A 144,179-nucleotide genomic window follows, 5' to 3' on the forward strand; every position below is an offset into this window, starting at 1 on the left:
CTAGCGTCATTGCCGGGGAGCATAGCTCTATTCTTTGAGTCACTTGGGATTTATATCAGCTGGTCACCATGAAGAACTTGAAAGATTAAAGAACCAAGATTTTTCCCTCAACTACGAGGGGAGGTAAGGAACTGCCATATAGCTCCGCACTTGATTCACCCTCTGTTTTGAGTAAACTTGTGACACCTACACCTACTATTCATTCTGATATGTCGCATGTTATTGATGATGCCACTTCTGCTTTGCATGATACTTATGATGAAACTACTTCTATGCTTGATAATACTGTGCCACTAGGTGAATTTCTTGATGAACAACTGGCTAGGGTTAGAGAGAATGAAATTATTGAAACTGATAATATTGATGAAAGTGATGATGAAGATTCTCCCCCTAGATGTGAATTACATGTTATGCCTGAGGGTTATGTTATGGATGAAGAAACTGCTAGAGACTTTCTTGCTTGCAATGATATATATGATCTTAAGAAATTATTAGCTAAGCTGAAAGAAAAATCTTTGAATGCTAGAATGAAACATGACCCTGCTTTTGCTACTTCACCTATCTTTATTACTGATAAGGATTATGATTTCTCTATCGATCCTAAGTTAATTACTTTGGTTGGATCTAATCCTTTTTATGGCTATGAATCTGAAATTGTTGTGGCACATCTTACTAAATTAAATGATATAGCCACCCTGTTTACTCATGATGAGAAAACTCGCTATTACTATCTCCTTAAGTTGTTTCCGTTCTCATTAAAGGGTGAAGCTAAAACATGGTTTAATTCTCTTGATCCTGGTTGTGTGCGTAGTCACCAGGATATGATTTATTACTTGTCTGCTAAATATTTCCCCGCTCATAAGAAACAAGCTGCTTTAAGGGGAATATATAATTTTGTGCAAATTGAAGAAGAGAGTCTCCCACGAGCTTGGGGAAGGCTTATCCAATGATTTAATGCTTTGCCTGATCATCCTCTCAAGAAAAATGAAATACTTGATATCTTTTATAATGGACTAACCGATGCTTCTGGAGACTACCTGGATAGTTGTGCTAGTTGTGTTTTCAGGGAAAAAACTGTTGATCAAGCTGAATTGCTATTGAGTAATATGTTGAGTAATGAAAATGATTGGACACTTCCTGAACCAACTCCTAAGCCAACTCCAAAGAAAAGGGGTATTCTATTTCTCAGTCCTGAAGATATGCAAGAGGCAAAGAAATCTATGAAATAAAAAGGTATTAAAGTTGAAGATGTTAAGAATTTACCACCTATTGAAGAAATACACGGTCTTGATAACCGGACACAGGTAGTAAAGGTAAATTATCTCTATAGATTTGATGAAGGTGATATTCCTCGTTATAAGTCTGCTAGCCAATGCTTAGATGAGTTTGATAATTTTATTGTTAAACAAGAAAACTTCAATGCTTATGTTGGTAGACAATTGAAACGCATTGTTGATATGCTTGAACACTTGAGTGATTGTATGTCTAGAGTTAAAGGTGAACTTAGAATTATTAGTAAACATGCTTCTATGGTTACCACTCAAGTAGAACAAGTACTTAAGGCTCAGAATGATTTTCTCAATGAATTAAATAATAAGAAAAATGATAACGTTGTTAGAGTTATTACTATAGGGGGTAAAATGACTCAGGAACCTTTGTATCCTGAGGGCCACCCTAAGAGAACTGAGCAAGATTCTCAGAGAACTACTATTGATGCACCCATTTCTTCTAAGAAGAAGAAGAAACATGATAGGACTTTGCATACTTCTAGTGAACCTGTTGTTGACACACCTGAGAATCCCAATGATATTTCTATCTCTTATGCTGAAACACAATTTGGTAATGAACATGAACCTATTGATAATGTTAATGATGATGTTCATGTTGATGCTCAACCTAGCAGTGACAATGATGTAGAGATTGAACCTGATGTTGATCTTGATAACCCACAATCAAAGAATCAACGTTATGATAAGAGAGACTTCCTTTCTAGGAAGACGGCAAGAAAATACTTTTTTCGTATGCGTTTGATTGATATGCTTAAAATTTCCCTTATGCTAAATACATGAAGGATATTGTTACTAATAAAAGAAAGATATCAGAAGCTTAAATTTCCACCATGCTTACTAATTACACTTTTAAGGGTGGAATACCAAAGAAACTCGGAGATCCAGGAGTACCAACTATACCATGCTCCACTAAAAGAAACTATGTTAAAACTGCTTTATGTGATCTTTATATCATAGACTTGATTTGAATAACTTGACACCTACTGAAATATCTTTGCAAATGGCTAATAAATCAACTGCTATACCTGTCAAAATTTGTGAGGATGTGCTTGTTGTGGTTGCAAACATTACTATTTTAACAGACCTTGTTATTCTTGATATTTCCGAGGATGATAGTATGTCCATTATTCTTGGAAGACCCTTTTTGAATACTGCAGGGGCTGTTATTGATTGCAACAAAGGCAACGTCACTTTTCATGTTAATGGTAATGAGCATACGGTACACTTTCCGAGGAAACAACCTCAAGTCCATATATAGTATTAATTCTATTGGAAAAATTACAACGATCACTATTGGAGGTTTCAAATTTCCTCTTCCTATTGTCAAGAAGAAATATGATATTCTTATTGTTGGGGACGTGCACATCCCCTTTGAGGTAACCTAGTGTTATTCGAAAATTCTCCGGCTTCATGTTATTCGAAATGAGTTTGTTAACAAGACCTGATCAACCTTGTTAGTGGATTCCTTTTGATGAGCATGAGATGGATGAACTTAGAAAGCACAACCTTCTGTACCCTCCTTTTACTTTCTGTTATATATATTAAATAAAACAAAAATAGTATTTTCTGTCTGTTTTCTGAATTATCCATGCAATAAAAAATAACCCGAAAATAAAAGTCCTCCAAATGCACTGAAAATGAAATATGATTTTTTTCCAGAATATTTAAGAATTATTGGCATTGAGAACACACTAGGGGGGCCCACCATGTTCCCACGAGGGTGGAGGGCGCGCCCCTGCCTCGTGGACCCCACGTGGGTCCCCCCACTTATCGTTGCACCCACACACTTCGTCTTGCTCCAGAAAAAATCACCCACCATCTTAAACCCGAGTTCTTGCTCATCTTGCTGCCATTTTCGATCTCCTTGCTCAAAGCTCCATTTGCAAAACTGCTTTGGGGGATTATTCTTCAGTATGTGACTCCTCCAATGGTCCAATTAGTTTTTGTTCTAGTGCTTTATTTATTGCAAATTTTTGCTGCTTAGGTGACCCTCTTCTTGAGCTTGCATGTCAAATTTATGTGGTCAAAAGTAGTTTTAATGCATGATATAGCATCTAGGCACTTGTAGGAGTAGTTGTTATCAATTTTGTTGAGTTTGGTTCACTTTTATTTTAAGTTACTAAAATTTTTAGAAATTTTCAGAAAAAGATGAAGAGATTCTTGAGGGGCTCATCGAGCCGAAGCTCTAAGGATAAGCAAAGTGAGGAAAATAAGAAGCCCAAGTATAATCTCCCTCGTACTGCGAAGGTTCGGTCGTGTGAATGGCCTTGTGATGAGTTCTTGAGAGAAGCCGGGATCTATGAAGATTTTTATTATTTGGCTGAGAATGTAGGCCTCACCGACTTCCTCCACGACCAGCGTGAACAATATCTCTTACTCGCCAATATTTTTGTGCAAAATTTTCATTTCCATGCTAGGAGATCACCACCTTCGGTGGAATTTTATTTATATGATGAGCATAAGGAGATGTCACTTTATGATTTTTACCGGGTTTGTAGGATATCGTTTGAGGGCAGCATAGAGGAACCACATCGTAATTGTTGTAGGGGAAATGTGGAAAGATTCTGATGCAAGAATCACTAGCATACATTTTCCTATTCTACATTACTTGACAATATTTGCTAGTAGATGCTTAATTGGTCGCAGGAACTGCGGAAATCTTAGTGCATATTTTGCGCCATGCTTTGTTTCGTGATACCACTTTTAGTTTAGGCGCTACTGTTGCTAAACGGTTAAATCAGAACCTTACAAAGGGTCCCATCTTAGGAGGCATCTTCACCTCGCGCCTTGCTGCACACTTTAACATACCTATTAGGCATTATGAGGAAGAGGAAAAGTTGCTGCCTCATATTTTTCTAGATTATAAGAGCATGGTAGCACATGATTTTATTGTTAAGCATAAGAAGAAGATGCTTAACTATAGACTGATATTTGATAAGAAACACTTTGAGACTATTACCTTGCCTGCTCCCTCTTTGTTCAACATATTTTCAAGCACGTACCTTGTTTTGCCGGAGGCCGTTCAGGCATACCAGAGCTTGACATCAGCTCCAGAGCCGGAGCCACTATCTGATCCTCACCGTCTATCTGTTTATTAGTGGGATCCGGAGGAGATTGCCAAACAGTGGCACCCTGAAGACCCTCGTCAGTACACCGGAGAGGGCAGTTTTGATCCATGGGCATAGACCAACTAAGGCCAAAAGCCTAAGCTTGGGGGAGTGCGTATTTATCACCAACATTACATTCATGTTCACACACTCATGCCTGTTGTCAGTGCTCATACTTTTTCATTGTATAATCCATGCTAGTTTATTTTCTTTTTAAGCTTTCTTCTTGTGTGTTTGAAAAACCTTTAGAAACACCAAAAAAAATTAGTTTTAGCTTTTAGCTAGTTTATTTTCCATGCTTGTAGTAGTAGTAGTTATAAAGAAAACCCAAAAAGATTTTTGGTTCTTCTTTTGCTTGTTGGGAGCTTTCCCGTGTAAATAGTTTTGTTTCTTTTCTTTTTCTTGGGGGTCGAGAGGAGAAGACCACGATGAAAATATTGAGTGGCTCTCATATGCATTATTGTTGATCTAACAAAGAGCCCGTATTACCTTGTCTTCTCCCATGTATTGAATGCTTGCAGATTCCAGCTTAGTCCAAGGCACGTGCACTATTATTATTATCCACACTATTTGGTTGTGCAAGTGAAAGGCGATAATGACGATATATGATGAACTGATTCAGATGAGAAAAGCTGGTATGAACTCGACCTCTCTTGTTTTTGTAAGTATGATTAGTTCATCGTTCCTGATTCAGCCTATTATGAATGAAACATGTTTGCAATGAGAATTAGAGATTATAGTTGCTCATGCCATGCTTAATTTGCTAGGAGTTTATAATGGTTTACCTTGTGTGCCATTAAAATGATTGTGATGTGGTAAGATAGGGTGGTATCCTCCTTTGAATGATCCAAGTGGCTTGACTTGGCACATGTTCACACATGTAGTTGAAACAAAATGAACATAGCCTCGCTCCACGATATTTATGTTCATGGTGAATTATATCCTACTCATGCTTGCATTCAGTGTTGATTAATTTTAATGCATGTTCATGACTGTTGTCGCTCTCTAGCTGGTCGCTTCCCAGTCTCTTTCTAGAATTTACTTGTACTAAGTGGGAATACTACTTGTGCATCCAACTCCATAAACCCCAAAGTTATTCCATATGAGTCCATCATACACTACAAAAAAATACACTTCCGTGATGATACGTGTTTGTCACAGTAGGTCGCGTTTTTTGTCATGCATGTACATCCATGACAAATTTATGACATAATCAAGATAGTCATACCTGTGTTGTCGTAGAAGTGTTCCATGACATTACCAAAATTATCATCACGGAAGTGTCCACTTCCATGATGATAAATCGCGCGTCACAGAAGTGCTTTCGTCAAGGGTGACCGACATGTGGCATCCACCGTAACGGAATGTCGTTAAGCTATCGGGTCGGGTTTTGGATCCGATAACTCATTAACAGCCCCGACCAATGAGGATTTTCCACGTGTAAAATCATCATTGGCTAGAGGAAACACATGTTGGCTCATTGTTGGGACATATGTCATCCACTCATTGGACAGGAGGCGCCTATGATAGGTCAACATGTGGCACGGCCCAACAGTGGCCCATTCCGATGAAAACGTCCAGCCCAGTAAAAATTAGCAGGCTGACCCATATAAGGCCTACTTCTGTCAGGTCCATTTAAGCCCACGCCCATACGAGATGTGCCAATTCGGCCCGTTAAAGATTTGACACCATTGCAGCCCATCGTCAGTTCGAGCCCGTTAACAACCTGCTATATATTTGGGCTCAATATCGGCCCGATGAGATTTTGGCCTGTTAACGACCCATTTAATGGATGGGCCAATTTTCAGGATGTACATCTTTCGGTCTTTTAGCGACCCATTTAAATGTTGGGCTAATTTCCGGCCCGGTGTGTCTTTCAGCCTGTTGACGGCCCATAAATCTGATGGGCCATTTGTAGTCGGACCTAAGTTTCGGCCTTTTAGCGGCCCATTTAAGTGTTGGGACAATTTCTAGCCTGGTGTCACTTTCAGCCTGTTGACGGCCCATAAATCAGTTGGGCCAATTGTAGTCAGACCTGAGTTTTGGCCTTTTAGCGACCCATTTAAGTGTTGGGCCAACTCCCGGCCCTGTGTGCCTTTTGGCCTGTTAACGGACCATAAATGAGTTGGGCCATTTGTAGTCGGACCTTAGTTTTGGCCTCTTAACGGCCCATGCCCTTCATGGTCCAATACCAGCCTGGTTTCTCTTTCGGCCTGCTAACGGCCCACAACACAGTTGGGCCATTTACAATATGACCTGACTTTCGGCCTCTTAGCGGCCCATGCTCTTCATGGTCCAATACGAGCCCACTGTCTCTTTCGGCCTGCTAAAGGCCTACAGTATAGTTGGGCCATATGTAGCCCAAACTTAGTAACGGCCTGTTAACGGCCCGTGAAATAAATTGGGGCCACCTGTTGCCCGCGTCGATGTCGGCCTGTTAACGACCCGAGGGGTAAGAGGGTCAACCATTAACTTTCGGCCTAGTAACGGCGCATTAACTTAATGGGCCCACTAAAGTTCGTTCATGTCTTTAGACCAAATTAGATAATTTGAGCCCATTACGACGAGCAAAGGTATGACATACAGGGAATAATGTTGCACATCCAGAATATATTACAGGAAATTACATCCACTGGGCAATCAAAGATTGATGCCAGTGCAAATAAAAGAGCAGAACCTAACCATCTACAACATCACAATCTGCAACGTCAGCACATATGACGCCCATAAGCATGTGGGCAAGTTCTTGCTGCTTTGCCACACTTTCTCTGAAAACATTGATCAGTTGTTGTGTCGCACGACTCTGCACCTCTGATTCATCCACCATTTCCATCATTGCTTCAGCCATTAATTGGTTCACAAACATACATTTATTCCATTGCGTTCGAGACAGAGGATACTGAATAGATTCAGATGGCGATTTTGGCAGGCTTGTATTATTGATAGTGGAGAGTGTCTTGGCCACTACATCATAACATAAATTAGGATGGGAACCAAACAGATTAATCATGAGTTATTTCCATATTACCTGGCCTAGATTTATTGGAAAGAAACAATGGGGTTGCCTTGCTATTTTCAGAGTTTATCTTCTTATCTTCAGCAGCCTGCACAAAATTAACAGACTAGCATTGCTATCATTGGCCAAGTCAGATAATAGGAAAGCAACATTGAAAGTTTGGGCAACTAGCCTACACCAAATTAACACAATATGGCACATCTATCATCAGCCAGGTAAGGTAATACGAAAGCAACATTGACACAATGAATGAATGGGCAACCAGAGAAGCACTACAATTCAATAATGTGCGTGATATGAGATATCACATTCATGCAGCTCAGTACGCAAAACTACCTGGCAGTTTTCCTTACAAAAATCAACATTGGCGCCTTTAACATTTTACTACAACTAATTTTAGATCAGATAAAGGTTAGATTCACGCCGATTAACAAAATACATGCTGATGTAAAAATATAGTGATATACAACAGGTACTTACATCAGCACTAGAGCACAGAGAATTCCCGCAAGATATTTTCCTCGAATATGATCCTAATGGAGGAAGTCTTGTATCGTTTAACCTTATTTTCTAAAAGAGAGACGGGTAAGAAAAATGTAGAAAATATGATCAGAATGCTATAAAATTTCATGCTGCGAGGATACGCACACGCTTCTTAGAATGGAGTTGACATTCTTTTGCTGGACTGGAGCGGACTAGTTCTTTGGCCACTGGAATCTGCTTATTATCAGCGGGAGTTGGGTTTCTCTGTGTTGGAGCAGTATCTATAAAAAATGGAGTTGGTTTATTATCTCCTGGCGTTTGGATCTTTTGCAAAGACCTGGTTTGTAACCTTTCAGATTCTAACATAGCCGTCTTCCCCTTGCATGCCTTATATAGAAGAATGGTGATTCAGTTATAAAACATGCTACAGCAGACATGGAATAGGTACTGAAGAATAGAAAGGCATGACATATTGACATGTATTCACTCCATCCGGAAATAAATGGATGGGTCTAGGCGTATTTCAGTTCTAGATACATCCAGTTTTATCCATTTCTGCGACATTTAATCCGAACGGAGGGAGTATGATGTAAGAGCTAGGCATACGACAGGGCAACACAGTAAAAAAACACTAAAAAACCCACTACAGAACCAAAGTATTCAAACCCACTGATATGAGATAGTACACTCATGCAGCTCAGGATGCAAAACTACCAGGCAGTTTTCCTTGCAAAAATCAACATTGTGGCCTTTAATCATACATTTTGCTACAACTAAATTTAGATCAGATAAAGGTTGGATTCACGTCGATTAACAAAATACATGCTGATGTAAAAATATAGTGATATACAACAGGTTCTTACATCTACATTGGAGCACAGAGAATTCCTGCAAGAATCTTTCCTCATAAACGATACCATTGCAGAAAATCTTCTATCTGTTAAGCTTATTTTCTAAAAGAGAGATGGGTAAGAAACATGTAGAAAATATGATCAGCATGCTATAAAATTTCATGATGCAAGGATACGCACACACTTCTTAGAATTGAGTTGACATATTTTTGCTGGACTGGAGCGGACTAGTTCTTTGGCCACTGGAATCTGCTTGCAGTACGAGTTGGGTTTCTCTGTGCTGGAGCAGTACCTGTAAAAACTAGAGTTGGTTTATTATTTCCTGGCGTTTGGATCTTTTGCAAAGGCCTTGTTTGTAACCCTTCAGATTCTAACATAGTCGTCTTCCCCTTGCATGCCTTGTATAGAAGAATGGTGCTTTAATTATAAAACATGCGATAGCAGAGAGATGGAATAGGTACTGAAGAATACAAAGGCATGACATATTGACATGTATTCCCTCCATCCAGAAAAAATGGATGGGTCTAGGCGTATTTCAGTTCTAGATACATCTTTTTATCCATTTCGGCAACATGTAATCCGGACGGAGGGAGTATGGTGTAAGAGCTAGGGATACGACAAGACAACACATCAAAAAAACACTAGTTGAATGTAAAACTGTATGCTAGCGGAATACATACAGAAATAACTAAGGCAACATACACGTGTATGATTGGGAAAATAAGATGGCATTGCAACAGAGCACTAGAACAGCACTTCAATGTAAAAAAACATGGTACGGTAGACAGATGAAGTACATACTGGTGAATAACAATGCATAAGATATTCAGAAGCATGATGTCCAAATTAAGCAGATGGCATTGCGATAGAGTAGAATGACAATACTTGAATTTGAAAACATGTTATCATGAATGGAATAGGTACTGAAAAACAGGAAGGCATGACATATTTACATGCATGATCAGCATGCTAGGCACATGGCATTGCAACAGAGTAGATACACTCCAGGACATTATATGCATGTTGTACCCATATCACAGGCCAAGTTAGAGCAAGGACCTTGTGGGGTGAAGAGGATTCATCATCTTTCTGCAAGTCTTCTGAAGAACTGCCTTTACATGTTCCATCATATTGGGTATCATTGACATCAAGTTTATTGGCCTTTACATTGCTCCATGAGGTTCTTGTGGATATATCAGTGTGTGCAATTATATTTGACATGCATGGAAGACAACTAGTAGTTAGATTTATGTAATGAGTGCCAGTAGGAGACGACATAAATAGTAGGACTGGGGTTAACTAGCAGCAACATGTCTCATAAACTAAAGGGAGAACACAGATGAAAGCTATAGAATATGTATCCTTTGTACTTGAGATTAACTAGATGGCACACAAAAGTATTAAAGAACAACATAGGAAATACTAGAAGTGGTATAATACTATAATCACCAGCCTGTGGGATAGCATTGGCTGATGGATGATAACTATGGAACAGTGTTACCTAAAGAACAAGTATCTTAGCTGAACTATGGAACATCGTTAACTCCTGAACAAGACCCGTAAGAGATCAGCATGAATATACAATGAAATGTGATGATCTATTTTCCATTCTTAGATGAATAACAAAGCCATAAATTTTGCACACAAGTAAGATGAGGGTACAACCTATCTGGCTGCCATCCATAGGAGTGAGCATCATGTGCTGACTTGTCGATGGCCCTGCAGTTGTTGTGGCTGTGCATGTCGGGCACGCGCATTCGATGCAGGGAAGTCTTGAGTGGGGACTATAGCTCCCTTTTGGTGTATGCTTCCCTTGTTGGAGCAGCTGCGGTGAGTCAGAAGACGGTGTGTCTGAAGATGCAGATAACGCATAATGTTAAGAATGACATATCTCTTTGATCTGAAGAAATACACTAAGAGATCAACAACAAGGTACAAGAGTGGTCACACGTGTGTTGACTGAAGACTAAATTGGGGTCACACGATTTTATTTTATTTTGGTACTGTCCGATCTACGCCGGATGGCTGGCCGTCGTGTGCCTCCCGGCTGACACTGTTCGGAATCTTCCCCGAAGAGCCAGCAACCAACGGCAGAGCAGCCTGCCTCCGCCGTCCGTGGCCTGGGCCAAAACCCCGCTCTCCTCCCCACCACACTGTCGTGGTTGCACCGCCCCCGGGCCAATCCACAAAGACTCCCCGTCATCCAGATCCGGCGGCGACAGTACCTTCAACCCACGCAACTCCAAAAGATAGCCATCTAAGTGCTGCTTCTGCAGCGAACTTGCGGCCCCACACCTTTACGTTAGACACCAGCCAACCGGCAGCCTAGGAGCTCTGCCGCCTCGAGGGGTGCTGCTTCCCATTGCAAATCGATTGGCCCAGAATAAAAATTTAGACAACTGATGCCTAAATAAAGTGATTTGAGATGAGGGTGTGACCTATCTGGCTGCATGGTGAAGTAGGCAGGTCCAGCTACCGAGTCAGTGAGGCCAGCGTGGTTGCGGTGGCGACCGGCGGCAGGGAAAGAGAGATGTCGCGACGGTCGACGGCTACGATGAAGCAGCGCCAAGACTCTAGACGGATCCGAAGTTGGAGCCGCTCCGGCGCCGTGAACAACGATGGGGGTGAATCGGCTCCGGTACGGTTCACGCAGCCGTCGTCGAGGGAGCACCAGCAGCACAGAGTAAGAGGCACACGGCCCTGCACGACGGCAAATGGACAACGTCTCCGTCATTAGGGAGGAGGGCGACTGTGAAATTGGTGCGGTGGGGGGCGCCATGGAGGTGGGGCTGAGGTTTCGTGGCTCGGGAGAAGGGAGCTTCCCGGGGAGATGGTGATTTGGCGCCCACGAGGTATGAATGGGGGCGGGCGGGGGAAATTGGGAGGGGAGTGGAACCATTTCTGATGGACGCATTTGTCTGAAATGTGAGGGGGAGTTACACTTCTACCCTTGCCTATAGGCCTCTCGGCTTGGGTCTGTGTACTGAAGGTCGGGGATAGTAGAGTAACTTTGCTTCTTTGGGCAGGATCGATTTCGGGCGAGGAGGGCATGTTTTGAACTATAGTGGGCGCAAGCGATTTCGGGCGAGGAGAGCGTGTTTTGAAATAGTGGGCGCGAGCTATTTCGGGCGAGGAGAGCGTGTTTTCCCGACCATGGTTTATGAATTATTCGCCACATGCCATTTCGGCCAAGGAGAAGGCGCACTTGGATGAAGTTACGAACCTACCCTCGATGTAGAACGGGCCAATTGATGTGTGTCCCACATAGGATGGTAATTTCGCGTCTCCCATTTATTTGCTCGGGCGAATTCCACCGAGCAGAGAGGATGTTTAACGGTTCATTCAAATTTTGGGAGAACGAGCATCCACGTCTACCTTACCAAGTCGATTCGGATCAAATTTTGAAATATTAGATTGCCACTTCTTTTTTAGATGGAGAGATGATGCTTGGGAGTAATGTGTTTAACATGCTCGTTGCCAGTGATTTACTATATGACAAATAGTTGACCCACTCAAAAACGTGAATCAAACCCAAAATGAAATATCTCGATTCAATGAAATAGCTCGTTCACTAGGTCAAAATAGTGAACTAAATCCAAAATTGAACACCTCAATCGAGTAGCATGTTGTGCAGTATTACAGTAGTCCATGAACATGTTGAAAGTCAGATTAATGAACTTGTTTGATATACGCATATATCCGTTCATGTGTGGATTCCACACAACAGTCTCCAATTTAAATATTTGGATGCAAGTTTATATCGAAACATGGTTTATATCAGTCTTTGATGCATAAAACGCGACCTCCCCCTCTCCTGGACTCCTGTTCTCTCTCTCTCTCTCTCTCTCCGACAATCTTCAATTCTGTCGCACGCATCTGACACAAAAACCTTGTTCGTCCCTCTCCCTTCCTCTCCATCTCTCTCTCTCTCTCTCTTTGTGTGTGTGGGGGAGTCTTTATAGTTCGCATGCATATATACACCATCTATAGGTCTCTCTCGCACACTATGTATGATACTCTAGCTAGTCCAAGCTAGATATCTTGGGTGCACTCATCGTACACACACAGATTACTTGGCTCTTTGCCTGTAACTCTCTCGCGCACCACTATGTCATCTCGGAGCTCTTCCCTCCCTCTCTCAAACTCTCCATCCACCTGGGTCACACATACACATGCATATCTCACTCGCACTCGACTGGCCCATCTAAAACTCTATGTCTCCCCCTCGTTCTCTCTCCATCTCTCACACACACACAATCTCATGCCCAGCTAGCCAAGTATGATGGTCTCTCACTCAATTGTAGGCACACGCAGTCCCCCCTATATGTATATGACTAGCTAATCTTAGTCTCCATCACAAACATGTGCATGGTCTATCTCGATTTCTCTCGTGGCATCTTTCTATCGCGCACGCACTCCCTCGATCTCCCACCCATATAGTCCCCTCACGATCTCGACGGGATCTCTCTATCACAAACACACCCTCTCTCCCTCCCCATGCGTCCATGCCATCCATGTGTCCCTCTCGACCTTTGTTCCTTGTTGGCCACACCTCTATTGGACATGTGCTACAGGGGTGTCTCTCTCCATTGCAAACAATCACACACTAGCTATCTTCGTGTATCTCCTCACCTCGCTTTTCCATCTCGGAGATGCATGTTGATATGTTTGCATCAGAAACGAAAACACACACACTCTCTCTGTAATTTATCGTTTGTTGTCACTTTCTCTTTCACACACATACTCTTTTTGCACACTTACTCATTCTCCTTCACACGCACTTGATCTGTCTCGACGGAGGCACTCTCCTCGGTCCATAGCATATAGATTTATTGAAAAGTCAAACATCACAAAGTTTGACCATGTACGTGGAGAAAAAAGATTACATCTAGTATGGCAAACATATACCATTAGATTCACCATGAGATGTAGTTTTGTATGATGTATCTTTGATATTGTAGATATAAATAACATTTGTGTAAACCTGATCAAAGTTTCCAAAGTTTGACTTCTAAAAATTTTACATGCACTGCATTATCGAGCGGATGGAATATATCTTTCCCCCTCTCAGCTATCTGATGCACCACTCAGCCTTATCGGGGCTCCTCAATCTCTCTCAAACTTTATTGGTCAGTTTGGTTCATGACCTAACCCTCATGCCTTGATGGCCGGTACTGCCTGGTGTGGACGTGAGATGTAAAATATTTCTGCCTGGCCAGGCTTGTGTGGTGCTGAAGCATTTGGTTCATGCCTGGGCCAGACGAAGCATCAACGTCCCATCAATCAATCCATGCATCAATTATTTAATGCTAATATCCATCCATGTTGTTGTTAGCCTCGTGGCCACACGACCAGGCACGAACAGGCGTTCGAAATTGGTCGCCTGGGCCAGGCTACTTGCAGTGTCTGGAGTTCAGCCAGGCTAATTAAAGTGCAAGGGAACCCAGGCCAGGCAGGTTTTCTTTTTCACAGGGTAGCAACCAAACAAGCGTGCATGAAATCCAGCCACAATCCCAGGCCAGGCAAAAGATGCTCAAGACGCAAGCCAAACTGGCCTTATATCTCCCTGGTTCACACATACACATGTCTTGCTCGCGCTATACATATAGACCCGTCCAACACTCTCCGCCCTTGTTCTCTCTCCATGTGACACGCACCCCCTAAGTACCATAATCCCTCAATCCATTATAGGCGCAAGCACCCCCTCCTAAGTATGATTATCTCTTACTAGCCATCAGGAACACACGTATTGTCTCCTTCCATCCATATGTCTATCTCGATATCTCCCGGGGCATCTTCTATCACGCACACACCTTGTCACTCGATCTCCCACCCATGTAGTCCCATCACGATCTCCAGAGGATCTCTCTATGACAAACATACACTCTCTCCTCCCCATGTCTGCATTTTCTCCGTACGTCTCTCTCAACCTCTCTCCCTTCTTTTTCAGACCCCTCTTGGCCACGTGCTAGGGGTCTTGCTCTCTCGGTTCCAAACAACCACACACTATCTCCTCACCTTGCCTCCGTTGTCGAAGATGCATGTGTGATATGTTTGCATAAGACACGCACGCTTTTTCTCTACTTTTATCGTGTGTTGTCCATGTCTCTTTCATACACGCACACACACTTTTTTCACTCACTCACTCTCTCTCTCTCTTGTTAGGGACTCTGTCACGTCCATAAGCATATGGATGTTTTGAAAAGTCAAACATCAGAAACGTTTGACCAGGTATATGTGGAGAAAAACATTTACATCTGGAACGATCATTAGATTCATCACAACATGTACTTACTTCATACTATCATTTATCTTTGGTATTGTAGATATAAGTAATTTCTCTATAAACTTGGTCAAAGTTTCAAAAGTTTGACTTAAAAAAATGTTGGAACTACATTATGGAACGGGGGGGGGGGGTAGGTCTTTCTCTCTCTCTCTCTGCTATCTCTCATGGGCCTCCCCTCTCACTCGAACTCTCTATACCGACGGATTATACGCTCACTGTGTCAGCGTATAGCTCCGTATATTGTTTAGTTGACCGGTCAACCAATCCACATGCTGCCTTGTCAGCTCGTGTTCTGTATCTTCATGTGCTGGCCCATGTGGCAGTGGGTGAAAATAAGTAAACTATAGGCCCATCTGACACGCGGTGAAGTAAACAAAGTTGAAACCACTCAGGGTAGCACCCCGCATGCTAGTAAATTGAGGGCGCATTGAGGACAAACTTCTTGCGCGCGAAGGACGCACTCGTGCACAATTCACCACTGCGCAGCGGCATGCACAGAAGGACGCACTCGCGCACACCCAATACACAACACACACCAGCACATGTGTACATCGGCATCGCCGCCGGTTGAGATGGACGGCGAGGCAGCCAACAAGCGGAGGCGGCTCAAGCCAAAACCGCATCCGGCGAGCCTGGACTTCATCAGCAGCCTCCCCAACGACTCGCTGCTCATCATCATCGGCCTCCTCCCAACCAAATCTGCCGTGCGGACCGCCCTGCCCTCTCGGCGGTAGCGCCCCCTCTGGCGCTGCGTCCCCCTCAACCTCATTGTCGACAGCTGCCTCTGCGACGGGGATTGCAAATGCATGGCCGCAGTCTCCAAGATCCTTTCATCGTACCCTGGGCCAGCCAAACGCTTTGACATCCGCATGTTCAGTACCAACTGCAAGGTCCAACCCAAGTTCGACGAGTGGTTCTTATCCCCCGCCCTAGATCAGCTCGAGGAGCTCAGCTTTGAAGCTGGAAGATGTCGCTCTCTGCCGCTGTCCGCGCTCTGCCTCACGCCAACGTTGTGCCGCGCCAGCTTCAGCTCCTGCTATCTTCCCCAGATTAATGCCGCGCCCGCTCTTCTTCTCCCTCAACTCAAGCAGCTTGACCTCTTCGACGTTTTCATCTCGAAGAAGGCTATGGAGCAACTGCTCTGCAGCTGTACTGCGCTCGAGTACCTTCGTCTTGAGCAGATCCACGGGTTCATTAGCCTCCACATCGCCTCGATGAATCTCCGATGGATTTATGTGTCTTGCTGGCCCCGCAACAAGACATCAATTGGGAAGAGATCACTCCAGCTGATCCACGTTATGGTCATTGAGAATGCGCCTTTCCTTGAGAGATTGCTTGTATCGGATCTAGAAGGTCCAACAAAAATCAGGGTCATTGACGCGCCGAAATTGACAGCGTTGCTGTACTCGTCTGCCAAATTCTCTGAACTCTTTATTGAATCCGTAATCGTTCAGGTACAACACTCATCTTCTTCTCCGTCTTCTTGAAATTCACATTTTTAAATTTCTTCTTGATGTATTTATGACCGTCTTCCATAAAAATGATTCCCACAAGCTTGACCCAGTCCATGAGCACAGTGAACATCTTAGCACTAAAATCTATCGGCCCCAATCTGGATCAAGTTGTTGGATTCCTTACATGCTTTCCGTGCACAGAGAAGCTACTCATCGAGGTGAAACTTCTTTCCTATAAGTAAATGGTAATCACAACGTAGCTCAATTTTTTCGTAATTTTCCCAAATTACGATGACAAGTGTAGTGTTCAAAACTATATCTACGCACTGCACCGAAAGAAATGTTTTTAGTATTTTTTCTCACGTGATCACCTGCATCGTTTTTATGCTGTACTACTATAGTAGCCTAGGCTAGTCATAGTGGAAAGTAACTTAGACTACTCCAGTAACTCTATGGTTACCCTAAGAGCAAGTACTACCTCCGTCCTGGTTTACTCTTCCAATTTTGTAGTATCAAAATTTGACCATAGATTTAACTAACAAAATGTTAATGCATGTCACTAAGAACTATATCGTTGGATCCGTATTTGAACATAATTTCAAATGGTGTAATTTTTAGTGACATGCATTGGCATTTTCTTAGGTAAATCTATGGTCAAAATTTTATACTAAATACAAGGTAGTATTGAAAAAGTGGGCTATGTAGGCCAAAACATGTGCCAAATTCACTTGTGATGCATTTGGCATCGATGCCCCTCCATTGGTCACCTGGTGTCCCAATCTGGATCACCTACTTTGCTCCGGTGCCAAATTAACTCACACAATGAAAAAACACTGCGTGCGAGAGAGAGAGAGAGAGGACTGAGGCAATAAAAAAACATTTGTTTGGGAGAGTGAGAGGCTGGTGTAGTTGGTTTGATTGATTTGTTTATACATGTGGGTCTGTATGCACAGTGGTGCCAACTCTCTGACATCGCGAGAGCAGTGCCAAAATCTTTTGATTTGACATCGATGCGTGTTATGTGGCATACTTTTGCGAAATATGGCATCCGCCACATAGTGGAAGGCAACAAATGCCCAAGCTCTTCACGTGCTCCTAGTTAAATGAGAGGAAACAGAAAGAGAGAGACAAACAGAGAGAGAGAGAGAGAGAGAGAGAGAGAGAGAGAGAGTGAAAAAATAATCACTAGCCAGCCAACCCTATCGTATGAGTGAACGATATTGGTACCTCTTGATGACACGGCAATCTTATGCAGCCAGCTACTATAATATGTTCTCTTCTTTTGCAGATAAAGAAGACCCGAAAGTGAAAAATGTGCTGCACTATAACAATCTCATCGAATGCCTTGATCTCCATCTTATAGAAATTGATTTGATCGACTACCGAGGCAGCACATCTGAGATTAAATTGGCCAGGTTCTTTGTTCTGGAGGCAAGTGTGCTCAAGGTAATGAGGTTTGGCATTCTCTGGCACAACAATGAATGGCGTGCTGATCACCGCAAGCGTCTAAGCCTAAATGACAAAGTATCCGCAGAAGCTGAATTTGTTTTTGAAACATCAAGTGGCCAGAGACTCGAAAACTTATTTGCCCATTAGTGACTTGTCAGGGCGGTGGATTTTAGTTTGTACGATAATGCTGCATCCACCTAAAGTAACGAAAGTTCTTACGTAAACTTCCTAGTAACTCCCTCTTCGTAGGTGCAGCATTACTCCTAACATTTGTAATATCAGTTTGAAACTTGTAATATTGCCATGTCCTATTCCTTCGTTTTCAAAATCCTGCAAATCAAATAGGTCCTGAGTTGGTGATGATGTTGTGCCTCCCATCTTTCACCAATAGCCGTCGGATCTAGATCTGACGCATACAAACCAAGCTTCTCCATTTTTGCAAAGAGATGCCCGCACTTGTTCCCTATTTACACACAACTCCTTGTCTCTCACAATCAGCCTCATCTCCTCCCCACCACATCTAGGAGTAGAAGGCCGTGGAAAAATCTGGCGCGATGGCCGCTGCCAAAGCCGTCCACCCCCAATCTTGGTGTTCCGTGCAATGCACGGGCATCTACGCATGGGAAATTATGTCTAACAGGGCCAGTTGTAAGCAGGCTAGCTCTACAGCCATGATGAGAGTGACTGCAGACGGTGAGGCTGACTATGGTATGCCGAACATGGTGCCTATACTCAGGTGTCATCTCCAGTGCAGGGTCTTGTCACTTCACTGTGAGGAGCAGCACGTAATAATTTGACCAATGGGTAGTACAGTGCTAGTACTCCTACTATTACATTGGTAGTACTACTACTAGTACTAGTAGCATCACCGTCTGGATTTAGGAGTACTACCACGTCCATCTGGATTTTAGTATTTGACTAGCTATATCTAGTAATGCATGTCACCAAAAATGTACTACTCCCTCTGTAAATAAATACATGGTGTTTTATTCCTATCGACGAGAGAACTTAATGTTTTTTGCTACTCCTAACTAGAGTACTAATAGGATTACATGCAATGAACTAAACACTGCATGTCATGTTTGGTAGTCTCAAGTCATTGAAAGCATGCACGGCCCACATCTCTCATTGGTTGATATGTCACAGAATAAGAAACAAGGAGGGAGTTAATGCACCGTGCCTAAGTATTTTGGGATTATTTGGTTTTCGTAAGGTGACTTACACAACATTTTTGTTTACATGCATTTACATTTTATTAGTTAAATAAAAGGTAAAACTTGGCGCAAAATGCAAAGGGGACCAATAAACCAGTAAACATCAAACTTCTCTCGTTTGGCCCCAACTAGAGGTCCGGTGAGATGACTATATTGCACCGGCATGGAGGGGGACACAGCTTCATTGACTTACGGCAACTGCCTTTGGGTGAATGGCACGTGGCCCCAGGGGGTGGCTGGCCCACCTATCATACAGCCAAAGGCAAGTGTAGTAGAGGTCCGAGGAGTAGTATGAAATCCTACGCACCTACGCACGCTAACTAAGGGCTGAGTGATCACTCAAATCGCAAGATCAGTTGACTAGAAACTACGCTAGACCCATGGAGGCGATGAGCGCAAGCATCAGCCGGCTGTGCCAGATGGTCCATGACGCCGGCTTGCGGCCCGGCACCGAGGAACGTCTCCAGGTAGTATTGCTTGAGGCCGCCAGGGCAAGGGGCCGCTTGGACGACAGCTTCGTCTCCTTGTTCGACGAGGTCCTCGTCGGTTTCCTTAACAAGTTCACCGTCGTCAAGAAGCTTACGGACGACTTTGACGTAAGCCTCCCGCCGACGCGACCAGGCTCTGCGATGCTTGCCACCCTCAACGGCCACTATGGTAACAACCTCTTTGACGCACTGGTGGCCCTGCGACTGCCCGCCGTTGCGCCGGAGAATGTCCACCTCGAGGTCGCGCTCGCCACGCAGCGCTTAGCGCAGCAAGACACCATCAACATAATCAGCGACGTCTACGCGCAAATCATCCACAAGGACTACTACATGCAAGAGGAGGACGATAGGACGCTGGCCTTCTTGGAGCGCAGGGCAACCTTGGACGACACTGTTCAGAAGCACGTTGAGCTCGCCGCCAACGCCGCTGCTCCTCACACATCGGTTGGAGACCCGGCGCACTAGGGCGTGAGGATGTCGTTGAACGTTGATGGATCCGTATGTATTTTTATCATTCCGTCAAATCCATGTAGTAGTATATGATACTACAGTAATTATTTTACCTTTCGCATCAACTTCATAATTTTCGTATGTACTCCATGCATGAACGGCGCTAGAACCAAACTTCTCATTACTCTAGGCAAAATCGTTATTTTCTATCTATCGGTCGCGCCATGGAGCAGAACCAAATTTTACAAGTTACAAGTTCAAAAGGAAAAGACTGCCGTGTTCGCGTCACACCCCCACACGGTTGGTCCGGCACGCCGCTCAAGCGGGAATGCGTGCGGTGTTGCATTTTCACTTACAAGTGGGACCACAGTTGAGCAAACCGACTATTGGCAGACCCCCACCCTGCCCACCATGCGATGGCTTAGAAAACAGGAGGGAGAAGAGATGGTTGTAGCACGGACTCCAAGAAAATTGGTGTCGGATGGGACTCGTGTGGGTGGCGTGTGCCGTACTGCTAGACGTGAATGCTAGTTATGGCCCATGCCACCCCACTATATCGAGCCTATATCGAGGTACGTAGAACAAATTTCCTGTAGTCTGTGCTCAGCCCTCCTCTATCTCTCTTCTCAGCCAGCCAGTGGACGCACGGAACCCATCGTTTGTTTGCTCACATGCGGCCCCACATGTCAGTGAAAACGCAAGAGGACCCACTGAACCTGCACATCTTTCACCTCGACGTGCTGGTGGTGAAAAACAATTCCAATAAAGATCTTCGGTGGCCGCTTTTGGAGTTACTCAAGAGTAGTAAGATTCTATTTACAGTTTAACCCAAGATGCACATCTCGTGGCTTCAACTACCACTCTATTTTCTTTCATGACATGACTTGGATGCTGGATGTCCCATGTGTCAGCAAAAGGAGGAAGAACCCTACCAAATCTTCGGTTCTGCTCTCGGATTATACTAGTTGTGCTAACTTAAAAATTTTATTGTGTACTCCCTCCGTTCCAAAATACTTGACTTCGATTTGTCCAAAAATGGATGTACCTATATACTAAGACATGTCTAGATACATATATATTTTGACAAATAGAAGGCATGTATTGTGCAACGGAGGGAGTAGAATGGATGCAAGTTTTTGTATTGGGAAGAAGAGTACACCCATATATTGACAGAGTGCAATTTAGTAGATGTTCTATCACTTTTAGCTAGCACAGACGCAAGATCGAGCCTCCGCAGATCAACAAGAATGCATCAAGAAGGCACTAATCCAACTTACAGGAGTAGTAAAATGTATTCTTGTGGTTCTTGTTTCCTTTGGTGTTGCTTTTCTAGTCAAAATTATTGTTGGAGTTCGTGCAAAACGGAGGTGCGTTTGGGGTCATGCGTTGGAGTTGGCCTTTCAAGTGGGACCGCAGTTAAGCAAACCGACTATCGGCAAACCCCCACCTCGCCCACCGCGCGATGGCTGAAGTTAGAGAAATGACGAGGTTGAAGAGATTGCTCTAGCACGGACTCCAAGAAACAATATGGTGTTAGATGGATGTCGTGGTGGTGGCGTGTGCCGTACTCCTGGACGTGAATGCTTGCTGGCCCATGCCACCCTACTACTCCTACTACTTACTCCTACTATATAGTACTAGTATCGAGGATTCGAGGTGCTGGTTACGTACAGCGAACACATTAACATATGGCTACAGTAAAAACACCCGCCCGACGTGCGAAGCATGTGAAGCTAGTACAAATAGTGTACTACTATTGTTGATTGGCCTCATCCGATAACCTGTTCTAATGCATGTACAATTATGTATTCGGAAAATATTGTTTGCCTCATCGCACCACTCACTCAGAGAAGGGACTCGAAAGCCATTCATAAATTTAGTAAGTTTATCACAGGCATATCATTTTATTACATACAACAGGTCATCAACCCACATCGACAACGAGGATACATTATTAATACTAAAGTTTTCACCACACAACAAATAACAAGCAATGAAATGAACTTCAACTCAACCATTCCTCAGCATTGGAAACGCTTGCTTTGAACCACAAGTGATTCTCTGGGACGGGCCATCGATTGTTGATCTGGAAACCAACGCAGGAGTAATCATCCAGGCTGAAGCGGCCTACTATATCAGTACCAGGGTAGGGAACCACCCAAATGTCCGAGGTATAGACACAGTTGCTTCTCATAAATGGTACTGTTAACGTTGTGTCAACAGCAGTTGGATCGCCTTTCACCATCATCGGATAGTTTTGTCCAAGAAAGAGCGAGTTTTCTCCAAGACTATCAATTATGTACCAGGGAGAAGGAGTTGGCGCTAGCACACTAGTATCCATCCCGAATACCGTGCAACGGGTGTTGGAATAGGTCCGGAGAGTGCGGCCATGGGAGACTACACCTCCTTCGTTAGTAGTAACATCATCAGTGGGCCGTATACACACAAGAAGAGGTGATCCATCGGAATTAGTTGCCAGGCGCCACTGAGTATATGGGTTCTGCTCGTCCTCATGCTCGTGATCATCACCATCATCATCTCCCCCTTGGTTATAAAAATTTTCAAGTATAGGTGGTGGGATGTTCACAGGACCTTGGAAACACAAGAAGATGGTTAATTAGTAAAGGGAAACTTGCTAACCCGCATGCATGTGGATGAAACAATTATAATTATGGTGGAAGACAAACGTACCGAAACTACGAGGATCCCATGCAAAAACAGTGCCACGAGTGGTGGCAGCAAACACAAGGCCCTCGTATTAAATTGCATCACAGTACTCATCCGTGTACAGAAGCTGATTTTTGAGCAATATCCATCGAGTTGAACCACGAAGGACGGCAACAAGCTTGTCGAAGATAGCAACAACTTGATAGTTGTTGTAATTCCAAGAGCGGTTGGGAACTCGACAAATTGCTATCTTCCGTAGAAGATAGTCACCATGATCGTATTTGAACGTGCGTACAATACCGGTGTGCTCAACCCCTGGGCAGTCTGCTGAGATTTTTGGAAGTGGAACCAGACCACGAGTGTACACATTCACAAGTTCCCACTCGCAGTTGGACCCAATGTAAACAACCCAATCTCCATTTGTGCCCGCCCAAGCCTTGCCCTCAAGCGATGGCATCTTAACATCATACGTATCATTATCAAGCGGCATCAACTAGCACAGGGAGAGGCCTCCATCTTGCCGGCGCTAGTCATCAGGGTCACGACGAAGAAGATAGGGGAGATCAAACCGCTCCTTGACTCTTGGGTTCTTTGTAATGATGTTATTAGTTGAGTCGAGAATGGGCTTGAACGAACCTGCCATGCTAGCCGAGGTGATGACGTCGCACCGATCAATGAGTTCCTCCACCACGTCATCTTTTAGATCGGGGCAAGAATAACGGGGTCGTTTCCGGCCTGTTCCCTTCATGGAGAAGATGGTCGAACAATGGCAGAAGAAAGGGTGAAGGGCTGAAGGAAAATGGAGGAGGGAGAGGAAGAGCATGCGACAGCAGTTCCAAATCGAGAGGGAAAGGCGAAGAGTCGGTGGACGGTTGTGAGTTTGCCACGGTTCACGAACAGGTGCCCCAGCCTACACGTCTGTTTGGAAATACTCCTACTACTCGCCGTCGTCTCACTGATATGTTGGAACGGGACCACATGTCAACGAAACATGGTGTGTAATTTCTCGTGCAAAATGCGATCTGGCTGTGTTGGCCCGAGGTGCCGCATTAGTTATCGGCCTTTATTTTTTTAATGGCGTGCCGATTAGTTTTGAAGCACGATTAACTGGTACTGTATGCAGAGAAAATATAAACTACTCTACCACTACTCCACCTCCAGTACTAGTAGTATAAAAAAGATATATAGGCTGGAGCTTGAGCACTTTCTTGCTAAGGGCTGCCCACTTGCTTCTCACACTACCACCCTCTCTCCAGATCTAAAAAAGACGGCCCCTCTCTCCCTCCTCACCGGTGGTCACAGATCCGCCGAGGAAGAAAAGGACGTGCAGCGTTAACGCACTCGTCGTCGGCGAGCGAGGTCACGCATTGACGACAAGGCCGTCCTCTCAGACCTAGCGCCCGCGCGGGATGGCCTCCGTCCCCAAGCTTTTTGCCGTAGTGTGTGCGGAGGATGACAACCACGAGCGAAGCCACTTCTCGCCGACCATCAGGTATACTACCTCTTTTCGAACCATAACCTTGTTCTATTGCCCCATCTGCCACGTCGTTGCATGTGGATCTTTTTCCACTCCACCATCTTCCCAATTTTCTATCCTCTACTCTGCTGGCCATGCAGACGAAAACCATAATTTGCACTATTAAAGGAAACCCTACTTCATGCAGACTAATCCATGTCTGGGTTGAATAAGGAAAGGAAGGTAGACTGTACTATCCAAGAGAGTAGGCATCGAACCCACATCTAGGTTGAAAAGGGGAAAATCAGTAGCTAAGGAACGAGTCTCGTGTCTCTTGGTTGAAGAAGGGTAGAAAGGCATGACAACGCAATAGAGAATGACCAGATCGATCGGTTTGTTGTCCTCGCATAGGAAAAAGGTGGCTAAAGAGAACAAAAATGGGACGTAATCCACATATGCTGCCTGGATATTTGTTGCTCTGGGCAACCATACCTCCCTCACCACTTTGCGTCCGTGGAGGTACATCGTACTGGTGCGCCCACTGTCCGAATGGGCTTCCCATGCTCTTATTGCCACTTTTTTGCTGTTAGTATAACGCCAGCAGTCAAGTCAAGCAATGCTACTGCTAAAGTGATGCCACATTTAACTAATGCCGCTCTCAGTCTAATGCCACCCATAAATTTAAGCAATGCCATTTAATGTCACTGGATTATTTCAGGGTTGGCTGTTGATTGTGGATGTATTAAAGATTTTTCAGCTAAGGCATTCTAATGCTGTTGCACAGCCAGTATACCAATGATGAAACTTGTTACTACCTTCATATTTTTGCACTGTTAATGCTTATAGATTACATACCTCACTTTCATGAGATAAGTTAATTTTTTTGTACACTGTCACCAAAATGCCAAGGCGCTGATGTCATTTTATTTTGGTTAAACTGCACAGACAATTATGAAGACAAGAGGAAAGGTCAAGAGTGGGCACCTCCCCCGGCTGTTCTCTTGAGGAGGTCTATTTGTTTGTCTCTAATGCCTGTCGACTACATACCTGACATCATGATGTAATGTTAAGTAATTTCCTTTTGTACAATGTCACTGAATTGTGAAGGCGGTTATGGCATTTTATTTTAGTAGAACTGCACAAAATTTTCTTAAAAGAAGAGGAAAGGTCAGGAATGGCTCAATTTTCCAGAAAAAACTATGTATGCCTTCCTGACATCAGCTGATGTTGCTTTATTTATTCCTTCAAACAGGTGGTTAGAAATAGTCTACTACCTTTTCCCATTAAGAAATTGGAATGCTTATATTTGTGAGTCTATGCTTCAACTAGTGCCACTTTTAGAGTAATCACACTTTCAATATCTATGCAATCAGGGATGCTCGATTTTAGTGGAACTGCACAAAAAGTCCAACTAGTTCAACATTAGGAGCATGTTTTTTTCCAAACCTTTATATCCAATTGGTGGCACTATGAGCTGTTCATTACGAAGGTACATGGTTTGCTACTATCTTGCTACTCTTTTTGTACTGTCATTAGATAGTAATACTAGTGGTTTGCATGTGAATTTATTGGCCAGGTGGACCTACATTGGAGGTGCAGGACATGATTCAATGATTGGATGCTCAATTTCGGTTGTATCGATTTCACCTCTTCCATCACTGCGAACATGGATATCCTTGGTCTGATGAAGAATAGGCGCTATATTTCTGCTCTGAACCAGCAAATCAATTCAGTATGAAATTGTCTAGGGCAAAACATAACTGTATCAGATTGTCCAGTGCAGAACAAGACATATGGTAAGTGGAAGAGACATGTTTAAACCGAAAATACAAGGTGTGGTGTGTGTTTACTAGCTGCTTGATATTTGTGCAGACAGAGATGTCTGCCCGTTGCTATTTGGCAAACAAACAAAGTGCTCGCAATTTTGGTTGAACTGCACAACAGAATAGTATAGTCACTGCATGCAGTGTCATTTGAAAATAGACACAGAAAGATTGGATAGTCACTTCATGGACTGCAGAAATGTAGTACTGTACTATTTATTGGCCAACACTAGGTGCTTCATTGCTTTGGTCTGATTATAAAATGGGCATCATTTTGCCTAAGTTAAAGTTTGTATTCCGAAAATAGTCTCGCCGTGTGATCGAGATAAGACCAAATCATATTGCTGTGGATGTTCCTCCATCATGTGTGGTTCATTCTCATGGTTCCAGCTGTTGGTGAAACCACTTACGTTTGCAAGAGGAATTGTAGACTTCAGAAACAAATTTGTCTTTCAGTCTGTACTGAATGTTGGCCAAGAGAAGCATCCATGTTAGTAGGAAGAACAGATGTTTTTTTCTAGATCTTTGCTTTTGGAGCTACATATTTGTATATGATCTGTGAATCATTGAGATGCATTAACATGTTGATCTTATGTATGGGAATCATACTAGTTAGTTTTAGTTGCGACGCAAGATCCGAAATGGCTGATCTTTGCTTTTGGAGCTACATATTTGTATATGATCTGTGAATCATTGAGATGCATTAACATTTACTTATTTCTGTTCGCTCAGTGTTTACAAGTTACTGATCGATCACTAGCTAGCCTACAAATGCGCTCCTGCCAGTTTTATTTGCGATGTAAGATGCAAAGTGGCAGTTTTTTGAATAAAACTGCCTACCTCTGAAGAAACTGACAGGCTACACTATCGATACTACACGGATAACAATGCCTACCTTTGAAGAAACTGACAAGCTACACTATCGATCCTACACGGATAAATAGCGGATCACGCACATACTACCTCCTTTCCGGTTTGCAGGGCTCAATTCAAGAAACGGCCTACTCGATCCTACACGAATAAATAGCGGATCACGCACATACTAGTACCTCCTTTCCTGTTTGCAGGGCTTAATTCAAAGCTCTCACCAACCAAGGTACTCCCTCCGTTCAGGATTTATTAGTCCCATGAGCAAAGCAGCAAGAACAAGGCATGGCAATAATTAACGGCATGCGGAAGTTTAAGCCTAATTAATTCTAGCGATTTAAGTGGCTGCATGCATGCCCTCGGCTGCGACTCGTTGCCTGCTGCTTCGCGTACTGCCTGCGAGTGATTCTGAGTGCCTGCATGCAGCCGGCCGTAATTAAGGCAGCTAACTAATGCAAAAAAAGATACGCTTTAAATCCGCGGAATCATTGTTGACAAGGAGGGAGATGATTCGAGTGCACCCGTTTGACTGCCATGCCGGCGTGCGACCCAGACAGGATGGGACGGCACAGTCATAATTTCAGTTTATCTAGTTTTCCATGGCAAGCTGGCGCGCTAAGCCATTATGCATTGAATTCCGATGACCGTCGCGCTACCTTCCTCCTATAAGTACTGTTTCCCGGCCTTCTCAGGTGCCACCGTGACCCAACTCGCCATATCCTCATAAGCCCCCACCGGCCCGGCGTTGCTCGCCACGTCCGTCATGCCCCCGCCCGTCCGTAGTAGGCGACACCGGAGGCGGTCACCGCCTGAACTAGTGTTCGGGTTTTCACCGGAAGGCAGACGGAGGGAGGAGGCATTCTATCTGTCTTTAGATGGCAATGCGGAGATCGAGGAGTTGTTGGAGCGCGATCGCATGGCGGAGGAGCAGGAGTTGTTGGAACGCGACCACCTGACGGAGGAGCAGCGTATCGCTGATTTGCGCCGCCAGCGGGACATGGAGCAGCAGCGCACCGACGCTCTGAGTCGCGAGCAGAGCACCCGCAACTAGGCCGACTACGTGGAGGCCGGCGCCCGACAAATAGCCCTGGAGGCTATTGGGCACGCACGCGTTCGCGACATAGATTTTGACTACCAGCTCGTCAAGTGGGTTTCCCGCTTGGAAGCCGAAGCTTCCGTGGACCACGCCGACATGGAAAGGGCCAACGCGCGCGAGCAACGCGCCCTATCGCACCTCTGGCAAGTCTGAGGCGAGGCGGACGACGCCGGTGCCGGCGTTTAGCATGGACAGCAGATGGCGGCCAGCATTGTCTAGTTAGCTAAGAGTAAGTTAGTACTTGTACGCTACTAGAGTGTTAGTGGGAGTAGATAGTTAACTTGGCTATGATGGTTGTCAACGTGGAAGTTCAGTACTCTATATGTGGATCAGACCTCTTACTTTGCTCTGAATGTTGAACTTTTCGTTTGAACGTATGGAATGGGCTGTTATTTTTTAAATGGGTTGTATTTGTGCTCCACGGTTTAGAGGCTGACTTGTGGGCCTAGCAAGTTGACGCGTACACAATCAGGAGATGATTGTACATGGAGAGGATGACAGCAAGGACCCGCCAAGGTCATGGCAGTACGCAAGCAAGTGTCTCCTTATTTCAAGCCAATAAAAAATTGCTCCTCCTAGTGGATTTCTGACATCTGGGTCCCATGCCATTGTCAACGTAGTCAATAAACGAGAGAATTGCACAACGAGCGGCTGACACCAGGGACCCAGCAGCTCGCCCAGTTATTTTTATTTTGGGTAAATTTAATAAATGCCACTCCAAATCTGGTGTATCCGAGAAATGCCACTACAATTTCCAAACTTTGAAAAATGCCATTTCATGCCATTTCTAGTGGCATTTTTCGAAGTCTGGAGTGGCATTTTTCAGAGTTTGCAAACTGCAGTGGCATTTTTTAAAGTTTGCAAAAATTGCAGTGGCATTTTTCAAAGTTTGGAAATTGCAGTGGCATTTTTATGCGCCATAATTGGAGTAGCATTTATCTAATTTTTTTTGAGATGGAAGCAGGGTGTCAACTGGGCTGTGCGGGACACTCTGGCCTGTCTAGACGGCCTTTTCTTTTATGTTTACCATAGACCAACCCAGTAGTTTTTTTTCTTTATGAAAATGGCTAGCCCAGTTCTTTTGTGATTTGTCAGGTAAGTTGCTTTATCAGGCCTGTTGGGCTGCAAATCTTTCAAGATGAGGAGGGCTTCATTCGGCTGGCCGAGAAAATGGCCTATTAGTAATGAGAAATGGGCTGTACATTTTTAAAACACATCAAACCGGCAATTATTTTCAAATATCTTTTTTTTCATTTCGACATTTTAAATTGCATTGATTTTTATGCGTGGAGAATTTACTGGATTTTATATTGATATACATTTATTTTTAAAATCAGTCTGAATGTGACTCGAAATTTCGGGATTAAAAACAGTTCAGACCGCACCGACATATGCAAAATTTCGTATAATTTTTTAACCGTGGCCACAATATGGGCTGTAATGCTAACATTAAGAATATGAGATCCAAAAAAACCCATAAGAATTAGCAAATGGGCTCTAAATTATTTGAAATAATGGCAGATGGGTTGTATGCTGTTGAGGGAGTCCTGGATTAGGGGGTCTCCGGACAGCCGGACTATATCCTTTGGCCGGACTGTTAGACTATGAAGATACAAGATTGAAGACTTCGTCTCGTGTCCGGATAGGACTCTCCTTGGCGTGGAAGGCAAGCTAGGCAGTACGGATATGGATATCTCCTCCTTTGTAACCGACCTTGTGTAACCCTAACCCTCTCCGGTGTCTATATAAACCGGAGGGTTTTAGTCTGTAGGACATAACAATAGCATATAATCATACGATAGGCTAGCTTCTAGGGTTTAGCCTCTCTGATCTCGTGGTAGATCTACTCTTGTACTACCCATATCATCAATATTAATCAAGCAGGACGTAGGGTTTTACCTCCATCAAGAGGTCCCGAACCTGGGTAAAACATCGAGTTCCCTGCCTCCTGTTACCATCCGCCTTAGACACACAGTTCGGGACCCCCTACCCGAGATCCGCCGGTTTTGACACCGACATTGGTGCTTTCATTGAGAGTTCCTCTGTGTTGTCACCATTAGGCTTGATGGCTCCTATTATCATCGATAGCGACGCAGTCCAGGGTGAGACTTTTCTCCCCGGATAGATCTTTGTGTTCGGCGGCTTCGCACTGCGGGTCAACTCGCTTGGCCATCTGGAGCAGATCGAAAGTTATGCCCCTGGCCACCAGGTCAGGTTTGGAAGCTTAAACTACATGGCCGATATTCGTGGAGACTTGATCTTCGACGGATTCGAGCCTCTGCCTTGTGCGTCACGCGGTCCCGATGAGTACGATTTAGCTCTACCATCAGACAGTGTTCAGGAGATCGCACCGGCAGCCGCTCCGACCCTCAATTCGGAGCCAGTTGCGCCGTCCATGGACGGGTGGATGGACCCTGCCACGGAAGCCTTATCCTCATCGACGATCAAGCCGAACATCGACCTTACCCTGCACGAGAGCCGTGTTGTCAGACTGTCGGATCCTTCTCTGGCGACGGACTCCGAAACGCCCGTGCCCATTCCTAGCGAATCCGATTGGGCGCTGATCATGGAATTTACCTCCGCGGATATTTTTCAGCACTCGCCCTTTGGCGACATACTGAACTCATTAAGGTCTCTCTCCTTGTCAGGAGGATCCTGGCCGAACTATGTCCGGGAGGATTGGGATGCGGATGACGAAGAAATTCGCGGCCCACCCACCACCCACTTAGTAGCCACTGTCGATGACTTAACCGACATGCTCGACTTAGACTCCGAAGACATCGACGGTATGGACGACGATGCGGGAGACGAAGTGGAACCACTGCCCACAGGGCACTGGACAGCAACCTCATCATACGATATATACATGGTGGACACACCCAAAGAAGGCAATGGCGACGAGATAGCGGAGGATGACCCCTCCAACAAGCAACCCAAGCGCCAACGTCAGCGGCGCCGCTCTAAGTCCTGCCAAAGCAAAAGTGGTGATACCGGCACAGGAGATAATAACACTCCGGATAGTGCCGAAGACAACAACAATCCCCTCCAGCAAGATTTAGAGCAGGAGGATGGAGGATCCAGCCCTCCTGAGAGAGCGGCAGATGGAGGGGTGGAGGATGATAATTACATGCCCCCCTCCGAAGACGAGGCAAGCCTCGATGATGACAAATTCGTCGTGCCAGAGGATCCCGCCGAACAAGAGCGCTTCATGCGCCGGCTTATAGCCACGGCAAATAGCCTTAAGAAAAAGCAGCAGCAGCTTCAAGCTGATCAAGATCTGCTAGCTGACAGATGGACTGAAGTCCTCGCGGCCGAGGAATATAAACTCGAGCGCCCCTCCAAGAGTTACCCAAAATGCAGGTTGCTACCCCGATTGGAGGAAGAAGCGTATGACGCGGCTGATCGGCCACCTCGTGGCCGCGATAGAGAGGCATTCCAGCTAAAAACTCAGCCTGCACCCCGACGCCATTCAAATAAAAAGGCATGGGGAAATACGCCAGACCTGCGAAACGTATTGGAGGACAAAGCAAAACATGCAAGATCGATCTACGGATCACGAGGGCGCGCCACTATGGAAGACGATAAACGTCATGCCGGATACAGTAAAAGTAAATCCGGTTGGGCCGAACACAGCGGGCAAGACCGATTCAAGCTGCGTCGCGATATAGCCCAATACAGAGGCACCGCACACCCCTTATGCTTCACAGACGAAGTCATGGATCATCAAATCCCAGAGGGTTTCAAACCCGTAAATATAGAACGATACGACGGCACAACAGATCCTGCGGTATGGATCGAGGATTTCCTCCTCCACATCCACATGGCCTGCGGTGATGACTTACACGCCATCAAATACCTCCCACTAAATCTCAAAGGACCAACGCGGCATTGGCTTAACAGCTTGCCAGCAGAATCCATTAGCTGTTGGGAAGATCCGGAGGCTGCATTACTCGACAACTTTCAGGGCACTTATGTGCGACCACCAGATGCTGATGACTTGAGCCACATAATTCAGCAGCCAGAAGAATCGGCCAGGCAATTCTGGACTCGGTTCCTAACAAAGAAAAATCAAATCATCGACTGTCCGGATGCAGAGGCCCTAGCAGCTTTCAAACACAACATCTGCGACGAATGGCTAGCCCGGCACCTTGGTCAGGAAAAGCCGAAATCTATGGCAGCCCTCACGACACTCATGACCCGCTTTTGTGCGGGAGAAGACAGCTGGCTGGCTCACAGTAATAACATATCAAAGAACCATGGTACTTCGGATACCAAGGACGTCAATAGCAGGTCACGTCGCAACAAACATAAGCGCCACATTAACAGCGATAATACTGAAGATACGGCAGTCAATGCCAGATTCGAAGGCTCTAAACCCGGTCAGCGGAAAAAGCCATTTAAAAGAAGCACTTCGGGCCCGTCTAGTTTGGACCGCATACTCGATCGCTTGTGCCAAATACACGGCACCCCCGACAAGCCAGCCAACCACACCAATAGGGATTGTTGGGTATTCAAGCAGGCCGGCAAGTTAATTGCCGAAAACAAAGATAAGGGGCCACATAGCGATGACGAGGAAGAGCCCCGGCAGCCGAACACCGGAGGATAGAAGAGGTTCCCCCCACAAGTGCGAACGGTGAACATGATACACGCAACCCACATCCCCAAGAGGGAGCGGAAGCGTGCGCTCAGGGACGTATATGCATTGGAGCCAGTCGCCCCAAAGTTCAACCCATGGTCCTCCTGTCCGATCACCTTCGATCGTAGGGACCACCCCACTAGTATCCGTCATGGCGGATTTGCCGCACTAGTCCTAGACCCAATCATTGACGGATTTCACCTCACTCGAGTCCTTATGGATGGCGGCAGCAGCCTGAACCTGCTTTACCAGGACACAGTACGCAAAATGGGTATAGACCCCTCAAGGATCAAACCCACAAAAACAACCTTTAAAGGCGTCATTCCAGGTGTAGAGGCCCATTGAACAGGCTCTATTACACTGGAAGTGGTCTTCGGATCCCCGGATAACTTCCGAAGCGAAGAATTAATCTTTGATATAGTCCCATTCCGCAGTGGCTATCATGCACTGCTCGGGCGAACCGCATTTGCAAGATTCAATGCGGTACCGCATTATGTATACCTCAAGCTCAAGATGCCAGGACCTCGGGGGGTCATCGTAGTTAATGGAAACACAGAACGCTCTCTCCGTATGGAGGAGCACACTGCGGCCCTCGCAGCAGAAGCGCAAAGCAGCCTCTCAAGGCAATCCACCAGTTCGGCTTTTCAAGACCCGGACACCTTCAACCGTGCTCGGAGTAATGGGCAACTAGACCGCCTGGCACGATCTGAGCTCGTGTAGCAATGCAGCCCCACCCCAGTCCCAGCCAAACGGCAAAATTCGTGCCACGCATACATAATTATGCATTAAAAATACCATGGGCACAGGCGGGGAGGGGGCACAACTACGGCACGCCCCGATACGCGGCATAAACCGCACTAGGGGCTTCCCGCTTTGTTATTTTTCTCTTTCAGGACTTTAATCTCTGGAAACCCTGTATGGCAGCATGATTGCCGAACACATGATGCAGCAACCAAGGAGGCAAAAAGCTATGTCACACCACGGAACTCCCAGGTGGATTACGATAACGAGTGAAATATTTGCTTTAATACTATTCCTCAGCTTGCCCTTGGAAGGGACATAGTCCTACTTTTTTCTTATCGCACTATCTATATCATTCTGCTTTAATGCATATATTTGAATAAACAATGCATAGCATTAAGACTATTATTGAATTCCTCTTATATATATATATGTGTTCCTTAATGACGCCTTGCAACCGTACACTTTGGTACGATCAATACACCAGGGGCTTAAGTATCCCATAAATGCGGTGTGAGAAGTCCGAACACTTTCACAAGTGCGGCACCCCGAACTTATAGCATTATATGCATCAGCTCCGAATCATGTCTTTGGTCAAATGTTGGGTTTGCCCGTCTCCTATGTTTTGGTACCTTATGTTCCGCTCTATCGGCTAAGGTAGCGCTAGGAGAACTGCTGTGATTGTGCCCCAATTCTGCTGGGTTAAGCACCTCAGTAGAGAAAGCTAAAACTGACTGTCATGATAAGGCGAGAGACTGGTCGCTGTTCGGCGAAGTTTCGAGTCCCTAAATACTTATGCCGCTTAGAGCGAGGAGCCGGTCCTGTCCGGCTTAAAGGCGTGTATCGCGCCCCAAATTCGGCCTTCCGAATACCAGGGGCTTCGCCGAAATTTAAAATTATAGAATTCTATGGCTAAGTGAGAGTGATAAAGCATTATTAGTCTGGTTGCCTTGTTTGCTGTGCTGAGCACCTCCCTCAAAGGACCCAAAAATGGGAACAAGAGTGCTCAGGTTTATCCCGAACACCCCAGCACTCGTGGCATGGGGGCAGAAGCCGAGGACTAGCCATCTCTCAGATTGGATAAATAGCCAAAAATAAGGTAATATTTTAAATTCAAACAAGCGTTGCATAGCGCATATGAAACAAGTTTTCATCATACGGGACCACACGAGCAAGTTTACTCAAATATTACATCCTTTGAACATTCGTCCGCTACAAGACGGGCACCCTTCAGGACACCCTCATAATAAATTTCGGGGGTGCGATGCTCCTTGCCCTGCGGCGGTCCTTCCTTGATTAGCTTCACGGCGTCTAGCTTGGCCCATTGCACCTTCACACGGGCGAAAGCCCGGCGTGCACCTTCGATGCAGACGAACCGCTTGACGACTTCCAGCCGTGGGCAGGCATCCACAAGCCGCCTCACCAAGCCGAAGTAGCTGTTCGGAAGGGCGTCGCCAGGCCACAGCCGGACTATAAAGCCCTTCATGGCCTGTTCGGTCACCTTGTGTAGCTCGACCAGCTGCTTCAGCTGGTCGCTCATAGGCACCGGGTGTTCGGTCCCAATATACTGAGACCAGAACAACTTCTCCGTTGAGCTTCCCTCCTCGGCCTGGTAAAACTGTGCGGCATCCGACACGCTGTGGGGCAAATCTGCGAATGCTCCTGGAGAGCTCCGGATCCGGGTAAGTAATAGGTAATTTACTTTCACATGCTTGCTTTGCATATAGAATGCCTTACCCGCCGCTATTTTCTTCATCGCATCAATCTCCTGGAGGTCCTTTTGGGCCTCGGCCTTGGCACTCTTCGCGCTCTTGAGGGCCGCGGCAAGCTCAGACTCTCGCGTCTTCGAGTCAAGCTCCAATGCCTTGTGCTTCGCCATGATAGCCTGGAGCTCTTGCTACACCTCGCCCACCGGAGCCTCTTGCCTTTCCCGCTCGGTGCGCTCCTTGGCCGCTTTATCTTCGGCCGAGGACAGCGCTTGCTTTAGGGTTGCCACTTCGGTCGTGTCCCCTGGCAAATTCATGATGATCCTATCATTTTGCAATCGCATTCTTTTTATACATATCCTTTGTTCTCCTTGAGCTGCCTCTTGGCAAGGCCGAGCTCGTCCTTGGACCCTTTAAGGTCCTGCTTCAGTGCAGCGACCTCCGTAGTTAGTGCGGCAGACGCCAGCAGCGAAGTCTGCATACGCATATTGACATACTTATATTAGACTCCTGCGATATTGTTTGATCCTCTGTTCGGCTTTTCTTTGTGAACACCGAACAGAGCATCAGGGGCTACTGTCTATGCGGTAACATTTTTCCTATGTTTTAACACTTACCTCAAAGCCTGCTAGAAGGCTGGCAGAGGCTTCAGTCAGTTCGCTCTTGGCGGACTGAACCTTCTGGACCACCGCACTCATAATAGTGCGGTGCTCCTCGTTGATGGAAGCGCTGCGAAGCGCTCCCAGCAGATTGTCCGGTGCCTCTGGATGGACAGAGGTCACCGGCACAGGCGTCTTGCCCCTCTTGGAAGGAGGCCGCCTGCCCGAATCCAGAACCGCTTGATGTTCCGGTGCGGTGTTCGGCTAAGGGCCGAACTTGGAGCCCTCAGGGCCTTGTCCCCTCTGCTCCCGGAGTCCGGAAGGTCGCCTTGAGGCTCCTCCGGGACTGTCTCCCCCCGACCCAGTTCCTCTTGAGACAATACCTCGGTGTTTTCCATAGGGCAAGGGGAGGTGGCGGTCAGAAGTGGATCGCTATCCATATCTGACGAGCCCAGGGAGCCGTCCGACGATACGTCGATACGGGCTCGTAGCGGTCTGCATAGTCATAAATCAGCGTTAGGAGAAGCAGCGCGACAAAGGAATGCTATGAGTTACTCTGGTATCCGAATACTTCCGATTTCCCCAGGGGCTTGGCCCTGGGCATCCACTCATCTTCGCCTTCGGCGGTGGTGGTAGAGTAGTCCGGAAGGAGAGTCCTTCCCTTCTTGGACCCTTCGGCCCCCCGATTGGGGCGGCCTTCCTTTTCTTGTCTCCCCCGACTGGAGGGGGAGTGTCTTCATCTTCCTCCTCGTCTTCAGGGGAGGAGTGCGCCGCGGAGTTATCATACGATAAGTCCGATAAACCCTGGTGTCGGGTACTCTTTCGGGTTCCCTTAGCCTTCTTGGTCTTCTCCAGCACCTTGTAAGGAGCCGGAGTCAGCATCTCCATCAGGAGAGCGCCCGTAGTGTCTTCGGACAGAGGGGCCGGATAGTTAATCTGCCCCGACATCTCCACCAAGTCATGTCAAAGGCATGGAGATCAGACCCCGCACATGATTAAGCTAGGGGAAATAAATATCCTACGGGACGTATTGAACTCACCGAACGCGCTAGGCACTTTGCGCTTAGCCCGCGGTCCTCGGCGAGAGAAGGAGGGACCTCGACACCATTGAACAGCACCTTCCAGACGTCCTTGTGTGTCGTATCGAAGAGCTCGCTCAGAGTCTGGTGCTGGGCCGGGTCGAACTCCCACAAGTTAAAATCCCGTTGTTGACACGGGAGGATCCGGTGGATGAGCATGACCTGGACTATGTTGACAAGCTTGAGCTTCTTGCTTGGCATACTCTGGATACATTTCTGGAGTCCATCCAGCTCCACCGATGAACCCCACGACAAGCCCTTCTCTTTCCAAGAAGTGAGCCGTGTAGGGAATCCGGATCGAAACTCGGGGGCCGCCACCCATTTGGCGTCGCGCGGCTCGGTGATGTAGAACCATGCCGATTGCCACCCCTTTATGGTCTCCACAAAGGAGCCTTCAAGCCATATAACATTGGGCATCTTGCCCACCATGGCTCCGCCGCATTCTGCTTGTTGGCCTCCCACCACCTTCGGCTTGATATTGAAGGTCTTTAACCATAGGCCGAAGTGGGGCCGGATGCAGAGGAAAGCCTCACACACGACGATGAACGCCGAAATGTTGAGGACGAAGTTCGGGGCCAGATCATGAAAGTCCAGCCCGTAGTAGAACATGAGACCACGGACGACTGGATGGAGGGGAAACCCCAGTCCACGGAGGAAGTGGTGGAGGAAAACTAACCTCTCGTGAGGTTCTGGGGTAGGGACGATTGCCCCGCATCGGGCAGCCGATGCGCGATATTCGCGGCTAAGTATCCGGCTACGCGCAGCTTCTTGATATGTCCCTCTATAACGGAGGAAGCCATCCATTTGCCTCCCACTACGGACATGTTTGGAGAAGTTTGAGGGAAAAGATGTGGACTTGGGTGTTGGAGCTCGAGTGCGCAAGAATGGATGAGCAAGGAGGAAGAAGGCGTGGATGAAAAGGTGAATCCTTATCCCTTTATATGGGCGGACGAAACTAAGCGTCCCCACTAGCCTGGTAAAACTCGCTTATCCCCCAAGCACCGTAATCGATGGCGCGGTTGGGTTACCCACACCCGTATTGATGAGAATCCCATGATAAGGGGACATGATCTCTGCTTTGACAAGACGTGTCAAAAAACTGCCTCGTGTTATGTGCGGGGCTAGTTGAAGGAAACGGTTCGAATAATCACCGGGCCATGACATAATGTCATGTTGCCAAAACAAGTCAGCAAATTGGATTTGTGGAAATATTATTCTCTCTACGGTGGTATGTGGAACTTATTTTGCAGGGTCGGACACTATCCTTGTATTCAAATTCTTCCGTGGTGTATTCGGAGGAGGAACCCGCCTTGCAATGCCGAAGAAAATACTACGCGCCGGACTCATCGTCATTGAAGCATGGTTCAGGGCTATTGAGGGAGTCCTGGATTAGGGGGTCTTCGGACAGCCGGACTATATCCTTTGGCCGGACTGTTAGACTATGAAGATACAAGATTGAAGACTTCGTCTCATGTCCGGATGGGACTCTCCTTGGCGTGGAAGGCAAGCTAGGCAGTACAGATATGGATATCACCTCCTTTGTAACCGACTTTGTGTAACCCTAACCCTCTCCGGTGTCTATATAAACCAGAGGGTTTTAGTCCGCAGGACATAACAATAACATACAATCATACCATAGGCTAGCTACTAGGGTTTAGCCTCTCTGATCTCGTGGTAGATCTACTCTTGTACTACCCATATCATCAATATTAATCAAGCAGGACGTAGGGTTTTACCTCCATCAAGAGGACCCGAACCTGGGTAAAACATCGTGTTCCCTACATCATGTTACCATCCGCCTTAGATGCACAGTTCGGGACGCCCTACCCGAGATCCGTCAGTTTTGACACCGACAGCTGTTTTCCATAGATTTGAGGCTTTCCACAGATGGCCTGTATACTGTTGGATGTCCATCCAACGGCCGTCGTGCTTCTTCATGAAGGAAATATGCCCTAGAGGCAATAATAAAGTTATTATTTATTTCCTTATATCATGATAAATGTTTATTATTCATGCTAGAATTGTATTAACCGGAAACATAATACATGTGTGAATACATAGACAAATAGAGTGTCACTAGTATGCCTCTACTTGACTAGCTCGTTGAATCAAAGATGGTTAAGTTTCCTAGCCATAGACATGAGTTGTCATTTGATTAACGGGGTCACATAATTAGAGAATGATGTGATTGACTTGACCCATTCCGTTAGCATAGCACTTGATCGTTTAATTTATTGCTATTGCTTTCTTCATGACTTATACATGTTCCTATGACTATGAGATTATGCAACTCCCGTTTACCGGAGGAACACTTTGTGTGCTACCAAATGTCACAACATAACTGGGTGATTATAAAGGTGCTCTACAGGTGTCTCCGAAGGTACTTGTTGGGTTGGCTTATTTCGAGATCAGGATTTGTCACTCCGATTGTCGGAGAGGTATCTCTGGGCCCACTCGGTAATGCACATCATTGTAAGCCTTGCAAGCATTGCAACTAATGTGTTAGTTGCGGGATGATGTATTACGGAACGAGTAAAGAGACTTGCCGGTAACGAGATTGAACTAGGTATTGAGATACCGACGATCGAACCTCGGGCAAGTAACATACCGATGACAAAGGGAACAACGTATGTTGTTATGCGGTTTGACCGATAAAGATCTTCGTAGAATATGTAGGAGCCAATATGAGCATCCAGGTTCCGCTATTGGTTATTGAACGGAGACGTGTCCCGGTCATGTCTACATAGTTCTCGAACCCGTAGGGTCCGCACGCGTAAAGTTTGATGACGGTTATATTATGAGTTTATGTGTTTTGATGTACCAAAGGAGTTTGAAGTCCCGGATGAGATCGGGGACATGACGAGGAGTCTCGAAATGGTCGAGACATAAAGATCGATATATTGGACGACTATATTCGGACATAGGAAAGATTCCGAGTGATTCGGGTATTTTCGGGAGTACCGGGGAGTTACGGGCATTCGTATTGGGCCGTAATGGGCCATACGGGAAAGGAGAGAAAGGCCTCAAAGGGTGGCCGCACCCCTCCCCATGGGCTGGTCCGAATTGGACTAGGGAGGGGGGGCGCCCCCTTCCTTCCTTCCTTCTCCTTTTCCCTTCCCTTTCCTTCCCTCCTACTCCTACTACTTGGAAGGGCTCCTAGTTCTACTAGGAAAAGGGGAATCCTACTCCGGTTGGGAGTAGGACTCCCCTAGGGCGCGCCATAGAGAGGGCCGGCCCTCCCCCTCCTCCACTCTATTATATACGGGGGCAGGGGGCACCCCAAAGACACAACAATTGATCTATTTGATCTTTTAGCCGTGTGCGGTGCCCCCCTCCACCATAGTCCACCTTGATAATACTGTACCAATGCTTAGGCGAAGCCCTGCGTCGGTAGAACATCAACATCGTCACCATGCCGTCGTGCTGACGAAACTCTCCCTCAACACTCAGCTGGATCGGAGTTCGAGGGACGTCATCGGGCTGAATGTGTGCTGAACTTAGAGGTGCCATGCGTTTGGTACTTGATCGGTCGGATCGTGAAGACGTACGACTACATCAACTGCGTTGTGCTAAAGCTTCCACTTTCGGTCTACGAGGGTACATGGACAACACTCTCCCCTCTCGTTGCTATGCATCACCATGATCTTGCGTGTGTGTAGGAAATTTTTGAAATTACTACGTTCCCCAACACTTCAATCTCTGGTCTTCCTGCTCCAGCCGCTCAAACAAGCGCCGGCGGGACTGCCTGCTCCCTCCTCCCCACGGCCGGCTGTGCTGCCGCGCATGCCTCACCACCCCACCATACTCCCATCGCTGGCCTAGCCATCCCTCTACTCACCCACACCTGCTGTTATTCTCCGGCAACGGCAGACGAACCAGTGAACTCTCGTACAGTCGTACTCCCCTCCGCGTGGGAAACAAAAACAACGGCCGAGTCTTCCCTTCCTCCGTGTCGTTCCCTTCCTAGGCCTCGCCGTCATCCACTGCCCTGGTGCTCTCGGTGTGGTGTGGTCAGCGTGGTCAACGACCGACATGCATCTGAAGTGGACTGTACGTGGAGAGGCTGACAGCTGGGTCCATGGCCGCACGCAAGGAAATGCCTCCTTATTACGTGCAAAATAATGATTTCCTCCACCTGACATCTGGGACCCACCGAAACGGCCTCTGTATTTCGCGAAAAAACGTTACCACCACTGACAGCTCGGACCCACCAGCTATATCTTCGCACGCAAGGAAGTGCCTCCTTATTACGCACAAAAAAATGAATACTCCCCCTGCTAGCTGGGACCCAGTATAGTGGGCCTACTAAGTTGACGGGGATGAAGGGCTTTGTCAACTTAGTCAATATGCACGATTCTAGCTCGACTGATCGTACGATGTCCATCCAACGGCCGTAGTGCTTTTTCAAACTCTGGTCTTCTTGCTCCAGCCGCCCAAAGCAGCGCCAGTCGTGTCGCTTGCTCCTGCCTCCCGTGGCCGGCTGTGCTGCCACGGAGGCCTCACCGCCCCCATACTACTCCCACCGCTTGCCAGGCCATCCTCCACTCCACTCACCCACACCCCTTGTTATTCTGCGGCGATGGCAGCGCAGCCGAACCAGTGAACCCTCGTACACCTCTCCGCATGGGCATCCACTACCGCGTCTTCCCTAGCTCCGCGTCGTCCCCTTCCTAGGCCTCACCGTCGTCCACCGCCATGGTGCTGTCAGCACGGCGTGGTCAATGTGGTCAACGACCAAATTCCATCGGAAGAATACTATACGTGGAGAGGCTGACAGATGGGTCCACGGCAGCCGCAAGGAAGTGCCTCCTTATTACGCGGAAAATAATTATTCCTCCACCTGACAGCAGGGACCCACCGGACGCCCACCAGTATATCATGAAAAAAATGTTTGCCCCTGACTGCTGGGACCCACCCGACGGGCGACCGTATTTTGTGAAAAAACGTTCCCCCTGCTGTCAGCTCGGACCCACCGGAAGTGCCTCCTTATTACGCACAAAAAAATGAATACCCCTTGCTAGCTGGGACCCACCTTAGCGGGAGGCTGACTTGTTGGCCTACTAAGTTGACGGGGACAGAGGGCTTTGTCAACTTAGTCAATATGCACGATTCTAGCTCCAGTGATCGTACGATGTCCATCCAACGACCGTAGTGCTTCTTCAACCTCTGGTCTTCTTGCTCCAGCCGCCCAAACAAGCGTAGGTCGTGCCTCGTGCTCCTGCCTCCCATGGCCGGCTGCGATGCGGCGGAGGCCTCACCGCCCCTTACTACTCCCACTGTTGGCCAGGCCATCCCTCTACTCACCCACACCCCCTGTTATTCTGCGGCGACGGCAGCCTCACACCGCAACGAACCAGTGAACCCTCGTACTCCTCTACGCGTGGGCATCCACTTCTGCATCTTCCCCGGCTTCGCATCGTCCCCTTCCTAGGCCTCGCCATCGTCCACCACCCTAGTGCTTTCGGTGCGGCGTGGTCAACATGGTCAAGGAACAACTTCCATCAGACGTGGACTGTACGTGGAGAGGCTGACAATTGGGTCCACGGCCGCAGCAAGGAAGTGCCTCCTTATTACATGCAAAATAATTATTCCTCCACCTGACAGAAGGGACCACCGGATGGGCCACCGTATTTCGCGAAAAATACGTTTGCCCCTGACTGCTGGGACCCACCAGCTACATCTTCGCACGCAAGGAAGTGCCTGATAGTCGGGACCCACCTGGTCGAAGCGTACGTAGCGTTGTCATTCTGGTCCCGAACGTGTATGTACATATATACTGGTGGATGTAGAGGCGCGCACGTGTCGTAGTAGAGGTGCGCACGTAGCATATACACATACGTACAGCGGCCAGGGTGCAAGAAAAAAATACAGCCACGTATTTGTACATACGGGCGGGGTCTCGAATGCCTACTCGCACATATGTACGGCCAGGGCTCGTGTACATGGCTGGGTCGGAACGGAGAAACAGCATCGTCGTCGTGTTTATGGGGAGGCAACGGAATGCATAGTGTTCATAGGGAGGCAACGGAATGCGTCGTGTTCATCGGGAGGGCTTGGACGGAACAGGCGATGGAAACGAGGCCTGGCGTACCGCAGAACGGAGGAAACGGCCTTGTGTTCGACCGGCCACGTTCGAAACGGGATCCTATTGATCGGGAGGGGTCTGGCGTACCGCAAAACGAAGGAAACGGACCTCCTACGGTCGAAACGGGGGTCCTGTTCATTGGGAGGGGTGTGGCATACCGCAAAAAGGAGACTTGTGTCGGAGCACTACGGTCGAAACGGGGGTCCTGTTCATCGGGGGGTGTGGCGTACCACAAAACGGGACTCCACGGGATACTGTTCATCCCCACCGTCGACCCCCTCCAGCCTCCACGAGCTACTATTCATCCACCGTCGACCTCCTCCAGCCTCCACCTGCGACTGTTCATCCAGCCTCCACCGTGCGCTACTCCATCGGCTACTGTTCAACCAGCCCTCTCCACGGGCTTCTGTTCAACCACCCCTCCACGGGCTACTGTTCATCCAGCCCTCCACCGTCTACTGTTCATCCTGCCCTCCATGGGGTGGTCCTGTTCATCCAGCCCTCCACGGGGTCCTATTCATCCAGCCCCAACCGGCTCGATCGATCGGGGTCCGGTTCATCCAGAGGCAACACCACGGGGTCCTGTTCATCCACCCCCACCGGGAACTGTTCATCCAACCCCCGCCCCCCCCCCCCCGCAACGCTCACTGTTCATCCAGAGGTAGCATCGATCGGCTTCAGTTAGCAGCAGTAGCGAAGGAATCGCTCGATCGGGTTCAGTTGACAGCCATCGATCGATCGCTCGGGTTCAGTAACACGTAACCTGCAGTGCAATCGCTCAAGTTCAGTTAGAGCCCAACGCCTCGCTCGAGTTCAGTTAGAGCCAACGCCTCGCACACACGCGCGTACGTGTACAAGAGAAGCGTGCATCGCTCGGTCCCGACCTCCCACCGTAACCGGGAACTCCCCGAAATTTTCCTCCCCTCGCTTCTACCACGGGTTTTTCCGTCATGGACGGCCCAAAGAATGTCATGCAGCTACGTTTCCGGCCCGCCCAGGATGAAAAGCCCATTTTCTGTCATGATTTTTTGTCATAGAAGTAGGAGCCCACCACATCTATGATGATACCGGGCTTTGTCAAAATTATCATCATAGAAGTGTCATATGTATGACATAATTTTTTTTCGTTCGGCCCAAAATGTCACGGATGTGTCCTTTTTTTGCAGCAATACCTTCCTATATACGGTATCTACCTGGCTTTCCAAGTAAATTTGTATGTGCCAAACTCTAAACCTTCAAATAAACATTCTATTTTGTATGCTCGAATAGCTCATGTATCAACTAGGATTGTGTGTATCTTCCATGCTAGGCGGGTTATTCTCAAGAGGAGTGGACTCCACTCCTCACTCACGAGAAAATTGCTGGTCACCGAGATTCCCCCAGGATTGTTGTTAGTTGGAGGCACCCGTTGTTTCGGGCAAGCCATGGATTGATGCTTCTTGGTTGTGGGGGAGTATAAACTTCACCGTTCTGCTTCGGAACCGCCTACAATGTGTGTAGCATGGAAGATATCGAGATCTCTCGGTTGTTATGTTGACAATGAAAGTATACCGCTCAAAATATTATTCATCTCTATTTCAAATTCGAGCTCTGGCACCTCTACAAATCCCTGCTTCCCTCTGCGAAGGGCCTATCTCTTTACTTTTATGTTGAGTCATCATCCTCTTATTAAAAAGCACCAGTTGGAGAGCACTGCCGTCATTTGCATGTATTATTATTAGTTTACATTGAGTATGACTTGACTGGATCTCTTTTACCATGAATTACAATTTCCAGTCAGCCCTTGATCTTCAGGGGTGCTATGCATTTATGTTTTGCGGTCTCAGAAATGGAAAGCGAGATGCCATGTTGTTATATCATATTATGATTGTTTTGAGAAAGTGTTGTCATCCGAGATTTATTATTATTGCTTGCTGGTTGATTATGTCACTGATATGAGTAAACATGAGACCTAAATATTATTGTGAATATGGTTAGTTCATAATAATTGCAGAGAACTTGAATGTTGGCTTTACATATTTACAACAACAAGAGTAAACAAAGTTTGTAAAAGTTTTTCTTTATCACTTTCAGTTTGTCAACTGAATTGCTTGAGGACAACCAAAGGTTTAAGCTTGGGGGGAGTTGATATGTCTCCAACGTATCTACTTTTCCAAACACTTTTGCCCTTCTTTTGGACTCTAACTTGTATGATTTGAATGGAACTAACCCGGACTGACGTTGTTTTTAGCAGAATTGACATGGTGTTATTTTTGTGCAGAAATAAAAGTTCTTGGAATGACCTAAAAATCAATGGAGATTATTTTTGGAATATATAAAAACACTAGCGAAAGAATCAAGGCCAGGGGGCCCACACCCTGTCCACGAGGGCGGGGGCGCCTACCCCCCTGGGCGCGCCCCCTGCCTCGTGGGCCCCCTGGTGCTCCTCCGACCTCAACTCCAACAATATATATTCGTTTTCTGGGAGAAAAAAAATAGGAGAGAAGGATTCATCGCGTTTTACGATATAGAGCCGCCGCCAAGCCCTAATCTCTCTCGGGAGGGCTGATCTGGAGTCCGTTCGGGCCTCTGGAGAGGGGAATCCGTCGCCATCGTAAACATCAACCTTCCTACATCACCAATTTCATGATGCTCGCCGATGTGCGTGAGTAATTCCAATGTAGGCTTGCTGGACGGTGATGGGTTGGATGAGATTTATCATGTAATTGAGTTAATATTGTTAGGGTTTGATCCCTAGTATCCATTATGTTCTGAGATTGATGTTGCTATGACTTTGCTATGCTTAATGCTTGTCACTAGGGCCTGAGTGCCATGATTTCAGATCTGAACCTATTATGTTTTCATGAATATATGTGAGTTCTTGATCATATCTTGCAAGTCTATAATCACCTATTATGTGTTATGATCCATTAACCCCGAAGAGACAATAATTGGGATATTTACCGGTGATGACCGTAGTTTGAGGAGTTCATGTATTCACTAAGTGTTAATGCTTTGGTCCGGTACTCTATTAAAAGGATGCCTTCACATCCCTTAGTTTCCAATAGGACCCCGCTGCCACGGGAGGGTAGGACAAAAGATGTCATGCAAGTTCTTTTCCATAAGCACGTACGACTATATTCGGAATACATGCCTACACTACATTGATGAACTGGAGCTAGTTTTGTGTCACCCTAGGTTATAACTATTGCGTGAGGAATCACATCCGACATAATTATCCATCACTGATCCATTGCCAATGAGCTTTTCATATATTGTTCTTCGCTTATTTACTTTTCCGTTGCTACTGTTACGATCACTATAAAACCAAAAATATTACTTTTGCTACCGTTACCACTACTATCATATTACTTTGCTACTAAATACTTTGCTGTAGATATTAAGTTTCCAGGTGTAGTTGAATTGACAACTTAGCTGCTAATACTTGAGAATATTCTTTGGCTCCCCTTGTGTCAAATCAATAAATTTGGGTTGAATACTCTACCCTCAAAAACTTTTGTGATCCCCTACACTTGTGTGTTATCATGCCTCCTCCTCATCATCATCCAAATCAATTGTTCGTTTGCGTTTTTTGCTCATATCCAAATCATCCATATCATCACGCTTCTTCCATTTCTCATCATCCTTCAATGCTTCATAGCAATAAGGCAAGTTAAATGGTCTCCCTTTCTTGCTCTTCTTCTCCTCTCCTTTGAACAAGTTTTATGCAATATTGAACTACATAAAAACAAAACAAGTTAGCACTACAAACACCAACAACAAGCATGATGAACATGGATGAAATGGCACTTACCCTATCTTCATCCATAGTGCCACATGGGTTCAACTTGTCAACCACCTTTTGTGTGGCCGCCCACTTTTGATAATCTTGGTTGATTGTCAACCACCGGGAGCGAAGAGATCGATCGGAGCGGTCAATTCCACTCTTGTTGTGTAGATCAATGTGCTCCTTCATCCGGTTCCAATAAGCATCTCTACTTTGTTCACCTCCATTGGATGGATCCCTCGACACTTGCAACCAAGTATTGCGTAGCAAGACATCTTCTTCATTAGTGTAGTTGCATCCTCTTCCTTTTGGTGCATCGACAATGCCCTCACCATCCTCGTCCACCTCGAACTCATGGTCATCAAAATGCATGTCATTGGTTTGAGACCAATACGAATTGTTGGAGCCAACACCCGTAGTTGACATATATGCCTCATCGTTGAAACTACAAAGTATATACAATGAAGCAAATAAGCTATCTATATGTATGCATTCAAAAATAAACAACAACAAAAAGTTGGTGAAATTTTATACCTTTGGGGCATTTCCTCGAACACCTTGTGCGCGTCGGCCGCCGTCTCAACAAGTGAGCTTGCCGGCGCTTCGGTAGCCGCCGCGCCTGTCGCACGCCCTGCAAGCTTCTTCCTCGACGGCTTTGATGAGCCGGAGCCGTCCGCCGCCTTGTTCTTCTTCAAGAATACCTTGCCCTTTGAGGGAGTCCTGGATTATGGGGTCCTTGGGTGTTCGGGCTACGTGATGTGGGCCGGACAGATGGGCCATGAAGATACAAGATAGAAGGCCTTCCCTCGTGTCCGGATGGGACTCTCCTTGGCGTGGAAGGCTAGGTTAGCGCGTGGATATGAATATTCCTTTCTCTGTAAACCGACTTTGTACAACCCTAGCCCCCTCCGGTATCTATATCAATCCGAGGATTTAATCCGTAGACACAATCATAATCATATAGGCTAGACAAATAGGGTTTAGCCATTACGATCCCGTGGTAGATCAACTCTTGTAACCCTTATACTCATTAAAGTTAATCAAGTAGGATGTAGGTTATTACCTCCATCAAGAGGGCCCGAACCTGGCTAAACATCGTGTCCCTTATCTCCTATTACCATCGATCCTTAGATGCACAGTTTGGGACCCCCTACCCGAGATCTGTCGGTTTTGACACCGACATTGGTGCTTTCATTGAGAGTTCCACCGTGCTGTCATCGAAAGGCTTGATGGCTCCATCAATCATCTACAACAATGTTGTCGCAAAGGAGATTTTTCTCCCCGGCTAGATCTATATATTCGGCGGCTTCACACTGCGTGCCAACTCGGTTGACCATCTGGAGCAGATTGAGAGCTATGCCCCTGGTCACCAGATCAGTTTTGGAAATCTGAATTGTGTCGCTGATATCCGAGGAGACTTGATCTTCCAAGGGTTCACGGCCTCAACCACCGCTCCGGCCTTACATCCGGAGCGCGTCATCAAGTCCGAAGACGGGAGTCTAGAGCCCGCCGGACTCTGTGTGGCCTTGGAGCTCAACACCGAAAGAATAGCGTCTCTGACAATCATTGCAAGGCCGGACTCTTCTCCGGATACTACTTCTGAACCTTGGACGCCCACGTCATGCGAGCTCGGCCCAGAAACTTCCGACCATGTCCAAACCCCGCTCTTAAATGAGGCTTTGGACCTAATGCGATCCCTCGTCATCATAGAGGAACCGCTTCTGAACCACGCCCAGCCCGGTCTAGGGGCTGGAAATAGAAAATTTTACTTCCCACCCACCACCCAGTTCATAGCCACTGTCGAGGACCTAACCAACATGCTTGATTACGCCTCCAAAGACATCGACGGTATGGACGACTATGCCGGAGAGGAACAGGCCCAAAACCCGCCGGTCACCGGACGTTGGACGGCCACCTCCTCACATGACCTATACATGGTGGATACACCTAAAAACGGCGACGACGACGATGAGAAAAACCCAGTCGAGGACGAAGGTCCTAAGATACCGCCGAAACATCGACGTCAGCGGCACCGCTCTAAATCGCGTCGCGACAAGAACAACAATACCGGCACCGAAGACAATGATACTCCAGAGAACGCCGAAGACCAAGAAGACCCCATCGAACCAACATCCGAACAGGATGATCGGGAGGACGGGCAAGTTGACCTTAACGAACAAACAGGGAACAACGACTCGGAGGACAGCTACTATCTGCCACTCTCTGAGGACGATGTAAGCCTCGGCGACGAAGATTTTATCGTGCTAGAGGAACCCCTCGATTAAGAGCGCTTCAAGCGTCGGCTAATAGCCACGTCTAGAAGCCTAAAAAAGAAATAGCAGAAGCTTCAAGCTGAGCAAGACCTGCTCAACGACAGATGGACTAACGTCCTGGCAGCCGAAGAATACGGCCTTGAACGCCCAGCAAAGAGTTACCCAAAGCGTAAGCTGCTACACCAATTCGACGATGAGGCTATGGAGCCCATACCACCCATGTGTAATGCGGCTGACGGACCCGATAGACCACCACGTGGCCGGGATAGAGAGGCAACTAAAGCCGAACAGCAGCTCGCACCACCTCCCGTAAAAGCAGTGAAACAACAGCTCAGGGATACACATACGACCTACCATAGGACCTGGAAAATAGGGCAGGTCAGACCAGATCAATCTACGGATCGCGGGGCGTGCTCTGGCGTGAGAGGCGGGCTATCAATCTTGGTGCGATAAACACAACCAACCCCGGGCTGAAAACCGCATACAGACTCCATCTGAACTGTTGTGACATGGCCCGGTACAGAGGCGCCGCACACCCCCTATGCTTCACCGATGAGCTAATGGAGCACGAGCTCCCTGAAGGGTTTAAACCCGTGAACATTGAATCATACGACGGCACAACAGACCCCGCATTATGGATTGATGATTTTCTTCTCCACATTCACATGGCTCGCGGTGATGATCTACACACCATCAAATACCTTCCCCTAAAACTTAAGGGGCCAGCTAGGCACTGGTTAAATAGCCTCCCAGAAAACTCTATTGGGAGCTAGGAAGACTTGGAAGATGCCTTTAGAGACAACTTCCAAGGCACTTATGTCCGGCCTCCAGATGCCGGTGACCTCAGTCATGTAGTCCAACGGCCCGAAGAGTCGGCCAGGAAATTCTGGACCAGGTTCCTAATTAAAAAGAACCAGATTGTCGACTGTCCGGACGCCGAAGCCCTAGCGGCCTTCAAACACAGCATCCGCGGCGAATGGCTCGCCCGATACCTCGCCAAGAAAAGCCGAAGTCCATGGCAGCCCTTACAACACTAATGACGCACTTCTGCGCGGGCGAGGCTAGCTGGCTAGCCCGTAGCGGTAACAGTACCAGCGACCCCAGCACTTCCGAAGCCCGAAACGGCAATGGAAGGCCCCGACGAAACAAACATAAGCGTCAGAGCAACAATGATGATACAGAGAATACAGCAGTCAATGCCGGATTTAGTGGCTCCAAATCCGGTCAACGAAAGAAGCCATTCAAACAAAACAAAGACGGTTCATCAAGCTTGGACCGAATACTTGATCGACCCTGCCAGATCCACGGCACTCCTGATAAGCCTGCCAACCATACCAACAGAAGTTGTTGGGTCTTCAAACATGCTGGCAAGTTAAATGCCGAACATAAGGAGAAAGGGTCGCCTAGTGAGGATGACGACGAGGAACTTCACGCACCGAAAATAGGGGGTCAGAATAAAGACCCCCCCCCCCCCGAAGTGAAAACGGTGAACATGATATACGTCACCCATACCCCCAAGAGGGAGCGCAAGCGTGCGCTAAGGGACGTATATGCGATAGAGCCAGTCTTCCCAAAATTCAACCCATGGTCGGCCTGTCCGATCACCTTCGATCGCAGGGACCACCCGACCAGTACCCGTCACGGAGGATCGGCCACATTAGTCCTTGATCAAATCATCGACGGATTTCACCTTATGCGAGTTCTCATGGACAGCAGCAGCAGCCTTAACCTGCTATATCAGGACACAGTCCGCTAGATGGGTATTGATCCATCAAGAATCAAGCCCACTAAAACTTCCTTTAAAGGAGTGATACCAGGTGTAGAGGCCCACTACATGGGCTCAATCACATTGGAAGTGGTCTTCGGCTCGCCGGACAACTTCCATAGCGAAGACTTGATCTTCGATATCGTCCCCTTCCGCAGTGGCTACCACACACTGCTCTGACAAACCATGTTTGCTCGTTTCAATGCAGTCCCGCACTACGCCTATTTCAAACTCAAGATGCCCAGACCATGTGGTGTTATAATAGTGAATGGAAGCATGGAACGCTCCCTCCGCACAGAGGAGCACACCGCGGCCATGGCACAGAAGTACAGGGTGGCCTCATTAAGCCAACTATTACATCGGCGGCCAAGTCCCCGGACACTACCAAACGAGTCCGGACTACCCCATTGTACGACAGTCCAGCTCATTAGGAGCTCGATTAGCAATCCGGCCTCCATCTCACCCCCTACAGAATTGTGGCATATGTGCCACGCGTACATAATTATGCACTAAAATACCATGGGAAAGGATGGAGGCACAATAAGGACAATGCCTGCAATACAGCCAGACCCTACCAGGAAACTCACATTCTTCCTCTTCTTATTTTATTTCATTTTTCTTTCAGGTTCCCTCAAACCACATCGCCCTTTTGACGGTACCAAGTCCTCTTTCCATGGCCTTTTATGAAAACACTGGTCGATGATCCTCTCGAAGGACAATACACCAAGGAGAAAAGCCGCATAGACACGTACCAAAGTACCTAAAGGATCCTTAAAGATCACCCCATCCGCGTTCAGAATGCACGCACGGCTTCCCCTTGTGTTCGGCATGTAAAATAGCCTTGTTTCTTATTGCACCATTTGTATCAATACGTTTTGACGTATCAATTAGACTACAATGGAAACAGTTTATAACCCAAACCTACATGACATTGGCTCATCTCTTAACATATGTTTCCCTGTTTTTGTCTGATTATCATGTACACCTTGGTATGGCCTAAATTTCCAGGGGCTTTATTAAGCCGCGTACATCTTTTAAATATTAAAAAGTCCGAACACTTCAATATTGCAATTCGGCGTCCCGAATATAGCATTATATGCATTGGCTCCGAATCATGTCTTTGGTCAATAGTTGGGTTGCCCGGCTCCTATGCTTGCTACCTTACGTTTTGTATGATCGGTTAGGGTAGTAAAGGGAGAACTACTACGATTGTGTTTCTAGTTCACCCGGACAAACACCTCAGTAGAGAAAGCCGAAAACTGACTGTGATGAGGCGGCGAGAGCTGGTCAGCTATTCGGTGACTAAATATAAATCTTTAGCGACTTTTTCCGCATTATGTGATAGGCCAGCCTCCACCCGGCCGGGCATTCATAGCAACTGAGTTCGGATATCGAACAATACTAGGGGTTGGGCCCGCACTCCCACTATAGAACTCCTATGGCTAAGTGAGGGCGATAAAGCCATATAGTCTGATTGCCTGGTTCGCCGCACTAACACCTCCTTCACGGACCAGTACGTTGGGTCAAGTGTGTTTAAGTGTTATCCCGAACACCCCCGTACTACCTACGTGGGAGCTGAAGCCGACGACCGGTCAACTCTTAGATATCATAAACAGCCGCACAGGAGGAGATATCTCTCCCTAATAATAAAGCATGGATTGAGTCTTCGGGTTCACCGTCGTGGTGTTTTTACACAAAGGTCCCTGTGATTTTTAGGAATTAAACCCGCCATCCCTATTTAAGTGGATGTGGGAAAATGTTTCAGTTTTGCAAAACGAACCCTGCCCTTTTTAGTATTCCACCCGTGATCCCGCACGACCCCTCCCATCTCATCTCCACCTCCACTGCGCCGCCACCCTCTGCCACGCTGCTGCGCGCCGTCGGACCCCGCCTCACCGTCGTGCCGCCGGAACCTGCCCCTCCGTCGAGCCTACCCCTACCCCAAGTGCCCCCTCCCACGCGTCCTTCCCCCGCCGGCGGAACTCGATGTTGCGGTGGCAACTGGCGTCACTGCTGCCTGTTGCTGGTTCTAGTGACTGCCTTCCGCGGGTGGGATCTGCTCCTCCTGCGGGTGTTGGTGAGGCGATGGGATTTGCCAGGATCGGGGTGAGGAGGAGGCCGCTGGACTGAACGGGGATCTCGTGCCACTGGGAAAGCCAAGGAACATGCGGCCGAGGTGCCGATGCGGGGCGTCCGAGCTCGGCCACCGGTGAGCTCGTGCTCCTCGCCTCTGGGCTCGTCAAGGTCCCTCTTCTCCTCCCCGCCTCTTTCTTCCCCTCTCTTCGTTTCAATTCGGCCTCTCCCTGATGCGTTTTCCTCACGCACGCAGACCACCGTATGCATCTTCGCGGGACGCCTCTGCTCTAACGCAATGGATCTCATCGAGGTAGCGCCCCTTCCATCTCTCTCAGGCTCTAGCTGTACCGTCCAGCCGTGGTGAGTTTTATTCCTCACGAATTTGATGCCCAGTTTGCTACTTACTGCACTAGCGCGTGAGAAAACTAAAACTCTGTTCAGAGATGTCCTAGCTAGAGTGCATGTCACAGGGATTCGATCAATTAGCTGTGCCGTTCACATGCAGCGTCATGGATCGTCAACTGTATTGTTCCTTTATTAAACTAATTCCTACTAGGGTGGCACTAATGTGAAAGTCTTCATTTGTACACTGCTCATGTTTTGTACATTCTGGTTGATTGATTATATTAAAACCAGAGCAATCTTTGTGGTTTAGTACTCCTGTAGCTCTCCTCTGCTCACCTCATGTGGATATAACAAATAATTAGTTGTGGTAGTACTAATTCTAATTTTCCAAGCAAGCCTATAGCTCAGGTTCACCAGATGTAGTGATCTGATCTGATCTCTTTTCCTCCACGGGGTAAAAGACCATGCTGGATCGCCAGCTTCCTCGAACGGCAAGTTAACTACCATGAATTCTAGGTACGTATTTCTGCCGCTGCTCAAAGGTAAATTTGAGGTGTACGAATCATTGTTTTTAAGGCGTCCTGCCTTGGACGCTTATGCGATAAGGTGCCCCCCAGTGCCTTACAAATATGCCCGCCTTAGGCGCTTAGGCGTTTGCCTTAGGCGCTTAGGCGTCGCCTAGGCGATAAGGCGCCCCCCAGAGCCTTAGGTCGCCTTACCGCCTTAAAAACTATGGTACTTGCTGGGGATATTACTACCGGGCGTAAACCAGCCAGGACAGGCCGGGTTAACTTCATCAGTAGTTGAGTATGTTAAAAGCCCATGAGGGCAGATGAGGGCTAATGGCCCATAATCGATTTAAGGCCTATAGCTATAATCCGGCGTCGGTATGTAACTTGTGTTATAAGTTAGGAATAGTGGAGACTGAATCGGACGCATCTATGAGCCGGTATCGGGACTCTGTAAACCGACGGGCGTCACCCATGTATATAAGGGGACGATCCGGCGGCGGTTCAAAGACAGACAACAACTCGAGACATAGATGAAGCTTATTTGCTCCCTAGTCATTGAAACCCCATCAATTCCATCACAACTAGACGTAGGCTTTTACCTTCATTGAAGGGGCCGAACTAGTATAAATTCTCTTATGTCCTTGTGTCCGCTTTAACCCCTTCAAGCTAACCTGTAGCGATGGCTCCACGACTAAGTCCTTTCTCTAGGACATCTGCCGTGACAAAACCACGACAGTTGGCGCCCACCGTGGGGCTATCGCACGATGGTTTTCGGTTCTTGGAGGGCCGCTTTGAAGGACTCGAGGGCTACGCTGTAGGCCGGATGACTAAGAGTCGTCGCGGCAAACTCTACATCGACGACGCAGGCTGGGGCCCCGAGGCCGGCTCAATTGAGTACGGGTACCGGGTCCCCTTTGGTAGTATTCACGTTTTCATTGGCAAGATCGGTGAACCGGGCCCTGAGCCGGACATCTGCACGGACCTCGTCGCGACGGCTCAGCGTGCGCGATCCGCCCGGGTTAAACCGGCCATGAAGCGTGCCTTCGTGGGAATGATCCATGGAGGGAGTTATGAGGATGGATCGGAGCTTCGCGGGGCGACTACCGTTCGTTCCGTTGACGAATCTTTGACCGGAGAAACCGATCTCTTTATCAGCTACAAGATGGCCGGATTGAGAGCTGTTCTGATGGTGACAGTATTCCGGACCCCTCTGATCTGCCTAACCGGGTTGGAATATTCATGACCGGAACACAAGCAGTGCTTCACTCTTCGACAGCCGCGGCAACGATCTCCGGTTCAGCAGCGGCAACGGCTTCTGGGGCAGGAGGCCCTGTGCGCCTGCCGGCTCAGGTTCTATCAGAACTATTTGATGCGTTGGCTGTGCTTATGGCAGAAGTTAATCCGCCAAATCAGGATGCTCACACCACGGATATTGCAAAGGTAAAGGAACAAATCACCCAGGCCAAAACGGATCTGGCGGCTGAGGACACCAGGATGGCTGCAGAGCGGGCCGCTTTAGACGCACAGGCCTACAGGCTTATGTTGGACCAGAGCGCGTCGCATGAAGTCATGAGGAGGAAGCACCGGTCCCGCTTACCTCCGGTTTTCGAGGCCAGAGACCTTTTCAACACTCCAGGACCAAGAGCCAGCAATCCGCTGGAGGGGAACCGGGCAGAAGCCCCTGGGACCGGTGCACCGATTCAGCCCCGTCAGATGGACCCGCCTCGTCAAAACACCGTTATACCTCAGGATGCTTTAACACCTCCGGGTCACTACTCCAACCCAATGGACAATCTTGTTGCCGCCGCTGCACGACTAGAGGCCATTCCAGTTGAAGGTGACTCGCCGCAGGCAGTAGAGACGCGACGGGTCAAGGAACTTCTGAGGACAGCTTTGGCCCAACAGGAAGCGTACTCGTACAGCCGCGACCGGATCCACTCGACCCCCCGTCCAAGCCGGAGTTATAGCAGACATATGGATGAACCAGCAGTGTCGAGTAATGAACGACGTGGAGCACCCCGTGGTAACAACCCGACGTGTGGTGCTGATGACGCTCAGGAAGTGGTGAACCGGGCCCGAGCGCGCAAGGAGGCCGACTTAGCCGCACAGCATCAGGCTCGGCAGCTCACGCCGGTTCGTCCAACCATTTCGAACCTGGTGTTACTTCTAGTTCTTTGGGGGTGCCTTGCCTCGTCCCCGCTTTACGCAATGTGCGCCTGCCCAAGGATTTCAAAGGCCCACGCAAGGTACCAAATTATACGGCGGATCAACCACCAGAGACATGGGTAGAGAGCTATGAGATGGCCATGGAGATGCTTGATGTGGATGACACGGCATGAGCGAAATACTTCACCATGATGCTTGAAGGAACGGCCCGTACTTGGTTAAAAAGCTTGCCCGCTAATTCTATCAGTTCATGGGCCCTGGTTTATCAACAATTTCAAGGATACCTGTAAGCAGCCTATGTCGATAGTGGACTTAGCTGCATGCATCCAGGAGGAAGGAGAGTCAACGACTCATTGGGTGCGCCGGGTTTCACAAGTGTTGCACTCCTCAGACCGCATCAACGCTGACACCGCAGTATTAACCTAGAAGGCAATTGCCGGTTTGGGCCCCTGAAGTTGAAATTGGGACGGATGAAGCGTCATTGCACCGACATGGGGACCCTCATGGCCGCTTTGGTAAAATATGCTGATTCTGATAGTACCAAGGATCCCGAATCTGATGATGACAAGATAGGGAAGGGGAAGAAGAACAGCAGCTCCAAAGGTCAGCAACATCACTGGGTAGGCAATGGCGGAGGAGGCAAGCGTAAAGCGGATGGCAACATGGATTTGGTGCTAATACCAACGTACAGGACAATGGCCAGCGGCGCAAGGGTAGGCCGAAAAATCATAGTGGAGCACCCAAACCCAACCCAAACTGCCTGAACTATCTGCTAACCTAGCCCTGTCCAAGACATGGGACGAAGGAGAGCCAGCAAACCACCTTTGGAAGGATTGCTTTATTATGCAGGAGTTCAAGAATTCTAATAATTTCCGGTATGATCACGGATCTGGCGGTGGCTCAGGGTCCGGGCCGGGTTACGGTGGAGGAAGTTCCGGTTCAGGATTTAATGGTAATCCGGGCGGACATAATGGTCAAAATAGTCAGAACAACCAGGGTGGTTACAACCAACAGCAGCAACAGTCAGGTTAACAAAGCAACCCAAAGCAGTTGAGTAGTGGGCAGTACCATGTCTTTACCACTAGCTTGGACAAGCGAGACCAGAAGGTTCAGAGGCGGGCAGTCAACTCTGTTGAACCGGCCACACCCTGTTATCTACGTTGGTCTGAACAGCCAATCATATGGAGCAGAGAGGATCACCGACTCCAAGTCGATAATCCGGGTCAGTTGGCTCCGGTGGTAGCGCCTCAGGTGGGAGGTTATAAGTTCACCAAGGTGCTCATGGATGGAGGGAGCAGCATTAACATCCTATACTATGAGACCTTCCGTCGTATGGGACTAACAGATAAGAATCTCAAACCGTCCAATACAGTATTCCACGGTGTAGTGCCTGGCAGATCAGCATATCCCGTTGGTAAGATAGCTCTTGAAGTGGCCTTTGGGGATGATCATGATTCCAGGTCGGAGACATTAATGTTTGAAGTGGTGAAAATCCAAAGTCCATATCATGCCCTGTTTGGGCGTCTGGCATACGCCAAGTTTATGGCTCGACCCTGTTATGTGTATTTGCAGCTCAAGATGCCGGGTCACAAGGGGACAATAACGGTTCACGGAAGCCGCAAAATCGTTTTGGAATGCGAGGAAGGAGATGCGGCTTATGCAGAGTCGGTTTGTGCCACCAAGGAGTTGAAGTACTATAAAGACAATGTTGATCCGACGGACATGACTCCGTTGAAGAAGCCAACTACGGAGCATGATCCGGCCCTGAAGTTCAAATCGGCAGCAGAAACTAAGCTTGTTGACTTCGTACCTGGCGATTCGTCCAAGCAGTTCAGCATTAGTGCCAACTTGGATCCAAAATAGGAAAGCGCGCTCATCGAGTTCATCCGTGAGAATCGGGAAATTTTTGCATGGAAGCCCTCTGACATGCCAGGTGTACCGAGGCAACTCGCTGAGCACACACTTAATGTGGATCCTAAATACAAACCGGTGAAACAGTTCCTCCGCCGGTTTAACGAAGAAAGATGCAAGGCGATTGGAGAAGAGGTAGCCAGGATCTTAGCAGCTGGTTTTATTGTTGAAGTTTTTCACCCTGAGTGGCTTGCCAATCCGGTGCTAGTCCTTAAGAAAAACGACACCTGGCGTATGTGTGTGGATTACACAAATCTTAATAAGGCTTGTCTAGCAGATCCTTTTGCCCTCCCCTGTATTAATCAAATCATTGATGCTACGGCGGGTTGTGAGTGTTTAAGTTTTTTGGATGCATATTCTAGCTATCATCAGATCAAAATGGCAGTTAAGGACCAGGAGAAGACGGCATTCATAACTCCCTTTGGAGCCTTCTGCTATGTGTCTATGCCCTTTGGGCTCAAAAGTGCCCAGGCAACTTATCAACGATGTGTACAAAATTGTCTTCACAAGCAGATTGGCCGTAATGTACATGCTTACGTGGATGATATCGTGGTTAAATACAGGGAGAAGGAGACTCTGGTTGATGATTTGAAGGAAACCTTTGATAATCTAAGGACGTACAAGATGATGCTTAATCCGGACAAGTGTGTCTTTGGTGTACCGGCGGGCAAGTTATTGGGTTTTCTGGTGTCCAACAGGGGAATTGAGGCTAATCCGGAGAAGATCACAGCCATCACCTCCCTGGCTAAACCGAAGTGTATCAATGATGCTCAATGCCTGGCAGGCCGGATTGCCGCGTTAAGCCAGTTTATCAGCCGCCTTGGTGAGAAGGAGATCCCTTTGTATTAGATATTGAAGAAGACGGATCAGTTCGTCTGGAGTTCTGCTGCTGATGAAGCATTTGAGGACTTAAAGCGGCAATTGGCCAATCCGCCTGTGCTCGCTGCTCCCATTGACAAGGAGCCGTTACTGCTAAATGCTCGTGCGATCAGCGTGGCTATTGTGGTGGAATGAAAGGAGGCAGGTAAGGAGCATCCGGTTCAATGTCCAGTCTATTATATCAGTGAGGTACTCACTGAGTCCAAGCAAAGGTATCCGCATTGGCAGAAGCTGGTGTACGGAGTTTTTATGGCAAGCCGGAAGCTTAAGCAATACTTCCAAGGGCACCCAATTACGGTGGTCAGTTCTGCTCCTTTGGGAGATATCATCCAGAACCGGGAAGCAACTAGCCGGATTGCAAAGTGGGCTATAGAGCTGGGGCCGTACGGTTTGAAATATGTGCCTCGGACAGCGGTTAAGTCTCAAGCACTTGTTGATTTCATCAATGATTGGACGGAAATGCAAGCACCTGAAGAAAAGCCGGATCATACGTATTGGACCATCCATTTTGACGGATCCAGGAAGTTGGAAGGCTCGGGGGCTGGAGTCGTATTAACTTCCCCACGAGGTGATAAGTTTTGTTATGTTCTCCGTTTAATGTTCCCTTGTACTAACAATGCAGTTGAGTATGAAGCCTTGCTCCATGGTCTTCGAATGGCTAAGGAGATGAATCTAAGTCGAGTTAAGTGCTTCGGTGATTCGGACCTTGTGGCTCAGCAAGTGTCTGGCACTTGGGACTCCAAGGACCCACTCATGGCAGCATATCGTCGTGAGGTGGATATTATTGCAAGTTATTTCAGAGGCTATCAGGTGGACCACGTGGACCGGCGGAAAAATGAAGCGGCGGACGCTTTAAGCTGGCTGGGCTCTCAGCGCAAACCGGTCCCACCCAATGTTTTTCTGGATGTGTTGCACAACCCATCGGTGAAGATCCCTGGTGAAGAGGATTTGGCCATTCCTGATCCGGAGGCTCAATTGGTGGCAGTTCTTCATGTTATTCCGGATTGGACGCTTCCTTACCTGGCGTACAAGAACCGGGGCGAGTTGCCAGAAGATGAGATTCTGGCCCGACAGATAATCCGGCGATCCAAGTCCATGGCTGTCATCAATGGTGAGTTGCATCATTGCAGTGTATCAGGAGCTTTTCAACGTTGCGTGTCTCCTGAAGAAGGCCGTGAAATTTTGCGTGAGATCCACGAAGGAGATTGTGGTCACCACACCGGTTCAAAGTCTCTGGTGGCTAAAGCGTTTCGCCATGGTTTCTATTGGTTAACTGCTCATGCTAATGCGAAGGATCTAGTCAGACGATGTGATGGTTGCCAAAGGTTTTCAAGAGATGCTCATGTACCGACTCAAGAATTGAGGATGATTCCAATTACTTGGCCATTTGGGCCTTGGGGGCTGGATATGGTTGGGCCTTTCAAAAGGTCCAAAGATAAGAAGACCCACCTCCTGGTGGCGGTGGACAAGTTTACAAAGTGGGTGGAGGCAGAACCTGTTAGCAAGTGTGATGCGGCCACGGCGGTTCAGTTCATAAAAAAGGTGATTTTCCGGTTTGGCTTTCCGCACAGTATTATCACAGATAATGGTACCAATTTGTCCAAAGGTGCTATGAAGGAGTTCTGCGAACGGGAGCACATCCGGCTCGACATTTCATCAGTGGCACATCCACAGTCCAATGGTCAAGAAGAAAGAGCTAATCAAGAGATCTTGAGAGGCATCAAGCCCCGACTCATGGTTCCTTTGCAGAGAACATCGGGTTGTTGGGTAGAAGAATTACCATCTGTGTTATGGAGCATCAATACAACACCCAACAGATCAACAGGATACACACTGTTCTTCATGGTTTATGGAGCGGAGGCGGTTCTCCCCAGTGATATCCGTCATGATTCACCTCGTGTCACAGCTTATATTGAAGCGGACAACAAAACAGCACGGCAAGATGCTTTGGACCGGTTGGATGAAGAGCGTGATATCGCAGCAGCCCGATCGGCAATTTACCAGCAGGATCTTCGTCGTTATCACAGTCGCCGAGTCAGAACCAGAGCCTTTCAGGAAGGAGATTTGGTGCTTCGGCTCATCCAAGATCAGACTGATATGCATAAGCTATCCCCACCTTGGGAGGGGCCTTTCATGGTCAGCAAGAATCTGCACAACGGGTCGGACTATCTGATTGATATTCGAGAGCATAAGGACTCACGTACATCAGAGGAGGAGACTAACAGGCCGTGGAATATAGCTCATCTTCGGCCTTACTATACCTGAGCCCTTGGCTATACTTATGTACATATTACGACAATGTATATATTATAATAAACCGGAACCTCAGCTAAAGCGGGGTATCTGTTCTTTTACATCATGTGAGGTTACACGGAGTTGCTCTAAAGCGGCCTCCGGTTTACCCCTTGAGTTCGCTTTGCTAAAAGCATCGTGTTATATCACTTGGAGGATTGGTCGTGTTCGAACCAATACCATGCCTCTTGATAGGCGAAAGCCACCAGATCACTTGGGGACTTGGTCATGTCTGAACCAGTCATGCCTCTTGATCGGCCTAAGGCCACAGAATCACTTGGGGGCTTGGTCGAACCCGAACCATGACCACGCCATTTGGTCGGCATAAATGCCACAAGAATCACTTGGGGACTTGGCTAACTAGAACCATAGTTACACCTAACGGGAGCTTGGTCGTGTTTGGCCATGGTTACACCATTTGATCAGCTTAAATACATCTTTTTTGGTCGTGTTTCATACTTTTCTTTGAAGGGTTTTTTTGCTTTTCATTGTGTTTTTAAACCGACAAAGTTTTTTAACCAATCAATTGACGGAACACAGTTCTCGTCAATCCGGAGACTATTTGCCCGGTTTGATCCTTGTTGTTAACATCCTCTTATGGAGTAACACGGTGTTTATCACAACCCGGCACGGTTTTATTATAAACCGGTACAATATGGAAGGAGTTATCAGTACTCAAAATTTGGGTTATCACCCTTATTACAAAAAGGTGGTAAAACCAACGATGTGATTCAATGTCACAGGTATGATATATTTCATATTTGATTACACATATATACAGGAGTCATTTTTTCCTCCAACAGTGTGGGTTCGCAAAACTCCGCTTCAAGGTTGGCCAAGCCAACTTCACACTCAATGGTGGCAGGTATTATTTATCGCAAATTTTTTGATCATATACTTAAAATTTTGTTTTGGATGTTTTGACTTTATATATACACACATCATATTCCGCCTGACGGTACAACCGCGGTGGCACTTAATGAAATTCTTATTTCAAAAAGTATTTTGGAAAGTTCATTACCACAGGAAGAACAAGTTAAGCACGAAGGCATATCAACATCAAAGGTATCAGCTAGCCTATTACAAGGAAACATGGTGCCCATAATAACATAATTGTTTTTCACAAAGGAGAGACAGTTTTAAAACCGGCTTCCGGTTTAAGATTGGCCACCAGCCTGGCCTGATGGTTGTGGGTCATCCTGCGTCGCTTCAGCTTCCGTTTCTCTACCCAGTGGCTGGAAATCCACAGTTCTCCAGTCGATTCCCATTAATGCTTGATAAACAGCTTCATCATGGATTAGCGAAGACGGGTCAATATCGGGAGCGTAAGTATGCTTATGGATTGGAGGGATCAGGTTTTCCGATTCATGGATTGGTGCAGATATTCGCTTGTTCTGGCTGTCATATTGGGATTGATAATGAGACAAATCTACTTCCTCAGCCAGTTGACAAGCTAGCGGACGTACCTCCCGGTTTATGGCTCGCAAATCCGCTTCACCAAATTCTGACCCGTCTTCCTTCAAGCTGGGATAACCCTGAGCCGCTTCAATAGGATCAAAATCCGGCACCCAGGCTTTTGCCCGGATTAAAGCATTGATTGCACCGGTTCGAGCAGCAGATTTCTTCAGCTCTTCAACCCAGGCAGGAAGCACTGATAGTTTCATCAGAGTATCTTGAATCAAACTAGGCGCCAGTTTGTTATGAGACGCGGTACAGATGATCCGCTGGGCACCAGTATACAATTGTTCAACTAAGGTATAGGCGGCTTTCAATTTCTTCCGCACATCTGACCCCAAGTGACCAATGCGTGTCCCTGAAATACCATAAAGGGTTAATAAACCGGCGACTCTGTAAGAAGGCAGAACCAATTCAGAAGGCAAGCTGGCTTACCAAAGATAGCAGTGGTCATGGCATGAATGTGCCGCTTTATGCTGGTCAGTTCATCTGTCACTGGTTTTAATGCAGCCTCGGCATCCTCTGCTCGTTTGGTCAAAGCGGACTTTTCAGTGGCCCAATCCGCCCATTTCTTCTTGAAGTTCTCCTTAAGTTGTTCCATGGCGCTTAAAGCACTGGCCAATTCCTCTTTTGCTTTGGAGGTTTCAGCCTGTTGGCTTGTCAGTAGGTTTTGCGGGACCGGTGGAGCTTTCAACCCGGAGGGAACCTGTGGGCGGATGGATAGGACCTGAGGTATCAGTAGGTCTTCCCTCAGCAGTAAGATCATCATCTGGCTGCGGTGGATCATTGGGAATATCCTCAGGAATAGCCGCTTCAAGATTGGGTGTTGTGCCTGGTTCAAGAATGACATCTTCTTCGGCCGCTTTATGCAGGCGGGCTTTCTTGCTCGGCCTAGGTTTGGCCCTGAGAAGAATAACAAAATTAAATACAGCAAATGTTCTAAGGCAATATACTGCAAACATCACAATAATTATAGCTTACCCAAGCACCATTTTGAGCGGTGGGAGCTGAGTAGCCGACGACTCGCCAAAGGATGAGTGGGAAATAACCTGATAATTGGAGTCAGACGGATTAAGAGGTTGACGAAAGCAGGCCGCTTTAGGACAAGCACTGACAAGCGAATTAGAGACCTCGGAATGACGTTTCCGAACCGGACTGTTCGGTAAACCGGTGGAGGTAACTACCTGGCCGCTGTGCCGGGTGGTGCGGCGAGCTTCGTGTTGTTGAGTCTTCATAAGAAGTTTAGGATCCAAATAAGCAAGAGGATGAGAAAATTTAACTTTCCGGTTTGCCTGACGGATTTTTTGTGAAGGCAAAGTTTCTGAATCGGAAGAGAGAATAATTACCTCTGCAACATCCGCATGGCTGGCTCCGGCATCATCCTGACAAATATCATCATCAATAAGATGCATGAAAAATAAACCAAGTGAGTCAAGCTCTACCTCAAAGTCCGGATTATCCACCTCGTCATCAAGGGCCGGATTAGAAGATGCAGTGGTTCTTTTCCGGTGGGCAGTCTTCTTCACAGCTTTAGTTTTTTGCCGGGTTGCTCTTTCCGGTTTATCTGTTTTCTCTGGTTTCTCCTGCAGCAGCTTTTTGCTCCAAAACGGATCATCGCCCTGATTATGGAGGCATGATATTAAAAACAATGACCAGACATATCAATAACAGATTCAGCAAAGAGAAAAATCAAAGTCTTACAGCTGGCGGTTTGTTGGCGGCACAGAAGGGAAGCAGGCCGGTTCTAGCGCAGATGTGCTCTGGTTCATTCAGTATCTTACGCACGGCCTCTGTGATTTCTTCACCGGAGAGCTGGAGTCTTGAATGTCACAGTGGGTCATCCACACTATCAGTATATTCGTACATCAAGCCGGAGCGCTGACTAAGGGGCAGTATGCTCCATGATATCGAACAGCGAGCAAGGTCAACCCCTGTTAAACCGTTGGCCATAAAGGCTCTGAGATTTGACAGCTGGGGAGCATATTTGCTTCTCTCCTGGGCAGTCAATCGTTGAGGAAAAGGATGGGTATTGCTGAGCCGCTCCGGACGAAAGCCAGGCAAGGGATTCTCACCAGCAGGGGAGGTGTCTTTGCAGTAGAACCATGTCTGATTCCACTCCTTGGGGTGACTGTGCAGCTTGGTGTGAGGGTATGTGACCTCTTTCCTTTTTTGAATCGCCATGCCACCCAACTCCGTATTAGAGCCATCAGTAAACTCAGCACGGCGTTTTAGATGGAAAAGATCTCTAAATAATTCCACTGTGGGCTCCTCTTGAAAGAACACCTCACAGAGCACTTGGTAGTGGCACATATTTGTAACAGAGTTGGGGCCAGTGTCTTGCGGATGGAGTTGGAAATCAGCCAGAACATCCCGGTAAAATTTAGAACCGGGCGGTTTCAAACCCCGGGCTAAGTGGTCTATGAAAACAACAACCTCTCCTTCTCGAGGTGTGGGGGGCATTCTTTGCCAGGAGCCCTCCAATGGACGGTGTCTTTGCTGCCCAAGGCGCCAATCAGGACTAAATCGTCCAGTTGATCCTCTGTGACGTGAGAAGGGATCCAATTGCACTCATACACTTGCTTGGCCATGATGAAATCTACAAGGTACATTGATATGTGCAATGTTAAACCGGAAGCAGATCTATCTAAACCGGAGTTTTATGAAGCAACAGCATCACGGCGGTTCAACAAGGGGACTAATGATATATGATAGATTGCTTTTTAAAGGTGAACCGCCTATGTGGTAAAGAGGATACAGATCTGAGGCAAGAATGACTAAGGAAGGTAAAAACAGATTTCATAAGGTCGCAGTGAAATTTTGGATCTACCGTAAGACAGGAAAATAAAAGGATTTAGACCTAAAAGGTTGATCTGAAAGCAATTCACAAGGGACCAGATCAGTGTTTTATGCGCATAAAGGTTTGCTTTGGTAACATAAGAGAATCCATTAAGGGGAATACATCAGGTTTGAAGTCTTATTCATGGGCTAAAGAAGAAACAAAGGAAGAACAGCGCCAGAGTCTCGATGAACTTCGACGAACGAGGAAACCCTAGAATAGATCTGCGGGGGAAAGGAAAGAAGATTTACCGGAGCTGAGGAAGAAGCGGAAGGTCGCGCGATGCTCTGGTGTGCTCAGGTTGATGCAGCGGCCAAGGTTGATGCAGAGGTCGACGGTGGCAGTGGAGCTCCGAAGCTGGGCGACGCGAGGAAGATGAAGCAGAAGGGGTCGGAGGGAAAGAGAAAGGAAATGACCCTTCGGTCCTATTTATAAAGAAAGGGATATGTCAGGCGCGAGAATCAAGGAGCCGCGAGTTTGGAAACGAAGTTGTGGCCTTAATTGTCGCAGGCTTGTTAACAGGATAAGGTTCTTTATAACCAGTGACGTCACACCGGTCTACCGCGAGCAGAGAAGATGACATCATGGCGGTTCAACAAAATACAAGAAGATGTTGAAGATGAAGATTTTTGCTAAGGATTGACATGAACCTGTTCAAATCAATTTGGGGCCTAATGTTGGGGATATTACTACTGGCCTAAACCGGCCAGGACAGGCCGGGTTAACTTCATCAGTAGTTGAGTATGTTAAAATCCCATGAGGGCAGATGAGGGCTAAAGGCCCATAATCGGTTTAAGGCCTATAGCTATAAACCGGCGTCGGTATGTAACTTGTGTTATAAGTTAGGAATAGTGGAGACCGAACCGGACGCATCTATGAGCCGGTATCGGGACTCTGTAAACCGACGGGCGTCACCCATGTATATAAGGGGACGACCCGGCGGCAGTTCAAAGACAGACAACAACTCGAGACATAGGCGAAGCTTATTTGCTCCCTAGTCACCGAAACCCCATCAATTCCATCACAACTAGACGTAGGCTTTTACCTTCATTGAAGGGGCCGAACTAGTATAAATTCTCTTGCGTCCTTGTGTCCGCTTTAACCCCTTCAAGCTAACCCGTAGCGATGGCTCCACGAGTAAGTCCTTTCTCTAGGACATCTGCCATGACAAAACCACGACAGTACTGATATCCTTGGGTTTGTTTCTTCCAACCTTAATTCTATGTATGTGTTTCTTAAACCCCGAAGTTGGATGCATGGATGCAATTAGTAGATGCAAGATATTTGAAGCGTGAGATAACATAATGTTCACATTTGGATCTGATGAGAAACTGATGACACGAGCATGCATCAGATTATAAGCTTTGGAGCCAATTGCTTCATGTAGTTATATTAAGAACGGAGAAATCATAGCATGCAGCGCCTAACTGCATACCGGCCAGCTGCTAATAAGCTCATGTCTTATCTCCTATGAATGGCCACTGTCAGCACATAGCCGCACTTTTTTGGGACAGTCTGATTATAGTTTGTTGTTCTGAAATAATTAAAACACTTAATGCTTGAGTGAATAAATTTAATATTATAGTCAGCTGTTCAATCGAAAATCATAGCTGAAGTAACAGAATAAACTATAATATTGTGATTGTCAGATAGTGCTGCAAGAGAACTAACCTACAACAATGTCCTAGAAACTTGGGTACTTTTTTCTGGAATAAAAACAAATGTGTTTCGTCCTTTATTCGCAAAAATATATGTTTCCTCTTCTGTGTCACTTTAGTCATTTAGTTCATATTGTTCAGTACTATGGGATCCATGGGCAGCATGGTAGCAGTTCTGTTATATCAAAGAAACACACATATTTCCTTAGATTATACATTGTTTTCATATTAGGAAAGGTGGTGCCATGGGAGCTAGAGTAATTGTCATTTACTTGAGGTGTAGATGGTTTTACACTCAAAACATATTGATATCTATTCTGTGAAAGTAGGTTACATTTTTGTTTCACAAACTATTTAAAGTTTCTGAGCTAAGATTTTATAATGTGGATTGACTACAGAGTTCAGCCATCGTTGATATGTGTGATTGTGTTGTGCGTCTTCCAAGAATAATAATCACATCAATAATGTTCATATTAATTGCATCTCTTCTGTAAGATTTGGTGGCGCCATCAGCAGCCACTACTGCCAATACAATGATGGTTGTTTACTTAAGTAGTTATTTCTAATGGTCATACAACCCTTTTGCCCTGCCTTATATAATAGAACTAGCAGCTGCAATTACAACCATACTTACGAAAAACATCTATAACTATAGTACTACCAAAATGTTTTCTATTCATATATATGATTATTAACTAATTTTACCATATGTTCAAATCAATAAGAAATCAGTGATTGCAATTACAAAGGGAAATATTTCTTGATTTGGCAACCTGATTCGTTAAGACTCTGTAGCAAATAATTCTAAATAAGTAGATTTATCTGCCAGTTACTACGTAGCTACATTTATAGTTCACCACAAACCACAAGGGTGTGTTCATATTCTGCAATATTTTCATATCTTTGCTAGAACTAGCTCACATGATCTTGTCTATATTTATAGGGCCCTCCCTTTCTTTGTGAGAAAAATACTTTCACATGTCTGCAAATGGCTTTGTGATACTGTTCGAACAAATAAAATAAAATGAATGTGGCGAGGTTCCAACATGAAGCCCAGTCATATCACCGACGATTGTGAACAAAACATAGCATCCTCCCTTGATACCACTTATCATTAGAGTCCTTCATCCAATGTTCTAGAAGGAAGCTACCTACCGTCCATATTAGCTTAGAGGTTATTGGTATGGACACCTATATTCTTCAATTGCCATCCTTAGCATGTTTTCCAAGGTTCTTTGTTTTGCAGACTATATGTAGATAAGTTTAATTTGTTCTCCACTATTAAAGGGAGGTGATATTCTTGGTTTCGTCCTGTTTCGTTTGGTCCTGCTTCAATTAATTTCACGTACGCTATTTGATTTCGTTACTTGCGAACCGTTTTGGCCCACCTGGCGGTGCACTGAGGCCCAGGTCCGGAGAGCTGGCAAAAAATAAAATTGCTAATGAAAGAGTTGGATGTCATAACATGCGAGATATGAGAGGTTTTTTTCCCGTTGCAACGCACGGGCCTTTTTGCTAGTTTTAAAGTAAAATAAGCAATATATCATACATAAGGCTTGTCTCATGATACATGATTGGACAACATAAATGCATTCATTCAAAAATGATGTCCTTCGAACATTGGCCTTCTACAATTCGGGATCCTTTCAGGACATCATCAAAGTACCGCTCTGGCGTGCGGTGCTCTTTGCCAGCGGGCGGTCCCTCGGTTGCAAGCTTGACGGAGTCCATCTTCGCCCATTGCACCTTGATGCGGTCGAAGGCCATCCGCGCACCTTCAATACAGACCGGCCGCTTCACGGCATCAAGCCGAGGACAGGCGCTGACCAGCCGCTTGACAGGACCGAAGTAGGTACTGGGCATGGGTTCGGCGGGCCAAAGACGGATTATCAGATCCCTCATGGCCAATTCAGCCACCCTGTGCAGTTCGGTCCATTTCTTTAGCTGATCGCTCAGGGACATAGGATGCTCTGGCGCAAGGTACTGCAACCAGAACAACTTCTCGGTTGAGCTCCACTCTTCGGCTCGGAAGAACTTCGCCTAGAAAGATGTACCTTTTCTTCACAAATTTGCTCTGCATGTTAAAGGCCTTACCCGCAGCAATTTGCTTTGCCTCTTGGATCTCCCAGACAGCGCTTTAGGCTTCGGCCCAGGCTTCTTGTGCGCTTTAGAGTGCCTTAGCAAGTTCGGAGTTCTCCTCCGAACTCTTGCGCTCTAAGGATTCACATTTTCCTATGGTATCCTTGAGCTCATGCTGGAGTTCCTCCACCCACGATTCATGTTTAAGGCGGGAGGCTCATTCCTCTTCCGCCTCCTTCTTGGCCTTGGCCAGCGCACTCTTGAGGGCCTCGACCTCAGATGTGTTAGCTGCAAACATAATTATAAAACTCATTGAGATGCTACATCATAGCTGGCATCGTTTCAGACGTGCATCGGTTTTACATACCTTGCGTTTCTTCTAACTTCCTCCTTAGCTCGAATGCTTCGGCTGCATGGGCAGCCGATGCCTGTTTTGCAGCCTATTTGTTCAAACAGATATGTATGTTAACCTCCTGCATGAGTTATTAGATCCTCTATTCGGTTCTTCTTTTCGAACACCGAACAGAGTCTCAGGGGCTACTATCTATACACATGCATTCTTTTATACAGCTAAAAAGACGTTGTAAGGCACATACCTCAAAGCCTCTTAAAAGGATAGTGTAGGCTTCGCTCAATCCGCTTTTCACGGACAGAACCTTTTCAATCACCATACCCATAAGGGTACAATGTTCTTCCACAATGGTGGCGTTCTGAAGCGCTCTCACCAGAGTGTCCAGCGCCTCCGCATTGACAAAGGACACCGGTGTTGTAGGCGCACCCCCTTCTCGCAAGGAGGGTTGCTCATCTGCCTCCGGAACCGTGTGGGTTTCCAGAGCGATGATAACCCACAAGTATAGGGGATCGCAACAGTTTTCGAGGGTAGAGTATTCAACCCAAATTTTATTGATTCGACACAAGGGGAGCCAAAGAATATTCTCAAGTATTAGCAGCTGAGTTTTCAATTCAACCACACCTGGAAACTTAATATCTGCAGCAAAGTATTTAATAGCAAAGTAATATGATAGTAGTGGTAACGGTGGCAAAAGTAACGGTAACAGTTTCGATTTTATAATGATTGTAACAGTAACAATGGAAAAGTAAATAGGCGAATATCAATATATGAAAAGCTCGTAGGCAATGGACCAATGATGGATAATTATGTCAGATGTGATTCCTCATGCAACAGTTATAACATAGGGTGACACAGACCTAGCTCCAGTTCATCAATGTAATGTAGGCATGTATTCCGAATATAGTCATACATGCTTATGGAAAAGAACTTGCATGACATGTTTTGTCCTACCCTCCCGTGGCAGCGGGGTCCTATTGGAAACTAATGGATATTAAGGCCTCCTTTTAATACAGTACCGGACCAAAGCATTAGCACTTAGTGAATACATGAACTCCTCAAACTACGGTCATCACCGGTAAGTATCCCGATTATTGTCACTTCGGGGTTAACGGATCATAACACACAATAGGTGACTATAGACTTGAAAGATAGGATCAAGAACTCACATATATTCATGAAAACATAATAGGTTCAGATCTGAAATCATGGCACTCGGGCCCTAGTGACAAGCATTAAGCATAGCAAAGTTATAGCAACATCAATCTCAGAACATAATGGATACTAGGGATCAAACTGTAACAAAACCAACCCATCACCGTCCAGCAAGCCTACGATGGAATTACTCACGCACGGCGGTGAGCATCATGAAATTGGTGATGGAGGAAGGTTGATGATGATGATGGCGACGGATTCCCCTCTCCGGAGCCCCGAACAGACTCCAGATTAGCCCTCCCGAGAGAGATTAGGGCTTGGCGGCGGCTCCGTATCGTAAAACATGATGAATCCTTCTCTCTGATTTTTCTCCCCTAACACGAATATATAGAGTTGGAGTTGAGGTCGGAGGACCACCAGGGGTCCCACGAGGCAGGGGGCGCGCCCAGGGGTGTAGGCGCGCCCCCACCCTCATGGACAGGGTGTGGGCCCCCTGGCCTTGATTCTTTCGCCAGTATTTTTATATGTTCCAAAAATAATCTCTGTTGATTTTCAGGTCATTCCAAGAACTTTTATTTCTTTACAAAAATAACACCATGTAAATTCTACTGAAAACAACGTCAGTCCAGGTTAGTTCCATTCAAATCATGCAAGTTACAGTCCAAAACAAGGGCAAAAGTGTTTGGAAAAGTAGATACGTTGGAGATGTATCAACTCCCCCAAGCTTAAACGTTTGCTTGTCCTCAAGCAATTCAGTTGAAAAACTGAAAGTGATAAAGAAAAACTTTTACAAACTCTGTTTGCTCTTGTTGTAAATATGTAAAGCCAACATTCAAGTTTTTAGCAAAGATTATGAACTGACCATATTCACAATGACATTTAGGTCCCATGTTTACTTATATCAATGGCATAATCAACTAGCGAGCAATAATAATAAATATCGGATGACAACACTTTCTCAAAACAACCATAATTTGATATAACAAGATGGTATCTCGCTAGCCCTTTCTGAGACCGCAAAACATAAATGCAGAGCACCCCTGAAGATCAAGGGCTGACTGCAAATTGTAATTCATGGTAAAAGAGATCTAGTCAAGTCATACTCAATGTAAACTAATAATAATACATGCAAATGACAGCGGTGCTCTCCAACTGGTGCTTTTTAATAATAGGATGATGACTCAACATAAAAGTAAATAGATAGGCCCTTCGCAGAGGGAATAAGGGATTTGTAGAGGTGCCAGAGCTCAACTTTGAAATAGAGATGAATAATATTTTGAGCGGTATACTTTCATTGTCAACATAACAACCGAGATATCTTGATATCTTCCATGCTACACACATTATAGGCGGTTCCCAAGCAGAATGGTAAAGTTTATACTCCCCCTCCACCAACAAGTATCAATCCATGGCTGGCCCAAAACAACAGTTGCCTCCAACTAACAACAACCCTGGGGGATTTTTGTTTGCAATTATTTTGATTTGATTTGAGCATGGGACCGGGCATCCCGGTGACCAGCCATTTTCTCGTGAGTGAGGAGCGGAGTCCACTCCTCTTGAGAATAACCCGCCTAGCATGGAAGATACAGACAGCCTTAGTTGTTACATGAGCTATTCGAGCATACAAAACAGAATGTTTATTTGAAGGTTTATAGTTTGGCACCTACATATTTACTTGGAACGGCGGGTAGATACCGTATATAGGAAGGTATGGTGGACTCATATGGAATAACTTTTGGAGTTTATGGATTTGGATGCACAAGCAGTATTCCCTCTTAGTACAAGTGAAGGCTAGAAAGAGACTGGGAAGCGACCAGCTAGAGAGCGACAACAGTCATGAACATGCATTAAAATTAATCAACACGGAATGCAAGCATGAGTAGGATATAATTCATCATGAACATAAATATTGTGGAGGCTATGTTGATTTTGTTCAACTACATGCGTGAACATGTGCCAAGTCAAGCCACTCGAATCGTTCAAAGGAGGATACCACCCTATCATACCACATCACAACCATTTTAATAGCATGTTGGCACGCAAGGTAAACCATTATAAACTCCTAGTTAATTAAGCATGGCATAAGCAACTATAATCTCTAATTGTCATTGCAAACATGTTTAATTCATAATAGGTTGAATCAGGAACGATGGACTAATCATACTTACAAAAACAAGAGAGGTCAAGTTCATACCAGCTTTTCTCATCTCAATCAGTTCATCATATATCGTCATTATTGCCTTTCACTTGCACGACTGAATAGTGTGGATAATAATAATAGTGCACGTGCATTGGACTAATTAAGCTGGAATCTGCAAGCATTCAATTCAAGGGAGAATACAAGGTAATATGGGCTCTTTGTTAGATCAACAATAATGCATATAAGAGCCACTCAACAATTTCATCATAGTCTTCTCCTCTCGACCCCCAAAGTAAAGGATAGGAACAAAACTATTTACACGGGAAAGCTCCCAACAAGAAAAAGAAGAACGAGAAATCTTTTTGGGTTTTCTTTTTATTTAATGCTACTACAGGCATGGAAAGTAAACTAGCTAAAAGCTACAACTAATTTTTTTAGTTTTTCTTAAGGTTTTTCAAACACACAAGAAGAAAGCTTAAAAAGAAAATAAACTAGCATGGATGATACAATGAAAAAGTATGAGCAACGAGAACTGGCATGAGTGTGTGAACATAAATGTAATGTCAGTGAGAAATACGTACTCCCCCAAGCTTAGGCTTTTGGCCTAAGTTGGTCTATGCCCAAGGATGGCCTGGTGGATATCCGAAGTTGAAGTTGGGGTTGTACTGATATGCATCAGCTACTGCCTGAAGGGCTGCATCTTGGAGGCGGGTTGCCTCCGTCCTCCTCTTGTACTCGTTCGCCTCCTCCCTCGTTATAACATATGTCCCTTTTGCCTGAAAGTTAAAGAAAGTAGGAGCAGGGAGAGCGACATGATAGGTACATCGTCTGTCAAAGGTTAGTCGGTACTGGAGTGACTCATCGTTCCTCTCAACAAACTGATGACGAACCATAGCATTATAATCTAAATAAGCAGGAGGCAACTCAATATCATCTCCACGTATGGGTATCTCAAGAAAATGAGCTAAATGGGTTGCATAAATTCCACCAAAGAAATGCCCATTAATACTATTATTACGCAACCTACGTGCAACAATGGCCCCCAAGTTATATTGTCTATCTCCTAATACAGCACTCTTGAGAACACTAAGATCAGGAACACACATGTGACATGCCTCATGGTTACCGTTAATGCGTCTACCTATGAAGAGAGCAAAATATTGTATGGCAGGAAAATGAATGCTCCCTATGGTAGCTTGTGTGATTTCCCTAGATTCCCCCACAGTTATACTAGCAAGAAAGTCTTTATATTCAGATTTGTGAGGCTCACTAGCACTACCCCACTGCGGGAGTTTACAAGGAGTATTAAAATCTTCTATGTCCATAGTATAAGATTTGCCGTAAAGATCAAATAGGGCAGTGTGAGAGTTGTGCGAGGATGTAAATTTAAAATCTTCTGACAAATGAATCAGTTAATTAGAGGTATTGCCCACACTTATCTACCTCGAAGCTCTCCAGATCAGTGTTACGCACATATGTGTCAAATTCTTCCTTGATTCCTGCCCGAACCATGAAGTCCTCTGACGGCCATTCACAAGGCCGCACTTGAGCCTCCCTTGGTAGTTCATTGTCCGGCTCGCGTATTGCGGGCCTTGGGCCTTGCTTCCTTGAGGAACCACGTTGGTACTTTTTCCTAAACATATTTCTTCCTCTGAAAAATTTCTGAAATTTTTAGTGACTCCAAATAAAAGTGAACCAAACTCAACAAGATTGATAGCAACTACTCCTACAAGTGTCTAGAGGCTATATCATGCATTAAAACTACTTGGGACCATATAAATTTGACATGCAAGCTCATGAGCAGGGTCACCTAAGCAGCAAAAATTTGCAATAAATTAAGCACTAGAACAAAAACTAATTGGAACATTGGAGGAGTCACATACCGAAGAACAATCCCCGAAAGCAGTTTTGTGAATGGAGCTTTGAGCAAGGAGATTGAAAATGGCAGCAAGATGAGCAAGAACACGGGTTTGAGATGGTGGATGATTTTTTCTGGAGCAAGACGAAGTGTGTGGGTGCAAGGATAAGTGGAGGGGACCCACGTGGGGTCCACGAGGCAGGGGTGCGCCCAGGGGGTAGGGCGTGCCCTCCACCCTCATGGGCACACGGTGGGTCCCCCTGATGTGTTCTCAGTGCCAGATATTCTCAAATATTCTAGAAAAAAATCATATTAAATTTTCAGGGCATTTGGAGAACTTTTATTTTTGAGGTATCTTTTATTGCATGGATAATTCAGAAAACAGATAGAAAAATACTTTTTTTTGCTTTATTTAAAATAAATAACAGAAAGTAAAAAGAGGGCACGGAGAGTTGTGTTTTCTAAATTCATCCATCTCATGCTCATCAAAAGGAATCCACTAACAAGGTTGATCAATTCTTGTTAACGAACTCTTTTCGAATAACATGAAATCAGAGAATTTTCGAATAACACTAGGTTACCTCAACGGGGATATGCACGTCCCAAACAATAAGAATATCATATTTCTTCTTGACAATAGGAAGAGGAAATTCGAAACCTCCAATAGTGATCATTGAAATTTTTCCAATAGAATTAATACTATGGACTTGAGGTTGTTTCCTCGAAAAGTGTACCGTATGCTCATTACCATTAACATGAAAAGTGACTTGCCTTTGTTGCAATCAATAACAGCCCCTGCAGTATTCAAAAAGGGTCTTCCAAGAATAATGGACATACTATCGTCCTCGGAAATATCAAGAATAACAAGGTCTGTTAAAATAGTAATGTTTGCAACCACAACAAGCACATCCTCACAAATTTTGACAGGTATAGCAGTTGATTTATTAGCCATTTGCAAAGATATTTCAGTAGCTGTCAACTTATTCAAATCAAGTCTATGATATAAAGAGAGAGGCATAACACTAACACCGGCTCCAAGATCACATAAAGCAGTTCTAACATAGTTTCTTTTAATAGAGCATGGTATAGTTGGTACTCCGGGATCTCCTGGTTTCTTTGGTATTGCACCCTTAAAAGTGTAATTAGCAAGCATGGTGGAAATTTCAGCATCCGGTATCTTTCTTTTATTTGTAACAATATCTTTCATGTATTTAGCATAAGGGTTCATTTTAAGCATATCAGTCAAACTCATACGCAAAAATATATGTCTAATCATTTAAGCAAAACGCTCAAAATCCTCATCATCCTTTTTCTTGGATGGTTTAGGAGGAAAAGGCATTGGTTTCTGAACCCATGGTTCTCTTTCCTTACCGTGCTTCCTAGCAACAAAGTCTCTCTTATCATAACGTTGATTCTTTGATTGTGGGTTACAAGATCAACAACAGGTTCAATCTCTACACCATTGTCATTGCTAGGTTGAGCATCAACATGAACATCATCATTAACATTATCACTAAGTTCATGTTCATTACCAGATTGTGTTTCAGCATCAGAAATAGAAATATCATTGGGATTCTCAGGTGTGTCAACAACAGGTTCACTAGAAGCATGCAAAGTCCTATCATTTTTCTTTTTCTTCTTCTTAGAAGAACTAGGTGCATCAACATTAGTTCTCTGAGAATCTTGCTCAATTCTCTTGGGGTGGCCCTCAGGATACAAAGATTCCTGAGTCATTTTACCCCCTCTAGTCATAACTCTAATAGCATTATCATTTTTCTTATTGTTCAATTCATTGAGCAAATCATTCTGAGCCTTAAGTACTTGTTCTACTTGAGTGGTCACCATAGAAGCATGTTTACTAATATGTTTAAGTTCACCTTTAACTCTATACATATAATCACTCAAGTGTTCAAGCATATCAACATTGTGTTTCAATTGTCTACCAACATAAGCATTGAAGTTTTCTTGTTTAACAATAAAATTATCAAACTCATCTAAGCACTGGCTAGCATACTTATAACGAGGAATATCACCTTCATCAAATCTATAGAGAGAATTTACCTTTACTACCTGTGTTGGGTTATCAAGACCATGTATTTCTTCAATAGGTGGTAAATTCTTAACATCTTCAGCTTTAATACCTTTTTCTTTCATAGATTTCTTTGCCTCTTGCATATCTTCAGGACTGAGAAATAGAATACCCCTTTTCTTCGGAGCTGGCTTAGGAGTTGGTTCAGGAAGTGTGCAATCATTTTCATTACTCAACATATTATCCAATAGCAATTTAGCTTGATCAACAGTTATTTCCCTGAAAACACAACCAGGACAACTATCCAGGTAGTCTCTGAAAGCATCGGTTAGTCCATTATAAAAGATATCAATTATTTCATTTTTCTTGAGAGGATGATCAGGCAAAGCATTAAGTAACCGGAGAAGCCTCCCCCAAGCTCGTGGGAGACTCTCTTCTTCAATTTGCACAAAATTATATATTTCCCTTAAGGCAGCTTGTTTCTTATGAGCGGGGAAATATTTAGCAGAGAATTAATAAATCATATCCTGGGGACTACGCACACAACCAGGATCAAGAGAATTAAACCATGTTTTAGCATCACCCTTTAATGAGAACGGAAACAACTTAAGGATAAAGTAATAGTGAGTGTTCTCATCATTAGTGAACCGGGTGGCTATATCATTTAATTTAGTAAGATGTGCCACAACAGTTTTAGATTCATAGCCATAGACAAGATCAGATTCAAACAAAGTAATTAACTCAGGATCGACAGAGAAATCATAATCCTTATCAGTAATAAAGATAAGTGAAGTAACAAAAGCAGGGTTATATTTCATTCTAGCATTCTTTAAGCTTAGCTAATAATTTCTTAAGATCGGATCTATCATTGCAAGCTAAGAAGTCTCTAGCAGTTTCTTTATCCATAACATCACCCTCAGGCACAATAGGCAATTCATATCTAGGGGGAGAATCTTCATCATCACTTTCATCAATATTATCAGTTTCAATAATTTCATTCTCTCTAACCCTAGCAAGTTGTTCATCAAGAAATTCACCTAATGGCATAGTATTATCAAGCATAGAGGTAGTTTCATCATAAATATCACGCATAGCAGAAGTGGCATCATTAATAACATGCGACAAAATCAATAGTAGTAGTAGGTGTTGCAAGTTTACACAAAACAGAAGGTGAATCAAGTGCAAAGCAAGATGGCAGTTCCTTACCTCCCCTCGTAGTTGAGGGAAAAGTCTTGGTTCTGTGATCTTTCAAGTTCTTCATAGTGATCAACAGATATAAATCCCAAGTGACTCAAAGAATAGAGCTATGCTCCCCGACAACGGCGCCAGAAAATAGTCTTGATAACCCACAAGTATAGGGGATCACAACAGTTTTCGAGGGTAGAGTATTCAACCCAAATTTATTGATTCGACACAAGGGGAGCCAAAGAATATTCTCAAGTATTAGCAGCTGAGTTGTCAGTTCAACCACACCTGGAAACTTAATATCTGCAGCAAAGTATTAGTAGCAAAGTAATATGATAGTAGTGGTAACGGTGGCAAAAGTAACGGTAGCAGTTTTGGTTTTATAATGATTGTTATAGTAACAACGGAAAAGTAAATAAGCGAAGATCAATATATGAAAAGCTCGTAGGCAATGGATTAGTGATGGATAATTATGACGGATGTGATTCCTCATGCAACGGTTATAGCATAGGGTGACACAGAACTAGCTCCAGTTCATCAATGTAATGTAGGCATGTATTCCAAATATAGTCATACGTGCTTATGGAAAAGAACTTGCATGACATCTTTTGTCCTACCCTCCCGTGGCAGCGGGGTCCTATTGGAAACTAAGGGATATTAAGGCCTCCTTTTAATACAGTACCGTACCAAAGCATTAGCACTTAGTGAATACATGAACTCCTCAAACTACGGTCATCACCGGTAAGTATCCCGATTATTGTCACTTCGGGGTTAACGGATCATAACACATAATGGGTGACTATAGACTTGCAAGATAGGATCAAGAACTCACATATATTCATGAAAACATAATAGGTTCAGATCTGAAATCATGGCACTCGAGCCCTAGTGACAAGCATTAAGCATAGCAAAGCCATAGCAACATCAATCTCAGAACATAATGGATACTAGGGATCAAACTGTAACAAAACTAACTCGATTACATGATAAATCTCATCCAACCTATCACTGTCCAACAAGCCTACGATGGAATTACTCACGCATGACGGTGAGCATCTTGAAATTGGTGATGGAGGAAGGTTGATGAAGACGATGGCGACGGATTCCCCTCTCCGGAGCCCCGAACGGACTCCAGATCAGCCGTCCCGAGAGAGATTAGGGCTTGGCAGCGGCTCCATATCGTAAAACGTGATAAATCCTTCTCTCTAATTTTTTTCTCCCTAAACACGAATATATAGAGTTGGAGTTGAGGTTGGAGGAGCACAAGGGTGCCCATGAGGTAGGGGGCACACCCCCACCCTCGTGGATAGGGTGTGGTCCCCCTGGCCTTGATTCTTTCGCCAATATTTTTTATATATTGCAAAAATAATCTCCGTTGATTTTCAGGTCATTCCAAGAACTTATATTTCTGCACAAAAATAACACCATGGCAATTCTGCTGAAAACAGCGTCAGTCCGGGTTAGTTCCATTCAAATCATGCAAGTTAGAGTCCAAAACAAGGGAAAAAGTGTTTGGAAAAGTAGATACGTTTGAGATGTATCAAGCGACATTTGGTTGGGGGCCAAACTAGACATGGCCCCCATCTCCAGTCTACATGCAGATTGGTTCCTCCATGTTCTCGGTAGCCGAGGTGTCACCCTTCGGCACCGTCTTGGCAGCCTCTGGGACCTCTCCCTATTCCGGAAGGGTCCTTTGGGACGACACCTCGGTGTTGTCCGCTGCAGGGGGGAGGAGGCTGGTGGAAGCGAATCGCTCTTCATCATGTTTGGACCCAGCGAATTCCTGGAAGAGGAGGATCGATGGGGAAGGATCTTAACCGGACTGCAGCATACAATTTAAATGCATTGCAACTATAAGCCAGAAAAGCCAGACATATACATACCTTTGAGTACTTACAATCCGGCCAGGGGCACCACTCGTCGGCGTCCGATTTGGAGTCATCCGTAAGGGACGTCCTCCCTTTCTTGGACACCTCCGCCTCTAGATCGGCGGATGCTGCCCTTTTCTTCTTCTCCCCCTTAGGTGGGGAGTAGCTCTCCTCCTCCTGTTCCTCTTCGTCAGGGGAGGAGAGGGTTCTGGTGTCCTCGGACACTACGTCCGAAGCACCCTTACGGCGGAGGCCGCTCTTAGCCTCCTTGCCCTTCTCCTTGGCTTTCTTTTCTGGCGCCTAGTACAGCGCAGGGACAAGCGTCCTCGTCAATAGAGGAATAGATGGGTCTTCGAGCAGCGGATCCAGACCCGTAAGTTCTTTGATAACATTACTTTTGCGAGCCCAAGGAGCACACTAAACCCTCCATTTACTTTTGCAGAGCTGGACGAAGAAAGCGGACATAGCCGAGGTCTTCGGTTGTCTCTGGCCATGACTTCTGGTTCTTGAAGAGCAGCTTCCACATGTCTTTGTGCTTCATGCCGAAGAATCACTGCAGGGTCCAAGGATTGGCCGGGTTTAACTTCCACATGGGCTCTTGACGCGCCTGACAGGGGAGAATACGGTGGAAGAGCATCACCTGGATCACGCTGGCGAGGCTGGTATTTTTACCTACCATGCTCTTGATGCACTTCTCCAGCGTCATTACCTCGTCAGATGACGCCCATTCCAGGCCCTTGTTGAGCCAGGATGTCAGCCGCATTGGGGGTCCGGACTTGAACTCCATAGGAGCGACCCATGTGGAGTAACGGGGCTCTGTGACATAGAACCACCCCTGCCGCCATACCTTTACGGTCTCCACGAAGGTGCCCTTGGGCCAAGTGACGTTGGGCAATTTGCTCACCATAGCGCCACCACAATCCGCATGCTAGACATCCACCACTTTCGGCTTCACATTGAAGACCTTGAGCCATAGGCCGAAGTGGGGCAAAACACGGAGGAGGGCCTCGCATATGACGATGAACGCCAAAATGTTGAGGAAAGAATTCGGGGATAGATCATGAAAATCTAACCCGTGGTAGAACATGAGGCCGCGGGCGAAAGGTTGAAGGGGAAACCCCAGCCCGCGAAGAAAATGAGGGAGAAATACTACCCTCTTGCCAGGCTTTGGAGTGGGGATGACCTGTTTTTTGGCCGGGGGCCGGTGGGCGATCTCTTTGACCAGATACCCCGCTTCCCAAAGTTCCTTGATGTTTGTCTCCGTGATGGAGGAGGCCATCCACTTGCCCTGCGCTCCGGATCCGTACATGGCTGGAGTACTTTCTAGGAACAGAGTGGATCGAATCTTGAGCGCTGGAGCTTGAGGGCGGATAGACTGAGGAAGGGGAAGGCGTGGGGTAAAAAGGGAGGAATATTATCTCCTTTATGAAGGTAGTGAATACCATGCGTCCCCCACGAGCCTTAAAGCTCGCCTATTTTCAAGGGGTCGTGCGAAACGACATGTGTAACATCCCAAATTTTCAATTTGGAATGTTATACACTAGATCATCATTGCATATCATATTTTATTGTATTTTGGTTGATCCTAGAAAAATCTACGCAACTCAAGGACCCTCGGAGAGAGTTGGGGATTTCGTTATTTTCATATTTGAGTTTTCTCAAAATTTTGAAAATAGGATCATTTGATTTTATTTATTTTATCTTCAATTATTTCCAATACAAAAATATGAGAGAGGGAATAAAATGACTTTCCCAAACTAAAGAAATATTGAGGATTTAATAAAATTTTATTTTGGTTTTATTTGAGGATCAAATAAGATTTTATTTTGGTTTTATTTGCTATTTTATTTGAATTTAGGAAAAATACGCGTTTTTGAAAATTGCATTTAGGCCCCAAATAAATGTTCATCCTGTGCGGCTTGATTTTAGAAGCCGGGAAAAATTTATTTCGGGATTTTTGGAGTCCGTTTAGTATTTTTTTTTGTTTTTTTCAGAGTGTAACTATTTAAAAAAATTTTGAACCGACCTACGGGTCGTATCCAGCCAGGACTCCCTGGCCGAGGCCTTTTTATAGCGCCGCCCGAGGCCTGGGACAGCCCAACCGCCACCCGCTCGAAACACTAACCCTAGCCACCCCGCGCGCCGCCGCCGCCGCCCTGCCGTGCCGCTGCCCCGCGCCGCCACCCCCGCCGCGCCGCCCCGCCTCGCCGCCACCCGCGCCGCCCCATCGCCCCGCTGCCCCGCCGCTGCCGCCGTTCGCCGGAGTTGCCGAGGTAGATGTCGTTGCCTCGATTTTCGCGAATAAAACCGATCGGTTTTAAAAAAAAACTTAGATCTGTTTTTTTCTTTAGATCGTTTTTTCGGTTTAGTTAATTAGCGAGCATTCGCTCGTTCGTTCGTTTTAACGAACGCGTTCATCGTTTAGATCCAGATAATGAATGTTCGTTCGTTAATCTGTTCCAGGATCCAGTCAACTCTGACAACTTTGCAGGCAAGATGATCATACCCTCGAAATCACTTCTATCTTTGCTTTGCTAGATGCCTGCTCTTTTTCTATGCCTATGCTACGATGCCTACCACTTGCTTATCATGCCTCCCAAATTGCCATGTCAAACCTCTAACCCACCATGTCCTAGCAAAGATTTTATTGCATTAAATCAATCCTCACACCTTGCATGATTAGGATCTAATTAAATTGTGGGTTCTGGGAAGTAGATGAGGTAGTACCTATCACCTGTTCGTTTATCAAACCTTTGGGAGTTACTTCTACGTTTGCCCCGCGCCGCCAACCCCGCCGCGCCGCCCCGCCGCGCCGCCACCCAAGCCGCCACCCGCGCCGCTCCGCCGCCGCCGCCGATGATCGCCGGAGCCACGCCGCCGCCGCCACCATTCGCCGGAGTCGCCGAGGTAGATGTCGTTGCCTCGGTTTTCGCGAAGAAAACCGATCGTTTTAAAAAAAACTTAGATCTGTTTTTTCCGTTAGATCGGTTTTTTCGGTTTAGTTAATTAGCGAGCGTTCGCTCGTTCGTTTCTTTTAACGAACGCGTTCATCGTTTAGATCCAGATAATGAACGTTCGTTCGTTAATCTATTCGTCGTTTTTCTTTTTCTCGGATTAAATCCGCGATTTTTCTGATCGCGATTCCTGATCCGATTTTCGTTCTAGTATAACTTTTTGTTCGTTTATCGGAATCAGGCGATTCAAGCGCCTGGAGTTTTGTCTCGAAACCGTCATTCCGTTTAACCAACTCAAACAAGTTTTTGCCACTGTAAAAATTGCCCTAGATCAGAATAGTAAAGGAAGCCCGTTTTCTTTGTCGTTTGTCTTTCGTTGCTTCGTTCGATTTGATTCTTTTGCCAACCGGAGTTCTTAAGTTGAACTTTCTGGTTAGATCTCTTACTCGAGTTTTACCTGTGCATTAGTTGAGTACTTATTGTATGCTTGTTTGTTTGCGATAGAGTACCCGGAGTGCGCCGCTTGCTACTTCGAATCGCTAGGTTTTGCGGATCATCAGCAAGGCAAGTAACACTTTGATCATACCTCCTACTACCCATTTTTTATTGCATTAGATCAATCCTCACACCTTGCATGATTAGGATCTAATTAAATTGTGGATTCTGTGAAGTAGATGAGGTAGTACCTATCACCTGTTCGTTTATCAAACCTTTGGGAGTTACTTCTACGCTTGCTTATTATGCCATGCTATGCTAGTAGACGTGGATTGGGTGAGTGCGTCCATGACAGATGTGAGATTGTTAAATTAATGGTTTATCTAAGGTGGCAACTTAAATACACATCTGGATGGATTGAGGCACCTGGGTATTCCAGCGATTGCCTGTTTTTCTTTTGGACCGCCACCCAGACTCAAAGGGATCATGAGATTATTCATGCTAGAAACTTCCGTGTGCACCCACAAGCTACTATGGGCTCTAGCATAGTTATTAAGTCGTGCGAACTCTTACAGTGGTAGACTAGCAGATGTAGGGGAAAGTAGGTGTAACGGTCTACCCGATCGTAAGGTGCTAGTGCTTCTGAAAGACTATGTCTCGGTCATCCGTTTCTCAAACACCATGTAGTGCGAGAATCCCAACGGAGGAGATCGAGTCTTGTGGGGCAAAGTGCGCAAACCTCTGCAGAGTGTATAAACTAATCATGGTTAGCCGTGTTCCCAGTTATGGACATCTTGAGTATCTAGTACCTGAATTATCATGTGAATCTCATCATGTTACACTAAATTAATTTTGTTGGGTTTTTAATGATGATGCTTAATTGGGATTGAGAATGCTGTCAACCATTCTCAATGTTTAACAACTACCATGATAGTTAAATAAAATTTTATTCCTTTGCAGTAGGGGAAAATTGGCTTTAAGCAAAACTGTAACCATAAAGCTTTCCACCAGCCAAATATGCATATAGTATAGCCTATTTCTTTCATTGTTGTCTATGTGTTACATTGCCAGCATATTCCATGTGCTGACCCGTTTCGGGCTGCAACGTTCATGTTGCAGACTTTTCAGACGACGATTAAGGTGCCTTTAAGTCGTGGTTCTATACTCAGTGATGCCGTTGGAGTTGATGGACTCACTTATCTTCCAAGCCTTCCGCTGTTGTCATTATTAGATGGCCTTAAGCCATATTTATTGTAATAAGTTCTCTTTTGAGACACTCGATGTAATAAGTGTGTGATTGCTACTCTGTTATAAATCCTTTAAGTACTGTGTGGTGTCAGCATTACTGATCCAGGGATGACACCTAAGCACAGAGATTGGACCATTTGAGGTCTGGTCGCTACAACATGGTTGGGTTTCCCATACCCGTATTGATAAGAATACCATAATGAGGGCGCACGATCTCTGCTTTGACAAGACATGACGTCGGTGGTTGCGTCTTGAAACACGAAATGGGAGGCCGAAAAACGGTTTGAAATAATAGAATGGTCGGGCATAACGTCTCACCAATAAAATTTTCAGAGGACAGAACTTATTTGTATTCTAATTCAGGGGTATGACTGTTGTACACAGTCGGATATAGTACTGACAGTCAACTGCTTTGAACAATTCGGAGGAGGAACCCGCCTTGCAATGCCGAAGACAATCTGCGCGTCGGACACATCGTCATTGAAGACTGGTTCAGGGGCTATAGAGGGAGTCCTGGATTATGGGTCCTCGGGTGTCCGGGCTACGTGATGTTGGCGGGACAGATGGGTCATGAGGATACATGATAGAAGGCCTTCCCTCGTGTTCGGATGGGACTCTCCTTGGCGTCGAAAGCAAGCTTAGCATGCGGATATGAATATTCCTTTCTCTATAAACCGACTTTGTACAACCCTAGCACCCTCCGGTGTCTATATAAACCGGAGGGTTTAGTCCGTAGACACAATCATAATCATACAGGATAGACAACTAGGGTTTAGCCATTATGATCTCGTGGTAGATCAACTCTGGTAACCCTTATACTCATTAAAGTCAATCAAGCAGGACGTAGGGTATTACCTCCATCAAGAGGGCCCAGACCTGGGTAGACATTGTGTCCCTTGTCTCCTGTTACCATCGATCCTTAGATGCACAGTTCAGGACTCCCTACCCGAGATTTGCCGGTTTTGACACCGACACCCTTTTTCAGCCGTGCCGCATTTGGAAGCTTCAAGAGGGGGGCACATGGCTTCATGGCGGGCGCCACGCCACCCGCCGACGAGGTCATCCGTGGCGGCATGAAAAGTCCGCGTGCGATGCCGGTGCTTGGAGGAGCTCTGGCGGAGGTGAAGCCAAAGCTCCCCGCTCTAGGGTTTGCAGCGGCGGCGGAGGGGTCGCGGGTGTAGGAAGGGGTGAGGGGGGGTGCCGGCATGGGCGCCCATCAGGTCAATTCGCCGATGACGGCGCGAGCGGGGCGAAGGTGGCCAACGGAGCGAGTGTGGCGCGAGCGCTTGAGTGTGCGACGCGCGGAAGCGGGCGCACCAAATACACAGCGCGCGATGGCGATTCAGACCGCGTGTCTAACTCTATATGTCGCACGTGCTTATTTATTGCGCCCCTATATCGATTGCGCACGCACTAAAAAACAAATTTACAGCGCGGCGCTTATTTAACGTGGCTGTTGGAGATGCTCTTAAGGCCTTTGTAACTTCTCAAGATGGGCTTGTTTGTGGCCCATTTTTTATTGGACACGTCTGTTTAACGAGGTGGTGGTTATCGATGGCTCTTTGCTCTGTTCGTTCGATCTTGAGGGCAACACCGCGAACGCCCTTTTTCTATGAGAGGTTCGCCAGTTCATTCCTCCCAGTTCGGACGAACTCTGAAAAGCTATCCGCTCGTAATGAGTGTTTTGGTGTTAATAACAATAATGATTAGACGACTACCTATGTTTTGAATGTGCTTTCAGTATATGCATTATTGGAACGGCACATAAAATTGGTCAGCAACCCTCTAAGCTAAAGGATAAAAGAAGATGACACGCTCAATTTTCTACCGACAATTTCTCGTAAGAGGGGATACAACATGGATCGTGTGTGGAATCAATGAAAATGATAAGACAAAATACCACCCAAATCCCAATGAGAGACGAGCCCATGTTTCACTTGTTATTTAACTCTAGGATAAGTTGGACTATTTGTCTAATATCTGGCCATTATCTGACTTGGTAACAAAAGCCTATGTAAAGTCAGATAATCATTGGATATTACCCAGATAATCTGATTAGTTAGACTAACTGACTTGATGACAGTAGCCTCTCTAAAGTCAAATAATCGTTGGATATTGCCCAGATAATCCGACTTTGCCAGAATGAACATAACAGGCAGAAAACTAGGAGACATATAAATAGCCCCTTCTTCTCCACAGGGAAGGGGACGAACTCCATTCCTCTTTCCTCCACTGATTCAAAGCTTCAATATTTGATTCATCTATCTCTAGCCAACCATATTTCAGACAGACAAGGCGGAACACCTGATCTACCAATCCATCTAAAAAACTTGAGTTTGTTGATTCACATGAGATCCTAGCAAATATTGTTACTCTTGGATTTGTGGGAACCCTAGACAGTTGGCGTTACACGGGAGTTTCCAAGTCGTGTGATTGTGCTCCGGGCTCGTTTGCGACATTTTGGAGCTTGCCCCAAAGAGCTACCCCTATACGAAGTGAGCCAAAGCATTCGTTTCTTGTGGTTGAAGAAGGTGAGACACTTGTTTTCGTGGGAGCATTCAATGTTCTCCCCTCTCAAATGGAGATTAGCACACTCCAAGTGTGTGAACTTTGGACTACATCATCATGTCCACCGCTTTCACTTGTCTCTTTACGCGAGCTTTGCTTGTTGTTTATACTTGCTTGTGTGTTGTCTTGTGTAGCTTACTAGCTTGTTGCAACACATCATATAGGGTTGTATCACCTAGTTTCATTTCTAGAAAACTTATATTTCCGCACTTTTGTGCAAAAGCAACTAAGAAAAGGATTTAATTTGGTAGTCACCTACTCAACACCCCTCCCCCTCTAGGCGACATTATCGCCATCTTAGATCTTTCAAAAACGTTCAACGGGATCAGATGACTCACGTTCAGCCAGTATTGACGTCCAACAATTATACGAAGCACAAAGCACCTCAAACATAATAAAAATGACATTGAAGCCTCTAGACTACCAACAACCACTACCGATGCCAGAATGAGCCATCAACGCGCCGCTCCCCTATCTAAGCCAGTTTGACTTTTTCGATGATAGTCGAGAAGTCTTCGTGCACATGCCCCTAAGGACCAATGCCTTAGAGTCGTAGTCGTCGCCATGGAACCATTGAATAGACCTGAAGCAATGGCATCAAATCTCGCCATTGAGGACACATGACGAGAGACCCTAACCTCGCCTCCCCAAGGAGACGGCAGGAATATATGTCGGAGCTCCGTCAATAATGTCCATATGGACGAACTTGCGGAGGATCGTAGCCCAAAATTCAGACTCGAAGAAGAAGCGTCGCCATCCGCATGGGTGTCGCACCTGTAAGGACTAAAAAGCTCTAACCTGAACTACTAGCAGGAGCGAAGGCATCGGGATTCCACACTCACCACTAACTGATGGAACGAGATGCAAAGGATAAGCGAATCCACGAGCTCGATGGTGAAGCCTGTTGGATAGAGTTTTCCCTAGTCGCTGGGAGAAAATGGAGAAAATCCTATGAGGAGAGGTTTGATTTGATAGGACTTCATCTCTGAGTTCTTCTCCCTCAGAAAAGCGTCCTACGTGTGATAGTCTGAGATAAGTATATGTTTTTTCATGGGGAAAACTTATAATCTATTTAGCAAACATCATGGCAGCGTAAAGAACAAATAAGCAATATAAATTATATCCATGTCCATACGCCACCTAGCAACGACAACTACCTGGAGCGAGCTGAATGTGTGTTGCCGTCAACATCCCTCCCTCGCCCAAGCTTGGCAAACCTTGTTGTAGTAGACAATCGTGAAGACGCCGTGCTAAGGCTCCAAAGATTAGCATCCTAGAAAAACAATCGTCTTCGATGAAGAGTAGCGTAGATTTAAAATATCCAACCTTTAGAGACACAAACATAGAGAAACAAAGACCGGATCCAAGCAGAGCCATCGAAGACAAACATCGACTGAAGCCCGTTAGATTCGCCGGAGACACACCTCCACACATCCTCCTCTGACAATAGACACTCTGTCAGGGCAAGGGCTGGGAGGAAAGAATCATATTCCATCTTTAGAATGTTGTCCCCGCCTTGTCTTCCTGGGCAGGAAACAAACCCTAAACAAACTAAGAAAATGCACCTAAAAATGAAGCAGGAGCCCTCCCACCAACAAGCGGTGGCTGAGGCAAGGGCTGTCAGGGGCCTCGGCCCGGGCCAACGTGTAGATTTTCCCATTATATCACAGATGGTTTGGTTAGCTCCTCCCCTGAAAACACATGGCCCTCCTCAATAAGTTTTCCTTTCTCCATCACTACTGGCAAAGACCGAGATCCACCGTGTCTTCATAGCGTCAGGGCAATGGTAGAGCTACGTGAAGCCTTGGGGTGGCGCCACACCCACCCCCCACCCCCACCCCAGCCCAAACGAATTTTTATTTTCATTAGGTATAAGATGTGGCCCCTACTGCCTTGTAGCTTGCCATAGGAGATGGACTATCTCACGGATGTTTCACGCATAAGCAAAACTTCACGCATTAACGAGCATGCATGTGCTTCTCGGTTGCTCATGTGTTCTATTCCATCTCGTCCAAACGGCCAACTCAAACCAGTCGTGGCCGAGGCACATCCTTGAGCCTGTGACACATCGCGAGGAGGCGAGGAGAGACTCAGATAGGGTGTTCGTCGATGTCATCGACTGCATGAACTCTGGCTCGCCAGCCGCTGTCATGGCCGACTGCAACGCTATGGACAAGCTCCACTGGTCGTCAGCGGCTGGTGGCGGATCATCTGAGTCGTCGTACGAGGAGCCGTGCTCGCATTCGTCGTCAGAGGTGTCGGAGAGGATGATGAGACCTTTCAATCGCCGGACCTCCCGGTCCTGCCGCTGCTTGAGCTTCGTGAGCCAAGCTGCCTTTGCCACCTTGTGCTCGGACTGCTCAATGACAATCAGGAGCGCCTTGGCGTTCTTCCGGCGGAGCCGCCGCGCGTCCGTCTCCGCGGCCGTAAGCGACCGGCGGAAGAACCATTCGAGGAGACGCTGATACGTCTCCATCATATCTACTTTTCCAAACACCTTTGACCTTGTTTTGGACTCTAACTTGCATGATTTGAATGGAACTAATCCGGACTGACGCTGTTTTCAGCAGAATTGCCACGGTGTTATTTTTGTGCAGAAATAAAAGTTCTCCGAATGACCTGAAAATCAACGGGGACATGTTTTGGAATAAGTAAAAAACTGGCGAAAGAATCAACACTAGGGAATCCACACCCTGTCCACGAGGGTGGGGGTGCCCCCCCCCCCCCCCGGGGCGCGCCCCCTGCCTCGTGGGCCCCCTGAGGCTCCACCAGCGTAAATTGATCCAACTCGATGTATTCACGTTCGGGGAGAAAAAAAATCAGGGAGAAGGATTCATCGCGTTTTGCAATACGGAGCTGCCGCCAAGCCTAATCTCTCTCGGGAGGGCTGATCTAGAGTCCGTTCGGGGCTCCGGAGAGGGGAATCCGTCGCCATCATCATCATCAACCTTCCTCCATCACCAATTTCATTATGCTCACCGACGTGCGTGAGTAATTCCATCGTAGGCTTGCTGGACGGTGATGGGTTGGATGAGATTTATCATGTAATCGAGTTAGTTTTGTTAGGGTTTGATCCCTAGTATCCATTATGTTCTAGGATTGATGTTGCTATGACTTTGATATGATTAATGCTTGTCACTAGGGCCCGAGTGCCATGATTTTAGATCTGAACCTATTATGTTTTCATGAATATATGTGAGTTCTTGATCCTATTTTGCAAGTCAATAGTCACCTACTATGTGTTATGATCCGGTAACCCCGAAGTGACAATAATCGGACCACTCCCCGTGATGACTATAGTATGAGGAATTAATGTATTCACTAAGTGCTAATGCTTTGTTCCGGTACTGTATTAAAAGGAGGCCTTAATATTCCTTAGTTTCCAGTAGGACCCCGCTGCCACGAGAGGGTAGGACAAAAGATGACATGCAAGTTTTTTTTCATAAGCACGTATGACTATATTTGGAATACATACCTACATTACATTGATGAACTGGAGGTAGTTCTGTGTCACCCTATGTTATAACTGTTGCATGAGGAATCACATCCGACATAATTATCCATCACTGATCCATTGCCTACGAGCTTTTGACATATTGATCTTTTCTTAGTTATTTTTACGTTGCCACTGTTACAATCACTACAAAAACTACTACTGTTACTTTCACTACCGTTATCGTTACTTCCATATTACTTTGCTACTAAATACTTTGCTGCAGATATTAAATCTTTTAGGTGCGGTTGAATTGACAACTCAACTGTTAATACTTGAGAATATTATTTGGCTTTCCTTGTGTCGAATCAATAAATTTTGGTTGAATACTCTATCCTCGAAAACTGTTGCGATCCCCTATACTTGTGGGTTATCAGACGCGCGTCCTCATCGGGCTCCGCCCCTTCCTCTCCCTTTCCCGCTGCCTCTCGCGGTGGGCGGCGCACGCCTCTAATTTTGGAGTGCGCGTCCAGGCCGACGGGGCCGGCACAAGCACCCACCACTTCCCAAGAGGTGGAGCAGCAGCCGACGGGGGCAGGCGACGGCATAGGGGAGGCGCGGATTGCACAGGCCGCCCGAAGAAACTGCGCATGGGCTGGGATCGGTCAGCGCCAGCATCCGAGCTGCGCCGACGGGGAAGCTGCGTCTGCGGCAAGGCTGCAGATCCGGAGCCTCCCCCTGTTGTTCGGTCTGTCCCTAGACTAACTCTCTCTCTCTCTCTCTCACAGCTAACTTGCTAATGCAGGTGGCGACAAAGCCAACCGCGAAGGAGGTATGGGACGCTGCGCGGCGAGTTTGATCGCCCGCGAATGGACGACGGCGATGAGCTGGACGAGTACGTCGGGAAGGTCAGCGGCATGGCGGCGAGGTACGCGTTACTTGGGTCAACATTCGACGACAGCACCATGGTGAAGAAGCTAGTAGACACCGTGTCAGACCGGCTGTACGCGGCGGTCGCCGGAATCAAGCAATTCTGCAACGTGGAGGAGATGGCGTTCGAGGAGGCGCTCGGACGGCTCAAGGCGTTCGAAGAAAGGACGCGGCGGGGTGTGGAGGCCCGCGGCGAGCGCGCGGACAGGCAGCTGATGATGACTACGGCACAGCGGGTGGCTCGGCAGCGGCGGCAAGGCGAACGCGGCTTCGGCGACCACAACGACGATTGCGGGAGAGCACAACGTCGAACAATGAAGGAGAGCGTCGTGGACGCTACAACAATTGCGGGGAGCAAAGGCACTTTCGGCGCGAGTGCCCGTAGCTACCGGAAGGACCGGCGCCGGAGCAGGCTCTCCTGACCGACACCAACGTCGACGACGACAGACTCCTCTAGGCCGGGGCTTAGGAAAATATTGGAATAAGCCACGGCATCTGGTGCGGTCGAGCGCGTTGGGTTCACGCGGGACGTACGGGACACAGCGGCGTGGCATGTATGTGTGTGCAATGGTACAGTCGCGTGAGCTAGCTAGCTAGATGCATTGGCGGTTCCGTTGCGGGCAGCCGCGGTGTGCGTGTGGGAGCGCATTGTGTGGGCGCATGGAGTTAGCTGGTAGTTAGATCGTGGGCTCGTTCGCTGAGTGCCAGGTCATGTGGTTCATGCAGTTAGTGGCTAGCATAACGGGGCGGCTACGCATGCATGAGTCTGCTACTTAATAGTTGTATCATATTTGCCTGTTAGTGTAAGGAGAATAGAAGTGAGAAAAGGCCGAGGCTGTGTGTGCGGCTGGCCGCCAAAACTATCTGCTTGTACTCCGTCTTACTTCGTCCGTAGCGAGAGAGAGCTGCTCCAACACCGGTCTTCACCTTGGATCGCTCCAAGGCGATGAGGATAAGCTTATAAAAGCTTGGAGTCAGAATGACTGCTGGAGCTCGTCATTGCGCCGGATTCGATCAGAATTGATGCAAGGAGAGGAAGGAGCGAGAAAGCGAAGTGTGAGTGAGCTAGAGTTTCGGAGCGATGAGCCGGATGGGATTTTTTGTGGGACAGCCCTGAAGTCGGTGGTGAGCCGGGCTTATCAGGTGGACGCGTCTGGGTGTGCCCGAGCGATTCTATATTCGTCCTATATTTAAGCTGGATATAAGAGGTGCCGTTCAACCCGGATGTTTGAGATGTTCGTCTGAATTAAAAAATCATAAGTGATCAGTGATTGGACGGACCACCCAAACATTTAAGATTAGTTTTGGACCCCCAGTTGAAGATGCTCTAAGGGCACAACAGATGAAGCTGGTCCAGGGCGACACCAACGCGAGGCGGGGAAACACTAGCATGAGACTCGCTCTTGGTCGGAACAAGAGGAAAACGTTTTGCGTAGTATATGTTTTTATATTATAGTATCAACCGGAAGGTCTAGCTTTGGCCTAAACTTATTCCCAAGTGATCTCGGTTGTGTGTTTACTGTCGTTCGGTAGTGTGAATCATGCGGCGCCGAGTTTGAAATATGTATCTTTCCCTAGGCTAATCCGATCCACTGATATTATATATTATGAACGGATAAATGTACATCTAATTTTTTTCAAGTCAAAGTTTTAAATTGTTTATGAACTTTCTAGAGAAAAGTACAAGTATTTAGGGCATCTTCAAAGGTAACCCGTAATTTTCTCCCGCATTCGTCCGTGGACGGGGGACATATCCGTGGACATAGATGTGGAAAGACGCCACCCAACCGTAGCCACATACATTTCAAACTCTTTTTCAATAAACCGGATGAAATTCATGCGAACACGGCTGGATTTCAAATAAACATGAGTGAATTCATATAAACTCTGACGAGAATGGTTAAATATTGGACATATTTAACTTAAAAGGTAAAACTATATGCACATACAGTCGCGCAGACCTCTACTTCCATGAACGGATACACTACACTAGTCTACGGCCGATCACGATGGATCCCTTTGTCTTCTCCATGTCCGGCAGCCCGCTAACCGGACTACCGGGAGCCCCGAAGACATATTCTTCCCCCGTATCTTCCCTATGTCCGGCTACGCTGTTCATCGAATTGGCAAAGAGAATGCTTCAGCCGGAGAGGAAGGTGCTTTCATGAAGCCCAGACGGGTGTGCCCACGATGGTCTGAGAGAAAGACCAGACAGATCACCGCATGTACAGGCCGGCAACGCGCCAGTGGTGGCCTCCATGAGATACAAGCGGCGGCGGCCTCCACCTCGCAGCATTCGTGCAGCCGGCTTCTTTCTGTACGTGCATAGCGCAGCTACGGACGCGTCAACGGCGGATGGCACGGTTGCAGGCACTGGAGGCGGCGATGCCCGTGCCGCCATGCTCCTCGATGTGCCGGGATGGAGCAACTCGCCATTCCTCTGCGACTGGCTTCGAGCATGTGACGCCCGGATATTTAAACTACAGTGAACTTCTATTAATGATGACATGTCACCGCTGTCATTGTTGTTAATCTCGCGTTGATTCCAATCCATTCGAAGTTCAAATTTAAATTAAAGTCAAATGGTCCAAGTTTTCAAATGTTAAAACTAAAATGTTCTTTGTGTGACAAATAATCCCTAGAAAATATTGAAGAAGAAACCACATTTTTATGGACTAATTAAAAGCCCCAAAATAAATAAAATAATGGCTTAAACAATTAAATAAATGTATTTTATAATTTATAAAGTGTTAAACTATTTTATTTAGGAGTGCAACTTTTTGTGGCAGTGGTAAAACTAGTCACACTAATTTGGGTGCTCTTGTATGTATTTTGTAAAACAAAAAAACACAAATGAGAATAAAGTTAAAACAGTAAAGAAAATTACTAAAATAAAAAAGACCCCCCCTCCCCCGATTGGGCCTTGGCCCAGTTGGCCGAGTGGCAGACCGACTTGCCGGCCCACCCCCGCACGCCCCTGGCCTACTTGGCCTCCCCCCACCAAAAACCCTAACCCCACACACTCGCCCTCCCCACATTCGATCCCCACTCCACCCGATCGATCCCATCGCCCCTCCTCACGCCACCAGGAAGAGAGCAGAGAGGAGAAAGAGACCCTGCGCCCGATCCCGCTCACGCGTCCTCCTTGCCATGCTTCGACCACCTCTGCCGCCCTGCCGTTGTTCTGGTCGGCGAGCTCCTCACCTCTGACCCCCTCGCATCGCCTCCTCCTCCTTCGACCTACACGGCCGCCGGACCCGCCCCTGCCGCACACCCCATATCGCTGGCGTCGCCCGCGTCCCGCGCCTCCCATGGCGCACCAGGCCATGGCCGGCACCTACCGGCGCGCGTGGGCGCTCGCCCGCAGCTCGCCACTACTCCTTCGCGCGCCCCGCCCATGCTGGTCACCCCTGCCAGACTGCCTCGTCACCGACGGCCCTCGTGATGTAGGTTAGGAATCCTAATCGGCCGATCTTTCATGAAAGGAGCGGATCCCGCGATGAACACGAAGAACACGATGAGAGAAATGAGGGGAAAACACAAGAGGAACACGAGAGAACACTCAAACCAACAAGAATGATTACACAAGTGCTAGATCCTCGAAACACGATAAGAGATACAAGATCCAAAGTCAACAACGGATGATACGAAGGTAACCGGTCTTCTTCGTGAGGAGGTCGTGATGTTCTTCTCTGCAAGGAGGTCTTGAATCCAAAGGGATCTTCTCCGTAGAGGTCGCGGTCTCTCTCGTGGAGTAGATCCGATATGGATGAGCAATGCTCTATCTCTAAATATAAGCTAAACCAATGCTAACCCTAACTAGGAGGAGGTGGGGGAGTATATATAGTGCTAGCCCACGAAGGGGTTAGTGAGAGGGGGGATACATGGGCCCTTGGCCCGAGTCTTTGCACGCAGGCAGGCCGGAAGTTCTCGGTGGGGCCGGAAGTTCCGGGCTCCGGAAGTTCCGGGTAGGTTCCGGCCGGGTTCCGGGCTATCCAGAGAGTTGGCGCGCTCGGGGCTAGTCTGGACTCCGGGGGCCGGAGGTTTCGGGCAGGACAAAAGGTCCGGGGGCGGAAGTTCCGGCAGAGCCGAAAGTTCTAGGCTTTCCAGAAGCTTGTCCCTGCTTATTCTTACTTCTCCTCTTCCATGCTTGGCCTTGGTCCTTGGATCCTCCATGGTCGTCTCGGTTGTACCTGAGTATATGCAAGGTCCATGCATGAGGTAGTAGCTATGTCTCATATGTGGAAAGTGACGGTTCGGAGAGGAGTGAGTTCACCTTGTGTCCAATGGTGTATGGTCGAGGTCTCATCGTATGTCCTCTTGGGGCTTGGGGAGTAGTTGAAGTGTACATGGGGATGATCGTAGGATGCTCCGCATCATCTCCCCTCCCTTGGGAAAGATCCGACTTCGGATCGTGATCCTCATCACCATGGAAACGGTTGTTGTGGATGGACATGTAGTTGGACGGAGTTGAAGACAATGCGCAATCCAAGTACTCCAAGGTGTCGTCGGAGTGGTATACATGCAAAAGGAGCAACAACAAATAACACTCAAAAATACAATGGTTAGCGCACACAAAGTGTCCATCATGTAATAATGAGTCCGTGCAACAAGATTGTTCATGACAAAGTGCATGAAGCTTATCAAGTTTATCTAGAAAGATATGCAAAGTATTCACGGGCGAAAATGCAACCATTGTGCACACATATGTGTTGTGAATGTGATCAATGCAACCACGGTGCAAAATGATGTCATAGTGAGACGGTTTATCAATTGCATGAATATGGCAATGGATGCTCAATGTGATGTGATCATGCAATTGATGGTAGGCAATAAGATCATGATGTATGAATATGCCATCAAGGTATATCACAAAAAAATTGCTAAGGAAATGCACAACTCGTATATCATGGATGACATAGAAAGACAAGATGCAACAAGGCAATCATAATATGAGTCAATCCATGCATAAGATGCAAATTTGTCATGTGTATGATATGTCCATCGAGCATGACATGTGTGAGCATAATCAACAAATAAGGAGGTGTTGGTGTACCAGTGCTCGATGTCTTGGCATGAGTGGAGGTTCGAAGGTGTTTCCAATAAGTCCGAGCGCTCCTCAATGTGAAGGTCCATAGAGCCAATCTTCAATGTCGCTCCTTCATTCGCGAAATGTATCATGTAGACAACAAGAAGAAACAACAATGAAAGAGTGACCCATCCAATATGCGTATTTGAGGATGGCTCAAAGGGAAGGAGTTCACCTTTAGGAGATTCTTGCAAATGTTGGTGTTGCATATCGTGTATGCCTTTGCATGACCAACTTGTCGCATAACGGCACCGCCTTGTGAATCTTCCAAAATGAAAGAACAAGACAAACACGCGGAAAAACAACTGAGGTTGGTGGAAGTGCAAAACCTATCATTCGTGTGGTAAGATACCCAACAAGTGTATGCATCATGCTCATCATAAGAAAGGACAAGGGAGCATGTCATAGTATGGAGGCATATGATGCAAGAACAACCAAATGCAATAGGTTCAACCAAACAAGCATGCATCACAAGTAATATGTCCAAGTCTCCACGATCAATAAGCATAGCAAGTTGGCACTCAATACAAGGGTATATGAGAGATGACACTAATGGAGACAAGAGACAATGATCAAGACAAATCAAGTGAGAGACATGAACATATATGTCATCAACCCAAGAAAGCAAGTAATAATGGAACATGGGTGATGCGACAAATCAAGCAATCATATGAATCAAGGCAAGCAAGCTAGTAGTGCGAAGATGCAATGTACTAGAAGGAATCATGGCAAGCATGTCGTGGGTGCAAATAGCATGCATGAGTAATTCACATGACATATCACAAGCATGAAAACAAGATATGAGCAAAGTAGGTTCATGGTGTTCGCAAGAAGTCCTATGTAAATGGCAATGGAACATCATGACTCTCCCAACACAACAAGCACCAATAGAATGAGGCACATGATAAACATGGCAACAGCAAACAGGATCTCCACCAAGCATGCAAATACACATAGGAGTAGCATAATGGTGAATCATGGGTAGATGCAAGCAAGGGTCACAATTGCATGGCAAAGAAGCAAGCATAGCATGCAAAGTGAACACGGTAAAATGAGCATGTAGCGACAAGCGGTATATCGCCCATAGCCGTGTGAGAGCCAAGTGAGAGAGATGCGCATAGTCGTTGCGCGAAGAGAGCGGTGGGAAGGATAGTTCACGGGATCCCAAGTCATCTTTACTCTTAAGATCTCGTTTCATCAACTCTTGGGATTAAGAGGTTGACGAGTATATGTGAGTACCTACAAAAAAGAAAGGCAAAGGAAAAATTGTGTGTGCCTGGTATATGTACGTACTCATCATCCATCATGATGCGCACGTGCTTGTGTTGGTTAGCACAAAATAGACAATGCTTAAATAAATGAGATGCGTGATATAGAAACATGTCATCCATCATGATAGGTTTGTTGTTATGTATAGCATAATGGAGACTCAAATTGTGTAATGCATCACAAGAAATATGTAGAGCATTGTTATTCATGGAATGCATATGGTGCAAGCAATTATGAGAATCATGCAATGTATGGAATGCATCGAAATCTCCTAATATGTATGAGAAAACTATGGGGGTCTCCTCATGATCATTATTAGAAACATCACATGGAGAGTATTGACAACATCCAAAACAAAGCATATTTGGAACAATGTGATCATGGCATGGCATAGTAGATGAATTGCGCAAATCATGTAAAGGAAGCATGGCAATATCATCACATAAAAAACAAAAGTCAATGACCATGATCTCGTCATCTATGCCATAAGTGCAAATGGATTTATTTGAATGGGGCATGCATAGCTACTATGTTGAGATTGACATGAAGCCATATGGGAGATCTCACTCATAGTGTATGACAAGTTCAATGGATTGTCAAACATGATGTGACCAAAAGAATTTTCACATGATATCCTATGGAGCATAACATCACAACTAGGCAGCTCGACATGCTCATCATCATATTCATCATAAATAGGTAAGTCATGACATGAGGAAGTCGCACTAGCATGAAGCATGGGAATAGGTGTGTCAACATCATGCAAGCAATCATTCATAAAATAGTCCACTAGTAAGATAAGAGAAGAACCATCACCTATGTTACCTTTGGAGCATCGCTCATGTGTCGTAGGTGAGGTGTCGCAGACCAAGTCATGGTCATCTTCATCTTGATAGAACCATGTGGGGGGTGCATCATCTCCATTGGAGGTATGGACACGTCGAGGATAGGCATGTCATCATGTAGGATACCTAGCACCAAGGAAGAAAACACACTTGGAGTATAGGTTAAGTCGTTATAAATCATAGTGGCCTCACATGTCGTCTCAACTACCTCACTCATTAAGTGTTGTCGCTCACTCACTCCCTCTTGGATGCTCTCACTCATATGGTTGGTGGAGTCACTCAAATGGCTCTCAACCTCACATAGGATGGGTGGCATGCTCTCAAGTGTGGGGCTAGTGGTGGTCACACTCATCCTCTCATAGGAAATGCTCTCAATGTCATGTAGGGTGGAGTCACTCATGTCACTCATGTGGTGGTGGCTCTCCTCACATGGCAATTGGGTCATCTCGTCATATGTGGGTGTCGGAGAGATGTAGGTGCAAATGTCTCCATGCTCAATCATGTCGTAGTCGTAGCCATGGATGAAGGCCGAAGATGGCACATCATCACTCTCCTCTAAGACCAAAGATAAGGTCTCATGTGCGGTCTCGTAGCTTTACTTGGAGTATGAGTCCAATATGGGCATCGTCTTCATGTTGTTTAAGAGGTCCGTGCTCGTCGCCGTGGTCGAAGGGGATGGCCCTTGCTCGACCTTCTTGTTGTCGTCTTGTTGTTGGAGGCCCATAAGATGTGGCACCTCGTAGCTCGTCTCCATGACCGAAGGGAATTTCCCAAGCTCAGCCATCTTTCTTGAGGGGCTTCCGAAGATGGAAGTGTCGCCCTCGCTCGTAGGTGGTTGCCTTGTACTTGATGATGTCGATATAGGCAAACTTACGGGAAGTAGGCGAAGATGACGTACGTCCAAAGGCAAAGATGCCTTGATAGCACTTGGCGAAGATGCCAAAGTGGTTGTTGTAGCCGTAGTTTCGTCTTGGTGCTGCTCGTATCGCGGTCTTCTCTTATGCTCATGAAGTTTGGACTTGGCGTGAAGTAGGGCTTGTTGGGACTTGTAGGTAGGCGCATCTCGATCATCGTCATGTTGATGGTGTCGTTGTCGCACTTGAGCTCGTAGTAGATGTCGTTCGTCGTCGTCGTGCACATGTTGCTTGGATGTGACTTTCCCTTCATGACGAGGTAGATCACGAACATGATGGTGGTCTCCATGGAGATGTGCACGTGGACGACTTGCGCTTGCATCTTGTTTGCGCTCCGAAGACTTGTGACTTGAATGTCGCCGCCTTGAGGATGATGAAGGAGAAGAACGGTTGATCAACAAGGTCTGAATCTCCTCCATCCTTGCATCTTGCTCCTCCTTTTGTGCGGAAAGCTTGTTGTCGATGTAATCCCTTTTCCTTGCTTTGGAGTGACGAATGTCGATGGAGAGGTTCTCAATGCGCTCTCGCAATCTTGATTGTGCGCCTTGCATTTGTCGTTGTAGATCGAAGATTGACGCTTTGGTGATGTAGTTGTTCATGCCGTCGTTGTTGTGGAAGACCGGAGATGAAATGCCTTGCCTATCCATCACAATACTCGAGCAAATGTGAGTGCAGAAAGGAGAAGAACTATACCAAATGTACCTTGACCGAAGTTCAAGATGGATCAATGATCACTCAATGATGTAACAAGGAAATAGCACAATTGGTACCAATTCTTGTTGGTTTCTCATACCTACACAAATAAGGCTTATGGTGGAGCTCGGTGAGGATAGTGGCACAAAATTTAATGCAAAATGTTAGCAATAGTCAATAATGTTGGAAGAGATTCACAAATTCGCAAGTGAAACAAGTAGACCAATAGCAATAGGTGGCACACGAAAAGACACACACACGGATAGATAAATGGGGTCATGCAACCAAGGAATGAGCTCAAAATATGGAATCCATGGAAAATGCTCTTGTTGCACAACTCTATAGAGACGCTAGCACGATTGCTCAATAGGCGGATACGACACTTGTGCACAACCTATAGGAGACAAAAATGCAACGACTTCTATCCCAAGTATGCTATGTATATGATGTTCCGGTGGTATGATCCAAGATGATCGGATATGACAATCTTATGCAATGTGGTATGATGCTATGGCACTTGCTTGTGTGCTCACTCTTTTTCTTTGCTTAAAAGCTTATTCTTTTTTTGTATGGCCACTTTTGCACAGTGCAAAAACCAAGATAGAAATTGTATATATGCGGGAACAAACTTGAGGCACAAAGGATGATATGATACCAAGATGATACCGATATGGTATGGTATGTATGCAATGTATGGTGTAGATCACTAATGTGCACAAGTAACGTTGCTAGCAATACTCAAATGGCTAGTCTCGATAGGCAAGTGACGCAAAATGGGCTAGGGGTTATCAATGCAATGGCAAGGGAATATACAATGGAGGAATACCACGATATCGAGATGATATGGAGGTTACCGTCCGTGGTGATGATGAGTGGCGGTGATCTTAATGGAGATACCAAGATGATGGAGACTCATCCCTAAGTAGCCGAAACACCTTAGGAAACGAAAAAACCGGGAACTCAAAATCTCAAATGTCAAATGTCAAATGGTGGTAGTGGGAATACGGTGGTGGTGGCGGAAGCTCAATGGGATTGAGGAAATGCAATGGTGGGTTTTGTGAGGAGGAAATGCAGAAATGGAGGGTAAGGTGGTGGACTATACACGGTGTCTGAGTTGGAAGCACGGTCCCTAAGTATCCGAAACACCTTAGGAGACGCAACTCACAACACAAACAAAATTGGGTTAAGTTGGGGTGGTTGAAGTGTATGGTGGGTAAGCCTATGCGAAAGTGGTGGTGGTGGCTGATGACGCAACCGTCCCTAAGTAGCCAAAACACCTTAGGAGACTCGAATCACTACTCAAGCAACCACATATGCAATGGAGAACAAAATTGGTTAGGTTGCGGAAGTCGATGGTGGTGTAGCGGATGATGTGGTGGAAGCAGGCAAAGATGCCAAAATTCACAAAATTGTATGGTTCCAAAAGGTTGTTAAACCAAGGTGAGGTCCTCGGGCACGTCGATAGCTTCAAAACGAGCCAAAGAACACTCAAATCGGAGTTCGGAGCGAAAAGTTGTGATGAAAACGGTGAAGAAGGCTGATGCTGAAATTTCGGGGAAAGTTTTTGGTTAGGCCGGAAGTTCCGGGCCTAGGGACGGAAATTCCGGGCTTCGGAAGTTCTGGGGGGTGTCTGAAAGTTCCGGCGGTCGCGGAAAAAGTGCGGGGAGTCTGGGGATTTTTGGGGTAAACTTTTTTGTTAGCCCGGAAGTTCCAGGGTTACGACGGAAGTTCCGGGGGATGGAAGTTCCGTGGGAGTCCGGAAGTTCCGGGGGTCATGGAATTTCTTCCGGTACGAACCCTAAATTCCGGATCTGAGAACAGGGGTGGAAAAACTCGATTGCCAAGGTCAAAATCGATGAGATTTCGTGGATGAAAGATGGGGAAACTTGGGGAGATTCTAGATCCACTTGAAACCAAGCAAATCTATGGATCAAATCCAACAAAACTTCGTCAAACGAACAAATCACCAAAAAAATTGGGGCTATTTTTGGTGGGGATTTTCGAAATGGGGGAAGAACACAACAAAATTAGGCTAGAAAACAACGATGGGAGGCTCCCAAATCATGATCAATGTGGCTCACGATACCAAGATGATGTAGGGTAGGAACCCTAATCGATCGATCTTTCACGAAAGAAGAGGATCCCGTGATGAACACAAGGTGGGAAACAACGGGAAAAACACAAGGGGAACATGAGAGAACACTCAAACCAACAAGAATGATTACACAAGTGCTAGATCCTCGAAACACGATAGGACATACAAGATCCAAAGTCAACAACGGACGATACAAAGGTAACCGGTCTTCTCCGTGAGGAGGTCTTGATGTTCTTCTCCACAAGGAGGTCTTGAATCCAAAGGGATCTTCTCCGTAGAGGCCGCGGTCTCTCTCGTGGAGTAGATCCGATGTGGATGAGCAATGCTCTGTCTCTAAATATGAGCTAAACCAATGCTAACCCTAACTAGCAGGAGGTGGGGGAGTATATATAGTGCTAGCCCACGAAGGAGTAAGTGAGAGGGGGGATACATGGGCCCTTGGCCCGAGTCTTTGCATGCAGGCATGCCGGAAGTTCCGGGTGGGGCCGGAAGTTCCGGGCAGGTTCCGGCCGGGTTCCGGGCTATCCAAAGAGGTGGCGCACTCGGGGCTAGTCTGGAATCTGGGGGCCGGAGGTTTTGGGCAGGCCAGAAGTTCCGGGCGGAGGCCGAAAGTTTTGGGCTTTCTAGAAGCATGTCCCTGCTTCTTCTTGCTTCTCCTCTTCCATGCTTGGCCTTGGTCCATGGATCCTCAATGGTCGTCTGGTTGTACATGAGTATATGCAAGGTCCATGCATGAGGTAGTAGCCATGTCTCATGTGTGGAAAGTGACGGTTCAAAGAGGAGTGAGTTCACCTTGTGTCCAATAGCGTATGGTCGAGGTGTCATTGTATGTCCTCTTGGGGCTTGGGGAGTAGTCGAGGTGTACATGAGGATTGTCAGATGTGGGGTTCCGGAAAATCCTTAAGGTTCGAACGCTGGGGTGCGCGCGAAGTCTTTCCCCCTACCAATCTACGCCCTAGCTCGCTAAGATCTCACGGACGAACTCAACGAACTCGCAACATGGAAAGACACGAGATTTATACTGGTTCGGGCCACCGTTGTGGTGTAATACCCTACTCCAGTGTGGTGGTGGTGGATCGCCTCTTGGGCTGATGATGAACAATACAAGGGGAAGAACAGCCTCCTAAGGTTGAGGTGTTCTTGTGCTTGGCCAACTTGTGCGGGTCAGAGTGATCTGAATCCCCCCTACGGCGGTGGCTAGCTCTACTTATATAGGCCCTAGTCCTCTTCTCAAATATTGAGCGGGAAGGAAGCCAACAACGGCGGGAAAATTCGAAGGGGGGCAACTAGTACAAGCTATCGTGAAAAAAGTGGTCTTTGCCTACGAAAGGCTCTGGTGGTGACGCAGTCTGGGGCTCCACGATGACCTCTATCTTGCCGTCCTTCTGGTCTTGGTATCGTTGCTCCGATATGGCAACCTTTGCCTGATGCCTCGGTACTCTTCTCCTGAGCCTGCTTCCTTAGCACCAAAGAGGAAACAAGGACGCTGGGCGCGCTGACGCCCGCCTGGCGCTGACCGTCATGGCTCATCTCACAAGAGCCTCGTGAGGTTTGCCTCGCCTTGATATCTCCGCTCCTCGTGAGCCTGCCTGACTAGGCCACTCCTAAGGAGGTCTTGCATCGTCCGCCTCGCGAGGGTCTTGGATGCCTTGTTGGTGAAGATGGGCCGTATTGCCTGCTGGCACTACAAGAAATATGTCAACTAGTGACCTTCTGTCAGTGACCCTGGAAGAATTGGTCATAGATCTATGACCATTTCAGACCAATTGGTCAAAAGCTGTTCGGGGGGCTCCAAACCCTAAACTATAACGACCATTTTGGTCAGAAAGGTTGTAATTTCCTTACACGAAATGGCCATAAAGTAGATAGCACTAGTCTGCTGCCTTATTTCTAGCTGATCATGACCAATATAGATGGTCATAACCTTGTAAATTGTGGTGGGTTGCTATGACTAGGCGCCACCTCATCAGTTTTGCCTATGTGTTATGTCCATGTGGCAGTTTTTGCCCTAGGTTGTGAAGCAACCTATATTTCTGTCATTCCCAAAATTCCCAAAAAAATCCCATAAATTCTTTGGGTCATATCTTTGTCAAATATGTAAAAAAACATTCCTTGCCTAGTTCAAAAATAATTCAACAATATTCATTTTCCTATTTTGTTCAGAACAACAGTTTGTGAAGGAAGTACCACTTTGGCATGTCCAAATAGTATCCATTTTCTACAGTGCTTTCCTATGCCCGACTAACCATCCTCCACCAAATGCCAGCTCAATCCATTCATCATTTTGAGCCCAGCTTCAACATTCGTATTTATGTCCAGTGTGGTACTTTGCAAAGCAAGTACCACCTAGGCTCATCCTTTTGAGCTGAAAATTTATGAAGACGGTCTTCTTAGTAACTGATCATCCTCAGCCAAAACTCACGCCCATTAGCCATGTACATTTCCCGTACTGCTAATCAAACATTTGGTTGCTAATTCATGTTTGAGCATCGATCGGTCTCCTCGTGAGAATCTTATGTTGTAATTTTCTTCCTAGCACCTACCTGGGGAGTGCCCGACCCACTAGACATGCCTAGGCTGCCTAGAACACATGGCAACGCCACGGTCACGCGGTGACCACGCGGCGGGCATGCGAGTTCACGCGCTCTAGAGTTGGGGGCCTGGGCCACCGCCCAAACCTCGATGTATCTCCACCTAACCATGTATTTATGATTAAATAGGTACTTATGTAACTATAAATGATTTTTGGAAAAAGTGAATAGTAAACTATGAGGCAGCCGCACTTCAAATTTGACCCGCTTCCACCTGAATCGGTGGGAATTTGTCTTTTTCACCAGAGGTGGATCAAAACTTTTGACACCCAACCATTTTGTCAATTTTGCATTAAATATGGCCTAGTATTTTATAAAATTGATTTGGTCCAATTTTGCAACAAATATATGGTAGGTCCTTCACAAAAAAACTCATTTCGGGCACTCAGAAAATAGAAAATGTATTTTCCGTGCAAAGAAAATGAAAACTCCCTTAGGCAACATTGTTTGAAATTCCAAGATGCACCCTTGTGCACAATATGAGATCATTTGAACAAACTATGCCAAGAATGTGGCCATAGGATTGATCATTTGGCTTGAAAGCCATGAATCTTCACGCATGATAGCTCATTTCTGAGAACACTTTTTTAAAATAATTGCCGTATTACAAGTTTATTATTTTTCCTGGAAACATGATCACATATAATGACACAATGCGAAGGTTTTCCAATTTTTTGATTTTTTTTATTTTTATGCCCGTTTCAAAATGCGGTCAAAACGGCGGGCTTGACCGTTCCTAGCTAGTGGTTGAATCTTGGAATTTTTTGGTGTTTCTCCAATTAAATAGATACTTATGTACCTAGAAATGATTTTTGGAAAAAATAAAGAGCAAACTATGAGGTAGCTACAGTTCAAATTTGACCCGCTTCTAGCTGAATCGGCGGAAATTTGTCTTTTTCACAAGAGGTGGATCAAAACTTTTTACACCCAACCATTTAGTTAATTGTGCATTAAATATGTCCTAGTATTTTAGAAAAATGATTTGGTACAATTTTGCAACAAATATATGGTAGGTCCTTCACAAAAAAACCTCATTTCGGGCACTCGAAAAATGGAAAATGAATTTTCTGTGCAAAGAAAATGAAAACTCCCTTAGGCAACATTGTTTGGAATTCCAATATGCACCGTTGTGCACAATATGAGATCATTTGAATAAACTATGCCATGAATGTGGCCATAAGATTGATCATTTGGCTTGAAAGCCATGAATCTTCACGCATGATAGCTCATTTCTGAGAACACTTTTTTAAAATAATTGCCGTATTACAAGTTTATTATTTTTCCTGGAAGCTTGGTCACATATAATGACACAACGCGAAGGTTTTCCATTTTTTTATTTTTTTGAATTTTTTATGCCCGTTTCAAAATGCGGTTAAAACGACTGGCTTGACAGTTCCTAGCTAGTGGTTGAATCTTGGAAAACTTTTTATGTTTCTCTGATTAAATAGATACTTATGTACCTAGAAATGATTTTTGGAAAAAAGAAAGAGCAAACTATGAGGTAGCCATAGTTCAAATTTGACCCGCTTCCAGCTGAATCAGCAAGAATTTGCCTTTGACCCAACCATTTGGTCAATTGTGCATTAAATATGGCCTAGTATTTTATAAAATATATTTGGTCCAATTTTGCAATAAATATATTGTAGGTCCTTCACAAAAAAACTCATTTCAGGCACTCGAAAAATAGAAAATGATTTTTCCGTCCAAAGAAAATGAAAACCTCCTTAGGCAACATTGTTTGCCATTCCAATATGCACCCTTGTGCGCAATATGAGACCATTTTTTGAGACTTTCATGTGTAAAAGTAGAAGAAAAACAAAACAAAAAACACAAATCACATATACTCTATTCCCATTGGTGGAGTTGGTTTGACACGGATCGTTGACATGGCGCCCATCCATCCATCCATCATCCCACATCCATCCGAAACCCTAGCTGGTCATTTTCCAGCCACCCCCCGCCTCCTTTCTTCCCCACATTCATCCATCGATCCCCTTCTGTCTCCTCGCTATCTCACCCGATGGAGAGAGAGCGAACGAGAGCTCGCCTCCTCCCTTCCAGATCACTACCGCCGCCTCCCTCTGACGGAGCTCGCCGTCGTCCATGGCCTTCCCCACGCCCTCCTCCTCTCGCCCTCCCCTTCCCTCACCAGAAGGGAGAGAAGAACCCGAGGGAGGGAGATCCAACGCGATCCAGCCTCAGCCTCGCGCCTCGCCGGCGCAGCTCCGTCGTCAACCGAAGTCCCGCAGGTCAACGTGTTCCCTCGCTCTTCTTCCTCCCTGTGTTTGTGTCTCCCTTTTTTTCTCTCAAGTCTCAATTTTTTTCTGAAAGAAAGGGGTTGCCCCCCTGCCCCAATTTTTATAGATTGAAGCAGATAAAGCAGTCTCACATAGTTCCAACAGCACCTAAACACAGATAAAAGCAGCAACCTAGTAGACTACGCTACCTAGAAGCTCGAGAGCAGAAGTTCTCTCCAACAAAAAACGGAAACGGAGTTGGTTCACTAATTATTACGAAGTCAGGTCCAAAGGAAAGGGAACAAAGAAGAATTTTATCCATCAGCTCTTTTCATGCTCCCCTCCCACACTTCACTTCTAGGCTATCCGCATCACCTCTCCATGTCGCTTGTCCAGCAGAAGGATACACCTTTGCAGCAGGGTTGCTTGAGCATCGTCGCAGAGAACTTTCCACTGGTGCAAATAACAGCTTAGTCTTGCAAGAATGTAGTTCATGTTTCTCCATTTCTGGCCCTGAAAACACAAATTGTTTCTTAGTCTCCACAAATTCCACAAGGAGGCAACAATAACCATGTTAAGCACAGGCTTTTTTTATGAACTCGCCAGAAAGCAAAGATATCGTCAAAGTTAGCAATTCTATCCATCTCAAAGAAGTCAGATACAAAACCCCACACATGTTGAGCAACTACACAATCAAACATCAAATGCTGTACAGATTCGAGCTCTGCAAAAAAGAGACAGGAAGGATCATCAACCTCCCTCCTCTTTAACAGATTATCCCTAGTCAGAAGTTTATTGTGAGCGCACAACCATAGGAATACATGTATCTTCTGCGGGCACATAATCTTCCACAGATCATCTTTGATAGCAGAGGCTACCCCCCAAAGTTGATGCATTTATAGAAAGATTTCACCGAGTATAATCCATTAGATTCCAAGGACCAAATCGGTGTATCAGGTTCATTTGATAAGATACACTGTTGAACAAGTTTCAACAAAGAGTCCCATCTGTTAAGCCCATTTTGATCTACACATCTCCTAAAGGATAACTTAAGTTCTTACCCGTCCCATACTTGATCCACAATGCATTCCATTTGGTTGCAGATGCAATACAAGTCCCAAAATTGAACCTTCAGGGAACATTCCCCAACCCAGGTATCATACCAAAAACTAATCAACTCACCATTACCCAGCTTCCATCTATAGAAATTTTTAGCAGCTGCTAACGCCCAAGTGATGCTCTTCCAAAAGGTAGAGCCGCCATCACCTTTTGCCCACAATAGGTTAGGAGAGTTCACTCTATACTTGTAACTAATAGTTTTTTTCCAGTCTGCATCAGATTCATCAAAGAACCTTTTGCCCCAGGAAGCCAGCAAGGCCATATTAAATTCCTTGATGTTAGGAATCCCCAATCCTCCATATTCTTTTCTCCTAGTAATAACCCCCCAATTAGCTAGATAATATTTGTGCTGGTCCCCAATATTTCCCCAAAAGAAGTGAGCCATTTGGGAGTTAATGGCATTAATAGCCCATTTTGGAAACTTAACGACAGACATGAGGTAGGCAGGTATGCTAATCAAGCATGCACAAAGCAAAACAATTTTGCCTCTATATGTGAGGTATCTCCCAAGCCATCCAGAAATGCCCTTGATAATTCTATCTATAATGGGCTGGAGATCCTCCCTTTTCAACTTGTCTAGTGCAAAGCACTCCTAAATACTTAATTGGGAAGCACCCTTTCTTATAACAGAAGATCTGGGCAAAGTCATTGGCCATTTCTTCATCAACATTAATGGTCATTAGGTCACTTTTATGGAAATTAAGTTTCATCCCCGAAAGGGATTTAAAACATGATAAAAACCACTTAAAATTTCTGGCATTAGGAGCTGAATTCTCCAGAAAAAGGATAGTGTCGTCTGCATACTGCAGACTCACCACACCCCCTGGGATTATATTGGGCAGAAGCCCAGAGATAAGGTCTTGGGAGGCTGCTTTTTTAAGCATCTTTGTAAACACATCAGCTACTAAGTTAAACAGCAAGGGGGAGTGGGGATCCCCTTGTTTAAGCCCTTTCCCACCAACAAAATAGTTCCCATTAGTATCATTAATCCTCACAACAAAAGTACTATTAATTAAAGTGCTTTTAATCCAGGCAATCCATTTGGGGCAGAAACCCCTAGACTGTAGCATTTCAAACAAGAAATCCCAGTTAACCCGGTCATAAGCTTTTTCATAATCTAGCTTAAGCACTATACCTTGAGAACCAGATTTCTTGACCTCATGAATCACTTCATGAGCCATAACCACGGTTTCTAATATATATCTCCCCTTAATAAACGCTGTTTGATTTGAAGAAATTAACCTACGACCAATAGGAGAAACCCTATTGGTCATGGCTTTAGAAAAGATCTTAATCCCACAGTTGCTCAGGCCGATTGGCCTAAATTTCTTCAAATCCTTGGCATCAGGCTCTTTAGGAATAATGACTATCAGAGAAAAATTCAGCCTCTGCAAGTCTAGTTTACCTTCTTCAAAATCTCTCACAAGTGCCATAAAATCAGTTTTAATAATATCCCAGAAAGTTTGATAGAATAGAAACGACAACCCATCTGGACCAGGGGCCCCATGTGCATAAGACCCGAAGATGGCCTCCTTAATCTCCTCCTCAGAGAAGTTACTTTGTAGACGCTCATTCTCCTCTTCCGTAACCAGATCATCCTCCTCCCAAAAGGAAGGACCAAGATGTACATGAGGTTTTTTCTCAGCTCCAAATAAATTCTTATAAAAGGTAGTAGCTACTTCCAGCATTTCCTTGGTACTATAGACAGGACCATTGTCCCCATTCAGTTTGGAAATGTGATTTTTCCTATGTCTATAATTAGCTAGTGCTTGAAAATAAGCATTGTTTTTGTCACCATCAACACTTTTACGATCTCTAGAGCGCTGCCAGAAAGCAGTTTCCTCTTTACTCCAAATACCATTAAGCTCATTTTTAATCTCCTCCATCCTCTCTCTATCCACGTCATTGATTTGATTCCTCTCTGAAAAGACATCAAGAATATCAAATTCGAGCAGAAGCTCTCTCTTTTTTTCTTAATACCTGCCTCTATGTTAATGCTCCAGCCTTTAACTTTCTTCCTAAATAATCTACTTTTATTCATCCAAATATCCATGGCCATATCGCCAGGTACTGGGGTGTTCCAGATTTTGTGTACTAAATCTTTAAAGTCAGGTTGGTCAAGCCACCATTTTTCAAATCGGAATATTTTGGGGAAGGTAACCCTTCGAGCACCAGTGTCAATAAGCAGAGGGGCATGATCACTCCCAACACGTGGGAGAGATGTCACCACAGACAAAGGAAATTTGGTATCCCAAGATCCCGAAGAAAAAATCCTATCTATAGTAGCAAAAATAGGATTATTCTGGTTATTACTCCAAGTAAATTTCCTATTGGCTCTTTTGATCTCCATAAGGGACCATTTATTGATCCAATCATTAAACAGGTATGAAAACTGGTTATTAATAACCCCGTTATTTTTATCGTCAGCCGATCTGACCAAGTTGAAATCCCCTCCAAACAAAACTGGATAAGTGAGGTTATCCATAGTATCATGTAGTTCAGCAATGAACTCGAGCTTTCTATCATTGTAAGCAGTGCCATAAATAGCTACTAAATGCCAAACAAAACCATCACATTTATTCTTAACCGTAGCCGCAATACAAAACTCTTTATTGATAAAGCCTACCACCTCGAATAAATCACTTTTAAGGCCCACAAGGATCCCCCCAGCAGTATTCACAGCCGGCAAAAAATGCCAAACAAATTCCTCCTTGCCAGAAATATATCTAAGGACATATTCATCAATGTTTTCTTTCTTGGTTTCAAAGAAACACACAAAATCCAGATGATTATTATTAATAAAGTCACCTAGGCACTGATTTTTCCAAGTTTGGCCCATACCCCGAATATTCCAGAAGGCCCCTATCATTTAACCTTAAAAGGATGTGACAAGCCACAAGGCTTTTTTTTTGTGTTCAAGACAGGGCTTTCCACTAATGGACCAGCAGTGCCATCTGATCCATTAGAGTGAAGGTCACTGCCCTTAGAATCGACCTCATCAAAACCTGTTTCTAAGTCAAGATTTTCAGGGAGAACAATCTCCGGATTAGCATCAGCAAATTTAAGACAATGATTTTTCTCCTCATCTATCATATCCCTGACAATATCTACTTGTTCTTCAATGTTACTACCAATGCATAAATCAACTTTCCTAGTGTTAGAAACCAGCACAACAGGATCAAGGACAGCAAACGATTTACCTTTGAATGTAGTGGGAATTTCCAGATTCTTCCTCCTCATATACGCAGCTGCTTTGTCCATGATCTTGACATCTCCATGACTCCTGGTTGTTGGTTTATTTGCAAGAACTGGCCCACAGACTGGAGATTTCTTGACAGTTGGTTTCTTCTTCTGCACTGATTCCACACTTTCCAGAGTTTCCAGCAGAGATCTTTTGACAGACCCCATTGCCAGAGCCAAATCATCAGGTAAACACTGCATTTCATCCAGTAGTTCTTCCTCCTCTTCATCAGTCTCAGCCATTTCAAACTTGCTTAGTTGTGCAAAGCAATATTTCATATGTACTGACAAGGAATCAGATCTTCCAGCAGAAGAAGTTTTAACAGGAGTGGAATCTCCATTCTCTGTCTCTTCATTCTTCTCAGGAGTTTTGTTCCTAATTTCTTCCACAAAATCCTCATGAATTGTGTCCAGCAGGTTGGGAGGGTGAAAATCCACTGCAGAAGCAGACCTCTGTGGGTTTGATTGGCTAGAACTTGCAGCCAAATTGTTCTTGGAAGGGAAATTAGCTTTGTCCAGCTCATCAATAGGTTCCCCCATATCTTCTTCTTGATCTTTATCTTTGCTAGACATGTCTTCATTGTTGTCTTCTTCCTCTTTCTCCATATTGTCAACATCTGGGTCTAGATCATCTCCATCAGAGTCCTCCCCCAATTGCTCAAAACTCTCAACAATAAAGAACAGAATGTATAGCTTCCTTTTCATTTCCACTAACCTCTCAAAAGGAATTTTCCTGGGGTCCCTACAAGCCACTTTAACTCTTATATTCTCATAAAAGCTCTTGAATATACCAGTCCAATCCACATCCACTAAGATCCCAAAACAAGCTGTAATCTGGGCAAACACCTTCCATGCACACCACTTTGGAGGAATCCCTTCTATCTGAACCCAGGCCTCAGTAAGTCCTCCAAATTCATCCAGCATCCCCACCCATTCACAGATCTTAATAGAAACACCATCAATTGGGAGCTCAAAAGCAGGAAACTCAATCAGGTCTTCCACATTCTTCCAAGGTGGAAATCTCAGCAAGAATTTCTTCTCTCCCAAATCTCTAATCTGCCAAGGCCATTCTTTATTTTTACCGAAAATCCCATTGAGCTGGATCAGCAACTCTGAGGCAGGAACCTCGCCCTTAATAACTTTGAGAATTGCACATTTCTTGTAGTTAAGCCAACTTAGCTCAGATGCAGTAGGAACATCAATGTGGTAAAAACCAAGACCAGCCGCTGCGCTACCAAAGTAAGTCGCTGTAGGATGTGGTTTCGCCCATGCAGCACAGTTATTGACATTATGGCCTCCCGGGCAAATAAAGCACTTATTTGGTTCGATACAGTTCCCTACATAGTGCCCCGGCCAACTATAGTTAAAGCAGGTCATGTCCTTGTACCTTGGATCCAACGCTTGAACTGTAGCAGCAGGGGGAGGAGGTGGAGCTAGGACAGTTGCATCTGCCACTTGCTGCTGCTGGCCCCCCCGCGTCGCCTGCTTGGGGGCCTGCTGCCCTTGCTTGGCAGCGCCTGTCACCGTAGTCGCACCTCCGACCGGCAGGGCCGTAGCCTTCACCTCCTGCGGCACAGGCTTCTTCCCCGGTGGCGGCCGACGTTGCCGTTGCCCTCCTTGTCCCTGCTCCATCCCTCCCTTGACCACTTCGACAAACGATCTAGGCAAACCTAGCTTTTCGGTGGAAATTCTGAAGATAGTAGGAGTTGGATCGAATCTGCTCACCGCCCTAATCGGGAAACAATCTTGAGCTGAGAATTTTCTATCCTTAAACATATCTTTCCTAACCCAAAATAGTTTGGGAATTGCAAAACTAGGGTTTGGTGGTGCCTGCCTCTCAATATGTAGGCGCTGGCGGCGGCTGGTAGAAGGAACCACCCATAGCTGGCCATAGAAATCCGCCACTTCCTCCCCGTCCCCGCTTATAGAAGCAGAACGCATATTTTTGCGACCCGTTTTCCTCCCAACCACATGACCCGAAATCAAGGGCGGTGGTTGAGGGATCGGCCCCGTTTGTGGGACCATCGAATTCGAAACCAAACTCGCCCTCCCGCACAAGCGAGCTCGTCGGCAATGGCCTGGCTCACCGGAACCGCAGATTCACAAGAATCTCTCATTGATTCAGGAAGAATGGGATTGGATACACACAAAATCTCACTAGGGACAACCCTATTTTCCTTAACATTCAAATCATCACCCAAATCACAACCAGATCCCGAACGAGCATGAGAATTGGATCTGAACTTCCTCACCTTATCAGGAAGATGTGGTATCTCCCCGCGGTCGCCCGGCCATGGCGGAAGGTTGAGGTAGTGCGCCTCGCTCCTTCCACGTCACGCCCGCAGGTTGGAGAGGCCCTGCGGGGCGAGCACGCCGGGCTCCCCACGAGTCAGGGGACCCGCGGCAGAACGGTCCCCGGTGGCAGGTACTTCGGGGGGATGTTGGCGATCTGCACCACCGACAGCGACCGGATGTTGAGACGCGACGGATTCCTTGTCCTGAACCTCGCCCACTTCGCCACCTGCCTCGAATTCGTTGACTCCGCCTCCTGGATGGCCCAGAAGATGAGCTCGTAGTCCATCCCTCCATCATCGCTGGCGAACCGTGCGCGCTCCTCGAATGTCACGTGCTGGATGACCTCGATGAGGATCGCCGGCCAGTTGTCGCGGTTCGGGAATCGCCCCCCACCACGCGCACCATCTCCGCATGCGCCTATGGCGATCCCAGCTCGGTCACCGGCAGCTGCGACACCGGCACTGGTGGCAGAGGAGCCATCAGCGCCGCCACCTGGTGATTGGGGCGCACCCGCCGCGCCCTTGCACCCCTCCGCGAACCCCCCACCATCTGTCTCGCCCAACTGGCCTATGGGATCTGACGAGGAGTAGCTGCCGGGGGAGGGAGACGAAGTGGTGAGAGGGGGAGGGGAGCTAGATAAGCCCGCGCGGCCATTAATGGCGGCTGCGGCGCCATTACTCGTGGTAGGTGAGACGCGTGGGTGGGTGGCGACTCGCACGGCCATCAGATGCTCTCTTCTTTCTTCTCAAGACTCAATCCCATCTGTACTTCTCTGTGCAAGGAGGCCACCATGGATGCCTGAGGTCCTCCGCTCCGACCCACACCCAGGCGGCCTTGCCGACGTCGTCGCCGAGGTGAGCCGCAACCTCGATGGAGGTCCGGCTTCCGGATCCAAGCCGCAGACACCCACCCGTCGTTTTCGTCTGCTTCTGCACCTGCTCCATCGTTCTCACGCGACCATCTTGACTCCCTCCCGCACGTACGAGCAACATGAAGATGCAGTTCTTCGTCAAGACCTCACAGGTGCGCCGCCGACCCCGCCGCCCTCCCCCTCCCGATCCTGTACCCACTGATTGGTTTGGTTTGATTTTGCTGGGCCGATGTGCCCAGTAAATCATTGATGCGTGCTTCTTGGCGTGCTATTTGTGCGCATGTTCAGCTTGCGCTGCGTTTTTTCAGGCAGGCTATGTTCAGATTTCTTGGCAGGGAAATTATCTGGTGAAGTTTGGATTGCTCGAATCAGGCTAACGTATGCCCCTGTGTTAGGACACATGGACGAACATATAGATGATTAGTCCACATCTACAGATGTAGATGCCTGTTAGGATGTGGAGTAGAGTATTCTCATAGCCTAACTGCTCCACTAGCCAGCCCACTGTTGGTACCAGATGGATAGCAGCAGTATCATACAGTATATGGAATAGGATTCAGCGTACATGTTAAAATAGAACATGTCCGTACGACGCTAGCTCAAGATGCTACTACTACTAGTGACAATATAGCTGTATAGTAGTGTGAATCAAGGTATGTTTCTACAATTCTGCTGTCGATAGTATTTTATTTTCATTCACCGAAAAGGAGCAGTGCTGCCGGCTGCTATGCTAGTGTGCAGTGCACATGCTGGAGATGCAGATGCATTGGGGGTGTCTGTGTGAAGAATATTCCCAGCGATCGGTCGACAACGCAACCTGACATGCATGAAAACTTACTTGAGCAACACGCCCTTCTGTCGTTTATGTAAGATTCCACCGTGATTGGCTCTTAAAAGCGCCACCCTGCGCTAGCTGCTATTGTTCTACTTTGCATTGACTCGAGACGCACAGTGTCACGTAATGCTGCTACTTTGCTTGGTATTTGGTGGATTATAGAACATAACCGTACCAGCAGTTGAGGCTGCGTTTGGTGGATTATAGAACATACTTGCTAACTTGCCGTAGATCACATTCGTATAGCAGGAGAAAATCATTGCGTGAAGAGTAGAATATCTTGCATCGACCGGTGAAGTTACACATAAATAAATACTCTAGGACATGATTTGAACTTGTAAAGGTGTACAGAGAGCACCGAATTGTCATTTATATACCACGCGATGTTCCTGTTCAAAAACTAGGACGGTAGCTTCAGGTTTGTATATAAAGCATCTATGTCCAGTTTGATGATGTGGGTTGTTTGTTTCTTACTGGCAGCGGTGGATACTGTGGCTACACATTGAACTTGAGCTCCTCAACACGGAACACAGCCAACATTGGATCCAAGTATGGGAAGCAGATCACGAAAGGCGCCATCTCATTCTTCGTGATTTTTTGTATTGTGTGCCTTGAAAAGCATGGTTGCAACCATTCCTAATTTTTTGTTCTTGTTCGGTTTGGATTTGGATGTAGCAGGTGCTCTGCTCTTGCGCATGTTTGGTGGTGTGTCAGGCGCAGCCGTGCTTCTTGAGGCGACTGGCGTGATGGCGGGTGTGTATGGCGGCGACCACAAGCTCTCTAGTGAGCGGCTCCCTCTTCTACTCCTATAGCATTGCTTTGTTGGTTTAGAACACTAGCAACAAGAGTAGTAAAAGCTTATTGATGTAGGAGTAGTGAAAGCTTCATGGTTGATCATGATTGCTGAACATGGGAGATGTATCTTCTTTTGTGTATCAATTACATAGCAGTACTATGTAATGGAACAGTCTATGTACTATTATTTTTAGGTTAGGTTGAAGTGATTGGTAGGCATTTGTTAAGAAGCGAGCTTCTTCAAATTTCTGTTTTTATTTGCACTATATTCCACACACGCCTCATGTGAATCTGTGATCGTATCCATAGACCAGTGAATTTATTGCACTATTTGCTTGTTGTGAAGTATCCAGTATTTGTTACATTATGTCTTTAAGTAGTAAAATTGAGAATGGCAATCAAAATTCTTCAACTGAACTGCTCTTTCATTGTACCACAAAATACTATAGTTTCGCTATGTATAACACTGTTAAATGTGTTTTTGTGTATATAGAATTGCATTCATTTCCTCTTCTTTCAGTAGTTACATAGCTTGAGGTCTGTGTATTCTTTTGAATAGGATGCACTGTTCTATGTAGAAGATCTGATTTGCACAAACATAGTTATCTGCGTGTGTTGTCTGACTTGTTATTTGTTATATCCTGTTGGTTGAATGGATGGTGGTGCCACTACAGTGGTAATAGTGGTAGTTTATTCAGGTTGCTGTGAGGTTAATCCCCTTGGCAACATTCTTTGAGAATTTTGAGGGTGCTGATACACTATTACACAAGTTCTATGGTATGTGAGTTGTTGTTGTTGCTGCAAGCATTGATAGAATATGTCATGTGCAGGGAGCTCCGCATCTGAGTCTCGGCCATCCTCCACAGCAAGGAGCTGGGCCAAGGGAGCTAGCAGCGCTACTGGTTTCTTGAGGCCAGATCGTGTAAGATGGTGCACCACGTCGTGCGGCGGCCTATTCTGTCATAGTGTTATTGTGTATAGTCTCATCCAGCACCGAGTATCAATATGTTGTTTTAATCCTGATGATGTTGTAGCATAAAGTGGTTACTTGTCTGATGCACATTATTCTTTGCAGGGTTATGATGATATTTCCAAGGAAATATACTGACCCTAATGTGGCTAAGGTGCCCATTTGCCCTTTGTGAAACAATTTTACTCTGTTTTGTGTTGTTCCTGTATGTCCAGTTTCACATTGCTGGTGTTTCATGCCATATTCATCAATCCTGCTCATATTGCTGTTGTTTTTTCAGTAGCAAATAAATAAAGTAAATGTACTATATCTTGGTATTCTAGAACTTCAGTGCCTCACAGAAGTTGCTTTATGTCCTGCTTTAGCTTGCAAACCTGATGATTTGTTGTCTGTTCTCATTTCTTAAGTTTGAATTGTTTCAAACTCTCATGTGACCCCATCCTCAACTAGACCTGTATGCACCTTAGTAGTAATAAATACATTGGTCATGTAAATATCATTGGGAACTATATCTGCATCCATATGTTTTTGCCATCATTAAATGTTGTAAGTAGAGGTTAGAAATGCAGAACTGTGATGTTGTGCTGGGAGCACCCTTACTATAGTCATGGGTTAGGTTTCAGCTTCACATCTTCTCAGGTTTAACTGTTGGTTTACATTGAAACTGTAGCAAGTGTCAAATGACTCCATACTGTGCAATTTGTCTAGTAATCTAGGAGCGCATAAGTATCAGGCCGTATGTTTTCTTATAAGTAAACTATACTGATGGTTGTAAGATGAGTTAAAGTATACTAGTGCTGTCGTGATTTTCATACTAAATGTCATTCATTTATTAGTTTGATGTTCTATATGCTTCTAATGCATGATCCTTTCAATGCTAGGTGATTTGATTTTCAGAAGTTGGAAGAGGAAGACGACGAAGCATGATGTTTTTTTATCAATCTGCCTCTTGTTCTGTTTGTACTCTGTAGCTAGTTATATTGTAATCGGTAGTAGTCAGCACATCTATTTCTATGAATACCATGTAAAGACTATAATAGGCTAATTTTCCATATCATTTCAAGAATTTAGTTCTGTTCCATTTGAAATATTTGTCGTTGTACTATGAAAACGTGAGAAATGGAAAGTTGGCAAGTTGGACCAACTTATTGAAAAAGGCGAAGTCCCCAAAAGTAAATGGACTATAAAATGGCTGAGGCCCAAATAAGAATTGGGCGAATTGGGCTAGAATTGGACAGTAAAAGGTTGAGGCCACAAATGGATTGCAAAAAACCCTACTTTTAATGGCTATATCCTGGAAAATAAAAGGCTGAATTGTTGGGCTAGGCCCATGTAGCTAATCAGAGCTTAGAAAAAAATACAATAAATGGGCTGATTTAATGGGCTCGGCCCATATAGACACTGAATTGGACCGGGCTAAATCTTGTCAATGACCTTTTGAATTGATCGTAATTTTGCCACATCAGATTGCCACGTCGGATCCGACATGACCTGGGCAGACAGCCAGTGACCAAAACAAAAGGTCATGGGTTCAACGACCTTCTGTTTTGGTCGTAAACATCTACGACCTTCCCACAGAGAAGGTCGTTAATTTCAGTTTACAACCGTCAGCTTTTAACCTTCTGTTTTTGGTCACAAAACGTCATAAATGAAAAACAATGACCTTTCAGTGACCAATAGTCAAGGTCACAAGTTGACATATTTCTTATAGTGTGGCTTAGCCACGCCGTGGGCCTCAGCCTGGCAAGTCTGGGGACCCCCATTCCCAGAACGCGGACAGTAGCCCCCAGGCCCAAGGTGCGCTCAGGCTTGGCTTCGCGGCGAAGCCAAGAGTCAAGGACAGAGCATCGTAGGCCCCAAAAGCCTGCGACCTCGATTGACGTGTGGCGGTTGATTGGACATGGGCGTCTCTGCTTCCCCACGCTGCCCTTGAATCCGCCTGGATGTGCGGCCCTCGCCTCTCACACAATTATTCTTCCTTCGCCCATGCCTGGCTCTTCCAATCTCCCTGCTTCCTCGAGGCCTTGCTCTGCCCTCCCAATTTGACTTGTGCTTCGCCTGCTCCCTCGCCATGGCGCCGAAACAAGCTGAAAAGGGGAAGAAACCTCTGTCTTTGCCAACTGCGCCTCCGTCCTTTGAGTCGGCGCTTGGCCGGCCTCGGGTGCTCAACAACGAGGCCATGGACAACGTGCACCACATGCTTGCCTCCAGTTTCAACGAGTGGGGAGAGACGGTGGCTTGGCCCACGTCTCGTGCTCGCATGGCTCGGGCAGCCACTGAGGTTCCGATCTTCATAGAGGCCCTCTGGGCTGTCCTGTTTCCTCCCTTCTCCGCCTTCTTCAACGCGGTGCTCGAGCATTATTAGATCCACATGCTCCATATCGGCCCTCAATCTGTGACCCTTCTTGCCGTCTTCGCCTTTTGGTGTGAGGCCATGGTGGGCATCGCCCCTTCCGTGGCCCTCCTCCGCCATTTCTTCTCATTGCATCTGACCGGTCCCCGGCAGAGCTTGGGGTCTGTGGGCTTCCAAGCCATGGCCGCGATAGCGGGCACGGGGATCGACTTCGAGCTTCCTTCGTCCACGAGCGAGGTCCGTATATGATGGGTGTTTGTTGACGCCAGCGTGCTCAACCCTCTGCTCCAAGTTCCAGCGGGGCCTGTTGTTCCAAACTCCGGCTGGGGCCATCAGAAGCTCACAAGCCCCCGCCTTGCCCCTGTCTAGGCCAGGCTAAGGTGGTTGAAGGACCTCGGCGTGACTATGCCCATGGTGGTGAAGGAGTTCGTTAGGCGTCGAGTCGCTCCACTTCAGCGCCACTCCTGCCTGATGTGGGACTTGCTCTGCAGCCAAGACACCATGAGGTTTCAGGAGAAGGGGCTTCCTCTTGCGACACGGCAAACGGTGCACATGGTCCTATCGGGTGTCCCTCTGCCGGATGAGATGCCCAAGAACAGCTGCCTGTTGTACCGCTGCGATAACAAAGCTGCATTTGCCGCGAGCATGCCTTCCTTTGATGAGTGGGGGCCGTGCCCAATTGGCTTGGTGGGGTCCCGTGAGAACCCCGTCATCGTGGTTCCCTTCCTCACCACCGGTGCCGAGCTCGCCCCAGGCGACGGTGCGGGAGAGCAAGCTCCGACGGGGGCCGGTGGCTCGAGTGCTGAGGAGCACATGCCGAGTGGTGATCCTGGGGCACCGTCCTTGGGGGCCTGCGACCCCCTCCTGAGGCGTCGGTCACTGAGGAGATGCGGCATGGGGCTCCTGAGGCTGGGGCTCTAGGAGCCTCAGGAGGTTGTGGTGAGATGGCACTCGGCTGTTCGCCACAACCGGGCACCCCTGAAGCCATCCCTCTCAGTTCTTCTTCGGCCCCGCCGTGCACCGGCCGTAACGTCCACCACTTCGGTCATCTTTGTGTGGACTTGAGGAGCTCCATAAGAGGAAGGGATCCCCCCGCGGCAGCAATATCTTCGAGCCGTTGAAGCGACGAAAGTACATCGCCACTGACGCGTAAGCACCTTATTACCATGGCTTCTTGCGTGTGGTCTTCTTATCCTGACATTTGTCCTTCAGGGCTCCTTCCATTGAAGCTGTTGCGTCTTCCGTGAAGTGGCCTCCTCCTCCAACTTCCCCATTGGCCTTGAGCATTCCTAGTCTGCCTGCCGCCCCTGGAGCGGGGGCGGTTCGGGGAGCATCTCCGCCTTCGTGGCGTGCTGAGCCCGCGGCTTAGCCACCCCTCCCCCACGGTCTGGCGTGGAACTTGGCGGGCGTGCCCAAGACTCCTCCTTTGCTCATGAACAACAGCTGGTTGGCTTCAATTTTCGGTTCCTCTTCAAGCAGCGAGCCCCGATCATCTCGGGCTCCTCGCGAAGACGGGCTGACGTTAGGTGCGGTGTCAGCCCCCAGCCTCCTGCCGGGAGGTGGCGCGCCACTTGGCGCCCCGCCCGCAACCCCCGAGGTGGAGACGAGGTGGGTCGAGCGTTCAACCTCGAGCGCGGGCGGTGCGTAGTTCGTCACGAGCTCTTCCAGGAGGCGATGGGCACGATGAGCCGACTCGGTGAAGAGCTCGCCGGTGTCGACTCGCGCCTTGAGGTTGAAGATCTCCGGCTGGTGGAGGAGCGCCGCAAGCAGAGGGTGGCCATCAACCTCGGTCGCTATCAGCGCGACCTTGAGAATGCGAAGGCCGAGGCGTCCCTCAAGATCGCCCATGAAGCCCGCTCACGAGCCTTGGAAGAGGCTCGTGAGGCTGACCGTCGTCGCGGGGCTGTGGAGGAGCGCACGTGGGAGCTCCAGGCCTGGAGCGCGTCCCTTGAGCAGCAGGTGGAGGCGCGCAGGGCCGCTCTTGCATCGCTGAGCGGGATGCCCGTGGAGGAAGAGGAGGTCCGGGAGCGCGAGGAGGCGCTGACCCTGAAAGCCATGGAGCGCAGCCTCAAGCTCGAGCAACTGGAGATGAGGGAGCGTCAAGTTGCTCAAGCAGCAGATGCCGTCGGTGCCCGCGAGGCCGGAGTCGAGGAGGAGATCAATCGCCGGGTGGCCGAGGTTCGCGCAGACCTGGAGGGTAGGTATGACTTGAAGTTGAAGCTTGCGGGTGTGGAGAATGCGGGCAGGGCCGCTGCCCTCAGGCCCAGGTTGGACGAGGCCGAGAGGCATGCAGGGGCCACGGCCGCCGCCCTAGTTACGATGTAGGTGGACTTGGCCTCCGCCCGCGCCGAGCTGCTTTCTCTCCGGAAACGGGTTGATGACGCCGAGGCCGTCGCACGATGAAACAGGGAGGAAGTGCTCCAGCATCGGACGCTGGAGCGCGAGCATGCTCCTATGCTTCAAGACCTCCAGAACAGGGCCAACACCGCCCTGGCTTACATCTGCGATGAGAATGCTCCGGCCCCTCACTCGAATGACTATGCCACCCATCTGACCTTCTTTACCGAGGTGGTGACGGGCCTGGAGGCACGATCTGCCAGAGCTCGCCAGCTTGTGGAGGAAAGGGGCCGTGGCCTGCTTGAGCGTGTTGTCTCCCGTGTCTTTAGCCACCTTCTGAATGTCGACGCCAACTTCGATTTCGACGTCGCCATTGCCCCCGTACCTACACCCTTCTGCGGCGACCTGGCGCGTTGGGTTGAGGACAATGTGGATGCGTTGGTCAGGGCCTTCACCTCGGAGGATGACGCGGTGGTGGTCGTCGCAGACGAAGGTGACGTGGTTGACGACATCGATGGAGGCCTCGCCGATGGTGGCGACGATGCCGACGAAGGCGATGACAACGCGAGTGACGCGTCCACGGGTGATGTAGCAAGTGACATTTCTGGCTGATCCCATGTTCTCCCGTCGTTTCACTCTGCACACAAAACTCGGGCGTGGCCCTTGGGAAACTTGTAAGAGCATTTTGAGAGGGGGAGCCCCTCATGTAAGAAAATTGCAGTTTTTATTTTCCTATGCGATGTGAGTATGTGTCCTCGTGAACCCGTGAATCCGAGGGCGAGCTTTCCCTCATAGTTTACCTTAGTCAGCGCCAGCTTCGGGCTAGGTCGTGAAGCGACGAGTTCCTGAGAATCCTGTGGAGCTTACCACCCCGTTTGAAGGGGCCCCACAAGAGGTGAGCACCAGCCGCAGTGCTGGCGCGCGCTTGACGAGCATGTGCTCCGCGTGGTCTGGCTCGCGAGGAGCTCGTGAGGGAAAGTCGATGGACATGAGTCCTAGACAAAACGAGATCTAGAAGGCAAGAAATTGCACAAACAAGTAAAGGCACCCCCCCCTGCGCGCATCGATAAAAATTCGGCTTCAACTTAAATCCAAATCCAGAAGGCAAAGCTACAGAAAGAGAGATCCAAAGCAAAAGGCCGTGTCCGGCACCTAGTCTAGTCTTCCAGTCTTCAAGTCTTCTCACCAGCGCGGAGCTAAGTGCTGCCACTAGGCGTGGGAGGGAGCCCCAGGGCCTGAGGCCTGTGCTCCTGAGACTCCGGAGCGTGTACAGCCCCAACTCATTATTACGTGAGAGTGTCGCGGGCGGCGAGCTTCACAGGCACTGGGCCTTCTTCATAGGTACAGGCCTTGCTTCATATCGCCAGACATGGGCTCCGCCTTGCGCCACCCTTGACCTCCTCTGAGACGACCGGTTACCAGGATGACACAAAAGAGGGAAAGGGGACGCCAGCGGTGCCCTTGGCGACCACAGGTCCTCTGCCGGGGGAAGGGTCGTCGAAGCCTCCCCGGCAAAGGGCCTACCTCCGGGTGTCCCCTGGCTTAACCCCTCTCCTGCAGCCCCCAACACAATCCTCCCGCCGGCGGGGGGGGGGGGGGGGCGTCGAGCTGGGGCCGCCGGCCGTTGCGGTGATCTGTTCCTCCTGTGACTCATGGTTAGCGTAAGCCTGCTCCTGAGGGATTAGGGGTACCCTGTAGGGGTCGTCGCACACGTGGTCGTGGTGGTTCCCCGATGGCTCCTGGAAGGCTTCGAATCCTAGCATCCCTTCTTCCCAATATTCTCCGACGAACGAGCCGGGGTCGTCCTCCGGTGTGTACTCCTGGTCCATCATGCGGGGCACGTAGGCTTCCGGGGCTGTTACCCCGAACACCTCGCCGTAGTGCCCCACACTCCATGTTGCCCGGCCCAGCGTGGCGTCCTGAGGATGATAGCGCGACATCCCACTTGGGCCATGGGAGGCGACGCTTGTGCTCATGCTTGTTGCGAGCGGTATGGGGGCGGCAGAGCCCCCGGCGCCGCCAGCCGTGCTGGTGTTGACGAAGCCCCCTGGCGCACCTGACGGCGTGTGGTGGCGGCGTGGCCCGCCGTGAATCCCTGTAGCGGCCTAAGGAGGGAGCTGATGGCAGAAGGGCGGGGCTCTCGAGGCCGCCGCGTCCAGCAGCTCGGCAACGCGTTCCAGCAGTACGTCCCGGCCGCTTTCCATCAGCCGGCACCACAGCAGCTCCCTTGACACGGTGATTGTTGCCCGCGTGTTTGCCTCTTCCCACCGCGAGTGCGGCGCCATCGCCGCGGCGTGGCTTGCTGCTCTGGCAGCGGCTTGCGCTTGCCGTGGAGTGAGGATAGACGACGCCTGGCTGCGCCGCCCGCGCCCCGAAGGATTGGGCGACACTCGTGCCGCCTGGAGCGCGGGGCTGAGGTCTTCATAGGTGGGCGGTGCCGACCGGGCTGGCCAAGCTGCCCAGTGATGACCCATAAGTATAGGGGATCTACCGTAGTCCTTTCATAAGTAAGAGTGTCGAACCCAATGAGGAGCAGAAGGAAATGATAAGCAGTTTTCAGCAAGGTATTCTCTGCAAGCACTGAAATTATAGGTAACAGATAGTTTTGTGATAAGATAATTGGTAACGAGCAACAAGTAACAAAAGTAAATAAAGTGCAGCAAGGTGGCCCAATCCCTTTTGTAGCAAAGGACAAGCCTGGACAAATTCTTGTATAAATAAAAGCGCTCCCGAGGAAACATGGGAATTATCGTCAAGCTAGTTTTCATCACGTTCATATGATTCGCGTTCGGTACTTTGATAATTTGGTATGTGGGTGGACCGGTGCTTGGGTACTTCCCTTAGTTGGACAAGCATCCCACTTATGATTAACCTCTATTGCAAGCATCCGCAACTACAACAAAAGTATTAAGGTAAACCTAACCATAGCATGAAACATATGGATCCAAATCAGCCCCTTACGAAGCAACGCATAAACTAGGGTTTAAGCTTCTATCACTCTAGCAACCCATCATCTACTTATTACTTCCCGATGCCTTCCTCTAGGCCAAAATAATGGTGAAGTGTCATGTAGTCGACGTTCACATAACACCACTAGACGAGAGACAACCTACATCTCATCAAAATATCGAACGAATACCAAATTCAAACTACTAATAGCAAGACTTCTCCCATGTCCTCAGGAACACACGTAACTACTCACAAAGCATATTCATGTTCATAATCAGAGGAGTATTAATATGCATATAGGATCTGAACATATGACCTTCCACCAAATAAACCAACTAGCATCAACTACAAGGAGTAATCAACACTACTAGCAACCTACAGGTACCAATCCGGACTTAGAGACAAGAATTGGATACAAGAGATGAACTAGGATTTGAGAGGAGATGGTGCTGGTGAAGATGTTGATGGAGATTGACCCCCTCCCGATGAGAGGATCGTTGGTGATGACGATGTCAATGATTTCCCCCTCTTGGAGGGAAGTTTCCCCGGTAGAACAGCTCCGCCGGAGCCCTAGCTTGATTCCGCCAAGGTTCCGCCTCGTGGCGGCGGAGTCTTGTTCCGAAAGCTGGCTTATGATTTTTTTTCCTCATCGAAAGACTCCATATAGCAGAAGATGGGCATCGGAGGGCCACCAGGTGGCCCACGAGGCAGGGGCGCGCCCAGGGGGGTAGGGCGCACCCCCACCCTCGTGGGCAGGGTGTGGCCCCCCTCTAGAACTTCTTGCGCTCAGTATTTTTTATATATTCTGAAAATGACTTCCGTGAAGTTTCAGGACTTTTGGAGCTGTGCAGAATAGGTCTATAATATTTGCTCCTTTTCTAGCCCAGAATCCCAGCTGCCGGCATTCTCCCTCTTTATGTAAACCTTGTAAAATAAGACAGAATAGGCATAAGTATCGTGACATAATGTGTAATAACAGCCCATAATGCAATAAATATCGATATAAAAGCATGATGCAAAATGGACGTATCACCCAGCGGTCGGAGTCAGCTCTTAGGTCGTCGGACATCGTGCCCGCGGAGCGTTGGCATGTCGATTGGCAGAGAAGAAGCTCCGGCGCACCCCTACCTGGCGCGCCAAATGTCGGATGTGGGGTTCCGGCAAACCGTTAAGGTTCGAACGCTGGGGTGCGTGTGAAGTCTTCCCCCTACCAATCTACGCCCTAGCTCTCTAAGATCTCACGGACGAACTCAACGAACTCGCAACACGGAAAGACATGAGATTTATACTGGTTCGGGCCACCGTTGTGGTGTAATACCCTACTCCAGTGTGGTGGTGGTGGATTGCCTCTTGGGCTGATGATGAACAGTACAAGGGGAAGAACAACCTCCTGAGGTTGAGGTGTTCTTGTGCTTGGCCAACTTGTGTGGGTCAGAGTGATCTGAATCCCCCCCTACAGTGGTGGCTAGCTCTACTTATACAGGCCTAGTCCTCTTCCCAAATTTTGAGTGGGAAGGGAGCCAACAACGGCGGGCAAATTCGAAGGGGGATAGCTAGTACAAGCTATCCTGACAAAAGTGGTCTTCACCTGCGAAAGGCTCTGGTGGTGACGCCGTCTTGGGCTCCACGATGACCTCCGTCTTGCCGTCCTTCTGGTCTTGGTCTTGTTGCACCGATATGGCAACCTTTGCCTGATTCCTCGGTACTCTTCGCCTGCGCCTGCTTCCTTAGCACCAAAGAGGAAATAAGGACGCTGCGCGCCCTGGCGCCCGACTGGCGCCCACCTGGCGCCGATTGTCATGGCTCACGTCACGAGAGCCTCGTGAGGTTTGCCCCGCCTTGATATCTCCGCTCCTCGTGAGCCTGCCTGACTAGGCCACTCATAAGGAGGTCTTGTATTGTGCACCTCGCGAGGCTAGGCCCCTCGCGAGGGTCTTGGATGCCTTGTTGGTGAAGATGGGTCGTTCGGCCTGCTGGCTTAACCATGCCGTGGGCAGCAGGCAGGCAAGTCTGGGGACCCCCGTTCCTAGAACACCGACAAGGATGATCGTAGGATGCTCCGCATCACCTTGCCTCGTCGGCCACCTCTCCGACCCGCCAAGGCTTCCCCCGAGCTCGCGGACCTTCCCCGCCGCTCGATGTGAGGCTCCCCCTCGACCCCCCTATTCCCCTCTTTTTGTTTCTCCGTCGCCAAAGTTCGCCGCATCACCGTGTCGAGGGCTCGCTGGGCGCTCGTGCTCACCACCACCGACCGTGCACACGCACGCCCGTGCCACGCTGCTCCCACGGCCGCCTTGCTCCGCCGACCGCACGCCAACCCAGCTCCCCGCGCCATCACCCTGTTCCGCCCCGTAGCCACCCGTGCCATCATCGCCTCGCTCACTGCGCGCCGTCGCCAGCTGCCGCAGCCACCGCTCGGGTTCGCCGTTAAAGGGCGCCCGCCCGTCGCCCGTATTCCCCTAGCCCGTTCGGTCTATGCCCATTCGCCCGCGCCCGTTTGGCCCTTTGGGCCAATGACAAGGGGGGCCCATGCCCTGGAACGTATTTTGAAAAAAGGAATAGATAAATAACAAATACAAATATTAATTAATTAATTAATTAACTAAATTAATTATGTTTAATTAACCTAATTAACTAATTAACTACTCATAATTAACTAAAGAGTCAATGATAGTGGGACCCACTTGTCAGGTTAACCATGTCAACGGTCAACGTTGACTGCTGATGCATTAATTAATTAAATTAAATTAAATTATTAAATCTAGAAAATTGATTAATTTTTTTAAAATTAATATAAAATAAACCGTAGCTCAGATGGGAAAACTTTGTACATGAAAGTTGCTCAGAACGACGAGACGAATCAGGATATGTAGCCCGTTTGACTGACACACATCCCTGGCATAGCGAACACGCAACTTTCCCCCTCCGGTTCATCTGTCCGAAAACGCGAATCATCGGGGATACTTTCCGGTTGTTTACCCCATTCGCCGATATCACCTCCTACTGCGTTAGGGCACACCTGGCACCTTTACTTGTCATGTCATGCATCGATATGCATCTGTTTGCATTGTTCATTGTTTCTTCCCCCTCTTCTTGCCGGTAGACTACGAGATTGACGTCTCTGCTGGTGCCCCGATCGACTACGTTGTTGACGACCCCCCCTTGCCAGAGCAACCAGGCAAGCCCCCCCCTTGATCGACCAGATATTGCCTATTCTGCTCTCTACTGCTTGCATTAGAGTAGTGTAGCATGTTACTGCTTTTTCATTAATCCTATTCTAATGCATAGCCTGTCTTTGCTTCTACTGTTGTTACCTTTACCTGCAATCCTAAATGTTTAGTATAGGATGCTAGATTTCCATCAGTGGCCCTACATTCTTGTCCGTCTGTCATGCTATACTATCGGGTCATGATCACTCGGGAGGTGATCACGGGTATATACTTATATACATAATACATGATACATGTGGTGACTAAAGTCGGGTCGGCTCGTAGAGTACCCGCGAGTGATTCACGCATTGGGACCGAAAGCACGTTTGTCTCGACGGCCCTCTGAGTGGACCTTTGTGGTGGAGGGATAGGGCAGGTTGAGACCACCTAGGAGAGAGGTGGGCCTGGCCCTGGTCGGCGTCCATGAATACTTCAAAATAACACGCTTAACGAGATCATGGTATTTGATCTGAGTCTGGCCATTGGCCTATACGCACTAACCAACTACGCGGGAACAGTTATGGGCACTCGGCATCGTGGTATCACCAGAAGCCTTCTTGACGCCAGCGACTGAGCGGCACGTGCCGAATTGGACCGTAAGCCTGCGCTTGTATTAAGGGGGCTAGGTTTGCTTCCGGCCGCGTACACAACGTACAGGTGTGCAATGGGTGATGGGCCCAGACCCCTGCGCACATAGGATTTAGACCGGTGTGCTGAGCTCTCTTTGTGCGTAGGTGGGGCTGCGATGTATTGATCTTCCGTGGCCGGGCGTGACCCAGGAACGTGTGTCCGGCCAAAGGGGATCGAGCATGTTGGGAAATGTGGTGCACCCCTGCAGGGAAGTTTATCTATTCGAATAGCCGTGTCCCTCGGTAAAAGGACGAACCGGAGTTGTACCTTGACCTTATGACAACTAGAATCGGATACTTAATAAAACAGACCCTTCCAAGTGGTAGATACAACCGGTGATCGCTCTCCTACAGGGCGACGAGGGGAGGATCGTCGGGTAGGATTATGCTCTGCGATGATGCTTGGTTAACTTACCATCTACTATCTTCTACTGCTTCAAGATGGAGGCTGCCAGAAGTGTAGTCTTCGATAGGACTAGCTATCCCCCTCTTATTCTAGAATTCTGCGATTCAGTCCATATATACTACCCCTTTCATTGATACAAATGCATATGTATTGTAGCTCCTTGCTTGCGAGTACTTTGGATGAGTAATCACAGTTGCTTTGCTTCCCTCTTTTCTCCCTTTCTATACCTGGTTCTTGCGACCAGACATTGGAGCCCAGGAGCCAGACGCCACCGTCGACGACGACTCCTACTACACTGGAGGTACCTACTACTACGCGCAGGCCGCTGACGACGACCAGGAGTAGTTTAGGAGGATCCCAGGCAGGAGGCCTGCGCCTCTTTCGATCTATATCCCAGTTTGTGCTAGCCATCTTATGGCAACTTGTTTAACTTATGTTTGTACTCAAATATTGTTGCTTCCACTGACTCGTCCATGATCGAGCTCTTGTATTCAAGCCCTCGAGGCCCCTTGGCTTGTAATATGATGCTTGTATGACTTATTTTATTTTTAGAGTTGTGTTGTGGTATCTTCCCGTGAGTCCCCGATCTTGATCGTACACATTTGCGTGTATGATTAGTGTACGATTAAATCGGGGATGTCAAAAGTTGCTATCAGAGCCGACTGCCTGTAGGAATCCCCGTTCCACACTCCTTGGCCGAAGTCGAGTCTAGACATTACAAAACTTTTACTAACATGGTTGTGTGTCTTACGGGCCCACATCGCCAATTGGGTGGTATTAGGATCTTTTATTCCTTGACCTATACTCTGGGACTCTGACATCTCTTCTTTTCGGGTTAAATGATTTTACTAACTCCGACTCTAGGTTATCGATAATACTTTCTCTCGGAGAGTCCCTTCAGTCCATATGATCGCATGCTGCACCAGAAGATTCGGAAGATACTCTCTAGTGAACTGTTATCCCTATGGAGAATTGCATGCACCTGTCGTCTTACTTTCATTCCTAGTTGCTCTTGTTATTACAAGATGCATCGAATTATATTCCGACTTTTTAAGAATCCTTGAGCTTACTGCCTTGTAGTCTTTGACACACGAATACCCCCTACGTATAATTCATCGCACTTACCAAGTATCTGTTCTTCCTCGTTGTTCTTATGATTCACAAGATACATTGAGATACTGTCTGATCTTTCGGTAATCCTCTGCCTGCTATTGCTCCACAAATACTTGCCTGCTTGTATTATGGTTGTGGTCCATATGTCTAGCAATATTCATTAGTATCCTTTGTCATCGTCATTTTCAGAATTTGATTTGATATGTTATGAATGCTCTCAATCCTCAGTCGAATCCTAGAATTCATCCTTCCGGCTCAGACGTCATTCTGAACATGAGCTGGTTCTCGGCCGATCAAATTGTCGTAGATTGTGCCCCTAAGTCTATTCAACTTATCCATCCTTAATTAGAGCGTCTGCTTCTGATCCTTCGCTTTGTAAATCATAATTCCTTTGCAATTGAGCTCTGAGTTAGTCAGTTGTTTCTATAATCCAATGTCTTTGCATTGTTTCTTCCTCTGGTTGTGTGCCAATACTCACATCAGATCCTTGTGGACAACCAGATCCTTTTCTAGATTTTATCCGACAACATCCTTCATATTCAATAACCTTGTGAGCTTTTCCTAGGATACAAAATGCCTTTGGTAAATTGTGTCATCTGCTTTCTCAAGCATGCTCTACTATCGAGCTTGTGTTGTTTATTCTTGAAATTTGTGGTATATGCTCCTAAGATGCCCCGATGGGTTGAACCTATGCCTTCCCCAAACTGTATGAACCCAAAAGCTTTCGCAAGTCATACTCTTCTGTTATTTCGCCAGATAAAATTTCTACACTATCGTTTCATCAAAAGCGAGAAGTAAAATGAAAGGTCATGCATTGAAGAAGTGGGAGTCGACCTTGAGCCTATGTGTTCATGCCCATGGACCCAATGTGGAACTTATCAATGAAGCTTCTTGTAATAATAATAATCCCCTTGTTATAAGTTATCTTGTAACTATGTTTAGTCCTTTTCAACCATGATTCCGACCATGATTGTTCTTCTTTGATCCCATTTCTCGGAAAAGTTAAAGCGCTTGTGTTCTACATATCAATATGCTTGCCCAACCTCTATTATGATCTACCTTCGAGTATTACCCCTGGTATCTCGAGAATATCATGCCATTGCACTACATCTTATGAACTTTTGATGAAGTACTACCTTTCCCTGTCATTCTCACATCATGGGTTCTGGGTTGTTTGTCAAGCGAGAACACTGATAAGTGAATCGATTCCGCACTTTGATTCGATAACTCTAAGTAATTTTCATTGCTTACCAGTTTAAATAATTCTTCAAGTCATTCCTTGCCTGATCGGCTATATCATTCTTGTGCTAAAATTTTAAACTAGGTCACCTGGTCCTTCTTCCCGGAGCACAATTTTCGACGATGAGCTAAGCTTACGTCGATCTTCAACATCATATCATTTCTCCTTAAACCGCAAGCTTGGTTTCGAGTTTGTGTCGTACCCGTGGTTCCAATAACCTTTCGCATCATCATTCGTTTGGCTTGATGTCATCGCCGATGGATTACATCTTCATGAAATCTCTCGACAATTGTGTCATGATCATCATCAGCATTCTAAGCTCTTCCAGGATATCAATCGAATTCGTGATGAGGAATACCATCCTTGCCCTCGATGATTTGTGTTATCATTGGCCACTTTATTGCCATCCCTCCAACATAAACTTGATCGTGTTTTGTGTTATACCTTGGGTTCCTTGCTATCCAGCATTTGTTCTTCTTTACCTTGGAATATTACCACCTGTTATGTCAAGAATGTCGTGGGAATTTCACCACCTATTGAGAATTCTTGATACAGGTGATACTTCTGGCCATATCTGTTCATTCCTTGGTCCTCGTGTTGGTTCTAACCGGGATACCAACAGGTGAACGGTGTTGTTTGGATTCTGCCCTTCTAGCAACCCTATTGCTTTGAAGTTAATGGTCGACCGTTCATTCTTAGACTATTGATTATTGAATCACCATTCTAACATTGATCATGCTACCTAAGGCCATATTTCGAGCACACCTTTCAACTAGTGTTTAATTGTGTATGTTTTCCTCGAGCATAGATCATTATATCATTTGAAATGACAAATGTTATCTCCTTGTTCACATAATTGTGGAAATCCATCTTTTTGGAAATCTCGATGATATGTCGCAAAGTCCATCAATCACCTCCTCATCCTCTCCTTGGTTTAAATATGATATTTGTTTTCAGAACTTGCTTCCATGGTTCATTTCCTAGAATCTTACAATGTCATCTCGTCAATTTGTGTTGCATCTTTTCTTCTCAAGCATCCAGAGTCTGAGGTATCCTGACACCAATCAGAAACTAAATCTCGGTCATATATGATGGTTGGGACAATTTCCAAAAGCCATAACATTGGTCTTTGTATAGCCCAGTAAGGTGATGTCATGCCTAGCACACCTAGCCGGAGGACCTATTGTTATAGTTTTTCCTTTTTTAGCAAGTTAACCATTCTTCCATGAGGAAATTGTAAGACTTAGTCTATAAGTTGTTCCTGATGAATCCTTTGAGTATCCAAAGTCCGACCTTTGCTTGAAGACCATGTCAACGCTATCTCGAAGCATGTCTATGGTACTCCGATTTTCAGCAAGATTGTCGTGGGTTTGTCACGGCAGATGTCCTTGTGAAAGGACTTAGTCGTGGAGCCATCGCTATGGGTTAGCTCAAAGGGGTTAAACTGGACAAGGGGACACAGGGATTTTATACTAGTTCGGCCCCTTCAAGGAAGGTAAAAGCCTATGTCTAGTTGTGATTGGTATTGCTAGGGTTTCGAAGGCCAGGGAGCGAATCCGCTTTGTCTGGCTCTCGAGTTGTTGTCTGTCCCTAAACCGCCGTCGGGTTGTCCCTTTATATACATAGGCTGACACCCGCTAGGCTACAGAGTCCCGAAGCCAGATCATAAACGTATCCAGTTCGTTCTCTATCCTTCCTATCTTATAATACAAGTTACATGACTAGGTCGGTTTACATTTACAGGCTTTAACCCGCCTTTGGGCCTTGGGCCTTCGTGAAGCGCCATCATCCTTGCATCTTCATGGGCTTATAAGCTTCAAGGAGTTAACCCGGCTACATAAGGCCCGTTTACATCCAGTAGTAATATCCCCAACATTAGGCCCCAGATTGGTTTGAACTTGTTCATGGCAATCTTCTACACTTAGAAAAATTCTTCCCTCATCATCTTCACTTTGATCTTGTAAACCGCCGTGATGTCATAATTCCAGATTATGACAAACCGCCCTGACGACATCCATCCGTTGATGTCGAAGATTACCTTCATTTAATGTGTATTCAGTCACCGAAGCAACACCTTTATTAACTTATCCATTTTTTGGGCTCCTCGATTCCCGCACTTGTCGTTTTATCGCTTCGCCTTATAAATAGGGGCAGAGGACCCCTTTCTTTTCTTTCCGCTACCCATTCATCTCTTCTTCTTCGTCCCGACGACCCCGCACTCGAGCGCCGCCGTCATCTTCGAACCTCGCCTCTGCTTCGTCGCCGGCCGCTGCATCAACCTGTTCACACCAGAGTTCCACAGCGCCCTTCCGCTGCTTCCACGGTTGTAGTAAGTCCTTTCCCCCTACTTTCCTAGATCCATTAGGGTTTCCTCACTGTTCTTGAGGTTCATCAGAGCTTTTAGTGATGTTCTTCCTTGGCCCGTAGATGAATGCTTCACAGTTATCGTATCCCTTACCGTGGCTAATCTTCTGTTACCACCATAAATCCTTATGCGCAAAAGCTGATGTAGTCCTTCATAAACTGTTTCGGGTCTTACCCTTTTTAGGTCAAAATATTTTGCTTTTCTATCTTACCTTAGATCCGAAATTTTCATATGTCTCTGTGAAATCTGTTTCTCCTCACGCCAACATAGGCGGTTTAACCTTGTATAAGCAATCTATACCATTAGCCCTCTGCTAAACCGGAGGAGCCTTTTACCTTCATAGTTATACTCCGGTTTAACAGTGTCTGAGTACCCCTGTCGTGGTACTACCTTTTATGCATTATTGCATTGATCTCCGGTTTATGCCATGTCCCCTATCAGGGCATATTTTACTCCCTTGCATCTTGTATGTTATCCTGTGTGATTTATAAACCAGCCTTTTGTTTCCAGCTCGTTTGTTTCATGATGGCCAAGCAATTCACCGCTTGCAACTGGGCTCGTTCCTGGGTCACAGAGGAACAATTGAATGATATGGTCAGCATTGGCACTTTGGCTAAGAAAACTAAAATCGAATGGCGAGTTCCAGGAATAGAAAATCCTCCAACCCCAAGGCAGGGTGAGGTAGTTGTCTTTGTTGACCACATAGGCCGTGGCTTCAAACCGCCAGGGTCAAAGTTTTATCGAGATGTGCTTGCCAGCTTCCAACTTCATCCTCAAGATATTGGTCCCAACTCGGTCTCCAATTTATGCAACTTCCAGGTCTTCCGTGAAGTATATTTACAAGAAGAACCAACCGCCGAGTTGTTCTGGGACTTCTTTCATTTAAACCGGCGCACAGAATTTGTAAATGGCCGTAACACTGAACCTGGGGATGTCTCAATTCAAAAGCGGAAATAGGTTGAATTTCCTCATGCCAAATTGCACAGTCATCCAAAAGAATGGAACCAAACTTGGTTTTACTGCAGAGATACATCTCCTGAAGATGAAAATCCCCTCCCCGGCTTTCGTGATCACAGACTATCCAACACCCATCCAATGCCACAACGCCTGAGCTCTTCAGAAAGGGCAAAATATGCCCCTCAACTCGCCAAACTCCGAGCCTTTATGGCGAACGGTTTAACAGGCGTGGACTTTGTGTGCTGTTGGATATCCTGGAGTATCTTGCCACTAAGCCGGCGTTCCGGTTTAATGTGTGAGTATACCGGTGAGGTTGACAACCCTCAACACCATTGCAACCTTCAATTATCTGAGGAAGAAGTCACTGAAGGTGTAAACAAGATTCTGAATGAATCGGAACTGGCCTGTAGTCAAATTGGTCTGAGTCGCTTCTATGCCAAGAACAAACCGCCTGCTGTAAGCATTATACCTCCTTTTCATCTCTAATATTTTTAGCTTATGCAACCTGTAATCCTTCTTCTCTGTATGTAGGGTGATGACCCCTTCGGGAAACGGAAAACCGTAGAGAAAGCGGCAAAGCAAACTGGGGATAAAGTGGTCAAGCCATCCCGCCCCAAAACCAAAGCCATTAAACGGACATCAAAATGGAAAATGGCTGACCGGATCAACATGGAGCTTGATGATGACACTGATGATCCAGAAGTTGAGGTAGAACTTGACTCACTTGGCTCTCTTTTCATGCATCTCATTAACAATGATCTTCCTTAGGAGGACGCAGAAGCTAGTCAAGCTGATGATGTAGAGGTAATTACCCTTTCCTCTGGTTCAGACTCTAAGCCAACACAAAAAACTCACCAAGCAGTCCTGAAAGTAAGCTTTTCTCATCCTCTTGCTCACTTGGATCCAACATTTATTTTGAAGACTCAGCAGCATGGAGCTCGTCGGAAAACCCGGCACAGTGGGCAGTAGGTCACTTCAGCCGGTTTACTTGATACCCCGGTTCGGAAGCGCCGGTCTGAGGTCTCTCCTACTTTTGACCATTCTTACCCCAAGGCAGGTTATTTCAGATAGCCTCTTAATCCGTCCGATTCAAATTATCAGGTGACACCTCCTTCATCGTCTGGTGAATCGATAACAACTCAACTCCTCCCTTTGAAAACTGTGGCTGGGTAAGTTGTAAAAATCTTTCCTTTCAATGCGTCATAACTCCTTTGAATAGGATGTTAATCCCTTTTTATTCTGTTTGCAGGGCCAAAGCCAGACCTAGCAAGAAAGCTCGGGTCACCAATCCGCCCGAAGACCCAGTCGCCGAAGAAGAAGAACCAAGAGTTGAGCCGGAACAAACTGGTGCACCGGAAGGCCCTCATCCTGAAGCTACTTCTGATGAGCCACCCCTTGAAGGCCAAAACACTGATGAGACAACATACGCTAAGCCTGCCGCGCTCGATGCTGAACCGGCAACACCAAACCGGGCTAGTCCAGTGAAAGATGCTGAAATTCCAATATCATCAACCAAAAACCCTGAAGGCCAAGCTGATGATGTTATTATTACTGGAATAGGCCATAGCTCTCTTGGCCATCCTGTAGTTTTTGCTCAACATAGTGCCAAAGAAGAGCAGGCTACTAGAGAAAAAGGCAAATGGAGCAGTGATTTGGCAAGTTATGCTCATCTCAACGCAGAGGAGCTTCACTCTGGCTTCTTGAATCGCTTGCACGCTGTCGGTGGGAACGACACCTATGGGATCACAAGAATCCCTACTGTGGTTGGCGGGGCGCGGGGTCGTGAGAAGAGCGGATCTAATAGGTAGCACACGGTTCGTTTTCCAGGTTCGGGCCGCAAGGATGCGTAAAACCCTACTCCTGCTTTGGTCGATTGTATATCTGTGTTCTTGAGCTAGCTATGGGGCGTGAGGAGCTCCAAAAAGCCGAATCCTTCTCCTGGCCGCCTCGGGCCTCCTTTTATAGAAAAGGAGGTTGCCACAGTCGCACACAGGAGGTGGAAAGGGTACAGTGATGCGAGGTTATCCCTTGCATTACATGACAAGGCGCATTTAATGCGTCTTGCTTAGGTGTCCTTGCTTTATAGGGGACGGGGAGAAACCTGTCTCGTCCGTCGCTGCTCCTTCTTGTGTCGACACGCGCCCTGGCCAGCGACGCCTGTGATGCCACGTAGGTAGGCAGGCAGCTGAGGTGGCGCAGTGGTGGGTCTTCATGAAGATCTGCATGCCGCCACGCAGGTGCCTGCCCAGCTGGTTGGGTCGGCAGCTGCATGCATGCGGTGGTGGAGGTTCAGTCGGCGTGGGCCTGATGGTGGACCTGCGGGTGTCCTCGGTAAGGGCCTTGCCGGGGCCCCGGCAAGGGTCTTGCCGGGGTGCCTACTGTCATCCCCGGCAAGGCACTTGCCGGGGGCCTTGTGGTCTTCCTCGGCTGGGATCCCACCAAGGGTTGTCGTCTCCTTAGTGCGTATCTGATCTTGAATGTCTTCACGAAGATCTGCATGCCGCCACGGGGATGTCTCCCGAATCCTTGCCCTTTGGGGGCAGTGGACTCAAGGGTGATTCTCTCCATAGGCGCGGGACGAGTCGCCGCGGCAAGGGTCTTGCCGGGGCTGCTAGAACTGTCTCCCGGCAAGGATCTTGTTGGGGGAGTCTGCTTCGTCCCCTTTGCTCTTCGTGGTCTTGGCCTTGGCGTTGTTCTAGTTCTCTTGAGCTTCGGTCTTACCCTGGCTCACCTCCTTTGCCTTGCTTGGTGTGGTGGTGCCCGTGGCTCAGACTGCCCGTGCATAGTTATAGGGATACAAAAAGTGTACCCCTCTTTCTGTACACCGACAGGAGCCCCGGGGCTTGGGCCACACATAAGCGCAACGCGTTGTTGGGCTAAGCCCAAAAATAGTGCGTGGGTAGGTGGGGCGGTTTTTACCGCGGTAAGATTCTTCGCGCACTGCGCTTCCCACGACTCCCGCGCGTGGCGCGGCGTGGGGAGGTGCGTGTGACGTGGGCAGCATGCGTGGGGTTGGTTCCCGCGGGCATGCGTCACACCGCAGTTAATGTGAAAGGAGGCGGCCCGTGGTTTCCCCCATAAGAAAGGGATAACCGCGGGCGCGCTGCTCACTTTCTCCTCTTTCCTCGTGCCTTTTCCAATCTCAGAACCGCTGTTTCCTCTCTTCTTTCCTTCCTAAGCTTGCGTCGTCGCCCGTCGTCGTTGCTTTGCCATCCCCCTTCCTCAGCCCTCTAAACTTCTTGGTCGCCATGGCACCCAAATCTATCAAGGGCAAGGGGGTGGCTAAGGGCGCTGGGACTGCGGAGCCGCCGGAGAGCGCGCTGTCGGGGGACCAGACGAAGTCCGCCTTTTTCTTCCCCTCGACGGTTGATGTTCAAGAGCTCCGGGCCTCCTTCAGGCCCCTATGGGGAGCGAAAACGGGGGGAGAGAAATCGGGACGCCCGGCGACGCGCTTCATTCCTGCTGCTTGCATCGATCCTGCTCCAAATCGGTATCCCTTTTTCGTCGATTATCTTTCTCGCGGGTTATGCCCCCTTTCTCTGATTTCTTCTGCGACATTATGCACACCTTCAGTTTTCGCCTCTTGGATTTTACTCCGAATGCGGTGGCGTGCATGGCTTTCTTCGCGCATCTTTGCGAAGGCTTTGCCGGGGTGCAGCCCAACACAGCGCTCTTCCGCCATTATTTCTTCCCTCGGATCCAGCCGGGAGGTGCCGTCTCTGGTTGCGTCACCTGGATCCCAAGATCCAAGGCGGCGTACCCGGACGGTGCCGTGAAGGAGAGGTGGGAGGAATGGCGTGGCCGGTGGTGCTGGATTGAGAATGAAAACCCGCCGGAATTCTGCAAGGTCTGCCGAGTGCCGCCGGTCCGTGGCAGCGATTGGAGTGATGTCGAAATCGCCGACAGGAGGCTCACTGTCGCCACCACCAGGATTCTCCGGTTCACCCGGGCCGGACTCACCCTTGAGATGATCGGGGCGAACTTCATTCGCCGCCGGATCGCCCCGCTGCACAACAAGGGGAGGCCAGCTTGGCTCTTTACGAATTTGGCTGACATTATGCGACTCCACCCCGGCCTCGACCACAACTTGACAGTGCTGGCGCATGCCCACTTCTGCCAGCGACTTTTCCAGCTTGATGTGGGTCACGATGGCGAGGTCGAACGGACCGGCAAGGCCGCGAGGGCTGCCGCAAAGGTTGGCAAGGCCCTCAAGGGGCCGTTTTTCAAGCTGCCGGCGGGGTTGGTCCCGTTGTGCAACAATTCACGTCGGTCCGGGATCATCGCCATGATGCTGGACTGTAATGCGCACGACCCTGTCCCAAGCTGGAAGGAGCCGAGGGACGCGGATGTGCAGCAATTCTTTGACACCCTGATCGAGGTGTATGTCGATGCTGACGCCGAGCGGTGGCTTGTCATGGACACCACCCAGGCAGAGCTGGACTACATCGCCACTAGGGCAAGGGAGGCACAGCTTGCCATGGAGGCCGGCTGCGCCGGGGGTGTGGAGGACAAGGTCGCAACGGCTGCGGAGGAAGAGGAGCTCACCCGATGGGCGGCGGCCTCCGGGGAGGTCAGCAGCGCCGACACTGGAGCTCCGCTCATTGAAGACGTGGCCAACGAGTCATCATCGTCGGAGGAGGTGGCGGCGGGCTCGACGCCAACCACAGGAAGAGGGCGAATCCTGCGGCGGTTTGGCTCCGGCGAGCCGGTCCGGCGAGCCGGTCCGGCCCGGCAGGGCTACGCGGCCTCAATTGACCCTGGAGGGGTCTGGGCGTCACACGAGGGCCACGGGAGCCAAGAGGCTGACGAAGGCCGCTAAGAAGAAGAAGACAACGGCCGCACAAACCCCGCCGTCTTCGCCTCCTCCGGCAGATGTCGACTCGCATGTTGACGCGGAGGTCACTTTTGATCTCGGGCCTCTCAGCCCGAAGAGGAAAAGGAAAGTGGTGGAAGAGGAGGAAGTGGATGACGAGTAAGTACTCTGTTCCTTGCTGCCATTTCCATTCCTCTGAATTAAGTCACTCATCTTGATCTGTTTAATCTTTCGCAGGGATGCAGAGACGTTGGCCCAGAGGGTGAAGAGGGCGAAGGCCTCGACGAGCAGTCAGCCCCCAGCTGGGGCTTCAAAGACGCTACTGGTGGTGTTGAGCAGCCCGGACAGCAGCCCCCGGCGCAGCCCCCAGCGTAAGTTCGTCACCCTCCTCTTATTCGACATGTGGTAGGCGTTCAATGCTATGGTGTTGACCTTGTCGGGTTTGCAGGAGGGGAGCGGCAGTAGGAGGAGCCGCAGAGGGCCACCCCCAACACACCACCCCCATCGACTACGCCGCCGCGAGGGGCGTCCCCGGCAAGGGCATCAAGCACGGAGCCCACACCCATGGAGGAAGAGGGGAACTTGGGAGCTGGTGACTCTACCACGGCGCCGGATGCTGGCGGGGAGGGGACTTCTGCTTCACAGCCTGGCACTGGTGAGTTGCCTGTCCTTCGTCTCTGTTTTTTCCTTATTCTTTTTCTTGGCTTCAATGCTCCCATTACTACCCAGGCCCTCCTTCAATAGGTATGGAGGACGTGGATACTGTTGTTGGGAACATTGCTGAGGAGGCCGCTAGGGATGCTGACGAGGTCGCCACTGATGAGGCCGCCAAGGATGCTTCCGAGGACACCGTTGCGGGGGCCGCCAAGGCGACCGGCGAGGCTTCTGCCGAGGGTGCTAATGGTGGGCCTGCCGGGGAAGCCGACAAGGCCACTGCCGAGGAAGAGGTGGCTAATTATCAGCCTCCCTCCCCCTCAACCTCAAGCCCCGACAGATATCTGAAGGTGGGCGACGATCTTTTCGTCCATCTCCCAGGGGCGTCAAGTTCCCGGGCGCCCGCCGAAGGGGAAGTCTTTAACGGCGAGGTGCTTGCCGCCACCGGGCTCGAGGTTGTCGGTGAGCCGGACGTTGGCGGTGATGGTTCTCCAGAAGAGCAGCTTTTCCGCGCTATGGGGGCCAACTTCCGAAAACTCCAGGTGCTCTACCATGTCCGTCTGGACAAGGTTAAGTCTAGGACGGCAACAGTGGACCAGGTGGAGGTGGATTTCAAGGTGCGCATTGCTGAGACGCAGACCTGGTTCCACCAGACTCGCGAGGAGCAGAGGGCCTTTCAAGAGGAATTGGCCAAGCGCAATGTCGAGCTCACCATGAAGATGGCTGACATCAAGAGGGCCCAGGAAAAGGCGGCGAACTTGGCTGCCGCGACCGAGGCCGTCCGGAACCAGCATCAAGCCGCACTGGATTCCCAGGAAGAGGACCTCACCGTGCGTGAGGCGAAGCTTGCCGTGCCGCTCCGTGGCAAGGATAAGGAGCTCGAGGCCCTTGTCGCACAGCGGACTCGCGAGCTGGAGCAGAGGCACAAGGAGGCACTCGATGCACAGCCTCTGGCCCATGCCGGCAAAGTAAGGGAGTTGGAGGTGGCGCAGGACGAGCTGAAGGAGCAGGCCCTCAAGCTGTCCAACGAGAAGAGCACGCTCAACAGCGCCTTGGTGGAGGCGCAAGGAGCGGTCATCAGCGGGACTGGGGAGCTCTCCGAAGCGCAAAACTCCATCAGAGATCTCAAGCTGAAGCTGGAGGATCTCGAGAAGATGTTGTCGGAGAGCAGGGCTCGGGAGGAGACCTTGACCAGGAGCCTGGAGGAGGAGAAACAGCTGTGGGCGAACGAGGCCGCCTCCCACCAGGATTATGTGGCGGGCGAGAACAGATGGATCAGCCGTCTGGAGGACGTCGCCGGCAGGGTCACCTCGCAGTTGGCCACCATGGGGATGCCAAACGTGAGGTACGCACCTGAGCACAGCGGGACCGTCAACACCAAGCTGACTCTGTTCTTCGAGGGCGTCCTTGGAGCCTTGGATTATCTTCACTCCAGCAGAGCGGCCACGTTGGCCGGGGAAGCCCGACGACTTTGCCGGGGGGTCATGACCAAGGTCCTCACCAAGATGGCATACTGGAACCCCGACCTCGACTTCGGTGCCGCGATGGATAGCTTGCCGGACAGTATTGACCTCACTGTGCTCAAGGAGCGCATCAAGCCCGTCATCAGCAGCATCGATGAAATCAAGAGGGTGGAAGGCCAGCGCCGGGATTAGGCATCCCATTCTTCATCGCCGCTGCAGGTTCACGACCAAGACAAATTTCATCTTTAGTTAGAACCGCAGCAATGATGTGATGTAATATAACTTTGCAGTACTTTTAATTTCATGCACGTTATTTCCACGTTCAATTCCTCGTTATATGTGTGCCCTACGTCGATTGGGTAGGCTCGCCGACGCGGAAGCCCCTAGCGGTGTTTTGGGGACGGATCCCATGGACTTGTTGGATACGCGTGCTGCCGGACGAGCCACCTTTCCGTTCTGAACGCGGCTGCTCGAACTGTCGAGCTTGACTCGAGTCATAATCGAGAGTGTTGTTGATCGCGGAAGGCTACTCTGCCATTCTTGACGCAGCCGCTTGAGCTATTGAGCGGTCTCGAAACAGGGCAAGGGCGTTGCCGATCGTGGGAGAGCCCCCTGGCGTGCAGGTTTCTCATACAAAGGTGTGACACCTCCGGGGGGGAATAACCTCATATAAGAAGGATAGAACAAATAAGGGTTCAGTGCAACTTAGCTTCTGTTTGTAGTCGCTCGAGCGCTGATCTTCCGGCCTCCTTCCCTCTCCAAGAGCCACTAAGACGAAGGAGTGCTAGGCTGATTGCTAGACCGATTCTCACAACTGCGCCCCCTACCTGGCGCGCCAGAGATGTCGGTGGGAACGACGCCTATGGGATCACAGGAATCCCTACTGTGGTTGGCGGGGCACGGGGTCGTGAGAAGAGCGGATCTAACAGGTAGCACATGGTTCGTTTTCCAGGTTCGGGCCGCGAGGATGCGTAAAACCCTACTCCTACTTTGGTGGATTGTATATCTGTGTTCTTGAGCTAGCTATGGGGCGTGAGGAGCTCCAAAAAGCCGAATCCTTCTCCTGGTCGCCTTGGGCCTCCTTTTATAGAAAAGGGGGTTGCCACAGTGGCACACATGAGGTGGAAAGGGTACAGTGATGAGAGGTTATCCCTTGCATTACATGACAAGGCGCATTTAATGCGTCTTGCTTAGGTGTCCTTGCTTTATCGGGGATGGGGGAGAAACCTGTCTCGTCCATCGCCGCTCCTTCTTGTGTCGACACGCGCCCTGGCCAGCGACGCCTGTGATGCCACGTAGGTAGGCAGGCAGCTGAGGTGGCGCAGTGGTGGGTCTTCATGAAGATCTGCATGCCGCCATGCAGGTGCCTGCCCAGCTGGTTGGGCCGGCAGCTGCATGCATGCGGTGGTGGAGGTTTAGTCAGCGCGGGCCTGATGGTGGCCCTGCGGGTGTCCTCGGTAAGGGCCTTGCCGGGGCCCCGGCAAGAGTCTTGCCGGGGCGCCTGCTGTCATCCCCGGCAAGGCTCTTGCCGGGGGCCTTGTGGTCTTCCTCGGCTGGGATCCCGCCAAGGGTTGTCGTCTCCTTAGTGCGTATCTGATCTTGAATGTCTTCACGAAGATCTGCATGCCGCCACGGGGATGTCTCCCGAATCCTTGCCCTTTGGGGGCAGTGGACTCAAGGGTGATTATCTCCATAGGCGCGAGACAAGTCGTCGTGGCAAGGGTCTTGCCGGGGCTGCTAGAACTGTCTCCCGGCAAGGATCTTGCCGGGGGAGTCCGCTTCGTCCCCTTTGCTCTTCGTGGTCTTGGCCTTGGTGTTGTTCTAGTTCTCTTGAGCTTCGGTCTTACCCTGGCTCACCTCCCTTGCCTTGCTTGGTGTGGTGGTGCCAGTGGCTCAGACTGCCTGTGCACAGTTATAGGGGTACAAAAAGTGTACCCCTCTTTTTGTACACCGACAGACGCAAACCAGGATTATGAAGCCAGTTTGGTAAACTTGATGAAGGAGCGATATGAGGTATTTTCTTCCTCCTTTGTATCTTGATTCATAGTCTGAAAATGCTAGCCCAAATAGCCCCCAAGGGCCGGGTTATAATGTGAATCATAACCCGGGTCTTCGTAGCACTTTAAGCCACTGATAAGAACCAGATTTACCCTTTAGACAATAGATAGCTTTCTACCGCATATCCCCCAAAGGTCGGTTTAACTATAGCAAGTTATTCCGGGTTTTCATCCATGCATCCGTTTTTGAATCAACATACATTAGCCCCCAAGTGTCAAGGATAATGTTTACATTGTTCTGGAGACTTGTATAAACTATAGCAATTTAGAGCAAATAGGCATTAGCCCCCAATTACAAAGTGCATAACTTGTTATGCGGTTTGTACTTAGAATATGTATGTATCCTGTCATTTGATATATCTTCAATGTTTGCAGTCTGATCTGAGGAATAAAGAGACCCGAAACATTGATTTGCAAAACAATGTGAAGTCCCAACTAGAAGAAGACACCAAAGCCAATGAGGAGCTGACGAAAGCCCTAGCCGCCATGGAAAAACTCAAAGAATCTTTCAATAAAGACCGTGCTGAATGGGAGATCGAGAAATCTGATTTAATAAAGAGTGCCGAAGACGCCAAGGCTGCCCTGAAACCGGTTGTGGAGGAATTGGCTGGTTTGAAACAGCAAATTAACACCATGACTTCTACAATCTTTGGTAAGTGTGCCCTTTATGTATTTGGTATAACTTGTGGAACCTTATCTTTGACCAGAATGCTTATGTTAAACCGTGACAGGCACCCGGATTGCTCATCTTGATACAGATATGCACATG

This window comes from Triticum aestivum, chromosome 1A (assembly GCF_018294505.1).
Source record: "Triticum aestivum cultivar Chinese Spring chromosome 1A, IWGSC CS RefSeq v2.1, whole genome shotgun sequence".
In the NCBI taxonomy this organism is placed as follows: domain Eukaryota; kingdom Viridiplantae; phylum Streptophyta; class Magnoliopsida; order Poales; family Poaceae; genus Triticum; species Triticum aestivum.